General features: G+C 35.3%; 15 protein-coding genes, 1 non-coding gene and 1 pseudogene across 26 annotated transcripts in view; 7 read left to right on the forward strand and 10 right to left on the reverse strand.

Moving 5' to 3' along the window:
- Positions 1 to 1,646, reverse strand: part of LOC141653881 (sugar carrier protein C-like) — a 2,842-nt pseudogene extending 1,196 nt beyond the window's left edge.
- TRNAG-GCC (transfer RNA glycine (anticodon GCC)) lies at positions 863 to 933 on the reverse strand. Its single transcript has one exon. It is a non-coding gene; the product is annotated as a tRNA-Gly (tRNA).
- Positions 1,647 to 5,487: 3,841 nt separating the features above from the next.
- On the forward strand, positions 5,488 to 11,900 carry LOC141652510 (uncharacterized). Of its 2 annotated transcripts, none has more exons than XM_074460025.1 (5): positions 5,488 to 5,639; positions 6,558 to 7,879; positions 7,957 to 8,106; positions 8,696 to 8,881; positions 11,457 to 11,900. In XM_074460025.1, the coding sequence occupies exons 2-5, from the start codon at positions 6,653 to 6,655 to the stop codon at positions 11,535 to 11,537; spliced, it is 1,644 nt and encodes a 547-aa protein (XP_074316126.1). In that variant the 5' UTR covers positions 5,488 to 5,639; positions 6,558 to 6,652; the 3' UTR covers positions 11,538 to 11,900. The 2 variants fall into 2 exon arrangements, with proteins under 2 accessions (XP_074316126.1, XP_074316127.1); XM_074460026.1 differs by having other exon boundaries at positions 5,491 to 5,639; positions 6,571 to 7,879.
- A 5,983-nt stretch (positions 11,901 to 17,883) lies between these two features.
- LOC141651972 (uncharacterized) lies at positions 17,884 to 19,210 on the reverse strand. Its single transcript, XM_074459657.1, has one exon. It carries the CDS (start codon positions 18,844 to 18,846, stop codon positions 18,166 to 18,168), a length of 681 nt encoding a protein of 226 aa, XP_074315758.1. The 5' UTR covers positions 18,847 to 19,210; the 3' UTR covers positions 17,884 to 18,165.
- Positions 19,211 to 20,406: 1,196 nt separating this feature from the next.
- On the reverse strand, positions 20,407 to 41,073 carry LOC141652505 (myosin-11-like). 4 transcript variants are annotated; one of them, XR_012547213.1, is made up of 38 exons: positions 40,622 to 41,059; positions 39,836 to 39,964; positions 38,370 to 38,513; positions 38,086 to 38,231; positions 37,839 to 37,995; positions 37,374 to 37,432; positions 36,146 to 36,305; positions 35,904 to 36,053; positions 35,675 to 35,811; positions 35,428 to 35,574; positions 35,217 to 35,318; positions 35,081 to 35,138; positions 34,882 to 34,983; positions 34,285 to 34,322; positions 33,799 to 33,925; positions 33,536 to 33,703; positions 33,181 to 33,312; positions 32,989 to 33,098; positions 32,837 to 32,897; positions 32,091 to 32,268; positions 31,541 to 31,746; positions 31,338 to 31,457; positions 30,622 to 30,720; positions 30,231 to 30,464; positions 29,641 to 29,780; positions 24,548 to 24,662; positions 24,429 to 24,455; positions 24,089 to 24,343; positions 23,605 to 23,760; positions 23,316 to 23,525; positions 23,046 to 23,168; positions 22,389 to 22,459; positions 22,200 to 22,299; positions 22,051 to 22,107; positions 21,864 to 21,920; positions 21,688 to 21,788; positions 21,259 to 21,341; positions 20,407 to 21,054 (listed from the first exon to the last, which is right to left on the reverse strand). XR_012547213.1 is itself a non-coding variant. In XM_074460012.1 (38 exons), exons 1-38 carry the CDS (start codon positions 40,622 to 40,624, stop codon positions 20,937 to 20,939), a joined length of 4,560 nt encoding a protein of 1,519 aa, XP_074316113.1. In that variant the 5' UTR covers positions 40,625 to 41,073; the 3' UTR covers positions 20,407 to 20,936. The 4 variants fall into 4 exon arrangements, 3 of the variants coding, with proteins under 3 accessions (XP_074316113.1, XP_074316115.1, XP_074316114.1); XM_074460012.1 differs by having other exon boundaries at positions 21,688 to 21,768; positions 40,622 to 41,073; XM_074460014.1 differs by having other exon boundaries at positions 21,688 to 21,768; positions 23,605 to 23,757.
- A 1,744-nt stretch (positions 41,074 to 42,817) lies between these two features.
- On the reverse strand, positions 42,818 to 46,488 carry LOC141652511 (F-box/kelch-repeat protein OR23). The gene is made up of 2 exons (XM_074460027.1): positions 45,385 to 46,488; positions 42,818 to 43,503 (listed from the first exon to the last, which is right to left on the reverse strand). The coding sequence occupies exons 1-2, from the start codon at positions 46,341 to 46,343 to the stop codon at positions 43,212 to 43,214; spliced, it is 1,251 nt and encodes a 416-aa protein (XP_074316128.1). The 5' UTR covers positions 46,344 to 46,488; the 3' UTR covers positions 42,818 to 43,211.
- Positions 46,489 to 50,690: 4,202 nt separating this feature from the next.
- Positions 50,691 to 53,013, reverse strand: LOC141652506 (transcription factor bHLH3). The gene is made up of 2 exons (XM_074460015.1): positions 52,817 to 53,013; positions 50,691 to 52,699 (listed from the first exon to the last, which is right to left on the reverse strand). Exon 2 carries the CDS (start codon positions 52,516 to 52,518, stop codon positions 51,004 to 51,006), a length of 1,515 nt encoding a protein of 504 aa, XP_074316116.1. The 5' UTR covers positions 52,519 to 52,699; positions 52,817 to 53,013; the 3' UTR covers positions 50,691 to 51,003.
- Positions 53,014 to 59,701: 6,688 nt separating this feature from the next.
- On the forward strand, positions 59,702 to 68,803 carry LOC141652507 (uncharacterized). Of its 5 annotated transcripts, XM_074460017.1 has the most exons (28): positions 59,702 to 59,817; positions 60,774 to 60,818; positions 60,915 to 61,010; positions 61,092 to 61,187; positions 61,282 to 61,353; positions 61,447 to 61,518; positions 61,835 to 61,894; positions 62,076 to 62,126; positions 62,220 to 62,291; positions 62,790 to 62,843; positions 63,070 to 63,129; positions 63,262 to 63,336; positions 63,408 to 63,461; positions 63,549 to 63,625; positions 64,010 to 64,127; positions 64,426 to 64,488; positions 64,649 to 64,699; positions 64,793 to 64,864; positions 65,142 to 65,192; positions 65,287 to 65,358; positions 65,857 to 65,910; positions 66,135 to 66,194; positions 66,275 to 66,361; positions 66,448 to 66,524; positions 66,930 to 67,047; positions 67,269 to 67,400; positions 67,642 to 68,339; positions 68,465 to 68,803. In XM_074460017.1, exons 2-28 carry the CDS (start codon positions 60,797 to 60,799, stop codon positions 68,669 to 68,671), a joined length of 2,721 nt encoding a protein of 906 aa, XP_074316118.1. In that variant the 5' UTR covers positions 59,702 to 59,817; positions 60,774 to 60,796; the 3' UTR covers positions 68,672 to 68,803. The 5 variants fall into 5 exon arrangements, with proteins under 5 accessions (XP_074316118.1, XP_074316121.1, XP_074316120.1 ...); XM_074460016.1 differs by lacking the exon at positions 59,702 to 59,817 and having other exon boundaries at positions 60,701 to 60,818; positions 66,293 to 66,361; XM_074460020.1 differs by lacking the exons at positions 59,702 to 59,817; positions 62,790 to 62,843; positions 63,070 to 63,129; ... (3 more) ...; positions 64,010 to 64,127; positions 64,426 to 64,488 and having other exon boundaries at positions 59,927 to 60,818; positions 61,838 to 61,894; positions 66,293 to 66,361.
- Positions 68,804 to 70,796: 1,993 nt separating this feature from the next.
- Positions 70,797 to 78,641, forward strand: LOC141652508 (uncharacterized). 3 transcript variants are annotated; one of them, XM_074460021.1, is made up of 22 exons: positions 70,797 to 70,944; positions 72,260 to 72,297; positions 72,380 to 72,451; positions 72,547 to 72,642; positions 72,756 to 72,854; positions 72,949 to 73,044; positions 73,139 to 73,171; positions 73,263 to 73,358; positions 73,450 to 73,515; positions 73,782 to 73,838; positions 74,100 to 74,171; positions 74,387 to 74,446; positions 74,651 to 74,713; positions 74,814 to 74,863; positions 75,045 to 75,125; positions 75,210 to 75,327; positions 75,481 to 75,627; positions 75,873 to 75,919; positions 76,328 to 76,445; positions 76,588 to 76,722; positions 76,834 to 77,504; positions 78,356 to 78,641. In XM_074460021.1, exons 1-22 carry the CDS (start codon positions 70,934 to 70,936, stop codon positions 78,602 to 78,604), a joined length of 2,475 nt encoding a protein of 824 aa, XP_074316122.1. In that variant the 5' UTR covers positions 70,797 to 70,933; the 3' UTR covers positions 78,605 to 78,641. The 3 variants fall into 3 exon arrangements, with proteins under 3 accessions (XP_074316122.1, XP_074316123.1, XP_074316124.1); XM_074460022.1 differs by lacking the exons at positions 74,387 to 74,446; positions 74,651 to 74,713; positions 74,814 to 74,863; positions 75,045 to 75,125; positions 75,210 to 75,327; XM_074460023.1 differs by lacking the exons at positions 74,387 to 74,446; positions 74,651 to 74,713; positions 74,814 to 74,863; positions 75,045 to 75,125; positions 75,210 to 75,327 and having other exon boundaries at positions 72,756 to 72,830.
- A 601-nt stretch (positions 78,642 to 79,242) lies between these two features.
- Positions 79,243 to 83,911, reverse strand: LOC141653882 (cytochrome P450 94A1-like). Its single transcript, XM_074461748.1, has 3 exons — positions 83,851 to 83,911; positions 79,909 to 80,554; positions 79,243 to 79,375 (listed from the first exon to the last, which is right to left on the reverse strand). Exons 1-3 carry the CDS (start codon positions 83,909 to 83,911, stop codon positions 79,243 to 79,245), a joined length of 840 nt encoding a protein of 279 aa, XP_074317849.1.
- A 361-nt stretch (positions 83,912 to 84,272) lies between these two features.
- LOC141653883 (cytochrome P450 94A2-like) lies at positions 84,273 to 85,844 on the reverse strand. Its single transcript, XM_074461749.1, has one exon. It carries the CDS (start codon positions 85,842 to 85,844, stop codon positions 84,273 to 84,275), a length of 1,572 nt encoding a protein of 523 aa, XP_074317850.1.
- Positions 85,845 to 100,775: 14,931 nt separating this feature from the next.
- Positions 100,776 to 102,335, reverse strand: LOC141653884 (cytochrome P450 94A2-like). The gene has a single exon (XM_074461751.1). It carries the CDS (start codon positions 102,333 to 102,335, stop codon positions 100,776 to 100,778), a length of 1,560 nt encoding a protein of 519 aa, XP_074317852.1.
- Positions 102,336 to 105,031: 2,696 nt separating this feature from the next.
- On the forward strand, positions 105,032 to 106,210 carry LOC141653885 (cytochrome P450 94A2-like). Its single transcript, XM_074461752.1, has one exon. The coding sequence runs from the start codon at positions 105,032 to 105,034 to the stop codon at positions 106,208 to 106,210; it is 1,179 nt and encodes a 392-aa protein (XP_074317853.1).
- Positions 106,211 to 111,219: 5,009 nt separating this feature from the next.
- On the forward strand, positions 111,220 to 112,800 carry LOC141653886 (cytochrome P450 94A2-like). Its single transcript, XM_074461753.1, has one exon. The coding sequence runs from the start codon at positions 111,220 to 111,222 to the stop codon at positions 112,798 to 112,800; it is 1,581 nt and encodes a 526-aa protein (XP_074317854.1).
- An 11,232-nt stretch (positions 112,801 to 124,032) lies between these two features.
- LOC141653887 (cytochrome P450 94A2-like) lies at positions 124,033 to 125,592 on the reverse strand. The gene has a single exon (XM_074461754.1). The coding sequence runs from the start codon at positions 125,590 to 125,592 to the stop codon at positions 124,033 to 124,035; it is 1,560 nt and encodes a 519-aa protein (XP_074317855.1).
- An 11,391-nt stretch (positions 125,593 to 136,983) lies between these two features.
- Positions 136,984 to 137,775, forward strand: LOC141653888 (cytochrome P450 94A1-like). The gene has a single exon (XM_074461755.1). It carries the CDS (start codon positions 136,984 to 136,986, stop codon positions 137,773 to 137,775), a length of 792 nt encoding a protein of 263 aa, XP_074317856.1.
- A 4,805-nt stretch (positions 137,776 to 142,580) lies between these two features.
- LOC141653889 (cytochrome P450 94A2-like) overlaps positions 142,581 to 143,148 on the forward strand; it is a 1,584-nt gene continuing 1,016 nt past the window's right edge. Inside the window, exon 1 of the mRNA XM_074461756.1 lies at positions 142,581 to 143,148. This exon is cut by the window's right edge and continues 1,016 nt beyond it. Coding sequence (XP_074317857.1) covers positions 142,581 to 143,148 — 568 coding nt within the window.

Genomic DNA, 143,148 nt, shown 5'->3' on the forward strand with positions numbered 1-143,148 from the left:
TAAGACCACCTGATAACATCGACAACCTTCGTCCTCCGAACTTCCTAGTGATAGTCGATGCAACCAAGGACGATAATAGAGCAGCCAAGTACAAAGACGATGTAAACAAAGTTAACGGTACACTGTTAAACTTACAATACTGGTTTGTACCTTTAACTGCATTCTGTTTTCGGTATACATCAGGAAGAACTTACTTAAGAACATTGGCATGGATGTCACTCCTCCGGAAATTCCGAGGTCGTAACCGAAGATCAGGCCACCCATTGCAGCTACTATGCATGAAAGAAAGACGTAACAAGTCAGTTTCCAGGGTATTAATAATGAGATTAGATGATTAAAATTGTGTGTATAAGGGTGTGTATATATAGTTTTTACTGTTTCCTAATTTTTTTAAGGCAAATTTTCTACTATATTAGTTTAGGTGTTACAATTTCTCGTTTAGTTTTTTACTGTTTTGGTGTTTCCTAATTTTTTTTAGTAAGTTTCCTAGTATATAAGTTGCCTAAACTTTTTTAAAATAGTAAGATTTTGGAAAGACGACATTCTCCGTACTCTTTCGTTACGTACATTCTTACGTAGTTGCTTTTTTATGGCCGGTTGTATCGGGTCGGGTTTCGGGCATATCAGGTCGGGTTCCTCGGGTCGGGTCAGCTTTTGCCAGCTCTACCTAGAACGCAGGCACGCAGCAGTGCGATGGTCTCAGAGACTCACACTCTTGCCGAATGTCACTTGACTTTCAAAAATAGGTCTTGTTCAATTGCGTAAATTATTTTTGAAAATAAATGACTCTTGGTAAAAACTTGAGTGGAAATAATGGGGAAAATTAGAAAAGAAAAAAAAGGATACTAATTATTAAAAGTAATGCACCAGCCGGGAATCGAACCCGGGTCTGTACCGTGGCAGGGTACTATTCTACCACTAGACCACTGGTGCTTTGATGTTAAATTGTTATATTAAGATTATTAAGTAGTGTCGTCGTTTGGAGTTGGTTTTGTGTGCAACAATTCATAAAGTTGGTTATGTCCATCATCCTAGTTTTTTTTAATACTTACTTAAACTTAGGGTGCGCATAAATATACTCATAAAATTTATTGGAACACTTGAATTATAAGTGATAGACGAAAATATCCCTTCTAGTAATTATAATTATAATATTATAATTACTGATTTACTGTATTTATCAAATTGAAAATTAAAGGACAAACCAGTCATATAAAACATAAAACTAGTATCCCAGAACATATCGGTAGCGTATTTAGTGCCACCCTTAATTATACATCTAATATGGTCTTACATCCTTACAAGCAACCTACTCATCATCTCTTCTTCGTAATTACATGATGTAAAAAACCAAAATTGATTACATAATCATACAAATTTTTTAATAGACAAACGAAATAAACTAATCTTTTATACAAAAGTAATTTAATGTAACCCTTGTAACTATGACGCGACTAACTTTTGAACGTCCTGAACGATGAGACTGTCTCATGCAATAATGCAAAGTACTTGAAGTTATAATTATGACATGCGAGTTTAACTCAATTACCATGGATAATGACCAAGACGAAGCTCAAGATCGACCTCTTCATCATCTTGAACCCGTCTTCCATGAAACCGACCTTTGGAGCTAGACAGACCGCCATTGTTATGATATTGACTTGAGCTAAGATAACTCTTATTAGTAGAGGATAAAAACAATCTTGTAGTCGTATTATTATCGCGATTAATAATATAATCGTCTTCTAATGACATTATTTCCTCATTATTATTGCTACTTGGTTTATCATCGACCGTAGAATAGTTGATAGGCTTATTATGGACCGTTGTCGAAGCTCTATCTTTCCTATGGATGTTCATATGCCCTCCTAAAGCTTGAGCTGTCGTAAACCCTCTTCGACAAAACACACAATCGTACGATCTTATACCTTGGTTATCTTCATTGTTGAAGCTCATACTTGTTTTGAGATTATATATGGTATTGAGTTTTAATTAGAAGTAGTAAATTAGGATTATATTAGAGATAAGTGTGTTAGTTACAAATTAGAAGGTCATGTTATATAAAGGGTGCATAGAAGTTAGTCATTCTGTCCTGGTCAATTATTGTCCTTTGGTTTTGACATAAAGACCGAGGAAAAAGAAGGAGGTTAATTAAATGATAAGTGAACCAAATTGTTTTTGAATGATCAAATTATTCATTAAATTTATTCTTAAAATCGAAAAGATAATAATTGACGACTGAGACATTTAAAAATGAAATAGGACAATAAATAACGAGGAGAAGGAGTATTATTATATTTGGAGTAGATCGAGATGAAAGGTAGTGAAAGGGACAATGAGGGTTAGGAAAGGTTAGTAATAATATCGATGTGATGTACGAGTAACTAGTTTTCTTTATTTTGCAATAGAATAAAGTCAATCCGTTATTGGTAAATTTACAAATTCTCATCCAATAGTTTTAAGCGAGTAAAATGGATCATTTACTTTCAAAAAGGAGGTTGAAGTTTCGTTGGTGAGTTGAATTTAAGGCTGAATTTTGATCAAGTTATAAATATTGTCTCGTAGCTTTATCAGCTAAGTTATCCACGACCGTGATTTTGAATAGTATGTCAGGGAGGCATCTGATCAGTGTTGGATATTTAGGTCGATAATGATTAAACGTCGCTACAATGTCACTACATACAATATAGCCGAGTATGGCACAAGTATACGACGGGTTAAACATTGACAAATAGTTAACCCCCTCAAAATCATTAAAAATATATTATTATTGAACATAATTAACATTATGTTTCCCGACCACTCTTATGAATTTATTGTTTGTTATTTTATTTTTTTGGTTGCCAAAAAAAATAAAAATATCAACATTGCATGGATTTATAATATCATTCGATAAAATTAATCATCAACAATACAATAGAGTAGGTATTTACACCTAAGTTAGAACTTAATTGGAGACGTATGTCTCATGCAGTCATGCATGCATTATCCCGCGTGCTACTGCGTAGGTATATGTTACCTTGTTACCTTTTTAATGTTTGCCAAAAATAATTTTAATTTAATTATGAAATTAAATTAATGTAAAACATGGCCACCTCAAAAAACAGTCATTGTTGAATGCCATCATAATTCATAACCCATTATTGTATTTTTAACAATGTGACATACTAATAGTCAATAGTTATTACGTAGTTTGTTAGTTGTTACACAAACAAAAAAATATTATTCGGTAAGTCAACAAATAATCCGTAATATGATAGTCATATATCCTCTTAGTTCTGATTACTAAATTATTTTTTTATGAGCGATATTTTAATTAAGATAAATACATAATTAATTAAAATGGATAAATTAATCCTATATTATTCCGTATGTATATATCCATCTTACAATTGTTGATATAATGTATGTTTGTATAGCTCATTTCTTTTTTTATGTTCGCTCCCTGAGCTTTTCTTCATAAGGTAAATAAACTAGACTGATATTATAAAATAAGTTTAGTCGTCTTGTCTTTACAGATCACAATAAAGGAAAGCGGATGATTCTTGTTTGGGAGAATGAATAATGAGAGGTGGTTGAGTTTGAATTGGTGGTGTGTGGTGGTGTGGTGGTAGTGGTGTGTCGAATGGTATGTGGTGGTAGGGTGTGTCGAATATGCATGTAGATCTGGTTGTGATGCGGATTTCGAGTGGTAAGGATAGGTTGGGACCGCCTTGTGCGTGGTTGGTATGGGATCTTCGGTGGGGCGGGTCTAGGGTGGTCGTTGGTTTGGTTCTGATGATTTTTTTTTTTCACATTTTTATATTTAAGAAGAAGATGATGATGATGGGGGGTTTGAGGATTTAGGTATTAAATGCTTGTTTAGTAGATTAATTAAGGATTTAGATAATAAGACTAACGGTGTTATGACGGAAGTTTGGGAAAGGGTATTTTGGGAAAGAAAAAGATAAACACAGGGGTACCATGTATAGAAACTTAAAATGAGGGGCACCATGTGTAATCTGACAAAGTTCGAGGATACCATGGGAAAAAACCGATAATTTTTAATCAATTAGAATAGGAATTTAACTTGACAAGCAATGTTCCAAATGACGTGTTCAATAGGTGACATGAGAAATCGAAAATGAAGTTATCATAAAATATGAAGATCGAAACAAAAGAGTTAGTAAAGACATTGAAAATGGCAGCACTGCATGAATACAACATCTTTATGTATATTATGATGAATTATTTAAATTAATTTAAATTATTATCTGTAAATATTCTAGTAATAATCCAATGCACAAAAAAACACAATAATATTTTGGCATAATATGCATGTTTTTTAAGTTAGCTGGATGGTGCGCGACAAAAGGTTGCGAGAGTAGTTCAATTAATTAGAGCACGCTTATGTTTATTATTAGGATTTAGCACTAATTATTGTCTTTTAATTTCTGTTTATGGAGTATTTAGTTTGTTTTTAGTTAAAAGTCACGGATTATTTTTATGGACAATAAGTAAGACATTGAAGGCAACAACTCGAGTGATGCAACTATGCCACACCTTTACCGAATGTTGTCTTCTTCTTTACATATTGATTATATTTCTCCCTCGATAGTTTACATTTGTCTTATTCCTCCCTCGTAAAATAAAGTAAATATAAACTATTCACTGAAACAGGTGGAGTATTTATTGACAACCATAGTACTTAAACAAGTTATAGATTAAAGTTTTTCTATTTTACAAAATTACAAGGTAAATTTACGCTTATTTAGTGCAAAACGGTATTATATTTTACCTAAATACATTCCCATAGCGTTTTAGTGTTCATGTTTTAGTGATGGGTATATTGATCTTTAGTAAATGGTTTTATACTAATTTAATGTAAAGCGTCAGATATTAATAATATTTTCAAAAAAAAAAAAAATTTACTTCTCATAAATATAGACATTCTATATACATCATATCATTTTCTTGTGAGGGAATATAGATCATATCATTTTGGTTACTCTCTTACTCGATCTCCATATATTATACTACAAACACAATAATATTATCTAAAACTTTAATTTTTATTTGATAACTCCACATTTAAAAAGGTTTGTCCTCCTTATGACAATATATTGATATCGCGGTCTTCTATAAGTGTATTTATACTTAGATCTCGCAAGACTCGACCCGAGACCTGAATGTGATCGAATAGTGTAATCTGAACTTGACTCGACTCAAAATGACAGATCCAATTGACCTAATTTAAAATGACCCAAAATATACCGATAAATTCGAAATGAGTTATTTAAGATAATATCTTGACTCAAAATGACCTATAACAATCCAACCCAAAGTGACCGACTCAAACCCATCCCATTTATCAAGTCTGTAACTGTACAACGGTCTTATACGAGAATTTGCGACACGGTCTCCCTCCTAAGGCCTAAGCTCATTAGGGACCATTGGCCTTCCACAACATTGGGCCGGGTAATAACATCCAAAGGTGACGACCCATCCAACGTTCGATAGGTTTAATGGTTTAATCTTTTCCCTCTTTCAATTTTTCATGGCATTCTTTAGTTTCCGCCATTAATGAACGTCTCATTTCTTTTGTAAACTTTATCCTACCTTCATTTTTCAATGCTCTAACTCCATTCAATTGAACGCAGGTACGTATTCGATCTGTCTCTCACTTTTTGTCTTTCATTTTTCGTTTAGTTCCCTTTTTTTTTGAAAAAATTGAAGTAATTATTGTTGTTATGATTTGATTGAATGAGTTAGTTTTAATCGCATTTGTTGATTAATTGATTTATGACGTGAGATTAACAGTGTATTACCTTTGATTCATTCGATTATTTTCTACTTTTAATCAGTTGAATGTAATTGAATGAGTTAGGGTTTGATTATTGATTTGTGATTCGTGAAAAAATGTCGCTAATTGAAGTAAGTTTTGTTGTTTTTATGATTTGATTGAATGAATTAGGGTTTAATCGCTTATGTTGTTTAATCGATTTTCGGAGGTAATTAACAGTGTGTTACCTTTGATTCATTCGATTAATGTCCTTTTTAATCAGTTTGGATATAATTGAATGAGTTAGGTTTGGTAACTGATTAAGTAGAGTAAGGTTAATAGTGTGTTACCATTGTTTCATTAAATTAATATCTATTTTTAATCAGTTTAATATAGTTGAATGAGTTGGGGTTAATATCGGTGTCATTTGTGAAGAATGTCATTATTTGAAGTAATTTTTGTTAGTTGTTTTTCTTGATTGAATGAGTCAGGGTTTAATCGCATATGTTGATCAATCGATTTGTGAAGTAAGATTAGCAGTGTGTTACCATTGATTTGTTGGACTAATTTATACGATTAATCAGTATGAATTTAATTGAATGAGTTAGGGTTTGATTATGGATTTGTGATTTCGTAGTGCATTTATTTAGGGTTTTGGCGATTAAGTGAAGTAAGATTAACATTGTGTTACTATTGGAGTATTAGTTCATTCGTATATTTTCAATTACCTATGAGTATGATACAATTGAATGAATTGAGGTTAGTTATCGATAAGTGGACACTAATTTCATAACAGTGCATTTCTTTAGGGTTTTTGTGAAAAAAAGCATTTGGGGATTCTTGGTGACTCTTGAGAGAAGTGAGAACTGAAAGTAGACTGTGGCGTGGAAAATGAGAGGTAGTTTTAGTCTATTAAGGAATACTAATGGTGTAATAAGGAGCACTGTAATTGGGGAAGCATCAAAACTTGTTTCATGTTCGACGTTTTCAACGTCTTCGGGCCCTGGGGGAGGGTCAGGTGGTGGAGGTGGTCGAGGTCGTGGCCGAGGTTCTTTTGCCAACCCTCGACATGATTTTGTGGCTGGTAGTAGTGACCCTGGGAAAATGAATTCGAATGAAGATTCAAATAGTAATGACCGGTCGTACCCTTCTACGGGACGCGGCCATGGTCGAGGCAATCCTCTGCCATTGTCACCATTTTCTCCATCGCCTAACACATTTGTTGCACCCGACAAACCACCACAGCAATATGGTCGAGGAAATCCTCTTCCATCTTCACCGTTTTCTCCATCGCCTAACACATTTGTTGCACCCGGCCAACCACCACAGCAACAACCAGGAGTGGGCCGAGGTAGAGGTGGAATGGCTGATGAAGGAGAATCCAGGCCTAAGGGACCCATTTTGTTTAGGAAAGAGGATGGGGTAGGGAGTAGCTCTTTCTCTAGGCCGGTTGATTCTGTACGTGGTCAGCCGCAAAATATTGTGATGGATGGGATAGGGAGTAACTCTATCCCTGGGCCGGTTGATTTTGTACGTGATCAGCCGCAAAATATTGTGAAGGATGGGATAGGGAGTAGCTCTATCCCTGGGCCGGTTGTTTCTGTACGTGATCAGCCGCAAAATATTGTGAAGGTGCTGACTGGTACTGGTAGGGGGAAGCCTGAAAGAAAGCCTGTCCATGAAGAGAGACCTAAGGAAAATAATAGGCATCTTCGACCTAGGAGGGATGGTGGGTCAGGTATTGGTTTTGGAAGAGGGAGAGATAGGCTTGAGTCAAAAGAGAGTTCAGCTGAACCAAAAACGCCGAAATTGAGCCGCGAAGAGGCAATTAAGCATGCAGTTGGAATTTTGGCGAGGAAGGATGGGGAAACAACAGGTGGTAGAGGCAGAGGAAGGGGAAGAGGAAAGGGACGAGGTCGTGATCGTGATTCCGATGATGAGTCTGGAGATGAGGAAGGACTTTTTATGGGTAATGACGCCGATGGTGAGAAGTTGGCTCAAAAGCTTGGGCCCACAGTGATGGCTGAACTGACAGAGGCGTTTGAAGATTTGTCGTCTGAGATCTTGCCTGATCCTGCTTGGGATGAGTATGTTGAGGCATATGATACTAATCTTAAGGTAGAATTGACTCTCATATAAACTCTTGTTTTAGTTGTTATATTGGGTATATCATGCGTTTGCTTCACTATCTGCAGCATGAGTTAGAGCCTGAATACTTGATGGGTGATTTCGAGACAAACCCTGATATCCATGAAAATCCACCTATCCCTCTACGTGAGGCTTTGGAGAAGATGAAGCCATTTTTGATGTCTTATGAAGGAATAGAGAGTCAAGAGGAATGGGAGGTAAGCTCTGCTATTCCAGATTGCACATTTTGCCATTAAAATTGATGTGTTATTTGTTGCTAGTAATTTCAGTGCAAGAGTTTATCCGAAGCGTCTCTGTTGTATTTTCTCCCTTTCTTACGAGTCACAAGCTGTTTATTGTTTTCTTTTTTTAGCTTTTCACACATTATCTTTTTTGAATTTGGTAAACCTAGGAAGAATTAAGTCAATATGGCGAACAAAATATGAGTTCCCTCCGTCCAAATAAGATTGATCGCTTTTCTTTTAGGGCCATTTTTTTAGGATATTAAGGATAAACCCTAATGCTCCTCCAGTCTCAGTGGAAATGTCACCCTTGTTTACCGTTACCAAGTATAGAAAGTGTTCAGTATGTTTAGGACACACTAAATTCGAAAAAAAATCTTTTTGCTTAAATGCTTGGATTAGATTGATAGCATAGTTAAATGCATATTTTCTATCAAGTATTTCTTCATATCTAATCCCCATGTCAGAGCTTGTTTCTCCTTGATAAGCTTGAACACTATTGCTCAAAGTAACCATTCTCTAATGATATAGTGTTTGTTGCCTTCTATTTTACTATGTAAACTAGGAAGCTATGAAGGAAACAATGGAGAGAGTTCCACTACTCAAAAGCATTGTCAATCATTATTGTGGGCCTGATAGGGTAACTGCAAAGCAGCAACAAGGTGAATTGGAAAGAGTTGCGAAAACACTTCCGGCAAGTGCACCCAAAGCGGTTACCCGCTTCACTGACCGTGCCGTTCTTTCACTCCAGGTTGGTATTTTACAGCGCAAGAAGTCTGTGTTTTAGCATTTCTTGTATCATACTGTTACTTCTTTCAATATCTACTGTTGCTTGTATCATACATTGAACCTATACTGTATCACCGTGGCAATTCTTGTAAGAAACTTGATGAAGTGCTAGCATTTACTAGGAAACTAGATGAACATAGACTGAAGTAATTATACTGAATCCTCTTTAGTAAGTTTACTTCATCCTCTTAAGTTATCGAGAAAGATACTTAGGAATGGCTTTTGATGTAATTTCATTGGGTGAAATAAAATGAAATTTTAGTAGTTTTTTGGTAAACTCATTTGTGACTATGTGAAACAGTGGAAGTACTCGACTGTTACTGGCTTACCGTACTGAGAAAAAAAAGGAAACGCTGGTGGGTACCATACATATTGGTGATAGCATTAGATTTCAATGAGAGTCATGAAGTGTGCTCATATTTTGGCAGTTTTTATGGCTCGTTCAATTCCTGGTCCGTAGATTACTCCTCTCTGCTATGATGGTCTGTGAACATAGGTTTGAAGTTTGAACCTGGCAGGAATCCTGATGTTCAAAAAAGCTGTATATATTTATTAGTTGAACCATATCCCTGTAGATATTGTTCTTTGGTGGAAGGACTTAAGCTTGAGTAGTGCTTGACAAATAGCGAACAAATCTTTGTCCTTAAAGGCGTGTCTATCTGCTCAGGTTTCAGAGGGACAAATAATGGTGGTGGGTGTGCTAATCTTTCAATTGTGGTGAGGTGGAGCGTAATAAGGGGGGTTAATACGATTTTTTTTACATCTTAAGAGCAAACTTAGCAAGAAAGAAAACAGAACTGAAATTACTTTACCGTTGCAATAAAACAGTAATAACAAGAAGATAAATGAAGATTGTAGTTGGAGAAATTCTCACGAAGAAGGTTGAAATATTTCGACAAATATCCATGAAGAAATACTCCAAAAAAGACGTCAAATATGAGAGGAAAGGGGATAATTTTTCATTCAATAATAGGCCCGATCTTGATCATTCAGTTATCTGTTTTTAATCTAATGGCAATTAAGCAAAACGGAGTGTAAGGACAAATGAGCATTACCATTGCATCACATGGCCTCACTCCCTTGTAGAATTACCGACAGTCACTGTCATCTGCAAACCGAGCCAAAAGACCTTTCTGCCATATTTCTTAATTCTATTCTCGTATTGTGATAAAAGGCCTTCTTTGTTTTTCTCAGCAGCTTATTAAGCCGGGATGAGCCTGTTTTGTTGGACTCAAAATTATATCGAACCTTCATTGCTGGCTTTGAATTCCTGTTGTAGCTCTTTAGTATTTCTGCTTTATTTTATCTTATCCATTTAGAACCTGACCTCGGCCCCTTGGACTAAGTTGTACTCCCTCTGTCCCGGTCATTTGTTGTCCTTTTCCATATTGGGGTGTCTCAGTCATTTGTTGTCCTTTCTATTTTAAGAATGAACTTGAAGAGTAATTTGATCATTCTCATTCAATTTGTTCCACTTGTCATTTAGTTATTGGTCATCTCCTCTTTCCTTGGTTTTTGTGCCAAAACGAAAGGACAACAATTGACCAGGACGGAGGGAGTACTAGTTAACACCAGGATGGTCCTAACTAGAGCATTGTCAGCCCATCAGCCCATGATCTGACCCTTGGCTTAGACAACTTCCCCTGGAACATGGCTCTCTGCTACTAGACTTGTGAGTGTGCTTAATTCTGATGACCCGGTACTCTCAACTCCTGTTGAATGCAGCTATTGCTTTTTGTACACTTCTAATTGCCTGCAACCACTGTAATTATGCTGGCACACGGAATTAACCAAAGTCCACTGCCATTCCCCATGTCTGAGGCATCATGGCTTACAAATATTTTCCTACTTCCTAGATATAAACTCAACTTTTAATGGTAGTAAGGTAATGTATGCAATGAGGAGTGAGGACTGAGGCGGGTGGGAATGCGCCGAAATTTTAGATTCAAAAAGAGGTTATTTTTTAAATGATTGCATTTTCTATCTTTTTTCTGAGTATAAGCATTTTTCTATTTCTAGTAGAGCCAAAGGCGCATTATTCTTTGACTTTGGAATATAATGGGTTAAAACAAAATGGATACAATTCTTGATGCGTCCGACATTCGTACCTCTTACCCTGTCGACAATTGGTTAATGTCATTGTCGCCGTTGAAATGTTCGCATGGTAACACATACAGTAGTTATCTACTTATCTATTATGTTCATGAAGTTATAACTGTAAGCAAACCTTGTAGAAGTCACTGAACTGTGTTTTCAGTGAAACATGTGAGATTCGTCCTTGTTCTTTACTTTTTTTATCCCCCAGGCATTCGTAACCTATTTAAGTACCTTGTGCATTGGCACCGGTTACTGGAGTAAATCCCTTCAAGATGGTAGTTACCTCGAATACCCACGTCCAAACTCGACATAGTCATGGATATGATACTGATACCCCCAGACGAGTATTACCTACCTGCATTGGGTACTTCTAAATAAGTTCGAGTTTTGTAGGTTACAAATAAGAATCATGCTTAACATGCAACTGTTTCGTAATGCAGAGCAACCCAGGCTGGGGATTCCACCGAAAATGGCAGTTGATGGATAAGATTGTTGACGAGTTCTCCAAAACCTACAAATGAGCAGGTTGATTTGGTTTAAATGTATTTTTTACTTCTCCATTCAATATTTCGTCATTGAAACTTAGTGTAATAATCCTCTACCCTTGCCCTTGTGACTTCCTGAGGAAATTTTTTGATTCGGTTATACCAATCTTGTACTATCGATGGCAACTTTTCCTTTTGTGTTTTCGGTAGAATTTTTTTGTTTTACAGTTTGACAGTAAGTTAAATAGTTAATGTAAAGTCATTAACAGAGTATTTTAGCCTTCTTATAAGTCAGGATAGTTCTAAAGGCTATATTGGCCCTCGTATAAGTTATGTAAAACCAATCGGATTTTTTACCCGTTTTCTATTTAATATATACATCAGTGAGTCGATGAAAAATTGCAAACTGTTGTCTTATTATAAAGTAGTTTGATATTTTAAACAAAACAAATGAGACCTACATAGCCCAAATATGAGAGTATCGTTCATGAATTAAATACAAACAATTAAACGTTTACCAATCTCGCTCCTTGTCTAAATAATGACCTGAATATCAAACTTGATTCGAGCCTTAATATCAACCTAAGACCACAATCCAACCTAAGTGACCTAACGATGTCTGAGTTCGTGATTGATATTACCTTAATATTGATTTTGTGTTATAATTAAGATCTACTTGGTATTTAACTTAATAGTTTTGATATTTTAAACAAAACGAGTGTTACTTAAAATAGCTTAACTGTATAATGATCCAAATCGAACCCTTAATCAATTGCCCAAACCAAACTTGACTCGACCTGAGTAATAATATCGACTGAAAACCAAAAAACGACCTAAGTGACCTAACCACCTCATCTACACCTAAAGGGTGAATGAATGCATTATATGCCAGGTACAAATTGAAAGAAAAGGTGGAAAAAATGATGAGAATTACCCAATCTAATAAGGCTGACCTGAGATCCTAAAGTGAGTCGAAAAATTTGACCTGAATTTGACTCAACCTGAAAATGACTTAACCCGACTTGAATTGACCCGAATTGACCCAGAATGATCCGACCCAAAATCACCGGCCTAAAAATAACCTAACCCGATAATTATTTACTCCGAAGTGTCTAACATGAACCTGAACCAAATAACCCATTTACCAGATCTAATTATATGCATGTCCAAAATGGAGGAAAGAATGGAAAAGAATGATGAGAATGACGTGCGCCGGCTAAGGGTAGAATGAGTCTGGCTACCATTAAGCCCATACTCCATTTCTTTCACTAAAATAAGACCTTTTCACACTTTCTCTTGGGACTCCTTCCCTAACTTCCTTTTCTACCTTTTGGGTTCTACTCACTCTCTCCACTTGAGTAGTTTATACTTGAGAGTTTTAACATCACATATCCACCTCCTCCACCCCTTTTTGGTGGGAATAATCAAATGTATATCAATAACAATGATTTGTCTATAGTATACTACACACTTAAACTCTAGTGCATCCATCTTACTAAAGGCTATCATCATCAAACCTCTCAACTTAAGTGACGGAGCCTGAATTTGACGTTATCAGGGCAAAAAATAATGTCATCGGGAGCGAAACTAGAAAAAAAATAAACAAATTTAACTAAAAATTCAAATGTTTCAATGTTCAGCCGGGACGACCGCCCCCTCTTAAGTCTTAACCCTGTCATTGGGAGAGAACAACTAATGTAATTGGATACATGTACGTAATTTCACCCGTGTCTAATAATACAATAATACAGAGAAGATGTTTCACAATTAAGTTGAAATAGTTATTCCCTAAACATCTTACTTTATTCCATCATAATCCACTCCAAAGTAAAACTTAGTCATGCATGCATGCATGCATCCATCCATCCATACATAACATAATTAGTGTCCTTTAAAAGAGTCATATCAATCTTAAGTTTAAAACGAGTCAAGTGCAATCCCACATCGATAGATAAGACAAATTCACAAGTTTATCATGTCCCATTTTATGTTAAATAAAATAGACCTACTTGTCTTAAATAAGAATTTTTTTTCTTTTTTAGTGATAAGAAGCGGGATTAACCCAGAATTTGTGAAGATAACATAAAGTATAATCATTAATCATATGTCTCATGCATGAACATGAATTGATGGACCCACCCATTCAAAATGAGGATCTTTACATCACACCTGATGAAGAGGAAATCCATCATACATCCTTTAACTTGTCAAAGGGATGAGCTATACACTATGCCTTACCTAGCTTTAAACTGCACTTTGAACCAATTAAAGAGGGTAGAAGGAAAGTTGCTATATATAGTAAGAAACTTAGCCATATAACATGGTTGCTAATTATAGAAAGGTCATCATGCAACTGACAACCAGACATCCTTGGGAACATGCGAAAAAAACTACTCAGTAATAATTATTACACAAATTATACTATAAGACCGTCGTATCGTACAATCAGTTAAAAAATGACCATTTTATAATAAAAAGTAAACCTTTTATGTTAAAAAATGATCACGTTCGTTTATTATTATAAAGTTAATGCTTTTTTAAAATTGATTACTTTTTACTAGACCTGGCAAAATTGACCCGATACAACACCTGAACTCAAGACTCAAGTTTGCCCAAACTCGAATTGACTAGAATCACTATAACCCGGCCCAAATTTTTATTGTTGCAAACGTATTATTATCCATGAATTACCTAATAATAATTGACCAAAAATGCCCGAATTCGAAATAACCCGGTGCGACCCGTACCCGACCCAAAGCCAATAAACCCAAAATTGACCCGACATAACCCAACCTGAATCCGATCCGGTTAACCCATCTGTCAGGTTTACTTTTTACCCGTCACACCATACAACAGTCGCATACAATAACTACGGCATATTATAATTATTACCATTGAGAATTTTTTTCATAATTTCATTTTCAGACTTTTATTTATTCTGAAGTATATAACTTTGTGTTGGTCTATTTTTGTTCTTTAGTAAAATGGCAATTTATTATTATATTTTTTGAGTGTTGAGAAGAACATGTTGGGAAACTCAAAAATCTGTCTCATGAAATCATTAAATTTGTTCATATATTTATTTGACTAGTTTCATGTAAATAAACAATTCTCTTTCTTACGTTGTACGTAGGAGAGTATAATAAAACTATTACGTACGTCTTGCATGCACAGTACGAATGTTCTTCCAAACTTATTGCAGTTGCCTTTTATGTATTGACTTGGTAGTAACTTGGTTATGTACACCACGATATTTAGATCTCGTTCTTTTGGATTGAAACGTTTTAAATTGAATTGAACTGAATTGCAATTATAAAAATTAAACGGAATTAAATTGATTAAGCTGGAATTATGGCTGAGACATACATAAACTGATCTGAACTGAATCAAAGTAAAAAAACGAAAATGAACAATGAGGGCCTGAACTTTGAATTGAACATATATATGACCTAAATTGGTTTGAATCGAATTTGTACAATCTGAACTGAACTGAATTAAGCGTAACTAAAGCTAACTAAAATTAAATCCAAAGAACACGATGTAAAACTCTGCGAGTGTGCGACCGTGCTGGAAAAAGTGATTTTGAAATCAATCATTGTACACTTATATAGTTATCTCGATCAAATAACTTTTAAATTATCAAATTAAAACGATAAATATTACGTATTTACGTTACATGTTAATTATGGATAATCATTTTTATACTTGATTTAAAACTCTATTAAAAAAAGTAATTAATTATAAATTATACACAAATTAGTAATTAATAAACCTTTAATTTTATCCCCAACCATGAATGATAGCTAGGGTGCATAATTGCATGGCAAAGGCCGAAGATCAGGCAAGAGCTAGATTAAATAGTACTTGTACGAAGAAATGAAATGACTGTTCCATTTATTATCATTCTTCTCTTGAATGATTACCATGTTTTCTATAAAAAAATTCTTAAGTTTGCACATTATTTAATTTCGAAGGATTTAGTTAAAATTTTCAAACTTTTTAGTTTAAGGTTATAAATATAGGACTGTATTTAAGAACTAAATTACTTCCAAAAATGGAATTAAATTAAGAATTTATGACACAATTACGCGTAAGTTGATGTCATTAATGTTTAATTTAATATTTTATTTTCATTTTGGTACCTTAAATATAACCCTTAAGGTTATATTTTCCTTTAATTTATGCTCATTCTCATGTCTCTTGTTTCGAAGAATTTGGTTAAATTTTAGGTCATGTGCACGTCTTTTGTTCCTATTTACTAGCCCTTTCCTAACACCGCCGTCCGCCATGCGTATATAGAGTATAACTCTACAAGTTTAGGTAGTCTCTTGTTTGACATAAATGACCGCATGCTTGACAGTTTACAAAGAATTGCATACGGAGTATACAAAGATGATATGCATGGATCATTCACAATTTCACACTAGACCTGGCAAACAAATCGAGTTGTGTCAGGTTCGGGTTCGTGTCACATGTAAATAGATAAAGAACCCTTACACTTAAACCTGACCCAACTAAATTTCGTGTCATGCTCAATATTTGGAAAGTTTAAAAATATTTACAGAGTACATGATAGAGGATAATAAAAATAAGATTAACTTAATTATTAATAAACATGTCATTCGTGTCGGGTTTGTTTTTAAAATTTTCAACCCAAATTCGACTCGATTAAATCTCGCATCGTGTTCGTGTTGACCCACTTATATAAATAGGTCATTACGCCTCCCAAACCCGTTAATTTTATGTCGTGTCACTTTTTGGCAGCTCTAATTTCATTTGTTTGCTCGTTGCCTTTCTTACTTAATTACTTTCCATAAGTATTTATCTAAGTAAGAAACTTAAGAACCTGAAATGCACCGTGAAAAGTAAAAAAAACATGGGTTGCAAACTAAGTGAGAGATGAGTAGATGACGGTAAAAAGTTAAAGAGCATGCAACAAGCCAACATGGGATTATATTACGTTTGTTCTTTACCTTTGTGTTTAACATTGTTTACACGGAATTTATTATTGTTTTTTGAGTACGAAATGTTCGTGACATTTTTAATCAAAAGTTCAAACTTTACACGAAAACTCATGAAATATTTTTAAATACGAAACATTATATTATACGCTAATACAGATCAAATTATCCATATATAAGACGATTATAAGTTATAACTTATTATCAATTTGTCATTTTACTCTTATCTTTTAAATTTATTACTCACCTACTTTCGATAAAAAAAAAAAGTAAAATGTTTTTAGCCGAATTTAGAAACATGAAAGTATTGAATCAAATCAACATCTCTTAGCATCAATTTGATTATACAACTTCACATGCCTTACTAGTTACTCCTCTCATTCAACTAATTATTTACGTTTTTTTTTTACTCTTTTGTGAGGGTTAAGTGAAAAGGGAGTAATAATTAGTAGGAAGCAAACTATCCTTTAGCATTAAGTTAATTTTAGGAGAACCTAATTAATCCATAATTTATATATTAGAATAGATATAACTCATTTACAGTCAAATGTAACATTGTTTAAGTGGTAACATTTTTATGGTACAAAATATAACCCAGTTTAATTAATCACATTTTACCATAAAAATGGTGACAAAAACCCATTTGAAGGCTTCAGACGGAATTTATCGTCCGAAATGAGAATTTACATTTATATATTCACAATTTAATCTTGGGACTCTTGTACCAATAAAAAAGTGATGAGCTCAGCTTGATACTGAAACGAGTGAATAGTGTCATAAGTCATTTAATTTATGCTCATGTGCATGTCTTAGAACAATTATGACATTTTGCAGTCTTGTACATACAACATACTACTTCTCTTACAGAAATTTAGTAGAACAACCTAATAACAAGATCTATCCAACCCAAAACAAAACCACCACCACCACCAAAACTAACAAAATGTCAAATCGAAAAGATATACCGATCAAATGAAACGGAAAAAGTATAATTTTATATATCGCGATTACTTATACTTCTAATACAACTTACATAACAAATTTACAATATTATTCCGTATTAGTTACCCAGTTAATTATATGATAAACTCCCGTTAAATCTTACAATTGACTATTTTCGTTTTAATTATACAAATTCTAATTTTGTGACGGAGAAATATAACCATTTTATGATTAAAGTTAACCATTATCTGATAAATAAAAATTTATGGATTGTTACTTTTTATCATAAAATTGTCACATTTCCTCCGTCACAAAGAAGACCAACCATTTAGTAAAATGGATTGTTACTTATTTGAGTAACAATTTAGCTAGGAACAAGGAACAGATTGGAAAAACCTTCGAAAGTTTATTCTAATATAAAGGAACAATCAATTAATAATAACAAGCATCCCATAAATGAATAACATGATGAATCAAAATTAAAAAAACATGATAGTAATTTTCTGATGATAAATTAAGAGTACATGTAAGGTACTATATAACACTTACCTCCAAATTTTACAAATTTAATTAATTCTTCGAATTTTTTCTTCCACTTTCTTAGAAATAAATAGATCATATAATATTTTGAAAATAAAGCTTAATTGCTTTATAAAACAAAGTACATAAGCTAAATAGCATATATAGTAAATAAAGATGCAAGAAATTAAACATCATAATTATTAATGAGCTTGATAATTAATTTAATTATTATTATTAAATTAAATTCCAAGACGAAGCTCCAAATCCAAATCTTGCTTTGATTCTCCAAGACATAATTCCAAATCTAACCTCACAAATTCCTTAGTAGAACTTTCATTGTTTAAAACTCTAACCTCATGTCCATGATGATGATGATGATGATGATGATGATGATTAAATGGTGAAGACATATATTTCCATTTCCCTATCCCATCTCTTGATGATTCCATGATCGTCGGACCGACTTTTTCACCATTCTTCAATGGAGGAGGTGGAAGAGAGGAAAGTGAGAGTGAAACCAAAGAGTATTGATGAGCATATATATTGCTATTATTATTATTAGTTGAAGAAAGATTTGAGCTAGGGTTTGGATTAGGGTTAGGGTTAGGGTTTGGATTAGGGTTTGAGTTTAAGATCGAGTTTTGATCGAAATCGTTGAGACAAATTAGATCATTATTATCATTAGTAGAAGGAGGAGATTGATCTCTAAGTCTAGCTCTATCTCTTCTATGAATGTTCATGTGTCCTCCAAGAGCTTGAGCTGACTTAAACTCTCTTTGACAAAAACTACAAGTATAATATCTTGGAGGCCATGGATATCCATAAGGGTAATCTTTGTCATACTTTAAATTATTATTCTCAACATCCCAATTAACATCTTTCAACTTGCTTCCTCCACTACTCAAACCTATCCTTTCCATGGTAATAACCTCGGTCGAGATCAAATGACCTAAATACCCTTACGAGCTAGCGAAAAGCGAATCTAGGGAGCTAAAGTAAGAGAGAAAAAGAAACTTGAAGTGGGTTTGGGGGTATGAATTTGATGATGGGAGTTATATGGGAAAAAGAAGAGGGAAAAGTTGAAAACTCTAGTGAAATTTAGAAAGCTAGGTAGCTAAGGTAATATATGAGACATTTAACCTTCAAATGTGTACTAACTTGGGTATGTCTACTACTATTTTAAGGACATTGCCCTTGGTTAATGTAAGTGGAAGACTAGAGCCACCATCTTGTACTTTTTTGCACAAGTAATGGAGAAAGGATAGTAGGATGATGGTTAGGTTATGGAGTATCTATTGTGTTGTAGGTGGTCTATATATGTTTGGACTAGGTAAAGGAGTCACTTGGATTGGTTACGAGTAGACCTGGTAAATGGGTCATTTGAGTGTTTGAGTTGGGTCATTTAGGCCGGCTCATTTTTAGGCCAACAATTTACCAGGTCATTTATAGGTCAGGTTATTTTTGAATCGAGTCATTCTGGATTGGCTCATTTAGCAGGGTTGAGTTGTTTTAGGTTGCTTTGGGTCATATTAAGTCCGGATTTTGACTAAATCATGTCGAATCATTTGGGTCTATTGAGTTATTTGGGGTCACGTCAAGGGTATTTTCAGTTCAGGTCAAGTTCAGGTCACACTTTAGGTATTATTATTATCTATTTATTTTTTATGCAGAGATGTTACTCCTATGTATTCAAATACGGATTAGATTATGTTAATTACATATACAGCTTTAGGTCGTTAGCGTTTCATAAGAAAGATCTAGGTGGGGTTTTATGAATTGTGATGCAGAATTCTATGTTCAAGTACTTATCAAATGGGGGAACTGACCATATCGTCTTTATTTGGAATCATAAAAGCAAGAGCGAATTCTCTGTCCCATTTTGTGTCTCATCTCGCGTTTTACTATATTCTCGTTATGACACATTACTAATTTAAGAGAAATTGTTGTCAATTTTATTATATAAATGACGATGTGTCATAAGGTAAAACAATGAAACAAAAGAGGGTAATACGAAAGCGGAACAAGTGATCTCAACTACCATAAAAGGATGTAACTAAAGTACATGTTTTCAAAAAATAAGCATAATTATACCATTAATGTGATCTATCATGTGGGTTTACTTATGGTAGTATGCATCATTTAAGACATTGAATTGCCCTTGGCTTAAATCTTACATGATATCCTAAGATCCATCCAGTATACCGCGTCATTGTATACCATACTCCAATTAATGAGAAAATTGGAATTAATCGTACATCTCATTGATAACAAGGCAATATCTCAATGAAATAAAAATAATTATTCTCATTGATTAGGGTGTATAGTACGGAGTACAATATAGTACACACCGAGAAGACCTTAGAATTTTGTAAACCTCATACATCGGAAAAAACTTGTGGCCCAGCCCAAAAGGCTTAATGCATATGGGCCGACCTTTCCTCCCAAAACTGGGCCCTAACCGCATAGCTCTCACTATTGGTAAAACAAAAAAAACTTGACACTTGGAAAGTAATGACATTCGCTAATTACTACATTACATACGAGTATCATCTTTTATAACTTTATTAGCTACGTTGACGACTTAATGTATATAATGTGATAATAAAACTAGTTCCCAATATAGTTTCTTTCTTGAAAGAAATTGCTAAATTTGCTACAATAGCACATGATCCTATTTGGGTACAAAATTGATACTGTATTAGACAACACTTGACAAGACAAAAACACTGGCGCGTTTCAAAACCTATGATGTACCCTTGGCGTGTTTTTTTGCAAGGGATCCTGTCTAATCCTGCAATGACATATAAAGGCCTCGGTTTGCGAGCAGACGGGCCAATGTGCCAAGTAAGAAGGAAGCGAAGGCTGGTGTACTGGCGGAGGCTAGGCTAGTCTATACTGTACTGTACATTCCTGTGAGTAAAAAAAGAAAAGACTTCATAGGCCGGAGTTTGAGCTTCAGCGTATGAAGGAATGTATGGAAGATACAAGAGAGGTCGTAAACAGACTAAAGCTATCCCTCCATCAAGAAGCTGAAACCAGTGTTTTCTCGGATAAGTGGAGGTGGTTCAATTTCTGAGATGCTTATTTGCTCTGTCGATTTTGCCAAGTCGTCCACTGAAAATGGTATACTGCAGGACAATAAGATTTCAGCAACCAATACCCAAAAAAAGTGAGCTTTAATCCTAAGTTCAGTTGGGGTCGGGTAATAAAAATGAAAGAACAAAGAGAAATAGAATTGAAAACAGCGAGAAGGAATGCACGATAAAAAAGGGTCAATACTCAATATACAAATTAGGGAAAGTCCTGAAAATGTAGAAAAACCCATATGTTACCTTGAATCGTCATCCAGTAGAAAAGAACTACTCACGGCATTATTGGAATCCTCAGTCATCAGAACTCTCATATTTGATATTACCTACAGACCAAAAAAAGAAGAATGAGAACTGCAGAAGCTAATCTCATGACTTCAAATCACCGTCAACATTGTTCATTGGCTAGAAACTGTTTTATTCTAGTTTGCGCTGAACTGTTGATTGCACAGGTATATTGGTTTCGCAAAACAGAATAACTTATACTCAGTTCAGTTTTTTAGTTTATCTGAAAACTTCACTCGTAAAATACTCCTCTCTTCCTCCAAGCGTTTTGCAAATAGTGTAGTAAGTTGGTACACATCAAAGGGTAAAATATCCGGAGTACCAATATATAACTGCCGAAAAAATGAACAAATTGCAACTGTTAATGGTTGATCGCATGAAACTTACTTCAGGAGACAAGCTATGGGTGCCATATTTGTCGTCCCAGTACATTGTACTAATTCTGTAAAGTTGCTGAATGCTAAGGACCTGCAAGCAGAAAAATGGAACTGGTCCATAGTAAGAATAATGAGTAAAATCGACGCAACAGGCTTCTGTCTGAAGCTTGAAAGTAAATTATTTACCGGGCAAAGGTCGTGGCTAACTTCATCCAAGGTTTTCTGCGGCTTTTGATGAATGACCTGAAAAAAGACAGAATGTCAGTCAAGTTTCCACGCTTTACCATATACTAAAGTGCTCCATTTGGTGCGTAATTTTACTTTATTCTATAGTAACATGCAACATTTTAAATAGCCGAGAAAAATAAATTACCAAGAAACCAATAGCTTGCCGGATATGCTTCAGCTCATCCCATGCCGAGCCAGCAAACTGCCATTTAGACAATAGCTTTAGTCAGATGCAGAAGATATAAACAACCAATCATAGTAGAGAACAACACGACGGAAAAAATAAAAAATTACCTCTTCATTAGCATCATAACACCAATTTTCGAGTTCAGCTAATCCTGCCTTAACATATTCAGCATTACTGAATGAACAACACTCCCGTCTCAACAAAAGGCTGGTTGACAAACAAAGGCTTATCAGAAAATCACGATAATATACGAGTAGAATGTAAAAAAAGAGAGCAAGATTCTGAATAATTCAGACCTGTTAAACAACTGTACATTGATAAATGAGAATACTTGGGTGTACACTTTCCGGATGAGAAATGAAGGGACCTGAAATTGTTTTTTTCATAATCAGTCAACACACGACACATTTTATGGAGCGCATCCCAGTCATAAATACAGAAAATGTAAATTCAAAAATCTTGACTCAACTTAAACTGTAGAGCAAATGAATAGTGTAGCTCCAGCATCAACAAGACAACAACATTACCCTAATGCCTCAAAGGCTCCCTCTATCACGAGATAAAGGGTTGAACGCACAACCTTTCCCCTCCGTTTAAATCACAGAGAATGTTTGCAGATGGCCCATTGTAAAAGTAGTGTCAAGAAACGCTCAGAGCTTGACGAACCATTCTGCTTCAACCCAACACCTTCTAAAGCTAAATTATAGTAAATCATTTGACTATTGCATATGGAACGTAGCTTGTCGAAATTTTTTATGTTAGAACGCAATGGAAAGGAAGATAAGACAGGATGTTGCATTGACCTGGATCAACTAATTAAGTGAACACCACAGACTAGACACGGGATTATCATGAAGTGTAATGGAACACAGGCAAAGAAGTTGACAGCAGTTCTCTGTTGGATACAGAATGTATTAAGACCTAATACTAAGAGAATAAAAATAAGAACTGACATGATTAGCTTTCATCGCTTTCAGGTAATTGATTAAGCTCTGCACAATCTCTTTCCAGTGAACAAACAAAGTCTCTTGACCTGCTGGGCTACCAAGAGTTATTGAGCTGACTTTCCTAGGAGCCTGCATAAGCCATTTCCGATGTAAATATATATATTAGTTCTCTTCCGCTTAAGGTAAGAATCGATGGTCAAGAGCAAGATTATAAGTAAAAAAGCAACTGAAGTAATAGCTGATGATGTCAAATTGTCAAACTGCATAAGAAATTACCTGAATACATAAGCCTAACTGAGGAGATATCTCCTTTTTGAGGTTGTCACGAATCATTCCATATATCTTCTCCACATATGCTGTTAATTGCTGTTTAAAAAGCAACGCTGGATATTTGGCTTCAATCTGGCTCAAGAGGCCATCAACACTACCATTTGTTTCCCCGTCAATCGAAGAAAGATCAACATTCCGAGGAATCCCACGGAAACTCTAATAACAAAATGTCCAGATGAATTAGATTTACCTTATCTACAAAGATAGATCAAGACCAAGATAAAAGCAACCATACCTGGGTCATCCTTCGTAAGAGACCAGCTGAAGAGCGCCTACGCTGTGGGGCCATTCCAGCAGCACCGCTAACTTTAAGTGTGCGTTGTAGCAGCAACAACAGGAATGATGTATTTGATAGCCAATATGCTAAAGTATCATTGTTATCCTGAGCCTTCTGCATAGATAGATACTTGCAATTTTAGAAACGCCTTCTTACGAAGAAGTACTCATTATTCACAATGATTTTCCCTATCATTTCTTTACTTTTCTAGTATGAAAAATGAACAAATTGTACTGACGACAATTCTTAGTCTTACAAGACATGTCATTAAAAATCCCCCTTGAACCTCAATTGCACCGTTTTTTTTTGTTGTTGTAATAACCCCACTTAACCCAACTTACAACGTTTTAAAGATTAAAATTCTTAAAACCTGTACAAAATCACAGTGAAAAATCATTGTGAACGAGAGAGAGTAAATGTTCTCTGATCTAAAAGAAGTGACCTCAATTGCCTGCCCTATTGTTTGAATGATACGGTCAAAGATGCTCGTCCTCTCGACTTCAAATGATCTCCAGTGCCGCAGGCATTTGTATATGATACATGCTGCAAGAGGTCGTTCTTTTGTAAAACCAAGCTGCTGTGCTATACATCGAATTAGCAAGTCCTGATTTTCTTGCTGTTTGTCATTGAGGGCTTTCTGAGCTCTCCCCTCTACTTCAGAGTGATCCCTTGGGTTTAAGGACGCACTTCGTAGATCCTAATCATCGCAACATAATAATAAGTAGAAGATACAAAACCAGTATTGTTTCATATAGAAACTCAAAAAGGGTTGAGCTCAGTACCATATGTCTTGAACTACTTTCTGTCCTCTGCAAGGAGTCAAAAGAATACCATTGAATAAGATTTTACGGAAAGAATATGATTAAAGAAACAGTTGAAGATGGAAAGTAAGTTAAACTACCTGCATTAATGATCTCGAGCGCGCTGCTAGCAGTTTGTTATTCTGAGCCATCGTTATAGCTTGTTGACGAAGGACTTTATTCTCTGATTCTAGGTTGGTAAGCCTATCCTCAAGCCTAACAGCGTAAAAGGAACATTATAAGAAGCCAAAAAGTAAAATGCACAACCATCATCACCAACCGCAAGGACTCTTTATTCATTCTGTCTTTCAAAACAATATGAACTATTAAACACGCTAAGACAACGGGCAATACATTTATCAATAAAGTTTACTTTTACAATAAATTGCTCAACATAAAGAAGATATATTACACTGAAACACAGTTAAACAAATTCCAGTGTCATACCCGATTTGCGAAAGACAGATCAGTCAAAATCACCATCATCAAAGTGAATAGGCAAAATATTAATCCCCACAAGAATCCTATAACAATATTTTTTTTTTTTTTTTGCAGGGGCCACGAGAGAACCTTAAGTGAAGAATTATCAACCAATGAATATTTGAGTCGATATTTCTTCTATGTAGGCATTGTGAAATTATTATTTCACTGCCAAAAAATGGTGGTGGTAACTGGTAACTAAAAGTCTTCCTTCCCATTAGGTTGAATACTGAAGATCTGAAGGAATTATTGAAAACAGTAGACTAGTACAGAATACAAGAGCGTGAATGGAGTAATAATTTGAGTATATGCGGCACAAACCTTGCACATTCAGTACTCCAGGGGACCTCAGCCAACACGATGCTGCGTGATCTTGCTAAGTATCTCTGGAAGTTGCTCTTCACTTAATCCTAAGTCCACTAGGTAAGAATTCAAACTAAGGCCCCTCAGAGTAACTAGTTCTTAGACACATTACCTATTGAGAACGAAGTGAAAATACTACGATCCTTTTTGCCTAATAGAACAAACACTAATAGTTCACAAAGCTGATAAATCATCATCTAGATTCTGCAACTTTTTCTTCTAAAAGCATATAAAGCTACATCTCAAGTTAACCCTGATCATAAGAAAGTTTGAGCTCGTGCATTATTGAAGGGCTAACTAAGGCTTTGAAAACAATGATACTGCTTTATCAGTCCTCAAATTAAGGAGTGCACGATGAAAGCTTTTATCAAGTTTGGAGGTTAGATAAGAATAATCAGATAGATACGAACTTCACCACATATTGGCGATGTGGCACTAGCGGTAAGGCTTCCCTTATATACAGTACCAAGACAAGTGCCATGTGGGACTTGGATCATAGGATGGCTCATGGCTGTAAAGTTAGAGTACACAGTGAACATTGCTTTTATTCTAGAAAACCCTAAAACCCTCATTTTATCTCAATCAATAAATAAACCCAAACAATTCGAACAAGAACTCCCAAGTCTCAATCTTCCCAAATATAGTAAATTCCACAAAAAGATCAAAATCAAGACAGTGAATTAGTTCCCGCACCTCTGTGCTACAGTCAACTGATCTATACTGAGGCTTGCGTGAGTCCGACTCAAAATTCATCTACAGCAAGTCCCACATCCAGAAAGAAAGCCACATGTTTTCTCTTCAATGTATGATAGGACAGAATATGCAGTACATATTGCATCATAATCAACCTAAAGTCTCAAGGATCAGAAATCCGTACACTTACCCCATGTGAGGAAAAAAAAGGCAAGTTCAAAAGAACTTTGATAAGAACTACCACTTACACTATTGTCTACTCCTTAACAAATCACAATGGCTAAGAGCATAGAACCACCTTCATGCAAGGCATGCATTATCAATCTACGCCAAATGCAGTAACAAGGTTGTCGATAAGTTACGTGGGTTTCTGTGAATTCCGACAAGCCATGTGTCTCACAACTCCAGGATATTCTCCACATGGTGATCACATATTCACATGCATCCTTTAAGCGGTAAGACTGTAATAGACTCATACACTTCATACAGGGACCAGACGTTCCCATCAAAAGGATTTGAACTTATAAAGGAAGACTTTAGGACTCTGAGAAACATATGACTGTTTGGATTGACAGAAAGCTCTCTCAGATCATTAAAGCGTATATGTCTACGCTGAACAGACTGATCTCTAGGGCCCTAGGCTTAAGTTTCAGGTCTCTAGATTAAAACTCCTCTCCCCTCCATCAGTAGAAGACCAATCCCAGAGGCATTACTACAACCCATATCATTTACAACAATTCGAAAAGAACTTCATCAATTGGTTTCAGAAATTAGGAGACTGGCTATGCTTAAACTTTACATAACCAGATCTTTTCGCATAAGATATCTTTTCGGAACAGTAGAGACAGCAAATCAGATCTAAGAGAAATTATTAAGGCTGTTAGCAAGACGTAGGCAGAATAATGAGACTTACCAAAGATGTTAGACAAGAACGATATGGAAGTCTGAGGAGGTTGGATCAAACAATGCAGCTTTGTGGGGTCTTCAACTGGTACTGGTGTAGGAGGGGGAAATGTCGTCTTTCTGGGCAATAGTGACAGGCTCAAGCCAAAGCATATGGAATGCTCAAGCCTTATTATAATGAGCAAGAGCAAAACACAGAGGAGACTTACAAGGAAATCAAAAGATAGGATTGGAAAGCTATCCGGACAAACTAACAAAGATAAATCCCACTTGGTTTGACATATTCTTCATGATAGTGAATGGCTGACACTAACATTTGGACATTAGTGGTAAGTATCTATCACCCAAAAAATAAAAATAAAAGATGGGCCATGGCAGTAGAGAAAGGGAAAAGGCTTAGGAGCATTGGCATATTTCTAATCAGCTGAAACATGTTGGGTACACAAAGAAAGCGTTCATGTGTCGAGAGAAATATTTTTAGGAGGAATGCAAAGGTAAATATGTTCCAATTAAATCTTATCAACTCAAGAGAATAATTTTCAGAAACCAAATTCCGACTAGAAAACCAGACATATAAATTTGAAGGGAACTATATCAAACAAGGCTAATGTGTTTGAATCCTTTGCTATGTGACAGGAGGTCAGGGACGGATCAGAAGCAAGGAGAATGGGTTGTGTCCAACATGTTCAATTACTGAAGATGATTTTCTACAGTAAGTAGAGTGAGAGTGCTCAAGACATATAAATGTTTCCCATTTAACGTCATTCTAAAGGGGACTATACGCCTGGTTAGCTTCTAACCTATCTTATGAACAGTTGCTTAGTTCGTCCAAGAGTGGATGTGTATTTTAGACCAAGAACTTCAATCTAAGGAATTGAAAAAGGTAGGAAGAGCAACTTCCGTCAGAAAAAGTCATCAAAGGCCCCCTCCTGACCACTATCCCAGTTATCAGACCCTGCACAATGCAAGCACCAAGAGAGAGAAAGACAACATCGTTACTCAGCATATCCTATATGTAACAAATTTGAAAAGGCACTATCAAGGTATCAAATGCTGTTTTGGAATATGGAATAGTGATCCAATTATGAAACGAGCGGTGAGGAACTATGAGAGTAGAGTAGACATGGCACTATAAAGGCTGAGCTAACCTGTAACATCAGGATGAGTAAGATCCTGAATGATCAACTGGAGAGCATCGGGATTTAAGAACGAAAAGTTTGTTCGAGTTGAAGAGGGACCCGCAAAAGTGATTTCAGAAGCAGAGGATGAGTCATCAGAAGAAGAGGAGAAAACATCAGTGCGGGCATCTCTGACTGTATGCACTGAAGTAGAACTCGAGTTTGAGGCATTCAAAATCGTTTTCAGCTCCGAGAACTGGTCTGACATGCAGGACATCATCCTGAGACATACTAATCACATCTATCATTAGTCAATGAAGTATGAGCTTCTATAATTAGCTATTTTTCAGTTAAAGTTCCCTACAAAATGGGGGTTTGCCTAACAGATGAGACTTCCAAAGATCAGTAGTATTACATGGCTTGCACACCTACAACGTTAAGGAAGGTATCCATTGAGCCCAGCTTAAATCTAGCCCAATATCCTGTTGAGCGTTCAGAGCCAATCCAATAAAGAGCACCAAACGGGATTTTTCTAGTCAGATAGTATTCCAAAAATCTCATTCTCAGATAAAAATTTAGACCAAGTAAAAATAGAAAATAACATGTGTATCAGTTGAAGCTTATTGGAAAACGGGATTTGGCAAAATATAAGAACAGTGGCTATCTATTATTGAGTCCTTGTTTTTTTAGTTTATTATCGTCACACTATCCAAGAGAAACAGAGCATTATCTCCTTTCAGACTTATAAGCAAAATATAAAACTAAAGGAAAAGGAGAACAAAGGTACTTCCATAATCAATCCTTCATCAATGGTAGAAGCGTAGTGGCAAATATTAAACCTAAAAACAAGTCAAGGGAGACAAACAATGAAGTTGAACAAGAGCAATTCATTTTCTAATTACAAAAGACCAGAGTGACAATGGCAATTGGCCAAAATGCGTCTTTCTAGAAATTAACTCGTGGTTTTCCCTTCACCTAACTCTGGTCGAATAGAATGGTTTAGAACTATGGCCTCAAAATCTAAATAACAACGAAGCACCTAAAATATCCAATAATAAATTCTCCCAAGAATCTGAATATTAATCTCTTGGCTTAGGTATGTACAAACTTCTATCAAAGTTAAGGAGTTCAAAGAAGTCCTTCGCAAGTGAAATTTAATTAGTCTAAAATGCCAACATAGTTCATTCTGTTAATAAGCACACAAAACTGTCCGCTAAAGCTCTTCAAAGAAAATGAAAGAAAGAATCCAAAGAAAATCATTCCGTCTCTTGTGTGTACTATTTGAGCATGTGTAGTGTTAAAGGTTCGCAGGACTATTTTAATTCCTAACCTAACATCCTTCTGAGGCTCATCAAACCAATAATCATTACTTCCATAAATTACCCACTTGTCCTGTCAGTAACTGCATAATTTATAGTTACAGTCCATATTTTTGCAATAGTGTCTGAGGGTATGAATTACCTTGTGTAGGTTGGGAGTCCCTTGGAGATTTTTTTTTTTGGGAAACGACACCACCATAAGACTCGTCAAAAGGGAAAAGAGCACACTTTTGTAATGTAGGTCTTACCTCCGAAAAGTCAAAAGTTACGAAAAAGAAGATGCATAAACAACACACATAAAACGTAATTTTACACTACCTATTGAGAGAATCTTGCAGTTGATGAACTCTTCTCTCTGTTTCTTCTAATTTCTTTCGATTTTCTTCACTTGATTCATGAGCTTCCACATACTTTCTTTCCCACTCCTCAGCTTTTTCTCTTTCTGACCCTAATGATTCCTGCATAATATGTACAGTTAATTCTTTGGAAAAGAAAAGTAAAAGGTCAAAAGAAAAATTTTGAACAAACAATCAATTGCCTTTTACTTGATGAGACTTCCAAAAGCCTCCTATCAGACCGGCAAATATGAGGATATTATGACAAGCGAGTTAAAAAGGAAGTGAGGGTAAATCTTCCAAATAAGCAAGTAGAGTGGAACTTTTCAAATAACATTGAGAAACAGGCAAGCATGGAAATATGGTCAAAACACAAAACATCATACGAAGTATGAGACTGTGTCATTATAAGAATATCATGATAACTAACCAATATTATGGGTAGCTATTCATTGATTTATGTTTTCCGTCATATACACGAGGATTTTAGTTAAATAGGGCTCGTCTCACATTGTATAAATATGAAATCATCTCACTGCAGACTAAATGCATGCAAATGTACAGTAAAATTACCTTTAGCATGTCTACTTCTGCTGTTAAAGTCTCAATTTTTTCAGTATCTACCACAGTAACTGGAGTTTCTACGACAGAAGACGATGCTTCTTCGATCGCCTTTTGAGATGCTGCACGCTCTTTGGCTAGTAATTCGTCTTTTTCATCAATTTTCTTCTGCATATTCTTTTGCATATCTTGCAAAGATTGTTGCAACTTTGCTATTTCCTGCTCTTTAGATTCTTCTAAGTCCGTCTGTAGAAAATCAAATCAAATATATATATTTTGATCAATGGCATGCCAATTTAGGACTTCAAAGCAACATTCACAATGTATTACTACAGATTTAAGCACAAGCCAAGTCAGATATCCAATGTTTTTTTTTTGTGTCCAATAGTAACAAGAGTGTTACCCTTAGACGTTTTTCCAACTGCAGGCGCCATGTGAGATCTTCAACTGTTTTCTCGAGTTTATCTTTTGCTTCTTTGAGTGCACCAGTTTCTCTGGCAGCCTAATACAAAGTTCACATGTGCACATCAGTGGTTTATTAAAAGCTAGTAAAAGTCATGACAGACAATGTAAAACAGTAACAACAACAACAACATCAGAGACATAATCCCAAAAAATGTAAAACAGTGAATAAAAAAAAAAAAAAAAAATCTCTGCCTCTAGCTTATCACGTTAATTACAGCAGGGTTAAATAAGTCTCTATTGGTTGCTTAAACTTTCAGGCAACACAATAAAATAAAGAGCTAACAATCCAGAACAGAATAACAATGCTTCAACTTCACTTGTTCGCATGATATTGAATATTGACTTTGACACCAAATCGCAGCCAAGTTATCACGTGTCTGAAGGTTTCCGCGACCATATTCGAGCATTATCGTCCATATTTACAGCACGTTGACCGAGATCAGTTTGTAACTAGTGATTCCGAGATTAAGTCTCATACTGAGATCTAATTCCATGCTTCTTGTTGTCTCTTCAATGGAGTGTGTTTGTTATGTATGTTTCATAATCAAACTTTGAAAGGTGAACTACTTTGCAATGACACCGGAGTATACAAAAAGAAAGTACAAATGTACACATAGATTCAAGAGAACACCAGTAAACATTTAGTGTACATACCATCTTCAGCATCCGTAGTTCTTTTCGACCTAGTCGTCCCCTCCACCTGCATTGTGTATGAATTGTTGCCCATTTGAGCTTCTTATAATACGTATATGCTAAATAGCATCGCCAACGCGTCTGTGATAATGCAGTCCAAATTATGAAATTCATCTAACAATAATGAAAAAAAAAAAAAATCTGGAATAATGTTAAATTCTAACCTGAACAATCGTGGCTGCTTTTGTTTGCTTTTTAAATCTAAATTCATTGCGAGCAGCCATGACGCGTGCACCTGTCTGCAAGGTGAGTGCCGAGAGCTGAGCTTCTCTGTATGACTTTCTGGACAAGTGCCTGCGCAAGTTCTTCTGAATTTTAATGGAAGACGCCTCTCGTCTCAGATTCTCAAATACCTTGAAAGCCAGCCTTCCTATCAGTTTTCCAGTCAGGAAAGAGGAGGTGAAGAAAAAAAGGAATGTCAGAGAGACATTTCATAACTCTTTGAATGTATGAATAATGTGAGACAATGGAGATTCTCTATTAAAAGAGCTACACCTTACGTTCATCCAATTTGACTTTAGGCGGTCTCTGAGGCTACACTATGACCATGTTTATTTTCAATTTAGATAAATTTTTGACTGGAATATAATTTTATGAGAGATGTTTTTATACATTTACAGTAAAGTATTGAACTTTGACCTCAAAAAGTCAAATGGGAAGAACACTGTGAAAGTGGGAAAGTAAATCATGTTTCAAATTGCCAAGGAGGCTTACCCCTGCATAATGTTTGCAGCATTGTAGCAGTGTTGCGCAAAGTTAGAAAATATTGACGTGCAATATGAGTTCTAATTTTCCTTTGGATAGCCTTGGCAGCATTGTTTAATTTCTCAGCTCTGCGGCCATCTAACTCAGCCATTTGACCAGCCCTCAAAAAAACTTTTGTTTTCCCAATCTATTTAATAAGAGAAAGCATTGAAGTTAAGAGACTGAATCGAGCAAGCTACAAGTAGATAAGGAACGATCAACATATCCCAGGATATATATTAGTGTCAGCAGTAAGAACAGAGACTGAAATTTTCAAGCTAACTTTCATCATGCGTACAAAAATATTAAAAAGAAACATTAAAATATCAATGGAATGGTCTAAGTAATGCCTAGCCATGCACGTCGCTAGAGAAACAAGCAGACATGGCACAAGAGCAAGCAAATTGACATGAGGACTCCAGAATATATACTCTACAACTGTTACGTACATAAGAGTGTCTCAACGTTGAAATAGAAACAGAAAATGACCTCTTAGAAAGGCACGAAATTGGACAGCCTTCATTTAGACTAATCAATGGGGTAGTAAACGACGACAAAGCTATTAAAGTTACTACAGCATCATGGAAGTAAAAAAAAGAAAAAGAAAAAAATTACAAGTCATGGTATTAAGGCAGACATAGAACCCAATTCAGAATTATGCGGAGTTTAGATATTAACCTAAAAATCATAGTAGGTCGTGAGAAGTAGATACTAACCTGATATCCAACTAGCCCCATCTTTTCCAAGATTTTTGCGCACATGACCTTTTCAGGATCTCTGTATACAGCAAAATTCAGCAGAGCTCATTGGTTGCGCCATCTCAACAGGAGCGCAGCTAACCATTAAAGTTATGTGAATCAATAATTACCTCCCTGTCACTGCCTCTGGAGCAAGAATTTTAAAACGGCTGATGAATTCAAAGAACGTCCTGCGTGTGGGATATCCGGCACAGCTGATCCTAATTGCTTCTAGAACACCCTAAACAGAAGAGTTAGTACAGAGAAGGCAAACAAAATCAATAAAAGCAACATATAAATCCGGTCATTGATATTTTACTCACACCACAACGCAGCTGCTGCATGACGTTCACATTCTCAAAAATAGCTGGTTTTAGTTGATTATTCGGTTTTACACATCTGATGTAGTGAGGTTCTGTAGAATTCAGTGTTTCCATCAGTTGTTGAAGTTGAAGCTGGATCAAGAAGATTATGAAGTTAAGCTTTAACTGTAATAAAATTATAATCACAGATACATATACGAGACGATTTTACATATGAGACCAAACACTACTTTTATACTATCAAATAAGAAATGGCATAACGACTATGTTGGTCCCACATGTTAGACCGTCACATACAAGAGTGTAGTGAAATATGCAAACATAAAGGCTGAAAAAGTGAATGAATATCAGGCACCTTAAATCGAGAACCAATGGACGAGAACTTAGCAGACTTGGTTGCGTCAGGAACGGGAGGGAAAAGGCCTGCTACAAAAGAGCATTTGGAAGCACCCAGCAGGTCCTGATGTTCAGGAACAACATAATCTTTGTTTTTGTCCAAAAACTGATCAGATTGGTATTGAACCTAAAGCATGGTAAAACATGAAGAATAAGTATTCTAAAGGCGGGTTATATGGAGCCTATGATTAGCTGAGAATAGGGAAAAACTATCCAAGTTACCTCTCCGGCATAATGCGCAATGGTGAAATCAGTACGAGATAACTTTGGCTTGACGAAGCGCTTGTGAGTTTTGAAAGTCTGATATAACTTTTGTGAGAAGGTTTCATGAGTCGACTTTGGGAACATACTGGAAATAATAAGTGCCAAAGAAGAGAAAATAACAATCAGAACCATTGCTTTTGTAATAATAATTACTGTACATTGCATAGTTACATGTGGGGTCTAGTTTTATTCAAATAACCTATACTAATCATCATTTCACAAGAAAAGTACCAAGGACATCATACAACAACAACAACATCAGAGCCTTAATCCCAAAATGATTTGGGGTCGGCTGACATGAATCATCCTTTAGAACCGTCCATGGGTGATTGCACACCTCAAAATGCGAAAATATAGAAAAGGAAAAGTGAAAAACAAAAGGGGGGTTAAAACATAATACAAAATAGTAAAACACAGAAACTGAAGGTACACAAAATATCTTACCAAGCTTCATCAAGCAGTGCAATGATTCCTCCAGGTTTCTGCATAGATATGAGAAAAACACAGAAACTGTTATAATTCAGAATCCTTTCTATGTTTATCAAACCACACTTGCATAACTTTGCTACCAAGAGAACGACCTTTAGAAGGATCCTGGAAGCAAAAATAAGCTCATGCAAATAAAAAAGAACGTTATAGAATGTTGCAGACCATGCTATATGCAACAATTTATGCCCAGTTGGCAGAAAAATATTGTGAGCTTTAATCTAAAACCAATGCACAGCCAAATACTTGCACAATGAATAGAAAGCCTGTACTTCAGAGTTCAATCATATTGTTATTAATACTTCCATCTGTACTCAATTTCTAACTGTGAACAAAAATTGTCCTGTTTCATATTGCTATTTGTTTACATTTTTTATTTTACATTTTGTGTAATATTACCGATATTGCATCATGATTCATTCCCTTACAAGAATCTCTCTTTTGTTTTCTGAAAGAGGCTAGTGCATCAATATCTAACTCGTGTCTCTTATTTTGATTCACCAACATTTGGCTAAAACAACATATATTTTGAAACATAAAATTGACAAGGTATACCTTTTCAAGGAGGTCCAAGACATCTTGATTATCCACAAATTCAATATAGCTCCAATCAATTTCCTCTTTAGTGTATTCCTCTTGCTCCATCTTGAATACATGCTGCAGCTCAGATGAAACAAAGCTTTGTCATACAAAATAGGTCATGGAACACAAAGGAGACTAGTCTAACTTTCATCCTTTATATCAAAGTATTGACCTGATTAAAATGTTGTTGCAGCTTTTCGTTGGTGTAATTGATGCAGAACTGCTCAAAACTGCACAACTGAAGAACTAAGTAACATACTAGCTAAAGAACTATAGAAGTATAAAACCGCAACATTCACCTTCTTTACCTGTTAGTCTTGAAGCTTTCAAAACCGTATATGTCAAGGACCCCAATCAAACATGTTGAGGTAGGATCTTGACCAATGGAATTGTTGATTTTATCCACCAACCTGTACATTAAAGAATAATTCTGAAAAAAACTTGCATAAAAAAATATCGAAGATAAGCTACAACAAATAACCAATACCAAAACACATGAGACATAAACAAGTTAAATACCAATCAAAAAGGCGGGAATATAAAGTTTTTGCTAGACCATCTCTAGAAGTTGTAGCAGCCCTTGGGTCAAGACTCCTCTTTATCACTTCCTCTGGAGTAACCATTACACGTTTGCAGAGAGCATCTTCCAAGCCAACAATGTCGCACCTAAATTAAAGAACAAAAATTCAAAATCAAAACAGTATGGCAACCAATAGCCAAGTGACCGATCACATACACAATGAATTTCCAAGCGGCACAAACATACATGAGAAGGTCTGCTGCTGTCTGAAGATGAAACTTGGATTGATCATCCTTGGGAACAGAAGAATCGACTTCTTGGCCCTTGGTAAATACTACATTACCCAGATGAAGAATAGAAGCAACTACGCGGAAAATAGCGTCCTTCAAATGAATACAACCCAAAAGGGAGAGAGTTTATATTCAGCTATTCACATATATGCAGTGAAGCTTTACTGACACCAAATAAACTATACCTGTTCTTGTTGACTTATTCCAACTATGTCCATAGCTCTCCTTGTATCAAGATACTCTTTTGCATCGTTTATACCGACTAACTCATAACAATTTGACTGATTAAGATAGTGAAACGATCTAGGATTTCCAAGTTTGTATTTCTCAACCTCCTGAAAAAGGAAAAAACCATTCAAAGGAATATAAGTGTGCACAGGATTAAGAAAATACAGCTCAAGCTGCGGGTACATTAAAACTATTATACCTCTTTTGGTGCTGCACAGAGAAGATAAAAACAGTGATAGTTGCGCTCTGGATCTGAAACTTGGCAAACACGAGATCTTTCTAGGAGATATGTTCTGATGGCTGCTCCGGATATTCTTCCACTCTTGTCAAATTGAATCTCAACAAATTTACCGAAGCGACTGCAGCAATTTATTGAAAAGAAGATTAGTATAAATTAAAATATGAGGTGTCTGATGGTTGACATTATCTTCTAACAGCTCAGATTCTTATACGAGGGACTCGTTATCGACATTTGCAATATTACAAATCACATTGCCTCTATTTAAGCATGAGCAGTAAATGATCTTAGGTCGACCAGGGACTTGGACATCCAGAGTGTTTAGTTTTGTTTAACTGTGCTTGAAAAAACCATTAGCGCTTTAGTTTTGTGTGAAGGTACTTGTACAACTTTTGGACAAGGGTTCAGGCCTATTCTCCCATAGTTGTTTTGTCAAGCATCTCTGATAGGAAGTAATGCATGTTAGGTGTGCAAGAATAATTTAATATATTATGCACAAACTCCCTTCTAGTCAAGGACTCCTAAAATGTGTATGTTAAGCAACTCAATTCCAGTTCGCCATAACGCTATTTCAGAAAACATTCGGTAAAAAGGATCAATATTTCCCCATGACAACCAAAACCTCAAAATATTTGTGATATAGTCCTCCCATTTTACAACTTGGTCTTACTTAAGAGAAAATATATCAGTATACATGCGCATTAGCAAATGGTGTTATGTACTTGACACTTGAGAAAAAAGAGAGGGGTCATAGATTGTTAGCTTGGAGAGTCAGTAGAATTTCTGACTTCAGAAGTTAAAGAACTAACACATTTGGTAAACGATCCATTACGTAGCATATGTACATCTCAATACCGCAACATTGTGACCATTACTTAAACCGTATACCAAAATTTTGGATTAAGCCTCTATTCAAATAGCACGTTTCCATTTTCAGATATTCCAACACTTTTGGTATTTACTAAATCCCTTTATAGTGACCAGTTCCAGCAGATAGAACTGTAGAACATAGATTAAAAAAAAATACGGGCATAAATTTAGCAGAAACTGGTAATAAGTAACCACTACCCAGCTTGCTAGAGTGGGCTTATAGTATTTTGGTAAAAAAAACAAGTCGATGCGAGAAAACTCCGAACAGGTCATTATATACAGGAAAATAAGTGTTTCAAAGGATAAAGCAGAACCAAACCTTGAATTGTTATTACGAACTGTTTTTGCGTTGCCAAAAGCTTCAAGAACTGGATTTGACTACATCCAAAGCAATTAAACAAGTGAATCAAAATTAGATATCAAAGAATAATTAACAAGTACTCCTATCTGATCTTTTAAACCAAATATTACGTGGATGAAATATTTCCATTTTCAATAGAGCCAAAAGTTCACTCTCCTTTGGGTTTAGACTAGTATGGAACAAAGAATAATGGCTAACTAAATCGTTTATGCTTCTTATTGTTAAGTAGGGGAATTTGAATTTTTTATGGTACTAGCAAAATAACCCAAAACACACTGATTCCTTCCAATCCAAGCACACCACCAAAATAATCTTCGTTCAAGGATTCACATTCGACGCAAAATTTCATTGGGTTACTGATCTATTGAGAAATGCATGTACCATTTGCATGCAAACTGATCAAGAATACATCTTAATTCTTACCTCCAAAACTTGTTGTTCGACAGTTCGCCCTTCTGTACCACTACGACCACCCAAATAAGCAAGATAACGCATAAGCATTTTCGTAGTTTCAGTCTTGCCAGCCCCACTCTCTCCACTGACCAATATAGCATTGCTTTTGCCCTCATTCCTCATTGCCCTGAAGCAATGTATTGTGTGTTACTCGTTAAGTTTTCATGGTTCAAGCATAGACTAAAGGAAAACATGAAAAATAGGATAACAAAATCACCTAAATGCCACATCACCAATTGCAAAAACATGAGGGCTGAGCTCTCCAAGTGGCGCTCCCTTGTAATGATCCATCATTTGAATATCATATATATGGGGTAGTCTTTGGAATGGATTTACAGCAATGAGAATATTTCCCGTGTAAGTCTGCCATGATGAGAAAGAGTAAGATATGGTGTTATAACAGAGCCGTCTCATAGCTACTAAGCTACAGCAACTATTCATCCTGTCCTCAATGACGAACACAATTACACATTTAGACATCGAATTCAAAAGAGAACTTACATAAATTTCATTAAGTGAATATCGAGTTGCTAAATTCTGCAAAACTCCCGGCTCGTGTAAGTATGACAGCTTTGTCATGTCATCAACTCCACCATCTGGAGCTTCCATATCCATTGGATATATTTTCGAACGGTTTGCCGTAACCTATTAGACACAGAAATTGAAAACTATGAATGCAGTACGGAACAAGTGTAAAATTCATTTACATCAATATCTTTTGAAAAAAAATATCGACAGCTAAAAAAAAAAAACTAAAACGAGAATAACTCATCCATTAAAAAAATAAAAAAATAAAAGGAACACTCAAAATCACACTTAATTTCAAACTAAGAAGGAAAATTCTAAGGGGGAAAAAAAGGAAGCTAAGTGACCATGGTAAAGGAACACCACAAATTTATTCCAAAAGCAATTTGCTGCAGGTGCTTGATTTAGAAATATCCTGTTATTGGTTTGAAACCGGTAAAATCACAAAATAAAGGATATATGTGACTAAAGATCTACCGTTCTTCATCTATCCAACCTATATTACTGTTGATGCTCAAAACTAGCAGCTGGAAAATTCACTTTTTCAATTGGAACATAAGTAAATTTTATTCGCGACTCCCAAGCAATTTGCCTGTCACACAGGATTTTAAGGTAAATATTACGACGAATTACCCATATCCCTCACGCTATGAGTGGATGCGTCTGACGGGGAAATATAAATTATTCGGTTTCTAAGATTCATTCTGTAGGTATAGCTCCACTCGACAAGTCAACAACAATGTTGCCACAATACGTCAGTATCCCACCCTTCAGGGGGGAAAAAAGTTAGCATCGTCCAGGCCTCCACACTACCACAGTGTAAAATCAATACTCGTATTAAACTTGCCATGTGATATTGCTCCTGTGAACCTCCTGGCGAGTTGTATGACGGGTTACCACTGACTATCTAAAGAAGCAGTCTTGAGGAGTGTGTAAGTCATATATCCGTATAAGTGAAAAGCCTATTGAGTATGTATCATGTCTCTTGGAATTCTAAGTTTAACACAGTGTGTACACTGTACAGCATGACACACTAAAGAATGTTTAGAGTGGGTCATATAATAGATGGTCCCGAGTTGCTTGTTATAAAGGAGACGGTATTGAGCACTAAAGGTACATTTGTGCTTCTCTTTAGCTCTTGGTTCTCGGTCATGTCATTCATTATGAGAATCCAAAGAAACTTTCAGCAAAAATAATATAAAGAGGGGATTCATTAGTCTAGCACATAATCCCACCGAACCACTCTTGTTTTCCTAGTGAAGGGGGCGTGAGTCCTAGTTGCCCTCAGAGACAAGTAAATACGGCATAAATGCACACATATACACAATACACTCTTAACCCTTAAGCTACAAGCTACGAAACTACGATAATGCACAATTTGTCAACAACAAGAACAAAAATTAAAGCTTCAAGCAAATTCTAGTTAGTCATATAGATTTCACCTGCTTGCCATTTGTGGTTTTGATTTCAAGTTCATCCCCATTAATTTTGATCACTTGCCCGCCAATCCAATCTATGTCTGGGTCCTCCACCCACACGTGAGTACCCGCGAGAATATTTACCTTAGTACCCTGCAACAATCATCATCCTTCTTATCATATCGTGGACTAGACAAAATGAAAACAACACGATGCAACAGTCCAATTTTGCCGCAAACTCAGATAAAATGCAGATGTAATTCAAACTCAAGCTATATAACCAAACTAGTGTCGAAACCAGGATTTGTAATCAGGGGCGACGCAGTAATGTAATAACGTAAAAGAGAAAAAAAAAATCGAAAATTTTAACTAAACTTTTCATTTCTAAGGGGACAATCACACTGCTAGCGCCCCCTTAGTTCCGCCACTGAACCAAACCCACCTTACCCACATTCCTAAATCTTCAAAAATCAAATAATTTTAACAATGTAGCATGAAACTAAATCTCTAACAACAACAACTAGCAACAATAAACACACACACACACACGTTCGAATCTTACCATTGTACAAATTACCCTTGAATCATAACGAATAACAAATTATTACATCCCCCCACAAACCCTAATTCAATCCCAACCCAAATTCATCCACAATACCACAAACCCACATCTCTCAATGCATTAAAACAAAGATTATCACACAATTTCAATCAATTACACTCAAAATAAAGAATAATCATCTCTTTTTTTAACAATGTAGCTGAATCTAAAATCTATAACAACAATAAAGTCACATGATTGAAGCTTACCATTGTACAAATTACCCCCAAATTACGACGAATAACAATTCATTACCATCCCCCACAAACCCTAAATCAATCCAAACCCAAATTCATCCACATTACCACAAACCCACATCTCCCAATGCATCAAAAACTAAAATTATCACAGAATTTCACCCAAATTTCAATCAATTACAATAATCATGAAATGGGTAAAAGGGGAACCCAAAAAAAATTCAAAAAAAAAATGTAAGAAAGTAAGAAAGTGATGATTCGGGTATGTGGTGAAGAAAGAAAGAGAAGGAGGTGAATGGAAAAAGCTAAAAAATAGGAAACGGTGAAGAAGGAGAAGAGAAGAGTAAATTAGCCTAAAAATGATGCATTTTTGTTGGAGTTTAGTGGCTGCCATTACTCTTCTTTTCACTTTCTTACGAGCTTTCTCTCTCTTCATTTCTTTCTTTTTATACGTTTCGGTTGAGGATGAATCCATTATAGTATTGTCTTTTAGACGGTCCATTTTATTAGAACCCGACTCGAGACTATAATTCTACGATTTTATGATCTAAAAAACTTGAACGTTCATATTGTACGATCTTACTATGATCTTGTTCATTTGAAGAGGTAATGTCATAATACGGTCCGGTTTATTGTTAAAAAAAATTCATACTAGTATATAGTTTGGTATGACATTATAATATGAAACTTAAATTCTGAGTATGTTGTAAAAATATGCTCGCATAATGATACTAAGGCCTCGTTTGGTTGCCCACCAAATTCGTGGGAATTCTAAAATCCCATGAATTGTGGTTTTTACGGGTTGTTTGGTTACCCCATTTTTGTAAAATGGGGGAGTTTCAAACTCCAAGGAGTTTCCAACTCCTGCATGATGGGGAAATTTAACTACCTACCCCCCTCATGGTCATTGGAAACTCCTAGGAGAATAGAACTCCAACATGGCAACCAAGCAGATTCTTGTTATTCATGTGAATTTTGATGTTGGAATTAAACTCCCGTGCATTACAAATTAACACATGCATTTGATTCCCGTATGAACCAAACGAGGCCTAAGATTATTAGTTATCAATTCGGCTCACATCATCGATCCAAAGTAGATTCATGATCCTAACAACAATAATTAATTACAATATGAAATTATGAAGAAACAGATGAAAACGTTAGTGTATTACAATATAATAATACAAGTATATAGAGTTTTATGCCACACCAACTGAAATTCCGAATGTTATATTTTGGTGACGTGAACTCATATTTTTTTTTCTACTAAAAATCATTTAAAAAACGAAATAATTAAAAATAGATTTATTAGCAAAATACCAACATTTAATTCTATTACAAGTGTATTCATATCGCTATATTTTTAGTTTAATGTTTAAGATAAACGTGCTCAAAAACTTTATACTAAAACTCATACTCCCTCCTATTCACAATAAACTTCCCTATTTCCTTTTCCGTCTATTCACAATAACTTCCCTATTTCCTTTTTTGGTAAGTGTTTGTGTGGTCCAAATTTAATTGTATGGTGGGGTAGTGTATTTGTGTGGTTCAAATTTAATTATATGGTGGGGTAGTGTGTTTCCTTAATTTTTGTGCCAAAATGAAATGGGGGTTTATTGTAAATAGGAGGGAGTATAATATTTAAAGCAAAACTCAAAAACTTTAGAATAGAACTCAGAAAGTAATGTATGGTTTATAAACTGTTACTGACTAGCCATAGTACAGAGTATTACTCCTTAAAAAAAAAAAAAAAAAAAAAAAAAAAAAAAAAAAAAGTAAACAAACGATCAGGATAAAAGGAGTAGAAAATTAGAAATGTAAAAAGTTTGTTAATGGTTTAATAAAAGTTGGTTTCTCTTTGTTTTACACTTGACAGTGTCTCAAGACACAACCCAGATTGTTTTGCAGTCTATTATTTTCTTCCACTTATATCCTCCTCCTAGTCCGGCATTCCGGCACCTAGGTGCTCTTACCGTTCCTTTTACATAAGAACCTTCTAATGCCAACAGAACACTGTTATATCAATGTATCAGCAATGGACAACTTTGCACACTAGACTTGAATCACAGGCATCATCGCCACCAATATTGCAGTAGAATGGGCGGTGGGCCGGTGGCTAACGCTGTTACCACTGATATAGCTAATGGAAGAACTCATCCTGAAAAATACCTCGAATAATAGATTTACAGAGGTGCAACTGTACAAAGATGATTCAATAATCATTCTGCAATAAAATAGAACTGTATATTTTTCACAAACATTATTTTGTACAGCGCACAATTCCGAAGAATTCCTACATTTCCAACATTTTAGTACCATGCAAGCTATACAATAGCAAATTGTTCAAATACTACCAAGCAATGAACTCCCATACCAGCAGATATTACTTCTTCACTGTATTACTGATCCGAGACAGAGTGAGGACGGTTTTAAGCGATATGATAACATCAGCGATCATCCAACCAGATCAATGAAGTACAGGTTACCCAACAATTATTTACATCTTCAGATTCTTCAGTATTTGACCATATAATAAAAAGACGAACATATGCAGGGGTTGGATTCACACGGAAGACCGTTGCATACAAGACTGACTGTCCAGCTACAAGCGGATTGTGCACATAACGGCAGTTTTGAAATCTAATGGACAATGGAAAGGTGTCCTTGTGACCAGAGTTCTCCAGGACTTCTTTTTGGGGTTGTATATTTGCATGGATAGAGCAGTGCCCCTCTTACGCCGCCTTGACCTCCGAATGTCTGACAATTCGACACCTTGTAGGAGGGATATTACGTGTAGCTCGCCTTGTATTGCCACAAACCCAAATGATGACCCATCTGGATTTTTCCGAGGAACAGTCGTCTCCTTAAACCAGCAGTTTAAGGCCATGCTAAACCTGTACATATGGACACACCACATATTTTAAACACAAGTTACATAGCACAGATACTAAAACATACGGAGTTAGAAATAATTATGCAACAAGGGACCCATGTTAACACAAATCACATTCAAGCATACGGAGTATATGTAAGAGAAGAAAGTTGCTGGAATGCTTCCCGAAACATAAGCCTGTGTATATCCACCATTCCTCAAAAGTTTGTAATGCAATTCCACAAACCAAAATTAGTTACCAAAGATATTATGGGAATCTGCTTATATACAAATAACATTTCTAAATTCTCAATAAGGATCAAGTTTCAGAAATAGAACGGGAAACTAAGAGTCAATGGTTAACCTTAAAGCATATTACAAACTCAATGTACACCCAAATTTATAGTAATCCATATCACCATGCAAAGAATCAGACTGCAGTGCAACCAGTTTATTATCAGATTTCCACAAGGCTAGCAAAACATGCACATCAACATATTCTTCTAACATACCCATCTACAATAGGTGGGTAGCATTACAACTCAAAAGCATTTGAACATATTCTTCTAACATACATAACACGAATAGTAAAGCTTAACCACTTGATTTTACCATAAACATCAAAGATGAGTAAGGTTCTCATTTCTTAAAGTAAAACACCGTAATGATGCAAAGACATGATCATCGGCACAAGTTATCTTCTCTATTGTCAAGCCTCTGAAGTCCTAAACCATTTATACCCTCTTCAGAAAAATAACATGCCTTATAAATAATCGAAGCCTTCAAAATCCTTTCAAGATTCAAAGATACCACACATTCTCTCTTAGTATTATGCGTTCTGCGTTCACTTGCAAGGACAATAAACAATCAAATTTCCGAGATTTTGATTCTCCATTCCATTTTCGGAGTTATAATGCTACACATAACCCTTTACATTTCCTTCGTGTCATCTCCACTAAACACACTACCTAAATTAACGAGATACTCGAAATTTACACCTGAAAACCTCAACCTTGTCAAAGAACATCTAATTCCTTATCTAGAATCAACACAATCTAATTTCATTTCTCATATATATATATAGAACTTACACATCATTCATCTACTCACAAACAAAAATGCACTCAACCACTCAAAAAAAATTCTTAATCCCAACATCAAGTGCAACACTACCCCAAACCATGAGATACTACAATAACATAAAAGTATCAAATAAGACAGAAATACGGAGTGATAAAATTTCACGCTAGTATAAACGCACATGCAAGGTAAAGTCACGAGAGGAGGTATTAAAGCATGTGGAGTTCTAAACTAATAACATGAGTTCCAATCCCGACAGCATCAAAATTAATAGATATGGAGTGCTAAAATTTCACGCTAGTATAAGCGCACATGCAAAGTAAAGTCACGAGAGGTGGTATTAAAGCACATGGAGTTCTAAACTAATAACATGAGTTCCAATCCTGTCAACATCAAAATTAATAGATATGGAGTGCTAACATTTCATGCTAGTATAAGCGGACATGCAAAGTAAAGTCCCGAGAGGTGGTACTAAATCACGTGGAGTTCTAAACTAATAACATGAGTTCCAATCCCGACAGCATCAAAATTAATAGATATGGAGTGCTAAAATTTCATGCTAGTATAAGCGCACATGCAAAGTAAAGTCACGAGAGGTGGTACTAATCATGTGGATTTCTAAACTAATAACATGAGTTCCAATCCCGACAGCATCAAAATTAATAGATATGGAGTGCTAAAATTTCACGCTAGTATAAGCGCACATGCAAAGTAAAGTCACGAGAGGCGGTACTAATCACGTGGAGTTCTAAACTAATAACATATGAGTTCCAATCCCGTCAGCATCAAAATTAATAGATTGACTTAACAAAACCATTCTCACCTACAAATGTCATGATTCTCATCAAGCATAAACACCTCAGGCAACCCAACCCCGTCCTCCTCCTCGACCACGGCCACCTTCCCGAGCCTCCCCCGCTGCCCATCCCCCCACATATCCCCAACCGCCCTCCACTCCCCACTCCCTAAATCCAACACAACAGAATCCCTACACTGCTCATCAACCGGCAACACCCCCAAAATCGTCGTCGAACCGCTATACCCACCCATCACCCAAAACTCCTCCTCCAACCCTTTCCCCTTCCTTACCATAAACCCGGCACACCCGGCCCGATAACCCGGCATTTCCGCCACCGATACCCACTCATCCCTCCCAACATCATACCTCTCAGCTCTCCCAACCCGACTCCCGGCCGCCCCAAACATCGGATGTCTCGACCCGCCACCAGCTACAACTATCCCCCCACCGTCCCCCGCCGCTGCCGCCGCAAATGATCCTCGCGCCGTAATCATCGGCGACACTGACCGCCACCCCTCCCCCGCAAACCGGAAATCAAACCGGAAGACTGCTGATGATGCCGTCGGCCGGTCCAATGGGAACGACCTCGTATCAAACAACGACCCACCCAACACATACAAATACGGACCAACAGAAATCGCGGAAAAATTCGATAATGAATACGCGTGCGGGTTAACGGGTGTTCTAGGAATCGGGGCCCACGCTAAATGGGTCGGGTCGAATATATACGGCGGCGAGAGAGACGGGTCCTCCGGGAAAATACATAGTAAGGTTGAATTGGGTTTGCGGAATTGGGGATTTTTTCGGAGAGTGAAAATTAGGGTTTGGGAAAAGGTGTAAAAATGGCGCCATGATTTGCAGGTTTGTTTAGCTCGAGTCTGGTAACAGTAAGGTATGTAAGAGAGGATAATTACGGAGATGTCGTTTGGGAGACCTGGAATTAGGGTTAGGGTTTGGGGAAATTGGGTTGATTTTGGCGCCATTAATTGGGGATTTTTGGGGGTTTTTTGTTTGTTGGGTAGTTTGTTTGATCAACTAACTAACTGTGTGTATGAATTAGGGATTTGGGAGAAATGATTTTTGATGATGATTTACGACAACAATTTATGATGATCGGTTAATTGTTGGCAAGATAAGATTGGACATAAGTCATAACCGACTTTCATTTTCATTTTTTTTTCTTTTTTTTGTGGGTTGACCAGGAAGTATCCCTAAAGACAGTTGAGGCAATTTTCTTCGGGATACCGCATGTAATTTAATGGGTAGACACACTTTTAAGTTTGGCATTTTCGTTCACAAGAGTTGGGAATCGAACTCCTGGCCATTTATTTAAAAGATAAAAAGCATCACCACTCACATTATTGGTCAACTTTGGTTTATTTTTCTTTATGTGGGAATCAACTTTTTACTCTTTTTTTTTTTTTTTTTTTTTATATACCGTCTTCTAATTACTCCGGATTTTGAGTTGGGAAGGGATGAAGAACCATTATCCAATGTCTACTGCTACGAGGGTTTGAATTTTAGACCTTTTGTTAAAGTAGAACGATCCCTTATAAGTTGTCCAATTAGTCTGAATTTGAGTCAGGCAAGACCAATGCTGACGTGGTTTGAACTGCAGACTTTTGGTTAAGCTAGAATGATTGAACAATCCCTTAGCAATTGATCGAAGTACTCATGAATAATAATAACTAGTCAGTGTTAAGATTAGAGACGGTGTAACTCATTCGAGCAATTGGATTGAATTAAAAATGATGAAGAAGTTTATTCAATTAGGAAAAGATAAATTATGGGGTACTTCCTATTTGTCACGGTATTGGGTAACAAATAAATTTGTTGTGATAAATGAGAAACTATACAAATTGGAATTTAATTATCCGAAGGAAACCAAACACGCGGCCTCTTAAGAAAAAACAATATACTATCGATATCTCCAATAAAAATGTATAATTACGACGCCACTCTTTTTCAAAATGTATATACACAACACAAGGAAAACACAAACGACGACATTTTTTATTGGAGTATATTGATGGTATTGGAGTGTATCGATGAAACAAGTCATACACAAGACACGACAACCGAGACTTTAATGATTGATGATGTGATGAAGCCCTTGGTGAAAATATAACTGCCCCTTGTATTATGTAGTATATAAATAGAAATTTGTTGTAAATCAAAGATTAACAATTCATTAATAATAATTACACTTGTACTCTCTCCTATTCACTATGATCTTCCACAATACTTTTTGGGTAGTTTTTAAGAGGAATGAAATTTGTGGTGGAAAATAGAGGAAATGAAAAGTAAGAGAGAAAATATGGGTCACAAGTCCTATGAACCACAAATTATAGACTAATAAGGAAAGTAGAAGATCTTAGTGAATTTGTCATTTAAGGAAATGTAGAAGATGTTAGAGAATAAGAGGGAGTATAATTTACACTTGTGTAAATTATCATTTTTCGAAGCCAACCAATTGTCCAATTGTAAATATTGTAATTAGATAGAATAAAACAATTTACATACAATACATACACTATATACTCCTTAAGAATTCTCTCTTCGTGTCAACATGATTTATCTCTTCGTATCTATCTATCACCGGGATTTGACACTATTGGTGGCCGGAACCATGACCGTCGCCCTCACACGGCCAGAAAAATGCATTTCCGCCAAGGCGCAATGGCCCTTACCACCACTCTTTGGGATATTGGTGCATGGATTACCCTTTGAATTTGGCACCGGGCCTTTAGGCAATGAGACTAATAATAACAACTTCTGATCTTTTTCAATCAATGGTCTCATTGCTCTAGCTTGGTCAAAACCTCTAAGGATAAAAACAATGAATAATATCATCATTAGATTTACCTTAAAACTTGTACACCTTCTACTTTGAGTTAAACCCGCCATCATAATAATGAGTATAAAACCGCTTTACAGAAGTATTTGTTGTATATATTCAAATAACGAAGAAATTTGCAAGCTTCTTAAACTATAAACGCGTAACTTCTTCTAATCAAGATGAACAGCTACACAGGATGATTCGTATGTACTTAAGCAAGTAGAAAAGTCGAGGCAGTAAATATTGGCTATAGATTTGTGATTTCGAGCATATTATGTCTCAAAATGGGTAGAAGAAGACGTATATAATATGTAATAAGATGGAGTTGGGACTTGGTAGTATATATAGAAGGGAATAAAGGGTTTGACTTTAGGAGACAAGTAGTTATAAAACTATTAACATGAGGTTTGACAAAATAAAGAGTGTGGAATTTATCAAAAGTAAGATTGAACACGGTTGTTAGAATTTACAACAACTCACTCATTTTCTTATTACTATGTTCATATTTTATCGCAAAATTTATATTTTAAGGCCATATTAGATAGTTAACGGATTACATTGGAACAAGTACATTGGAAAAGCAGATTAAAAATGATGGATATTATTAGAAAGTCTAACTAATATAATTTTCTTTATAAAATAAAGTAACTTCCTTGTTTTACAATATGTTCATCAATAATCAGGGTCGGTGTAAGTTCTAATAGAATTTTCCAACATACGAGTAACATTTACCAAACACTCTTTGATAAGATTACGTTACCAGGCTAGGTCGCAGCAATACATACAGATGAGAAAGTCCAGTTTATAAGTTAAAGAAGGTTCCACTGTTCCAGCCAAAACAAATTGACAATGGGTGGATAGCTCCTTGATTTATAAACTAAACAAGTAAGACAACTCTTTTTTTTTCGATGTTGAACTCACATGCGATACTTATTATTATGGGTGAGCTCTTTATCTTTACGCTCTTTTAAGTCTTTATTAAAATTGATCGTATTTTCTTACGTAATGTGTGATTTCATCAAGAGATTTGTAGTCGTAACTCGTAAGATGTGTATGTTTGATTGTTTGCCCGTTTTTGGCACATGTACGGACTTTAGGGAGTAGGTGACTTGTAGTTGTAGACTGCTTTGTCAACAAAGAGGAAAACATGAAAGACGCCTTCTATATTTGTGTTTAGATGAGAAAATTAGTCCACTGTCATGACTCATGAGAATTACTAATATCTTGGATTCAACCGGCTCGGATCCATTTGGTAATTTCGGGTTCATATTTGATGCACTTTGAGCCACCAATCAATGAAGTCATTTCGGGTTCATGTTTGTTTCAAGTGTAATATTACCCTATCATGCTTAGTACCGGTTATGTCGAATCATTTGGTAATGGGTCGAGTCTTTCGTTTTTGAATCGGTCATTTAAGATCCTCCCTATTAAAACTTTCGTCATCTATTATGGATATTACTATATTAGTCATTTTAGTTTCGACTTTCGACTTAGTAGTTTGTGAATTGTGATCACTCCGAGTCAATTCGAATTTTGGTTCATACTAAGCTTCTTCTGATAAGGGTCTTATACTCGTATTCAAGTTTCCAATCAAGTATCCAAAGTCGGACTAGGTTTTTTTTTGTGTTGACCAGGAGTATCCCCATACCGACAGCTGGGTCAATCTCCTTGGATACGGAAGACAATTTAATGGTTGACGAGTCAGGAATCGAACCTCTGACCACTTATTTAATAGATGAGAGCTCTTACCACTCACACCAGTCAACTTTGATAAGTCGGACTAGGTTTGTTAAGTCCTATTATATGGGTGAAGTGTTTGAAATAGGACTAGTGGTTAAAACCAAAGAAAATGGGCCGTATGGACGACCGAAATGTAAAACTCAAGCCCAAAATGGCAAAACTGCTTCCTAATATCAACCGGTTCTGATCAGTTGGACTCGATAAAAATGAGACGGAGCGGATCTTAACCATAATGGACGGACCGACCCTGTTCTGATCAGTTGAAGCCGATATAAACGACACGGAGCCGATCTTAACCATGATTTTCAGACACTGGGCAACCATTGTCAGCAGGTAAATCAGTTTACACACTTTTGGGTTTTAGTTCTGCCAGAGCAACAACTTTTATGGATCCGATTCATATCCAGATCAAAAAACCTTGGCCCAGCGGGTCCATATCGTATCTACATCCATGAACGATGATGTCACAAATACAAATCCAAATTAAGATCACATCCATGAGCTGAATGTGACAAATAATCCTGGTGTCCTGATACACAGCATTGCTGATACAGCACAGAAAACAACTCCGAGCTTGAATGGTCAACAACTGATGCCAGTAAAGTAAAATAAGAGGGGCTTATTTATCGGAAATTCAGAAGAATAGACCTACAAATTCTCGATGTCATACTATTCAAAAGATTCTTGAGAAATGAACCTTGAATAATCATGCAAAATGGTATTCTGAATCATCCAAACAAATGTCGCTAGGTATTCCAATCGAGAATAATCATGCAAGATGACTCCGGTAAATATCTGTAGCAGTTGGTTCATGCTTAAAACATTTCTCGACGCAATTACACTCCTTATATCAATTCAAGAAAGTACATTTCTGCACCTTAAAAATACTCCGTATATAGTATGGACTATGGAGTGCGGAGTACTATCTAAGGTTGATGACGACACTGATTTATAACACATAGCACAGATAATGCCATTACAAGGATGTAAGCAAACCGTTTACTTGTTACTACATAAAATTACGGAACAAAAGAATGATCAAATAAGCGAAACCTTACATGGTATTAGTTGGAAAGAGCTGCCTCCAGCTTCTTCTTGAGATCCTCGGAGGTACCGGTTTGAGCTCGAACAGAAAACGTATGAACAATCTTGTCATCGATTGTGGTAACCTCCGCTTCAAGACCGATAATATCATGTTCCCTCAGTGATCTTACAACTTTAGAAACAGGGTGACTATCCAAAGGAAAACTAACATGAACAACTGCATCATCTTCCCTAGCCTGAAAATCGATGTCAGGGATAGGCATCTCGGGTTTAGGGTTGGCCAGCTCATTTTCAGCTTCTATCATCCTGATCTTTGTTTGAAGATCAGTAATATATGCAATGGCGTCAAGGAGGAGTGATGCTTTGTCCATTTTAGAGATGTTTGGGACAAGAGATCTCAATGCATAGAACTTTTGGTTAAGTTTTTCACGCCTTTGTCTTTCTGCAATAACATGGCTCATTGCTTCTTCTCTTCCACAAGCCGGCCTTCTACCTCTCTTTTTCTCTCTAGCGTCAGCCGCTTGCAACAAATAATCGTCACTAGCCTCATCCAAGCCGGTAATATCACCATCAAGATGCGAACCCCCGAAATTAATCTCAGATATCGGCATCTTATCCAAGTGGTCCATAAGACGCCCATTTGAGGAAGACCCGTAAATGGGTTTACCAACCAAATCACTACCACCAACATGGGATTCCGCAGAAAATGCAGCATCATCTTCCAGCTTTGGTGCAAAACTAATGTTCAATGACCGCGATTTTGACACACCAAGCCCAAGATCTCGCCCCACGACCTTATGGCGTGTCTTGGAATTCACAAACTGAGTTTCTCCAAAAATACTTTTAACCATTTGAACCAAACTATGCTCTTCCAAAACCGTTCTAATCGAAGCCAACTCTAAAACTCCGGTCTTAACTGGCACGAAAACAACCGTTTGAAACATAGCCGACTTGGCTAAATGAGCCCGAGATAGATAATGATCCAAACAACTTTTCCCATCCGATACCCACACGGGTCTCCCACTAGTAAAACATTTTCCAGGACCCAACGGATCATCAAGCCGAAACCAATAATACATAGATGTAAGATATAACATCTCAATATCCGACACTTTATCCAAAGTCGCAGCGAAATTATCCTCATCAGTTCCACCAAAACAAGTATGCAACTTCTCCAAAACCATCTTTTTAATCTCTTCTCTCCTACTTCTACCTTCACCCACTCCAACATCACCAACCTCACCTTTCGCTGCACTCACAACCGCCTTTGGATCACGACAATGCCCATCACCCCAAATCAACACCGACTTACCATTCCTAGACCTAGCAAATTGCCAAAAGATTGCATAATTCCAACTCGACCCGTCAACAATTTGACACAACCCTTTTTGTAGATTCAATATATCACCAGGCGGATTAAATTCCGACAAAGAATCATCGGAAGCCGTTGACATCAAGAACTTACATGCTTCACTACCCACCACAGCTTGAACCATAGCTCTCTCCTCTTTACTAACCACAACATTTTGACCCATCTTTTTTTTTTTTTTTCAAATCTGACCCACAAATGTTCTAACAGTAAGTCTCTAGCACTAATCAATGCTCATTACTAACCGGGTACGGTTATTTAAGATCCGTTTCACGCTTACAATCGTCTTAAATAAGAACTAATACAAGCTAAATGACAATATGGGTTCCTATAAATACATCACAAATCTACAAAAAAACACAAAATAATTAACTGGGTTGCATCTAAATCAGCTCAAAATATAAATGTGAAATTACACAAAGCTAAATAGTACATAAAAATATGAAATTGAAAGAAAATGGTACCTGGGATTTGTTTAGAAGGCAAGAATCTTGCTAAATTAGCTGAAAAATTAGTGATTTTTGAAGAAAGATCGTATCTTTTGGGGAAATTTGATCTGGGATTTAGGGTTTCATTGAACTATTTTTAGAAATATGTATATATTTGCTTTCAAAGAAAGTCCACTTTTTTATTTTAATCAGTAATTATTTACGGACTAGTTGTATTTAATAAACTAAAATTAATTAATTAAACAACTAGTGTAGATCCCGCGCAAATGCACGGTAAATTAAGGCCTTTTAATTTTTAGTGTATTAGTTATAGATTTTAGTTTTATATCTCGCGAATTTTTATAAAAAATAACTAATTAAAATTAATCAAAAGAATTGAATAATTCCATGAATTATGTTAAATATTTTAACTACATCAATTTTTTTTTTTAAAAAAAAAAATTCTTCACGAAGTTAATAATAAGAGATACAGTTTTTATGTATAGATTATTTTAAATGGAAAATTAGTTTAATAAATGAAAATTTAATTTGTTTCCATATATAAGTTTGAGCACTTTGGAGAGAAAACTTTAGAGAAGTTGTATTCTCTTAGTATATAGAAGGCTTTATACTTTTAAAATTTGCACCTCATTAATATTTATAAGTTCACTCTATTGTATTTTGATATGAAACAAAAAAATTGAAATGGAAAACTAATAAAAAAAATTGTTTAAGTTGTGAATCTTTTTTATTGAATTTTTTTGTCACGAAGCTAATAGTAAGCATGTGTCAAGTTATTATCTACAGTAATAATTATTGCATTACTAAAAAATTTAGCAACTTATACTTTATAATTTAATATCAATTTTATTTTATTTTAATGAAAAAATCATAATTATGAATTTATTTAAAAAATTAGAGTTTATTTATAAGAATATATTCATTGAAAAGATAATAATGTAATGAAAGAATTTTTTTTTTATTACCATATTTAGCTAGCTGCTTTTTGGAGGGAAAACTAAGAGAAGTTTTATTCTCTTAGTAGTATGGGGATGCTGTAAATTTTATGTTTTCGATGACGGTGGCTCAACCACGAGGTAAACGGGTAACTTCGAGCAAGTAGCCAAGTAGGTAAATAACTAAACACAAATTCTCATTATAGACGGACACTATCCGTCTATACGTATAGACGGATACCATTTTCCCTCATAAAATATCCATTTGCCTTAAAGTGGGAAGCACATGCGGGTGCCCCACCTTGTCCCCCCTACCCATTTTATTAGAGGTCTTTACCCGTCTGTGTCGCCCTACTCGTCTATACCAAGATGACCCAAGCACGACTGCATGAGAGCAAGTCTAATGTTAGGTTTGATTTATTCTTAGGGCCCAACTCGGTCCAACATGACCCAAGCACGACTGCATGAGAGCAAGTCTAATGTTGTAGTTTAGAGACTTACTTGCAATTTCATAAAATTACAAGCTAGTTGTTATACAATTGGAGAAGGAAAATTAGGATGGCTTGGCTTAAGCTAGTTGTTTCATTAAGCTACTTGCTTACAATGGCCCACATTTACAAAACAACCAACAGAAATTTAGGTTTGATTTATTCTTAATTTTATTCAGTAAAAGCAAAACTAGTACTCCCTCCTATTCACAATAAACTTCCCTATTTCCTTTTCCGTCTATTCACAATAGCTTCCCTATTTCCTTTTTTGGTAAGTGTTTGTCTGGTCTAAATTTAATTGTATGGTGGAGTAGTGTATTTGTGTGGTCCAAATTTAATTATATAGTGGGGTAGTGTGTTTTCTTAATATTTGTGCCAAAATGAAATGAGAGGTTTATTGTGAATATGAGGGAGTATATAAAACCTAGCTAAACCATTGGAATAGTTTAGTTGCTTAGAATATGATGTGGGTTTGCTAAGCTAGAATGTTGTTGCTTACCAATGTACTTGACCTGAGTCTAATCTGTGTTAATTTTGAGCCGACCCGGTCCAACATGGCCCAAGCACGACTACGTGTAGCCGTGTAGGTCGTGGCGCCCTTCAAAGAATTATGGGTGGCATGGTACGGTGGCCCAACAGACTAGGTGGGGTCGAGCGGACCATTTTTTTTTTATATTAGGGACGTGGAAGCACAGTACGTCAGTACGTCTCATTGCCACCATTAATGCCTTAATGATAAACTAGTTTAGATCCCGCGCAATGAATGCGCGATATTTATAGAGTTACTAATATAGACCCCATGCAATATATGCACGGTATTCATAGAGTTTTATTTTTTAGTATATTATTTATAGAATTTAAATTGACAATTCACTTATTTTCATGTTTCTCCTTAATGTATTTGATTAGAGAAATAAATAAAAATTTAAATCGTAAGAAGTAATAAAATGAGTATTTTTTTTTTGTTTTTTTTACCGAGAAATTAACGATGATAATTTAAAAATATTTACTAATAACATTGCTCCAAATTTTTATCATAAAAAGTCAATGAATTTTAACAAATATTTATTAATACCATATTTTTTAGCCGCAACTTCTTATCATAAAAAGTTAATAAATTTTTATCAATAAGTTATTTAAAATAAAGAACTTCCTTATTCTAAAAAGATCGGAGATAAATTTATGCAAAATGTGAAATATTAAATGTTATAAATATTTAAATACAAAAGATTATATTCATTTATAACTTATCATGTCCACATCTATAGTATATACTAAGAATATCAAGCACTATTCTTGGAAATATGTTTTAGGCGGGAGAAGTTGGAGTTTCGCCTATTCATTTAGTAAATAGGGGATGACTCATCTGGATTGAGTTTTTATAGGATATTGTGAATGACAGCTTAGGTGGAGTATGCTTTCGGTTAAGTTGGGATTTTGAGTTTGTTTATGAGTGATTATGTTACATTTTTAGTTCAGTAGATTTATAGTAATAGTTATTGCCTTGGTTTAGTCTTTAATGGTTATAGGTTACAAAACCGTAATGATTTCTTTAATCTACATAATTTAAGTGTAACGAAGTATAGACAATATGAACAATTTAAGTCACTTGGATTCGAACGGGTGATTTCAAGTTTAGTCACCTCAGGCTGGTCAATTTAAATTCTATAAAGTTCCACAAAAAATACAAATCTTCTTCATTTCCTATAATAGAGCAATATTTAATTCATTATTCATTCTCAATAACCTCTTCATTCAACTCACTATTAGCTCGTTTCGGAACAAAATGGAATGGAAGAAATTGAGAGAAAAATAAATAGAGAGGATCCCAAAGTTCGTGTTAATATAGTTTGAGTTTCAAGTGTTCTTCAAATTTGTAATCTTCAATCTCTTGTCAATCTCAAATGAGTCTTAGAGGTTTTGAACAAAATTTTACAATACAGTTTAAGATTCGATATAATTATAATTAAACTAGTTATAAACTTATAATTTTATTCAATTTGAGGTTTCCAATGCAAGTCGGGGCTATTATTGGTGTGTTGTTACGACCTTTTGGGAAATTGGATTCAAAGTCATTTTCAGAAAAATGGTTAAATCTTATCAATTCACGATGGTTAAATTCATGATGTTCTTATAGATTTGAACTAAGTCTAGTATAATAGGTGACTTGTGTTATCCTTAATTTACAAAGCCTAATTTGACCATAAGATGTGCAATTGATATTTTTACATAAAGCAGAAACATCAATGGAAAGTATAGATATTAAGACCACAAATTCTCATTTGTGATGGGCAAAATCCGTCATTTTGAAGAGACGCGAGACAAAGGGGCAAGTAGGGAGGAGCTGTGAGAGATCTCTTTGAAGAGACCGTCAGAAGCAAGACGCTTTATATTAAGACATCTAATGCTATGAGAATTTTGTATTGGAAACTAGCAAGACATCTTATAGTAGGAGAAATTTATATGCTTATTACAAACGTTAGCTGAACATAAAGATAAGTCAAAAAGTAATAAAACGAGCACATATGTGAGGAAAATGAGTTATCGTCATATAGAGATAGACCATCTCAACCCCAAACACATAAAATTCAACCAATAAAAGGTGCGCAAACCACGACATGATCCGAACCAACCAGAACCCAAACTCGGTCGGATCTCAAATCTTGTTGCATGCCCATTCCAGGAGCCACTATGATCGCTTGGACCGTATGATTTTCTCTTTGTATAATTGCTACGGCAATTTCACCCTTGACTCCTATGAGCTCTGGCCATATATTTTTCCCTACTCCAATTCCTTTGGACGGTTCTGCAAATAATTTCATAATAATTGCAAAAAGAATAATATCATATTTGTCTTTTATATCAGATGATGACCGAGTTAAAATATTAAATATACTTTTATAATCGTATTTTAAAACAACATTATTGACCAGGTTATCGCAACCTTACTACCTCCAAATCAAAGTCTTTTACAAAAACTCAATATCGTGGATAATGTTAGCTACCTTAGCTGATAAAGTAATGAGGGCAGTACTTTACTTATAAATTGTGACCTGTATTCAAATTCCGTCAGCAGCAACATTTCCTTTATATATGACTCCTTTTACACCGAAAAACAAAAACTCAATACCGTGGATCACAAATTAACGATATAATATACTCCCTCTATATACAAATATCAGCTAGGTCAACGTGTAATGATATGAAATCTCGTCAACATCATATTTACGTCGTGATCACTCTCATTATTACACCGAAAAAATAACAATATTGAATTAAATTTACCTAGGCAAATTGAACGACAATTGCATCCACCACGTTCCATCAACTTCTTATCAATCAATTTCTTCTTCTTCTCCTACCCTTGTATTTTCTTTTGAATGTGTTGATGATAGAGTGATTAATGATAATGACAATCACACAACACTAACTTACATATTTAACTATTTTAAGTATAGTCTTTTGGTTAAAAAGAACGGTTGTGTTCTAAATTTTTTATTAGATTATGCCTAATCATATGTTTAAGTGATTATTATAATAATTAAGAAGATTATCACCATGTGGACAGCTTTTTCTTAGCCGTGTATGAGTAGTTCAACTTGCTTCCACTCTTCCAGGTGTATCAATTTAGATTCTCTCAATTACTTTTTTTGGTCTTTTCATTACCTTTTAACGGTTTAAATATCATCCCGAAATTATTTAACGGTTACAATATTTAAGTAATTGATGCTGATGTGTTGGAGAAATAATGTACTCCCTCCGTTCAACTCCACTTCGCATGTTTGCTTTTTGCACGGGTATTAAGGAGAGGATTAAAAAACTATAAAAAGTACATAGGAAAAGGGAATGGTGGGGTTAAAAATGTTAAAAAAATATAAAGGTGGGTTTTATGGTGGATTAGTGTGGGGTATGAATGACATTTTTTGTAAATATGTAGTGTGAATAAGGATAGAATGGTCATTTTCTTGGCCTAAAAAGGAAACAGGTAAAGTGGAGTTGAATAGACGAAAAAGGAATACATGTAAAGTGGAGTTGAATGGAGGGAGTATTAAAATGAACATATTAGAGATAATAGATCATTCATTACTTTTGAAGTAATGGAGATGATCCTAACTTGTGTATGGTCACTCACATGAGATGGTAGGGACTATGGAGTATAATATAAAGAGAACACAAAATCTCATTTGTGACAGCATATATCCATCACTTTGGAGTGACGGATACCATTTTCCCTCATAAATGACCCAAATAGAAGAGAGAGGGAAGTACATGGGGGTGTCCCCACCTTGTCCCCCTATCCGTTTTGTGAGTTATCCGTCACTTGCTCCGACCCGTCTTCAGCAAGACTAATTATAAAGAGAAAGGGTGAATCGAATTTGACATATTTTGTGTCCTTATAATTACTAAATTAAGATATTTGTGTTATCTTAAATAACTTTGATTTAGACTAGTTCTGAACATTAATAAATTTAGGTGACAAAAAAAAAAGATTTTTTTCTTCAATTTTTAAATTTGGTGTAAATTGGTTCAGGACCTATTAAACAAGTAAATTGGCACGTGAGCATGGAAAAAAATGAATAAAACATGATTTTATTGAAACTTAATTCTTCCATACTTTGAAATAAACTAAAATAAATAAATATGGGTTTGCGTGTCGAGTCTGAGTTTCATTGACGAGACGCACACCCAAACGGCCAAACTAGGACAAATTTTTATAGACTCAGACTGATCCATCCCAGCTCCATTTCATCCAAAAAATAAAATTCAAACCCAACCTACTGGGGTCCTATCCGACCAATCTTAGCCGGGTCGTAGACCGATTACCCTCTTTATCTTCAAATAAAGTGCCGAAACCCAAACCGCAAGTCTAAAGCTCTTTTGGGTAAAACTATCTGAAAAATGAAAAGTTAACTGACACCTGAAATGGTAAGTTAAAAAAAAAAATGTTTGGCAAACTAACTGAAATGATAGCTGATTTTTGATAAAATGACGTAATAATTATTTAATATTATAGATTGAAGAAGTAAAAAAAGCTAAATAAATAGAGAATCTGGTACATGATTTCTCAAATGTCACCCTAGGTAACATTTCATTTCAGATAACTTATTTGATTAAATAAACTACTTACCAAACACTTGCAAAAAATTAAGGTATTTGAAATTTTAATCAAAGAAGCTATTTTACTCAAATAAATTACTTAAAATATCTTGCCAAACAGAGTCTAAATCTCAATTACGAGGCACAAACCCAAATCCACCAGGCTAAAAAAAATGAGATTCAAACCCGTCCCATTAAAGTCCAACCCAATAAATGTTAGCCGGGTCCTGGGCCGATTACCATCCCTTAATCGTAAATAAAGGGCCAAAGCCCAAACCACAAGTCCACAAATACTACAAAGTAACAAAGCCCCATGGTTGGAGTCAGAGACCGTTAGAAACTTTTTTTTTTCTAAAGCGTTGTCGGTAAGCTATGTTTGTGCTTTTTTCCCACGCTATTTCATTTACCTATTTACCATAACACTGTATAAACAACAAAGTAAAAATTACTAATCATCATCATCATCATAATTCACACTAATTTTCAATTCTCAAAGGTAAATCTTCTTCTTTTAACTTAACTTTTCTTTCTTATGTAATTTCCGTTACTCTCACGTTCTAATAATTTGTCTACCTTTGATTAAATTCGATATTACTCGAGTCAATAGTGTTTTATTTCAAGAGAGTAAACTCGTAATTCAATAAAGTAAAGTTGGTATCGACTCGAGTGACGACTGTCCCTGCTAGCCCCCTTTACGGCTTTACCTCATCGACGATATTCTAATCATTTTTTTTTTTTTTTTTTTTTTTTTTTTTTGACGAGGGGTTGAGTTCCCCGGGCCCATGCATTCCCGCATTAATACTTCGTATTCCGTACCTTATTAATTTACTCGAATTTCCCCCCAAATTAGTCGTTTTTCTTGTTAATCAAAGAAATAATCATTGATTTTTTAAATGTTATTGGAATTATTTTAAAATCTTGGATGTATTTGGTCTGAACATAAGTCATATAATCAATTACTAAACTTAATTTGATCCGAGGTAAAAAAGAAGAGTATACACGCTCAAATTCTCGTATGAGAGTATGAGACGGTCTTGTATTTTAATTAAACTGTATAGATATGACAACAGTTGCATTTATTTGAGATCGTCTCAGAGAAGACTAATTGTTTAAAACCGTCTTTTTATCCAGTGACGCTATTCTTGTTCGCATTGTCTTTAATGTACTACTGCCTCTGTCGTGGTCATTTGTTGTCCTTTTCCATATTGGGGTGTCTCAGTGAGTTATTGTCCTTTCTATTTTAAGAATGAACTTGATGAACAATTTGATCATTCACACTCAATTTATTTCAATTGTCATTTAGTAATTGGCCTATTCCTCTTTCCTTGGTCTTTGTGCCAAAACCAAAGGACAACAATTGACCGGGATGGAGAGAGTACTTAGAAGTAGTTGTTCGCGACTGTGCACCTTGACAGTATGATATATGATCAGTAATCTGAATGTGTTTCGCAGAAATAACGTCGCGGTTTAACAGAATGTTTGGACACGCTTCTGGTGGTAAGTAACCTAGACTACATTATACGGAGTATTATTTATTTGATCATATTCTGTTTGATTCTCGACTGACAAAAAACACGCGTATTTATTTAACAGCATCGAATGGGTCCACATCTTCATCTCCGTTTTTTAGGACCCAATACTCGAGTCCTTTTGGAACTGCAGTAGGTAACTCAAATGCCGCTTCTGGTGGTGAGTTTCCAAGAGCACATTTGGTTTATTTGATCATATTCTGTTTGATTCTCGACTGACTTGTTCCTGATAAAAAAACAGCATCGAATGGGTCCACATCCCCATCTCCGTTTTTTAGAACCCAATACTCGAGTCCTTTTGGAACTGCAGTAGGTAACTCAAATGCCGCTTCTGGTGGTAAGTTTCCAAGAGCACATTTGGTTTATTTGATCATATTCTGTTTGATTCTCGACTGATTTGTTCCTGATAAAAAAACACGCGTATTTAACAGCATTGAATGGTTCCACATCAGCGCCTTCTGTCTTTGCAAACCAAAGCTTGAATCCTTTTGGAGTTGGAACAGGTGAGGATTCCTACAGTCTAAATCTAGTATGATCATATTCTGTTTGATTCTCGACTGACTGGTTCCTGATAAAAAACCACGCGTATTTAACAGCATCGAATGGTTCCACATCAGCGCCTTTTGTCTTTGCAAACCAAAGCTTGAATACTTTTGGAATTGGGACAGGTGAGGATTCCTAAAGTCTAAATATAGTTTTCATATTCGATAGTGTAGTCATATCACCCTAACTTCGACCATTTAATTACTCTATACTCTGCAACTTTGCTGTTTGGAGAGTGGAGTCCGAGCCCTCCTGGGTTCGGAGGTGTTGAATATGGTCTTATTATAACTATTTTGCAGTTTGTAATGCTTAAATTATAAAACTAGTGTTAAAAATCGACTTGGTAGCCGCAAAGTATATAACTATTTTTGCAGTTTGTAATGCTCAAAGTATATAACTATTATTGGCTGACTCTTTTCTGTCAAAATGTTCAATATCCAGCAGGAAATAATACAAGTCCCTTTGTACAATCGAGTCCGAGTTATCCTCGGTTTGGTGAAGGTGAGTTTGCTCTCATCCAAACTATTTAAAAGCTGGTTGTACTCAAAACTTCTAAACAAGTGTTCAATATGATTTTTGTGGCCAGAGCTACTTAATTTGAGACGGATAGAGTGTTTTATTTGATTATCGGCTGACTCTCATCAGGTAGACCTAATTGAACTAATGCTACTCTATTTGGCAGGCGCATCTACAGTATCGCCATTTGGCAGTAGTGCAAATGCCGCTTCTTGTGGTGAGTATTCGAGAGTAGAATTGATTTATTTGATCATGTTCTCTTTGATTCTCGACTGAATTGTCACTGACAAAAAACATGCGTATTTAACAGCATCATTTGGGCGCACATCCTCATCACCGTTCTTTGCAAATCAAAGCTCCGGTCCTTTTGGAACTGCAGTAGGTGAGCATTCGTAAAGTCTAAAACTAGTGTTCTTATTCGACTTTGTAGTCACAGCTCCCTAACTTCGACCATTTAATTAATTCCTCCATAACTAAATTCATACTCCGTATAATGAGGTATCCTTTAAATCGAATTGTTGCTGCAAATTACTCTATATTCTATAACATCCTTGGTTGGAGAATAGAGTCCGAGCCCTCCTGGGTTCGGAGCTGGTGAATATGGTCGCATTATAACTATTTTGCAGTTTCTGATGCTCAGATTCTGAAACTGATGTTAATATTTGACTTTGTAGTCAAAGTTTTCTAACTTCAGCCATTTTAATTTTCCCGTAACTCATTTGAGTTGCGATGTTGTATCCGTACCATTGAATTTGTTAATACATTGTTGCTGGAAGTAACTCATTTGAGTTACAATGGTGTACTTAATTTGAGACAGATAGAGTATTTTATTTGATTATTGGCTGACTCTTTGCTGTCGAAAAAACTCTATATTGAACAGCAACTAATGCAGATCCATTTGGACAATCGAGCTCGAGATTTACTGGGTTTGTAGGTAAGTTTGCTCTCATCCAAACTATTTACAAGCTTGTTATACTCAAAAAGTTTTAAACAAGTGTTCAATATGATGTTTGTGGCCAGAGCTCCTTAACATTGAGCATTTAATTTCTCCGTTTCCAAAACCGAGTTACGATGTTGTACTTGATATGGGACGGAGAGAATATTTTATTTGATTATCAGCTGACTCTTTTCTGACACAAAAAAAAACTCTGTATTATCAGATAGAACTAATGCATCTACGTCTGGACAAACCTCGTCGAGTTTTGGTGGGTTTGGAGAAGGTGAGTTTGCTCCCATCAAAACTATTTATAAGATTGAAGAATTTATATTTGATTTATGGTCAAACTCCCTAACTTTGATCTGTAATGTTGTTCTTTTATTGAGAACTTAATTCATGTTTATAACACTTGCAGCAGCAGCTTCTACAACTTCATTGTTTGGAAGCTTCCGTCATATCTTTGGTCCGAGTTTAAATACTTTTCGAGGAGGTGAGTAAGCTACCGTCATATCTTTGATTATTCAGTGACTCTTTACTGACTAATAGCTCTCTCTGCAACAGCACCTTTTACAACACCAGCGTCTACGCTACAACCTTCAATTTTCCGGCCTGCAGGTGAGTATTCTCCCATCATATCTAATTCTTGTAACATTTAGTTACTTTGCCGGGTATGCTTTGTTAACTTCATTGTCTGCTTCTCAGGTGGTGGTCCGGCTACAGCTGACAACTCATGTGGAGGAACTCGTACTCCTTACCAACCAACTCCTGACGAGGAAAATGTATGTCTTGTTCAGAGCCGGCTAGTAATATGTTTCACCCCCCATTTGCTTTTCACTCTTTTTTTTTTCTATATTTTCGCATTTTGAGGCGTGCGATCACACAAGGATGGTTCTAAAAGATGATTCATGTCAGCCGACCCAAATCATTTGGGATTGAGGCTCTGATGTTGTTGCTGTTGTATTGTAAACATTGATTACTTGTTTGATGTGGGTTTAATTTTGTATTTACTTTATTGGAAAAATTGGTTGGATTGAGGCTCTGATGTTGTTGCTGTTGTATTGTAAACATTGATTACTTGTTTGATGTGGGTTTAATTTTGTATTTACTTTATTGGAAAAATTGGTTTCTTATAAGCCGAGTTCTAATCTCGACATTCTGAACAGCTTCCCTCATGGAACAACGCTAGTCGGGTCCTTACTTCAATATCAGCTATGAATTGCTACTGCAATAAGAGCCATGAAGAACTGAGATTGGAGGATTACAAGCAGACAAGGAACAGAGGTAATTTTTCTTGCTCTCTGTTCGTTACATTGGGCTTTTTACACTTCTATTTATGACGAATAATTGAGTGTTATCCCATGTATATTGTGCTTAAAACCCAGTGTCAAGAATCCAGGGGATTAGGGGAACAGCACGAATATGTTTTTGTTTTTGAATATCGCCGTTATTAGTTGCCTGGAAGATTGTAGTGGTTATACATAATGTACCGCAAAGTATATAACTATTTTGCAGTTTGTAATGCTCAAAGTATATAACTATTATTGGCTGACTCTTTTCTGTCAAAATGTTCAATATCCAGCAGGAAATAATACAAGTCCCTTTGTACAATCGAGTAGTCCGAGTTATCCTCGGTTTGGAGAAGGTGAGTTTGCTCTCATCCAAACTATTTAAAAGCTGGTTGTACTCAAAAGTTCTAAACAAGTGTTTTATTTGATTATCGGCTGACTCTTTGCTGACACACAAAAAAAAAATACTATATCATCAGGCAGAACTTATTGAACTAATGCAACTCTATTTGACAGGCGCAACTACAGTATCGCCATTTTGCAGTAGTGCAAATGCCGCTTCTTGTGGTGAGTATTCGAGAGTAGATTTGATTTATTTGATCATGTTCTCTTTGATTCTCGACTGAATTGTCGCTGACAAAAAACATGCGTATTTAACAGCATCATTTGGGTGCACATCCTCATCTCCGTTCTTTGCAAATCAAAGCTCCGGTCCTTTTGGAACTCCAGTAGGTGAGCACCTTAAGTCTAAAACTAGTGTTCATGTTCGACTTTGTAGTCACAGCTTCCTAACTTCGACCATTTAATTAATTCCTCTATAACTAAATTTATACTCCGTATAATGAGGTATCCTTTAAATCGAATTGTGGCGAGAGCTCCTTAACATTGAGCATTTAATTTGTCCGTTTCCAAAACCGAGTTACAATGTTGTACTTAATTTGAGACGGAGAGAGTGTTTTATTTGATTATCAGGTAGAACTAATTGAACTAATGCAACTCTATTTGGCAGGCGCAGCTACAGTATCGCCATTTGGCAGTAGTACAAATGCCGCTTCTTGTGGTGAGTATTCGAGAGTAGATTTGATTTATTTGATCATGTTCTCTTTGATTCCCGACTGAATTGTCGCTGACAAAATAACATGCGTATTTAACAGCAGCATTTGGGTGCACATCCTCATCTCCGTTCTTTGCAAATCAAAGCTCCGGTCCTTTTGGAACTGCAGTAGGTGAGCATTCGTAAAGTCTAAAACTAGTGTTCTTATTCGACTTTGTAGTCACAGCTCCCTAACTTCGACCATTTAATTAATTCCTCCATAACTAAATTTATACTCCGTATAATGAGGTATCCTTTAAATCGAATTGTTGCTGCAAATTACTCTATATTCTATAACATCCTTGGTTGGAGAATAGAGTCCGAGCCCTCCTGGGTTCGGAGCTGGTGAATATGGTCGCATTATAACTATTTTGCAGTTTGTGATGCTCATAGTCTAAAACTGATGTTAATATTTGACTTTGTAGTCAAAGTTTTCTAACTTCAGCCATTTTAATTTTCCCGTAACTCATTTGAGTTGCGATGTTGTATCCGTACCATTGAATTTGTTAATACATTGTTGCTGGAAGTAACTCATTTGAGTTACAATGGTGTACTTAATTTGAGACAGATAGAGTATTTTATTTGATTATTGGCTGACTCTTTGCTGTCGAAAAAACTCTATATTGAACAGCAACTAATGCAGATCCATTTGGACAATCGAGCTCGAGATTTACTGGGTTTGTAGGTAAGTTTGCTCTCATCCAAACTATTTAAAAGCTTGTTATACTCAAAAGTTTTAAACAAGTGTTCAAAATGATGTTTGTGGCCAGAGCTCCTTAACATTGAGCATTTAATTTCTCCGTTTCCAAAACCGAGTTACGATGTTGTACTTGATATGGGACGGAGAGAATATTTTATTTGATTATCAGCTGACTCTTTGCTGACACAAAAAAAACTCTGTATTATCAGATAGAACTAATGCATCTACGTCTGGACAAACGTCGTCGAGTTTTGGTGGGTTTGGAGTAGGTGAGTTTGCTCCCATCAAAACTATTTATAAGATTGAAGTATTTTCTTTGATTATTCAGTGACTCTTTGCTGACTAATAGCTCTTCCTGCAACAATAGCTCTCCCTGCAACAGCACCTTTTACAACACCAGCGTCTACGCTACAACCTTCAATTTTCCGGCCTGGAGGTGTGTATTCTCCCATCATATCAATTCTTGTAACATTTAGTTACTTTGCCAGGTATGCTTTGTTAACCTCATTGTCTGCTTCTCAGGTGGTGGTCCGGCTACAGCTGACAACTCATGTGGAGGAACTCGTGCTCCTTACCAACCAACTCCTGCTGAGGAAGATGTACGTCTTGTTCAGAGCCGGCTAGTAATATGTTTTATATTATTACTTCGATTTTTAAAAAAATTTATCGTAGAATTAAATTCTAAGCGTTTATAAAAGAAATCTGAGCTTTGATTTTCCAAACTATAAGTTTAACTTGACTTTTGTATTATGTTTCACCCCCCATTTGCTTTTCACTCTTTTTTTTTTTCTATATTTTCGCATTTTGAGGTGTGCGATCATCCAGAGATGGTTCTAAAAGATGATTCATGTCAGCCGACGCAAATCATTTTGGGATTGAGGCTCTGATGTTGTTGTTATATTATAAACATTGATTACTTTTTTGGCGTGGGTTTAATTTTGTATTTAATTTATTGGAAAATTTGGTTTTTATAAGTCGAGGTCTAATCCTGACATTTCGAACAGCACCCCTCATGGAACAACCATAATCTCGTCCTTAATTCAATATCTGCTATGAATTGCTACTGCAATAAGAGCCATGAAGAACTGAGATTGGAGGATTACAAGCAGACAAGGAACGGAGGTAATTTTTCTTGCTCTCTGTTCGTTACATTGGGCTTTTTACACTTCTATATTTACAATGAATTGAGTGTTATCCCATGGATATTGTGCATTAAAACCTGGTGTCAAGAACCCAGGGGAACAGTGTGAACAGTGTGAACAAGAACCCTGGAAGATTGTGTAGTGGTTATACATAATGTAGAACTGTTTGTTAATCCCTTTTTGTTATGTCATAAATTACAGGACTTTTTTCAGCTTCACATGTTCCTGGAGTTTCAAACCCTTTGTCAAGTCACGTTTCCTGGTTGCCGCCCCCCTGTGAACCCCTTGCTTCCACCTTCAACCGATCTTCAGAAAATCCAATCCAGAGGACAGGTATTTCTTTTTCCGAGTGACTAAATGCAACTCGATTTTTGTTATCATCTTATTTTTACATTTTCTTCATGTATAGACTAAATCAGGCCTTGTGCTAGTACTGATTGAGGAGTACTAGCACAAGATTTATTTATTTACCCTCGTTTATTTATTTATTTTTCGTGCATCTGACAAGATTTCCTGATGAACACTTTGAGATCGGCTGAACTATCCTAACTTGTTTTGTTTCGATTTTTGACAGATCCTTCAAGTTCTCTTGATTCTGATAAGGACCGTACCACGCCAGTTCAAACTAGCCCAGTCCAAACCAGTGTAGCTCAAACTCTACCAGCTCCAACCCCAACTACAACAACCACAATGTCAAATCAAACCATAAATGTGAATCTCAATGACACGACATTGTCAATCACAGTATCGGGGGGAGCTTCCTTTATCCCCATTACACTCGCATTCATCCCCCAATACCCTCAAGTTTCTAATCCCACTACCGCTCTTCCTTTACTTCATCCGGAAATAACTCTCTCAAATCCTTGTATGCTCCTGCTTAACCCAACTTCTTCCGCATCTACAACTAATCCTGCAAATGCCCATTTAAGTACAATTGCAGAGACGACTTCTCATGTTTCACCCTCTGCTGGAGTCCTTGGAGAGCAAATTACTAATCCAAGTCCATCTGCACCTCCAGCACCAACCAATGCCGCCCCTTCTGGAAGCGCATCCTCTTTTAAATTGAACTTGCCAGCGACTCAGCATTCTTCTTCGATCCCTAAAGGTCTTGAAATCATTGTCGAGCAACTAGGTTTCAATCCATGGGAAGGAAAAAGCCATCTCCAAGATTCTAAGGATGGACAGATTCTTCTGTGTGAAGATGCATCTGATGATGCAGATATTTTCTCTCTTGCTGAATTTGCAGTCGAACAGCATAATGCAATGGAACAGGTTAGTGATCATAGGTTCCTATCAACAAAATTTATTATCAAACCGTTTTACACAAGAACGAGCTGTACGTATGATGATCAATGTTACCTCTTTCCCGATGTTAAAACTTGTAACTCATGTGGCAGGATCGCAAAGTGGAGTTACTGAAGGTAACAGCAGCATGTTTAGAAACAGTTGATGGAGGAAGGTACCACATTGTCCTCGAAGCTAAGATGGGCAAGGCCGCCTCATCTGGAGTATGTGTCTATGCAGTGGTGCTTCGGAAGAAGACAGACCGTCCTACTCCTCTGATTGTCCTAGAGAGATGGCTGTTCAATAGCCGGTTCGACTGATCTTCTGTTTTCTAATCTTGTAAGAACGTTTAGTTTAGATTTCGAAAAGGAGTTGCATTCTTAAAAGTGACTTTGTTAAGATATTTTCGAGTATTTGCAAATTTAGCGCTTGTTAGTTGTTACGAGTACAAATCCTCTGTTTTATTTTTGCGTCACATTCCTACCGTCTCTTCTTCGTATTAAATTGATAATGTGTCAAAAGGAGAAGGTAGTGAGACCATAAGATGAAACACGAAAATGTGATAAAGAATTTGCATTTTATTTTCTCCTCCCCGTTCATCCTCTACTATTTCGAAACTTAAATAATTTGCACAAATTCTCATTATAGACGGACACTATCCGTCTATACGTATAGACGGATACCATTTTCCCTCACAAAATACCCATTTGCCATAAAGTGGGAAGCACATGGAGGGTGCCCCACCTTGTCCCCCTTACCCATTTTATTAGAGGTCTTTACCCGTCTGTTCGCCCCACCCGTCTATACCAAGACCTATTGAATAATTTGTTACTCCATAATTTTAATGTTGCCTTGACCCCAATTCTTATTTCAGACCAAAGTATCCGTCTTATTAATAAGACGGATACCATATTCTCTCACAAAATACCCATTTAGGGTGAGTGGAGAAGCACATGGGGGGTCCCACCTTTGTCCCCTCTACCCATTTCCTCTCACACAACGACCCGTCTTAAAATCTGACCCGTTTTAAGCAAGACTTACTCTTGCCTTGAATATAAAGTATACTACTATACTAGTGTCATAGCCTTGACGAAATCCCTCTATCGAGAAGTCAAAACGGCTCTTCAGGACAAAGCAATGTGCCAATCATGTATCACAAATTCTTGTTTCATACAACTACTTTTCGTTTAAGTTTTAAACGGATATATATGATTATTTTATGATTAAATTTAACCAGAATGGTACAATCGGTGTTACCTCTCATAGTAACTTGTTTTTAATAGTGGTCACATTTGACCGTAAACTGATTACAAACAGGGGCGGACCATAAATTTCTAATAAGGGGGCACCCAATTTTTTTTTTAAATCTGATAAATACTATTTTGAATTTTTCCGCCTTAAACTAATGTATACAAAGTAAAAATGAAAAAAGAATAAATAATATTTTATTTTGAATTTAAAATAAATATACTTATATTTAATGATGAATAAGATCTTTAAAGCTCGAATCCTATATCAATCAAAATTTCCCTACAAATTATAACTACAAATGAGATTGGCCTTCCAAATAACCAAAAAATTATTTCACAAAACACTAACCACCAGGAATCGAACCTGGCAACCCTTGCTTACGAACAGAAACGCTGACCAGCTGAGCCAAATTTCACAAAAACTATTTTGTATGTGATAAATACATCTAACTTTCGCTAAATCAAATACATTGAAAAATTAGACGATTGTTGTTAATGAAAATACTTGTTATATTAATTTATAATGTCTTTTGAAAATAAAATGATAATTCGCTCTCTGATTCTTCAATGATCAGGTCCATTCAGTTCGGACCTAAATTAACTGATCTTGGACCGGACTAGACCGAAACCTAAAAAATGTGGAGCGAGGACCAGACCTAAAAGAATCGCTCCGTCCCAGTCCGGACCTAAAATTGCTCACCAATACCAAAATCCACGTGATAATTAAAGGATGTAAAATTAGACCTTCATTTTTTCGATGAAGTGATAATTAAACATTGCTTTCGTGAAGCCAACAAGGTTGTTGACTTCATGGCTACTGTTGGACATTCATGTCCAATTCTTTCGAGATGGTTTGATAGCCGGTGGCTTCAGCTTACCTCCCTCATTCGAAAGGATGAGATAGGTTGGTCCTACCCTAAATGATCAACCTAGTTTTCTTTAAAAAAAAAAAAAAAAAAAAAAAAAAAAAAAAAAAAATCCACAGGGCTAAAGAAATGAGATTCAAACCCGTCCCATTGTGATCCAACCCGGGCACCCGGCATATCTTAGTCGGGTCCTGGACCAATTACTATCCTTTGATCTTAAGCCCGAACCGCAAGTCCACAAATGATACGAAACTAAGTAACAAAGGCCCATGCTTGGTAGACCGTTACTGTAAAGCAGTCACATAAGCGTTACATCTAAGCTAAGTAGTAAGTACTCCTATGTTACTGCTTTTTTCCCACGCAATATTTTGTTTATTAATATTTACCAATTTACCGTAACACTATATAAACAAACGGGTAAAAATTACTGATCTTTATCATTCATACTAATTCACACAAATTTTCAATGCTTCAAAGGTAATCTTTATTTCAATTTATTAATTTCAATTTCTTTTGTTCTTTCGTAATTTCCGTTACTCCCCCGTTCTAGTAAAGTTGATATCGAGTGACGATTGTCCCTGCTAGCCTCCTTTACGACATTGACGATATTCTGATCATGAATCTTTTCCCTTTTTTTTTTTTTTTTTTTTTTTTAATTCCTTTCCATTTTAATTTGCGCAAATTAGTATCTCTACGTATTTTACACAATTTACTCGAATTTTCGCCCAAATTAGTCTTCTTTCTTGTTGATCAAAGAAAGAATTATTGATTTTTTTTTTTAAAAAAATGTTGGATGTTTCATATAATCAATTACTGAATTGAACTTTATTTGATCCGTCGTAAAAAAAAAAAAAGCAAACACGTCCAAATTCTTGTATGAGACGGTCTTGTATTTTAATTAAATTGTATAGATATGACAATTCTTTCCATATTTCCAATGGAGCCAAAGATTCATTACTCTTTGGTTCTGGATTTTGATGGAATAAAGCAAAATGGCTCACTAAAGTGGTTGCGCTTTTTTCTTTTGTGAAGTAGTGGTATGCAGTTCTCCACGCAATTTTCATCTTGGGTCATTCGGAAACAGTCTCTTTGTGTTGCTAACACAAGGGTAAGGCTGCGTACATCCGACCCCATTACCCCGCAATTTGCGGGAGCCATTGAGGCACTGGGTGGTTGTTGTTGTTGTTGTTGTTGTTGTTGTTGTTGTTGTTGTTGTTGTTGTATAGATATGACAATTACTCTCTGGAGCAAAGACTCATTACTCTCTGGTTATGGATTATAATGAATAAATCAAAATAGCTCACTAAAGTGGCTGCGCTTCTTTCTTTTGTAAAGTAGCGGGCGGTCCTTCAATGCAGTTCTCGACGCAATTTTCATCCGGGTCATTCGGAAACAGCCTCTTTGTGTTGCTAACACAAGGGTAAGGCTGCGTACATCCGACACCCCCTTACCCCGGAATTTGCGGGAGCCATTGAGGCAGTGGGTAATGTACATTTATTTGAATTGTTTACAATAAATTTGTGTAAAACCTTCCTTAATTTGCTCCAGTGATGATATTTTGTTCACATTGTTGTCAATAAGAAGTAGTTGTTCGCGATAATATGATATGATCAGTAATTAACTATGTTGTAATCTGAATGTATTTCGCAGCAATTGTTTACAATAATTGTGTAAAACCGTCAGCTCCATTGATGCTATTCTTGTTCAGATTGTTGTCAATAAGAAGTAGTTGTTCGCGACAATACGATATGATCAGTAATTAACTTTGTTGTAATCTGAATGTATTTCACAGCAATATCATCCCGTTTAGCAGAAAGTTGGCGTCTGGTGGTAAGTAACCGAGACTACATTTGATTTATTTGATCATATTCTGTTTGATTCTCGACTGACAAAAAACACGCGTATTTAACAGCATCGAATGGGTCCACATCATCATCTCCGTTCTTTGAGACCCAAAACTCGAGTCCTTTTGGAACTGCAGTAGGTAACTCAAATGCTGCCTCTGGTACATTATTTGATTTATTTGATCATATTCTGTTTGACTCTCGACTGACAAAAACACACACGCGTATTTAACAGCATCGAATGGCTCCACATCATCATCTCAGTTCTTTGCGACCCAAAACTCGAGTCCTTTTGGAACTACAGTAGGTAACTCAAATGGCGCTTCTGGTGGTAAGTAATCGAAGAGTACATTTGATTCATTTTGATTTATGATCATGTTCTGTTTGATTCTTGACTAACTTGTCGCTGACAAAAAAAAAAAAAAACGCGTATCTATTTAACAGCATCGTGTGGGTGTACATCTGCATCTCCGTTCTTTGCGACCCAAAATTCCAATTCTTTTGGAATTACTGCTGCAGGTAACTCAAATGGCGCTTCTGGTGGTAAGTAACCGGGAGTACATTTAGTTTATTTGATCATATTCTGTTTGATTTTCGACTAACTTGCTGCTGATAAGAAAACACGCGTATTTAACAGCATCGAATGGGCCCACATTTGGATCTGTGCCCTTTCCAACCCGAAACTCAAATCTGTTTGGAACTGCAGTAGGGAATTCAAATGGGGCTTTTGGTGGTAAGTTTCCAAGAGTACATTTGGTTTATTTGATCATATTCTGTTTGATTCTCGACTGACTTGTTGCTGATAAAAAAACACGCGTATTTAACAGCATCGAATGGTTCCACATCTGCAGTAGGTATATGTAACCGAGAGTCTATTTGATTTATTCTGATCATATTCAGTTTGATTCTCGACTGACTTGTTGCTGACAAAAAAACACGTGTATTTAACAGCATCAAATGTGTCCACATTCGCATCTCCGTCCTCTGCAACCCAAAGCTCGAATGCTTTTGTATCTGGAGCAGATATTTCAAATGGCTTTTTTAGTGGTAAGTAGCCGAGAGTACATTTGATTTTTTTGATCATATTCTATAATTTCTGTTTGATTCTCGGCTGACTTGAAACACGAATATATAACAGCATCGTACACACCAGCGTATGCAGTTGTTCCAAACCGAAGCGTGAATTCTTTTGGATTCGGTGCAGGTGAGGATTCCTAAAGTCTAAATCTAGTGCTCATATTCGATACTGTAGTCAAATTTCCCTAACTTCAGGAGATGAAGTACTCGATACTCTGCAACTTCGTTGTTTGGAGGTCTTATTATACGAGTAACGATTTTGCAGTCTGTGATGCTCAAAGTCTAAAACTGGTGTTAATATTCGCCTTTGTAGTCAAAGCTTTCTAACTTCGACCATTTTAATTTTCCGTAACTCATTTCAGTTGCGATGTTGTATTTGTATGTCTAAAACAGCACCTTCTACGACCTCTGCGTTCAGAGAAAGGAGTCCGAGTTCTACAGGGTTCGGATGTGAGTACTCCCGTCATAACTATTTTGCAGCTTGTGATGTTTATAGTTTAAAACAAGTGTTCAATATGATTCTTGTGGCCAGAGCTCCATAACTTTTGAGTATTCAATTTTTCCGTCTCAACAGATTCTTTATATTTTATTAAAATACTCTTCACAACTGAATAAACGTGTAAAGAATCTGTTGAGACGGAGGGAGTACTTAATTTGAGACAGAGAGAGTGTTTTATTTGATTATTGGCTGACGTTTTGCTGTCGAAAAAGTTGGATGTCCAACAGGAACTAATACAAGTCCCTTTGTACAATCGAGTTCGAGTTTTCCTGGGTTTGGAGGAGGTGAGTTTGCTCCCATCAAAATTATTTAGAAGTTTGTTATACTCAAAAGAGCACAGTATGATTTTTGGTCTGTGACCAGAGCTCCTTAACTTTGAGCATTTAGTTTCTCCATTTCCAAAACCGAGTTAGAATGTTGTTGTACTTGATTTGAGACGAAAGAGAGTACTCCGTATCTTATTTGATGATTAGCTGACAGAAAAACTCTATATTATAAGCAGCTAAAACCTCTTCTTCGTTTGGACAAACATCGTCGAGTTTTGGTGGGTTTGGAGAAGGTGAGTTTGCTCCCTTCAAAACTATTTATAAGCTTGAAGTATTTATATTTGGGCAAATTCTAATTTCAGATGGACTATGTCTGAAATTAAGACGGAGAACATTTTGCAATAAAAAATGACCATTTAATAACAAAATGTTGTTTTCACATTTTATTAGAAAATTGTTCGGGTAACTTTGATTTGTAATGTTTACAACACTTGCAGCGGCAACTTCTACAACTCCATTGTGTGGAGACACGAGTTCGGCTTTTAGTACTTTTCGAGGAGGTGAGTAAGCTTCCGCCATATCTTTTTTTTGCAGCTTATGATGCACATAGTAAGTTACAATGCTGAAATATAACTCTATTTTCAACCATGACTAATACAGAACCATTGTTTCGAGTTCAACAACTGAGTTCAAGCTCTCGTTGTGGTGCAGGTGAGTAAAACTCGTCCTATCTGACGAATAATTTATCCATTTCTAAATTAAGTTGCAATGTTGTATCCTGTTTATTAGTTTTATCGTAATGGATAATTAATTTGGATTTGGGATGGAGGGGTATTTCTGTTTTGTTGGTTTCTTCTGAATAAAACTTGTTAATTTCATTGTCTGCTCTCTGGTGGTGGTCCGGCTATAATCGACAACACACGTGAAGGAACTCGTTGTGCTCCTTATCGACCAAGTCCTGCTGAGGAAAATGTATGTCTTGTTTAAAGCAGGCTATATTGGGAAATTTGGTTTTTCTTGTAAGTAGTCGAGGTCTAATCTTGATATTTCGAGCAGAACCTCTCATCGAACAACGCTAGTCTCGTCCTTACTTCAATATCAGCTATGAATTGCTACTGCAATAAGAGCCATGAAGAACTGAGATCGGAGGATTACAAGCAGAAAAGGAACGGAGGTAATTTTTCTTGCTTTCTGTTCGTTACAAGCAGAACCCAGGGGAACAGCGCGAATTTGTTATTTTGGAATATCGCAGTTAGTTGCCAGGAAGATAGTAGTGGACATACATATTGTAGAACTGTTTGTTAATCCAAGTTAGTTGTCATTACAGGGCCTTCTTCAGTGCCAAATCCTTTTTCCGTTTCGAGCACAAATCCTTTTCAACCAGCTAATTCATCCGGCTGGTTTCCACCTCCACCCTCTGAACCCCTTTCTTTCGCCTTCATAAGATCTTCAGAAAATCCGTCCCAGAAGACAGGTATATCTTTTTCCGAGTGACTAAATGCAACTTGATCTTTGTTTACATCTTAATTTTTGATTTTCTTCATGACTAGACTAAATTAGGCCTTTTGCTAGTGCTGACTCTGCTGAGCCTTCTCTTAGAGCATTTGTAATAGACACCACCTTACTGTTTACTCTGCCGAGCACGCTTTTAGGATATGTATTTCTGTTTTGCTGGTTTGCTCTGAATAAAACTTGTTAATTTCATTGTCTGCTTCTCAGGTGGTAAGCCGGCTATAGCTGACAATTCATGTGCAGGGATTTTGAAGGTGGGTGAGTGGACATTTGTATTTGAATAATGGCTTTTTGGACTTTTTTGAGTAGGTTAAGATTGGATTTTTAGGCGACTTGGTACCTTTCATAGAAAAAAGTTAATATTTTGGTACTGATTACTAATTATTGATTATGTTGGTACTGATTATGAAAAATGGTCCTTATATTGGTATTGTTTATCAATTAACCCTAAAATTAATTATTACAAACATTGATTTACCTGTTTGGTGTGGCTGTGTGGGTTTAATTTTGTATTTATTTTTTTCGCATTTTTGAGGTGTGCGTTCACCCATGAACGGTTCTAAAGGATGATTCATGTCAGCCGACCCCAAATCATTTTGGGATTAAGGCTTGATGTTGTTGTTGTTGTATAAGTCGAGGTCTAATCTTGACATTTCGAACAGAACCTCTCATGGAACATCCCTAGTCCCGTCCATACTTCAATATCAGCTATGAATTGCTACTGTAATAAGAGCCATGAAGAACTGAGATCGGAGGATTACAAGCAAATAAGGAATGGAGGTAATTTTCTTGCATTCGGCTCATTACAATTGGCTTTTAAAACCCAGTGACGAATATGTTCTTTTGGAATATCGCCGTTAGTTGCCAGGACGATTGTAGAACTGTTTGTTTGTTAATCCCTTTAGTTGATCTGTCATATCAGGACCTTCTTCAGCTGCAAATGTTTCCGGAGTTTCAAACGCTTTTCAACCAGCTAATTCATCAGGCTGGTTTCCACCCTCTGTACCCCCTCCTTTCACCTTCAACCGATCTTCAGAAAATCCGATCCAGAGAACAGGTATATATATCTTTATCCACCGAGTGACTAAATGCAACCGATCTTCAGAAAATCCGATCCAGAGGACAGGTATATCTTTATCCTAACTTGTTTTGTTTTGATTTTTGACAGATCCCTCGAGTTCTCCTGGTTCTGATAAGAACCGTACCACTCCAGTTCATACTAGTCCAGTCCAAACCAGTGTAGCTCAAACTCTCCCATCTCCAACCCCAACTACAACATTGTCGATCACAGCATCGGGGGGAGTGCCCTTTATCCCGTCATTTGTGAATTGCATCATCCCTGCCCTTGGAGCCTCTGGGAGCAATGAAGTCTTGGGTTTCCCTGTACTTATCCCGACTACCCTAGCATTCGTCCCCCAATACCCTCAAGTTTCTAATCCCACAAGCGCCCTTCCTTTACTTCAATGGGAAAGTCACTCAAATCCTCGTATAATTCCAGAGACGACTAATCCTGCAAATGCCCATTTAAGTACAATTGCAGAGACGACTTCTCATGTTTCACTTTCTGCCGGAGTCCTTGGAGAGCAAATTACTAATTTAAGTATATCTGCACCTCCAGCACCAACCAATACCGCCCCATCAGGAAGCGCATCCCCATCTTCGATCCCTAAAGGTCTCGAAATCATCGTCGAGCATCTGGGTTTCAATCCATGGGAAGGAAAAAGCCATCTCCAAGATTCTCAGGATGGACAGATTCTTCTGTGTGAAGATGCATCTAATGATGCAGATATTTTATCTCTTGCTGAATTTGCAGTCGAACAACATAATGCAATGGAACAGGTTAGTGATCAACCAGTAAGATTACGAGAACTTCCCATAATTCTTTGTGTACCCCTGAAACTTTTTCGTTTTCTAAGGTGTATCCCTCGTTTTTCACAAAAAAACTTTCACCGACAATAATTCTCTGTTACGAGTTCAGAAAACGGTAATTTTTTTTTCAAACCAATTATCTTGTCAAAGCCTTGAATTTGAAAAAAAAAAAATCACCGCTTTTTGAACTCGTAGCCGGTACTTATGATTGGTCAAAGCTTTTTAAACGAATAAACTTTGACCGACCATAATTCCCGACTACGAGTTGAGACGTCGGTGAATTCTTTTTCAAACCGAAGACCTCTTCGTGACAGTCAATTTGAAGAAAAAGTTTTCATCGTATTTTGAACTTGTAGCCAAAAGTTATTGACGGTCAAAGTTTTTTTTTTGCAAGAAAAGGTGTTTTCCTATGGCCAGCGCTACTCGTCCATTAAAGATTGTTGTGTTTTGAGATTGAAGTTCGTGTTCAGACATCCGTCGTACGCCATCAACACGTTATAGAGAGCCGATGCAATTACCTTGTTGTTTTAGTTTATGTTATTAGTAGTTCTTTGGGGTTTTATGTTGTAGTTATAGGTATGGTCTGGGAGCCGTACCACTAGAATGTAAAACACTTTCTTTACATCTGCCAAAAAAAAAAAAAAAAAAAATCTTAGAAAATGAAAAAGTTGAGGGGTACACGAGAGAATATCCCTAAAATTTATTATCAAACCGTTTTAGACGAGAACAAGCTTTGTGATGATCGATGCTAAGTAAATTGTGCTATTACAAATTTACAATCACCCTCTTCGCGGTCGTTAAACTTGTAGCTCATGTGGCAGGATGGCAAAGTGGAGTTACTGAAGGTAACAGCAGCATGTTTGGAAGCAGTTGATGGAGGAAGGTATCACATTGTCCTCGAAGCTAAGAAGGCCGCCTCATCCGGAATACGAGTCTATGCAGTGGTACTTCTTAAGAAGACAAACCGTCCTACTCCTCTGATTGTTCTACAGAGATGGCTCCATTGCCTGCCGTCCTACTCCTCTGACTGTTCTAGAGAAATGGTTCCATTCCGGGCCCGTCTCATCTAGTACGTTTTTGTTCTGAATATTTGATTTCTGCTTTTGTTATGATATTTTGGAGTTTTTACAAGTTAAGCACTTGTTTCGAATTTATTATTAAGAATATGTGAGAAATTTCCCCAAATATCGATCCATTTTCGATGGATAATATCCGTGTACCTTCACTCATTGCGTCTTTCGTTAGGGGGTAAGGGGTGGTCGGATGTACACAGCCTCGCCCTCCTGTGTTAATCATACAAGTCATAGTACACTAGTTCTCCGTAATACGGAGTAATTTTATACGAAGTATATTTGTATAGCATCGTGTGTGAAATTATAAGAATAATACAGTTTTTTTCGCTTAATAAATTATAAAACTTTCAGGCTTTCCTACAAATTATTTATTAGGGATAATGATAGGGCGCCACCGGGTGGCACTTATTGCATGTGAGAGGGTGGCGCCGAGATTGAGTGCCACCCGGTGGCGCCAACTCATTTTCCATAATAAGGCGCCGAGATTGGGTGCTACCCTCTCACATGCATCCTTTATTGAAAGGGTCCCCACTTATTGCATGTGAGAGGATGACGCTAACTCATTTTCTTATTCTTAAACACAAATTATAGAGTTGGTATTTTTAATATGCGTGAGTCGATTGAATTTGGTAAATTCAGTTCACGTCCCTTGGTTCGACTTGAACCCGTTCTTCGATCCTAACCGGAAATCCGCCATGCATCTTAGCGGTGGTTTCAGGAACATAAATAGGGTTGAAGTCGTCACCAGCCGCGGAAATCACCTTAAACCTGCTCAAAACGGCAGAAACCACACTCTTCATTTGCAAATAAGCCATTTCCTTGCCTAAACAAATCCGGGGGCCCGCAAGAAACACCGGGTACGTGCACGCATCCCGAGGAACAAAGCTCCGCTTTGTTACCCCAGTCAAGTTATCCATTTCTTCCTTCAACCATCGCTCTGGACGAAACTCGGGCCAGTCTTTGCCCCATATCTTCTCAGACCGGCCCATAGCGTGGGGGAAGTACCCCACGTCATTCCCTTCTTCACCTTGGTACCGTCTGGTAAAATGTCGTCACTGGCCGATTGTTTTATTTCGACTGGCACCGGGGGGTAAAACCTCATGGTCTCAGTAAGTGCGGCGTGGGTGTACGTTATGCTTTTTAATTCCTCTAAAACAGAATTATTATTATTATTATTATTATTATTATTATTATTATTATTGTTGTTGTTGTTGTTCGCGTGTTTTTTCACTTTTGAGGTTTTAATCTCTTTTACGATCTCTTGTTCGACGTGTTTGTTGTTATGGAGCATCCAAAAGAACCAAGTTAAAGCAGCTGAAGTTGTGTCTTGGCCAGCGATGATGAATGAAATCATCATGTCAATGACCAATTTCTCATCGAATTGACCAGTTTTGAGAAAAATGGACAAAGTACTGTTATTCGTCTCCTGAATTCCTGTTTCTAGGTTTTGTTGGATGGACTCTATAATGCCTTTGACGAATTCCCGAAGCATTTGAACAAAATCGCTAAGCCTTTTCTCAGAACCAATGTTGAAGAATCTACAAACTTTCCATATAATAGGAAAAATTGCATGAAACCGATTGTGGCATAGCATCAACGCCTCGTCAAATGCCCTCACAAGTTTAGCATCTGGCATCGATGGTGCCACATATCCTGGGTTATACCCGAATGACACTTCACAAATGTTATCGAATGCAAATCTCTTAAGTAAGTCCTGAAGATCGATTACTTTATTCTCCTTGGCGGCATCTGATAGAACTGGGATTAGTCTATCTGAAATCTCGGAACTAACGATATTTTCAGCAAATTTCTGCAACGCCGTGTGGGTGAATACCACACCAATAGCTTGTCTTTGAGCCTTCCAAGCATCTCCATTTTCGGTAAAGACACTATCTCCAAACAAATCTCTAAAGACGACTTTGTGTTGCGTCTTTAAAATGTGCTCCACTGTGGTCGGGTCACCAGTGAAGACGCTAGGCGTTCAAAAGGGTGGGTGCACGACAACAGTCGAGGTTGGACAAGTGGATATAATCTTCGAAAGCCATTCAAAGATTTCCTCTTGTGTTAATCCGAAGAAGGCTAACAAATGACCGATTATAGGGTACGACTTAGGCAAGTTATTAAAATTAGTAATCTTCGACTTGGTCGTTGGTTTCGAGATCTTGACGAAGAACAATAAAGGAGATGTAAGAATAACAATCAACAATGGAATTAACAACATGCTGCTTAGCTCAAACATTGCTAAAAGAATAGGAAAAGTTTCAAGTTTTTCCGCCTAAATTACATTTCTTATTTTGATAAAATCTCTTATTTACTTTCCTATTTTGATATAATCTCTTATTTAAAATTTGTCTTTTTTTTTGTGATAAAAAGTTCGTTCTTTGTATGCTAAATCGTAACCAAATGATATGCTAATAAAAAAATTATAAACAATTTCATTAATTTGGTTTATAAATACAATAGGTCTTGGTATAGACGGGTGGGGCGAACAAACGGGTAAAGACCTCTAATAAAACGGGTAGGGGGGACAAGGTGGGGCACCCTCATGTGCTTCCCACTTTATGGCAAAATGGGTCATTTGTGAGGGAAAATGGTATCCGTTTATACGTATAGACGGATAGTGCCCGTCTATAATAAGAATTTGTGTTATAAATATATACATTTCATGACATTACTCAATTTTTTGAATAGTTTTATAGTTACTTTTTTTTTTCTAAAAATAAAATACCACGCATAGATCTAAACTAGTACGGAGTATAATACTACATAGAATGTATGTGAACATATATATCATGATACAACATAATACAGTCGCCTGCTTTAGACGCTTTTAACAGATATTCATTATACAAGATACCTACGCATGACCATTAAAGTGCACCACTGATAGAACCTGATTGATTGCCCGTACCGTGTGTGTGGTGAGTCCAAGCTTAATCTGCGGGCCTACTTCAAAGTATTTATACTACTATGATTCTTTCGAGTGCAAGCTCACTTACATTAAGTGTGGGTTCAAACTCGAAAGGTACCTACACCTATTAAGCGCGCGGTATTATATGCTCACTATTATTATTTTCCAAAATATATATTTTTGTTTTTGAGATTTATTAAATTTAATTTAAATAGTGTTTTTAACGACTTTTTTAAATTCTTAAATTATTTGGGGGATTGGTGGAAAATATTGTGATTTAAGAATTATTTAATGAGTTTTAATATTTGAATAAATATTTAATACTCCCTCCTAGTCGGGGTTTTCTTCCCCTTTGATGTGGGCACAAGATTTTAGGAGATGATTAAAGAATGAATAAAGGAAGATGATGGGTTTGTGAATTGGAGAGATGAATGAATAATTAGGAATTAATTAAGGAATTGTGAGTAAGGTGAGGTTTGGTGATAGGAGAGAGAGATGAATAAAATAAGAGTAAAAGTTAAGTGGGGTTTGGTGATATGAGAGATGAATGAATAAAATAAGAGTAAAAGTTTCCAAAATAAGAAAGGGGAAGAAAACCTGAATAATCCGTCCGTTTAAGGAAATAGGGAAGAAAATAGTGAATAGGAGGGAGTATGATTTTTTTTTTAATGACGAGGGGTTTAATCCCCCGGGCACATGCAATACCCTGCAAACCACGTGTGCCAGGTAAGACATCTCTTAGGATGACAGATAACCGTAGCACTCCCGTGTGAGGAGTCGAACCCGAAACTTCTCAATTCGTTGCCAATTGCAACGCTTTGAGGCACTCCCACGCTCCACTACACTCAAGTCACTTTGATTTTTAATATGATTTATAGAGTCATTTATTCTCTATTTATTTTGGTGAAATTAAGAGTAATCATTTAAGTTGGTCAATGGCATTTAATAGGAATCATCAATATTATTGATAATTAAGGACTTAATGGCCGTTTATTATGTTTACTACTCCGTACTTATTATGATAGTTATGATATTGGTTGGTGATTCTAACGTTATAAATAATGTATAGGAGTGTGGGTTTTTTCCTACCATTACATTACATGGTAATAAAGCTTTATCTATTTAAACTAGTTGTGGTTACTTTTGCAAAGAGAGGTTTTGACAAATAATATCAAGTCATAAGATGCTACGCATACTTACGAGTATATATATTTGGACACAAGTGGATGGTTAACTACTATGTTTATTTATATACTATATTTACTTTTATACATCCCCCATTTCTATAATTTGTGAAAGTTACTTTCATTATAAAATATTATTGAGCATCGGGCGATCGTCGGTTCGGAGGCTCCTCTTGCTGCTACCGAAGGAGTCCAACGGGGCAACGGGTTGTCGTATCTTGAGAGAAGAACGCATTATTTGGTAACCAGTGCAGTGGAGGCGTTATCTTTCATATGAAAGCGCCTAGCGCGATTCGACCCAGGCTACATCTTTCGACTCTACTCTTTTTTTTTATTATTTTTTTTATTTATCTTTGTATTATTATATTTATATTATAATATTATTTACTGTAATATATGGCTCCACTTTTTCTAACATTTCAAACTACTGTGGAAAAACCCGGACCAATTCAAATTGATTATCGGTTCACGATGATCAATCATTTTAAATTGGTTTTGGATTATATAAGTACATCAGATATGAAGTTAGATTACATAAGAAATATAACAGGTATTGATTGTAGTGTTTTGGATATAGATTAGGTTTGGATTTGAATCAGTGATTAGCAATTAGTCTCTCTAAACTAATTGTCTCATTTATTAATTAATTTTTCATGCTTCATGAAAAAAACTTTTTCAAAGGACTTTACCATGTAATTAATTTACCAAATACTCCCTCCGTTCCGGTCATTTGTTGTCCTTTGGTTTTGGCACAAAGATCAAGGAAAGAGAAAGTGGTCAATTACTAAATGACAAGTGAAACAAATTGGGTGTGAATCATTAGATTGCTCATCAAATTCATTCTTAAAATAGAAAGGACAACAATTCACTGAGTCACCCCAATATGGAAAAGGATAACAAATGACCGAGACAGAGGGGGTATATTTTAGTCTAGTGATTATGACGGAGGTATTGTGAATAATAGGTCATAGGTTCGAATCTCCCTTCCCCTGTATTGTAATGCGATTAAATGCGCACGTCGTTAGACCAAACAAACATATACTTGTGACTATTGTGAAAGACGGTCTATCACGAATTTGTTTTATTTTGTATCATAGCACTACTACTCAACCTCACAATCTCGAACCAGTTAAGCTAAACCGGATCACCTCCGAACCAAGCTGCGACTAATAAACACTCGTCCTCGGACCCTAACGGTCTTGAAATCATTGTCGATAATCAGTATTACTTACTGATTTCGCCGTTGAACAACATAACAAGATATAGCAATTTGGCGGTCACACAATAAGTCTCTCGTAAAACGATTTACAATATCAATTTATTCTATTAACGAGCAACGTGCGATATGATTCACAACAATTACACAATTAAATGCATGTTTAATTAACCTTTTTATTTATTTATTTATTTATTTATGACCACTATAGGAAACGGGTCTCGTACCGACTAAAACAACTCCGTACGGAGTATTATTTAGCTTGGATAATTATAAACTTTCAAGCTTTATTCAACCAATATAATTAATTATTATATTGGTTGAATAAATTCAATTAACTTCACTTGGTTCGACTTAAACCCGTTCTTCAATCCTAACCGGAAACCCGCCTTGCATTTTTGAGATGGTTTCAGGGATGTAAACTGGGTGGACCCCGTCTCCTATAACGGGGACCACCTTAAACCTGCTTAAAACAGCAGAAACAACACTCTTCATTTGCAAGAAACCCATTTCCTTGCCTAAACAAATCCGGGGCCCGGCAAGAAAAACCGGGTACGTGCACGCATCTCGAGCAACGAAGCTTCGTTTCTTTTCCCCGGTCGTGGTATCCTTCTCTTCCCTCAACCATCGCTCTGGCTTAAACTCGGGCCAATCTTTGCCCCATATCTTCTCGGACCGTCCCATAGCGTGGATAAAACATCCAACGAACATACCTTTCTTCACTTTCGTTCCGTCAGGTAAAACGTCGTCTGTTCCCGCTTGTTTTAAGTCGACCGCTGCTGGTGGGTACAATCTCATCGCCTCACAAAGCGCAGCGTGAGTGTACGTCATTCCCTTTAATTCCTCAACAACAGAAGAATAATTTTTTACTTTCTTGTTGTTAATCTCCTTAACGATTTCTTCTTCGACGTGTTTGTTACGATGGACGAGCCAAAAAAACCATGTTAAAGCAGCCGATGACGTATCCATGCCACCGAGAATAAACGCAATACTAATGTCGATGGCCAACTTCTCATCAAATCGATCATCTTTTACAATTCTTGACAAGAAATTATTCTCTTGAATTTCATTTTTCGGATTTTCTTTGATCGATTTTATCATTTCTTTTATAAATTCACGTAACATTTGAACCGACTCTTTAAGCTTTTTCTCCGAACCAATATTAAGAAATCTAAAAACTTTCCATATAATTGGGAAAATCGCGTACCACCTCATATGCGATAGCATTAGCGAGTCAGCAAAAGCCGTCACAAGTTTAGCATCCGGCAAAGAGGGTGTCACGTAACCCGGGTTATACCCAAATGCTACGGTGGAAACGTTGTCGAATGCATATCTCCTAAGTAAGTCTTGTAGATCAATGACTTTCTTCTCCTTGACAGTATCCGATAGAAATGGAATCAATCTCTCTGAAATCTCGGGATTAACGACATTTTCAACGTAATTTTGTAACGCTTTGTGGGTGAATTCAAAGCCAACAAATTGTCTTTGAGCCTTCCAAGGGTCTCCATTTTCGGTAAACATGCTATCTCCGAAAAGGTCACGAAAGACGGCTTTGTGATGTGGGCCCTTGTCGTATTTCACAAATTGAGTCTTAAAAACGTGTTCTACCGTGGCCGGATCACCGGTGTAAACACTAGGCATTGCAAAGGGCGGGTGAACGACAATAGTCGAGGTTGGACAAGTTGATATAATCTTCGAAAGCCATTCGAAGATTTCATCTTGCGTTAACCCAGCGAAGGCTAACAAATGACCAATTATCGGGTATGGTTTAGGCAACTTATTAAGATTAGTAATCTTCGATTTGGTTGTTGGTTTCGAGATCTTGGCGACGAAAATTATAAGAGACGATGTAAGAAAAATTAGCAACAATGTAAGTAACAACATTTTGCTTAGCTCAATATTTTGTAGTGTACTATAACCCCGCATTAATATATATCACAAATAAGACGGAATATACATTTATTCCGCGAAAACAGTATTTGACTATTTGCATAGTGATTAAACATTCCGCCGGGAAATAAATTTTCCAATTTAATTCTATAATTTCCTGCGAGTATCATTATCATCAATTAATAATACACACACTGAAAATGTCATTTATTCCAGAGATACATACTCCCTCCTATTCCGAATAAGTATCCCATTTGAATAATGACACAAAAATTAAGAAATATAGTTAAAATAATGAAAATTATTGTATATGGGTAAGAATATAGGAGTTAAATAATGAAAAGTATTGAATGTGATGGGTTAGGGGTGGTTGAGGTGGTAAATAAATAAAAAAGTCAAGGGTAGGAAAGTAAAAAATCATGTCCAAATATGGCAAATGGGACAGTTATTTAGAATAGGAGGGAGTATATTGGTTGCCAGTACAACGGTATTTTTCATTTTTTTTTTTTTTCAAAAAGTAACTACTTTTCGGTAAATGTAAATGGTGACCACTTAAAAAAAAATAGTCATTTTTTAGTCATAAAACGTTATCACTATTTACCAAAACTAGTCACATTATGGTGCTATTTGGCCTTACTTGTATAAAATAGATTTTCCTTCTAAGAAGGGGTTTATTCACAAGTTACTTTTTGGAAAAGTTTTGGTTGTTTGGTCATACTTTTGTAAATGTAAAAGCGGTTTATATAAAATGTATATATGTTTGGCCTAACTACTTTCATACAACTTTTGTTATACTTTTCAGCTGTTTATGTGAAAACTAGAAGTAGAAAATACCTACTTCTATTTTTGGGGTTAATTAATCAATTTTTAACTTTTTAAAAGTAGTTTTAAAACTGCTAATTTAGGGTGTTTGGCCAAGCTACTACTTTTTCAATTACAAAAACACTTTTAAAACTTGGTCAAACAGCACCTATATACGATCATCGTACAATAGAATGTGAGATTGGTTAGAACTTAGAAGAGTTGCTCTCTTCATTTAAGCTAAAATCTCAAGATTCTCAACTAATAAATCATCCTGCATTCCTGCTTGTTTCATCAACCAATTTTAAGGTTGCTAGTAATAATTGACAATTTCAAGATTCTTAGAAATTCTATATTTTCATGCATGTATCATTAGTTAATTAATAATTAATAAATAAAATATTGAAACTGTCAATTATTCTGGATGAAAAATTCTAATTTAATTAAGAGAAAATTGTTGGTTACAGCCTTTTAAAAACCACTTTTTGAAAATTACAGCCTTATAATATTTTTTGTAAATTACATTCATAATATTACTTCTGATCATAAATTACAATCAAAACATTAACTCCTGCGGGAAATTCACAAATACTATCCTACAACTAGTTCTATAGTAACATTGTACAACCGCCTCAAAGTTGTTGAGCTCTTACACAAAGTTGTTGAGCTATTTTATAAGTTATTGAACTATTTTACACAAAGGTGGAAAAATCCATAGGATGCTTAATTACAGTGAAGTAATAAGGGATGTTTAACTTGACAGCATCAACAAACTCTTTGAAGACCCAACCAAAGCTTATGGTTGTACATTTAATTCAAAAGATCAGAACATTGCTTTTAATATAAAATAGGATGTACGAATACTTAGTCTTTGAAGTAGAACTGTCAGATGATGGCACGACTTTGCCACTCATAATCTGGAGCCGTTATTTGACAATGAGGATGAAATACAGCAGAAATTAGGGAGAGATTTGGGGAAAATTTGGGAGAATAAGGGTGAGGAAGATGAGAGGGTTTTGGGGTGAACGAGAGAGGTAAGTGATAGGTAAAGTGAAAATATTTGGGTAAGTAAGCAAACAAATAGGCAAGGGTATACCGGTCAATTTTTGTCAAAATTCACCGAAAACGTGATCGTGGTGCAATTTTTAAAGAAAAGTAATATTATGGATGTAATTTAAAAAAAAAAAAAATTATAAAACTGTAATTTTCAAAAAGTGATTTTTAAAAGACCGTAATCAACCATTTTCTGGTTATTGGTATTAATCATCGTGCTTGTTTAATCACCCAATTTTCTTGTTTAATCACCCAATTTTTAATCACCCAATTTTCTGGTTATTGGTATTAATCATCGAACCTTGGGCTCTGATACCACTTGTTGTGCGGAATCGTCAAAAATCTCGGACCGAAACCGGACTGGATTGTAAAACTTCCGATCCAAGACTGGACCTGACCGGAATTAATTTTACAAACCCACTTTTTCAAATTCCGGTCCATAAATCTGGATTAAGTAGGCCTTCAATGTATTTTTAATTAATATTTTAAGGAAAAAAATAAATAAAAATAATTCCGGTCTTTCCTGTCCGGACTGGAAAATTCTGGTCCACGACCGGATCGGACTGGAAACCGAAATCTTAAAAAATGGTGGACCGGGGACCAGACCGGAATTTTAAGCCGGTCCGGACCGAATGTTGCCCACCCCTAACTGCATACCTCCATATACCCGGGGTTAATATTCCACTTTAGAATTGAGGGGGGTGAGATTCGAACCCCGTTACCTTTTGGTTACACTGGCTCTGATACCATATTAAGAAACCATCTCAACGAAAAATTTAAGATGATGGTTGAAGTCCCATAATCGATTATTCTAATAGTTTAATTAACCTTTTTGATCAATATTGGATGTTAAGCAAATGTGCTACTATTATTTAGCTTGGAAAATTATAAACTTTCAAGCTTTTCTCAACTAATTATTTGCAACACAAATTATACGACTATTACACAAAGTGATTAAGGGCTCGTTTGGTTGATACGGGAATTACATTGACGTGTTAATTTGCAATGCACGAGAGTTTAATTCCTACATTAAAATTCACGTGAATTACAATAATCCGTTTGGTTGCCATGTTGGAGTTTTACTTTCCTAGGAATTTCCAATGACCATGAGGGGGATAGATAGTTAAATTCCCCCATCATGTAGAACTTGGAAATTCCTAGGAGTTTTAAATTCCCCCATTTTACAAAAAATGGGGTAACCAAACAAGCTTTAAAAATCCCAATTCATGGGATTCTAGAATTCCCATGAATTGGGTGAGCAACCAAACGAGGCCTAGTATCACACAAAGTGATATATGTACTATACATTATTTAGGTGGAAACATTATTTGACTATTACACAAAGTGATTAAGTAATCCCCAATAAATAAAAGATTAAGTATTGTTCAACTTTTTCCCACTTAGTTAATTGATAAAAAAAGTGGGCCCATATTAAAAATAATTTCTTTAATTAATTGCTGAATAAAATCTTTCATACACAATTGAGTTAAACAAGGTGGGCCCAACTAATTAAAATCTTTCAATCAAATGCTTATTTAATAAATCATTCACACCAAAAAGGCTACACATACACTATAAAAAACTCATACACAATCAATGACATTCACACCAAAAAGGCTACACATACACTATGAAAAACTCATACACAACCAATGACATCACGACATGTGCCAAACTAGGGTTAATATCTAGTATTTGTTAGTGTAGGGTTATGTTAGTAATTTTAGATGTGTGGTTAACTTGTTAAGTTACTATAATTAAATTATCAGGTCAAAACTCAAAAATGTTGTTGATGAGTCTTGAACCCATTACTACCTCTTGATGCACATCCACTTGCTATTACCATTGTGACACATCCATCAAATTTGTTAAAATTGTAGCTAGATCTTTTGTTATATGTATGTGTAAAATCTGAGTTAAAATAATAATTATCTATAATAACTATTAAATATATACTTTTAGTTTATATTCAATGTAATGTATTTGCTGAGTTAGTTAAATGTACTACAAAAAAATTGAACAAAATATTTTATTTACTTATAATAATTATTATTTGTACCTGTAGTTTACATTTAACTAGGTTTGCTGCCCGGCCTCGCCCGGGTTACCTATATTTACCATTTAAATTTTATTTTTTATAAAATATAATTACGTTAGACTTTTTTATACACATACATTTACGATTTATAATATATTGTTCTATGCTATAACTTGAAATTATGATGAGATGCAAAATTTATCAACAAATTATGAGACACATTCACTTATTCTCCCGCCGTTGATATTATTACTTCCACGACATCTCCCTTATTAATACTATTACGTTCACTACTACTTCGCTTAATGTTGTATCTTTGACAATTCCCGCTATTTTTATAGTTAAATTCACTATTATCATTAATTTTATCAAACTTATATACGTAGTATTAAATAAATAAAATATTTTCTTAAATCAAATTGTTAGCTAGTTTTTCATACTTTGTCCGTTGTTCCTACTGTTACTTTTATAACATTTGTTTCACTACTGTTACTTTCACTACTCCCGCTATCATTTTTTTTCACTACTCCCACATTTAATACTATTAATTTCACTATTCTCATTCTTGCTACTATGACTTTCACTATTCTGGCTTTTATTATTGTTATTCTTACCACTCAAATTTGTGATTACTTTCATATTTACTACATCAACTGTTGCTACAATTATTTTCACTATTTATTGAGTTATTTGCTAGTTACACAATTTTATCAGGCTTATATATTTAAATAAATTTATCAAATATTTGTTAAATTTTTTTCTTGCTTAATTTTATCATATTAAATTTTATATTAGTTTATCATCTAAATGTATTAGAGTTATATAATTAAATAAATACGAAATATTATACTAAAATAATAGCAAGTATATGTGAATCAAGAGGTCATGGGATCGAGACTTATCAACAACATTTTGGAGTTTTGACACTTCCTTAATCTAATTAACTAGAATAACTGAATAAGTAACAACTTAACTACACATGTAAATTTACTAACGTAACCCTAAACTAACCACCTAAGGTCAAGTCATAATTGCCACGTGTCACGCTCTAATTGACCGTGTATGGAAATTTCCATACACCTCATGTATGTGTATCAACTTCCCATTTACACTGCCAATCTTCAAAAAAAGACCTGAAAAAAAAATATTAATGTAAAATACGAAAAGAATATACAAGATAAAATCTAAAAGATAACATACTAATATGTTATAAAGATTAAGCATCTCCCTAAAATATTTTACAATATTGGTATTGGTATTGGTGCAAGAGATATTTGTTTTTGTTTTTGTCAGGAATACTCAGGATAAGATTAGGATATTCACTATATAGGTATCGTTATTTGTTTGTTATTAGTAAAAATAGTATTTTTAAAAGCTATAAATGTATATTTTTATTTTTTTATTATAAATAAAAAAGTGATAATTATTTTAAAAATTCATTTATCATCTTTTTCGATGTGTTTTATATTTGTTTTGCCTGTTTTTGTTAGAAAGTAAATACGTTTTCATTACATTTTACATTTAACTTAATTGTACTATTAATATCATAAAATAGTAATCCATCTGTTTACACTTGCTTTATTTTGTGAGAGGGAAAAATAAAGCAAGTGTAAGGACGGAGGAGTAGCATTTAATGAAATAGCATTAATTTAATGTCTTATAATTATAGTCATCTTTCGTTTTCTACCTCTTATAACATCAAACTAAAAGTACAATTAGTTTATAAAAATGTCTTCAATTGGAGACGTATTTATATAAATAGAAAACCTAAAAAATACCGTGCTTTAGCACGTGATCTTCACTAGTAGGTTTATTAAGGTGATTAATTCGCAACCTTAAAATAGGTTTGTTTATTAAGGTGATTAAGAGTTTACCCATGAGCACTAATATCAACTGGTAAGGGGTTGTTCTAGCTTAACCAGAGGTCTCGTGTTCGAGCCCTGAGATTACAGCAGTGCTAAATCTCACGAGGGAGAGCTTTACCGCCCTAATAGTCCTACTCGGCTCGAATTCGGATTAAACCGGATGGTCTACACCAAAAAAAAGGTGCTTAGGTATGAATTTAGATTACATAAGAAATATAAAGGTAAAGGGTATTGATTGTAATGTTTTGGGATTGGGTTTGGATTTGAATTAGTGATCAGTAATAGTTCAAGGTTGGATGACGCAAAATATTAAATTCTGGAAGGAAGAGTTTCATAAATGTAGTTTCTATTATTGATAGTTCGTACTTCCAATAATTACAATTGTTCTATATTTACAGTACTCTTAAAGATCTAAACATAATAATAATAAGGGTTATTTAATGAGAATACTCCAAACTATTGGTGTGCTTCTCAAAATACTCTAAACTGTAATTTAACTGCCAATATAACCAACTATTACACCTCCGCTTTTAATAGAATTTGCCCTTTATTAACCCGTAATAACAGGTAAAAACCGCCTCACCTTTCTCATTGTATAAGATCTTCCAAGCTAAATAATACTCCGTCCTACAACCCACATCGACCCCGTCACCAATCGTCACCATTCACAAATCACAACCATCATGGTACCATCATTCGACCACCATGCTACAACCCACATCGACACCTCCCCTTATCACCTAAACACCAAGCCTAAAACCCTCAAAAACCGTACCCAAAACCTTCGCCAAAACTGTAACATTCCGTTTGATGTTATGAGTATTTTGGTAGGGTATGGAGTTAGTGTTGAGAGAGATATAATGGAGTTGATACGATATCGTGAGCCATGTTGTGGAGGTAGGAATAGTTAGTGGAGTTGGTGTTACGAGTTCATGTTTGGGTTGGAGTTTTGTTTTGAGTTCTTAGTCACGTTGTTGTGTCTTGATCGAGTTAGTATGTTTGTTTTTTATGTATGGGTTGAACTTCGGGGACGAAGTTCTTTTTAAGGAGGGAAGACTGTAATACTCCGTATTTATGGTCTTGGGGGTACTCTATCGAGTAGCCCTTACTCTGTCGAGTAAGGGTATGTTGCAGAATAAAATAGTTTCTGACCTGTTGGGCACTCGATCGAGTAGCTGGGGCACTCGATCGAGTAGGGGGGTACTCGATCGAGTACCTAGGGTACTCGATCGAGTGTCCGGTTTACGGGGAGTTTTTCGCGGGTTTTGTTAATTATGCGATTAGGGTATTTAAACTTAATCGTCGTTGTTTTAATTCACTTTTACAAAACCTAAAACCCTGTTTAAGAGAGAAAGCAGCCACTTCATCTTCCTAATCGCATCCTTAGCAATTCCCGGAGTTCAGACGGTCGGTTCTTGTCGTTATTCGTATCGTTGAGTTCCTTGCGTCGAGGGTAAGCTTTTAACATAATTTTTATAATGTTTTGTTAAGATTGGTTAAACCCTAATTTAGAGATTGGGGGTTTTTATGTGTAGTATGTGATGTATGGCCTATATGTGTTATATGATAGGAGGAGGGTTCGTAGAAGAGGCTTTTTGATACAGCTGTAGATACCGTCTGCTTATTGTGCTTTCCAGGTAGGATTTCCTACTCAGTATTAGTCCCATAATGGGATATTGGTGATGTGCTGTAGTTAGTTGTTTGATATGATGATTGTGATTGTGATTGTGATTGTGATTGGTTGTCTATGGCTCTCGAGATGCGTTCTCGGCTGAGTGGGGTCACTTGCGGGAGTGACTTCACGCCCTAGTTTCGCCCTTCGTGGAACCCGCCACGAAAGGGGATGTGCACATTAATGGACGGGGTTATCGCTCACTACGATGAGCGGGGCTTAGGTGGGAACGGCTGCGGTCCCCCCGGCAGGTGGCTGGTCCAGTGGGACGGTCGGTATTGAGATGATGGGGATTGGTTGGTGGTGTGTGTGTGTGTGTGTGATTCAATTTTGTCTGTTTGTCTTATTATTGATATATATATATATAAGTTGTGTGATTAGTCGACCCGTTTAAATGTTTTAAAACTGTGGTGATCCATTCGGGGGTGGTGAGCGATTGCTTGACAGGTATATCTTGGATACGCGTGGGATCTAGCTGGGGATGGAGTCATCACATATCGGAGTCTTTAGTCTTCATTTGTGTTTATTAGAACAGTTCCTTTCGGTTGGTTTATAGTTTGAGGACGGTTGTATTTTGCTCACGGATTGGTTTTGTAATGTAATCACTTAAACTTATTTAATAAAGTATGTTTCTTCATTGTCTTATGATTATCATGCCTCGGGTAACCGAGATGGTGACATCCTCATGCACGAGTGGTCCTGGTAAGGCACTTGGAGTATGGGGTGTTACAAATGGTATCAGCGGACGATCCTGAAACCTGTAACCAATGAATCTAATGAATCTAGGGAGTCAATTAAAATGAACCCGGGGTAAAGGTTGTAGGAGCTAATGCAAAGGCTTGGGAGACGTCCTAAAGTCGCGAACTCGCCCTACAATTTTGAACCGGTCACCATGGGATATGAGTCGGGATCGCTATGTGTTTATCTTGTGAATTGTGTACCAATATGGTGATGTGTGACATGAATAAGGGTGATTTTGTATGCTGTTGGTTGAAAGCATGTTGGATGATACTTGGTTTACCATGTTGATTGGAATAGTTGGAAAAGTATGTGAGAATGACGAATGATGTGGTGGAAAAAGGAAATAGTTTATATGTGATGAATAATGATGTGCAGGATGAATGATTTATAATGTGTACATACTAGTAACTTGTGGTTAGAGGATGTGACATGATTTTTTTTCATAATCCTGTTTGCGTAAAGTTAGATAATAAGTTCATATAATTGTCTACTGTGGTATCGTATGCACTTATAGATGAAGAATGTGGATGAAATAGATGAACTGATTGGAAAAGATGGGGTGTCAATTGCATGAGAATATGAATTTTGTGATTTTGAATATGTGTAGGTGACGAAGTGGGTTTGTAATATTGTTGCATTAGTAACATGGAAATAGGATTTGTAAGGTATGAGTATGTTTTGTGTTACGAAAAGTTATAAAATTAAACATGTGGGTAATATGTGATTGGTAAGTTGAATGATATATGTGCATCGAGTTATTTGTTGCTTGACTTTTGAAAATAGTAACATGTGGCTAGGGATAAGGGTTTTATGAGCATTGAATTGTTTTGTCTACCTTGTTGTTGTTCAAGTTGTTTAGAAGTAAAATCAAGTAGTTGTGTTTTCGATTATAGAAATGTTGTCTTTAAACTGTCATAACTTGAGATGTATACATGATTTTGATGTGATTCCAATTGGAGGTGATAGCTTGTTCTTTTACGATTCTAACGATAGGTCACACGCCCAAATCGACCAAGAAATGAGTGAGTTATGACTGTTTTACGAAAACTGGACAGTGCTGAGAAATAGGGTACTCGATCGAGTAGCCTTGGTACTCGATCGAGTATGGGGGGACTCGATCGAGTACGTCAGTTACTCGATCGAGTAGCCCTGGTAATTTGTTTTACGTGCTTCTGATCTTCACCTACTCGATCGAGTAAGTCCCTTACTCGATCGAGTGGCCTGTACTCGATCTAGTGACCCCTATTTTGGGTCATATGTTTATCTTTTGACTTCGTTGCATATTATGTTTAATTCAAAGGCGTTATTTTGCTTCTTTATGCATTGTTTTACATGTATGTTGGTCTTGACGCGTAAGTTACCCAATTTTGTGGTGTAAAGAGTGGCACCTATGATGAGTATGAGTTCGGTGGGGAGGACATGATTTATATGTGTTGGGATTAGTAAGACTTAATTGAGGCATAGAGCATGTTGTGTGAGACGAGATGAGTGACATGATTGTATGTTGAGTAATGAAAATGTAAGTGAATGTGGGCAAGGCATGATGTAAGTTTAAGGAATGTGAGAATGAAAAGAATGAAAGAAAGGATGTGGATAGTAGCAACCTGAGATGTATAATAAATTATGGAGGGAGATGGCTAGAAATAGTGTTGAGTAAGAACATATGTAATGAAAGGTCGTTTGGAAATAGTGGTATATAGCGAACCTAATGGGACATGTCGTGACGTGGATTTGCAGGTAGTGACTGAGTTTGGAAATTTGTGTTATCGAGAGACGAAACTACTGTGTGATTTCCTTGGGTAATTAACGGTATTAAATAAATTATGATTTCTAGAGATGTAAAAAGGGAGATGCAATTGTTTGAACATTAAACGTTAATTCTATGGATAGATTAGTGGCAAGTGTGAGTGATAGCATAATAAGAGAAGATCCATGGTAAGAAAGAGTGGGATGATGTCGGTAGAAAATAATGGAATTTGAGTTTTGGAGCAACGAAAGGGTAACTGGATTTCTAGAGAGTTAGCTAGAAGGAATAAGGAGTTGAACTATTAAGTGGTATTATTGAGTGTAAAGAGAAAAGAAGGATAAAAGTAAGCTGAGGAAAATATTCTGGAGTTATGTGATATAAAGGTAAGGAATCATCGAAATGTATGATATTATCATGAGGATGTTAGTTAATGGTTATATGGGAGCTTCAGGACAACATGTTTAATAATGAGTTTCGAGAAATTAAGGAAAGTAAGAAGTTAGTAGAATATCTGCATGATATGAGATTTTGGTGGAAAAATGGATGATGATTCAATTAAGGAAAATATTGGGAAGAATGTTGAGGTAATTTTGTTCATGGATTTGATGTTCGTTGTTTGGGATGTTAACCAAAGATAGAAAAGAAATCATGATGTTTAGAGATGAGTGAAGAGGTTTGATGTCCGGACAGTGGTAGTGTTATGGTCTTTGACTAGTGGTTAAGGTTAAGGGTATATTAGAAAAGTGGCAATTCTAAAGAGGCTGATTTTGTAAAGACTGAATTGATAAAAGTATGGTTGTCAGGAAGTATAAGACATAGTCTTAGGAGGTGGTTTCTCATAATGAGTGTTAGCTGTATGGTTATGTATGGCGGAAGGTCTTTGGTGATGCGAATGGAAGAATGTGATGAGGGGCATGCGAGTTAAGCTCGGACAACAGGTAACCTTTGTTGAGTGGTAACTTACGTGATCAGGATTGATTGGTTGGATGTGATTATGGGTCTATGTTATATATAAATGTTTGTGTGAGGTTCTGACCTCACAAGAAGTGGTATGGCGTGATAGTTATAATGTTGTTATCTGAATGTTCTGTAATATATGTCGGATACGGTAATTTAATTGAATGATATTCAAAAGGGTAATAATTTGATTGATCCGGCATATTTGGTTATACTTGTGTGTATTCATGATATATGTTGATTCCGTGATGCGGTAAGGGGATGATATTCATGAGGTTATTATCTGTTTAATTCATATAATATGTTGCTTTGTGATTTAGCAAAGTGGATTTGAGTAAGTTTTTCTTATTCAAGAAGTTATGTTGAGTCAGTATTTATGGAATTGTATGTAGCTGTGATGTCTATCGATGTGGTTGTGGTGCCTCCGGTGGTGATCCGGGCACGGTATTTAGTATTGTGATGCGGGTATTTTCGCACTGCGGTGTGGCTGTTGGTGGCGGTGTTGTGATGCCGTCACCGGTTGTGATGGAGTAGGCGGGATGATTATGATTCGAGTTTCGAAAGTACATACCAATTATACATAGATAGTTGTTTTGTTTGATGTTACTTCTGTGAGTTTCGGTTTGTAAAGTTATACGAGTTGTTTTGTAATTGGTGTTTTCTTTATCAGGTTAAGTTTGAGAATGAGGGTAGAGTATGATATGGAATAGAGTTGTATATGTCTTATTTGTTGTCATGGTATAGTGATATTCTCGTTGATGGAACACGGTTGTGAGAGGTTATTCTGATAATTTTGATCTTGTTCTAAATAAGGCTTTAGTGGACATGATAATGGCAAGTGATTCGTAGAACATGTGTGGTAATGATCTGATATATGCAGGTGGTTCATGATCCTTTGTTGAGACAGTGAGTGTAGGGTGTTGAATAATAAGTGTCGTGTTAAGTTATGTATGAGTCTTGCGGTAATGAATGAAAGAACTTGAGGATCTAGTGTGAGTGTACGTAACGAGTGGGGATCGTGAGTTATGCGTTAGGGAGGTAGGTGCTTTACATAGAGAGGTATGTTGTTTTGCAGTAATAATGGAGAGTTAGTATGGTGATTTTGCTACGAGTTTATGGTATAGGTTAGGTGCTATGCCGAATGAGTTGAGGAATGAGAATTGTTTATGTATGGGAGCCTTGAATATAAGAATGGTGAGTGTTTGGTTTATAAACGGTTATCTTGCACATGTGGTGGTAAAGAGGGTAATGAGATGTATCTAGGATTTAGTATTAGTGAGTTACGAGGACGTAACATTTATCTTAAGAGGAGTAGGATGTGATAAAAGAGATTTTGATGGGTGTGCATATGGTAATATATTTGGAAGTTTGAGTCTTGATGTCGAATAAAAGGTTGATTCGTGTTGTGGTTAATTTGTTAAAGGTCATGACCGTACTGGTAGTAGTTCGATGTTTAGGAGTATGAGAATATTTGGATAGTGTTGACAGTTGGATGATGATGGTTATGAGTTCGATAGTCTTGGCAGTTGGATGAGGATGTTTATGAGTGTGAGTAAACTTCGAGGACGAAGTTCCTTTTAAGGGTGGTAGAATGTAACATTCCGTTTGATGTTATGAGTATTTTGGTAGGGTATGGAGTTAGTGTTGAGAGAGATATAATGGAGTTGATACGATATCGTGAGCCATGTTGTGGAGGTAGGAATAGTTAGTGGAGTTGGTGTTACGAGTTCATGTTTGGGTTGGAGTTTTGTTTTGAGTTCTTAGTCACGTTGTTGTGTCTTGATCGAGTTAGTATGTTTGTTTTTTATGTATGGGTTGAACTTCGGGGACGAAGTTCTTTTTAAGGAGGGAAGACTGTAATACTCCGTATTTATGGTCTTGGGGGTACTCTATCGAGTAGCCCTTACTCTGTCGAGTAAGGGTATGTTGCAGAATAAAATAGTTTCGACTGTTGGGCACTCGATCGAGTAGTGGGGCACTCGATCGAGTAGGGGTACTCGATCGAGTACCTAGGGTACTCGATCGAGTGTCGGTTTCTGGGGAGTTTTTCGCGGGTTTTGTTAATTATGCGATTAGGGTATTTAAACTTAATCGTCGTTGTTTTAATTCACTTTTACAAAACCTAAAACCCTGTTTAAGAGAGAAAGCAGCCACTTCATCTTCCTAATCGCATCCTTAGCAATTCCCGGAGTTCAGACGGTCGGTTCTTGTCGTTATTCGTATCGTTGAGTTCCTTGCGTCGAGGGTAAGCTTTTAACATAATTTTTATAATGTTTTGTTAAGATTGGTTAAACCCTAATTTAGAGATTGGGGGTTTTTATGTGTAGTATGTGATGTATGGCCTATATGTGTTATATGATAGGAGGAGGGTTCGTAGAAGAGGCTTTTGATACTGTTTGTAGATACCGCCTCGCTTATTGTGCTTTCGGGTAGGATTTCTACTCGTATTAGTCCCATAATGGGATATTGGTGATGTCTTGTAGTTAGTTGTTTGATATGATGATTGTGATTGTGATTGTGATTGTGATTGGTTGTCTATGGCTCTCGAGATGCGTTCTCGGCTGAGTGGGGTCACTTGCGGGAGTGACTTCACGCCCTAGTTTCGCCCTTCGTGGAACCCGCCACGAAAGGGGATGTGCACATTAATGGACGGGGTTATCGCTCGTACGATGAGCGGGGCTTAGGTGGGAACGGCTGCGGTCCCCCAGCTGGTGGTGGTCCGGTGGACGGTCGATTGAGATGATGGGGATTGGTTGGTGGTGTGTGTGTGTGTGTGTGATTCGGTTTGTCTGTTTGTCTTATTATTGATATATATATATATAAGTTGTGTGATTAATCGACCCGTTTAAATGTTTTAAAAGCTGTGGTGATCCATTCGGGGTGGTGGCGGTTGTTGACGGTATATCTTGGATACGCGTGGGATCTAGTCTGGGGATGGAGTCATCACATATCGTAGTCTTTAGTCTTCAGTTTGTGTTTATTAGAACAGTTCCTTTCAGTTGGTTTATAGTTTGAGGACAGTTGTATTTTGCTCACAGTTGGTTTTGTAATGTAATCACTTAAACTTATTTAATAAAGTATGTTTCTTCATTGTCTTATGATTATCATGCCTCGGGTAACCGAGATGGTGACATCCTCATGCCTGAGTGGTCCTGGTAAGGCACTTGGAGTATGGGGGTGTTACAAAAACGAACATAAACTGCCCCTATTTTCTCGAAAACTGAGTTTCTGACCAGACCTGTTATCGCCCTTTTTAGTACCACTTAGGATCAACTTCGACCCCAACTATTACCATAGATCATAATATTTGCAGTCTCACAATTCCAAAACATCCAAGAACTCGGATTTTAGTTATCGTTTGATCCTCCAACGACCTCAGCAAAACCATCGCAAACAAACACTCTATTTTCGAAAAATCGGCTTGAAAAGTCGTACCTCCTGTTAACTTAATTTAGAATCTCGATATTTTCTATCAACGAGGTGCGATATAAATGATTCACGACAATTACACAATTTCATGGACTATACAACCAGTTATTGTCAAGTTGTACAACAACTAGTTGTATAGAGTCCGAGCTTTATAACAAAGTTTACGAGTTTTGTTTTAAGAATATGAGCTTTATCATAAAGTCTATGAGTTCATCCACTTAAACATAAAAAAAAATGGAAATTGAAAAAGCTCAAATAGATACAGTTAATGTATTATACAACTGGTTGTATATACAACTTATTTAATGTTGTTGAGCTTTGTTATAAAGTTATCAAGCCCTACTAACAAAATTATCGAGTTATGATACAAAGTTATTGAGCTTAACAGAATAATTATTAAGCTCAATAACTTCATAAAATAGCTCAATAACTTGTAAAATAGCTCAACAACTTTGTGTAAGAGCTCAACAACTTTGAGGCGGTTATACAATGCTACTATACAACTGGTTGTATGATAGTATTTGTGAAATAGATATAGGGTGGTACAATTTGATGTATAATCTTAATTGTGCAATTGCACAATTAATTACACTTTTATTTTACTTATCACAATGGATGTTTGTTTAAGTAACTACTCGGTATTATTCGACTTGAACCGCTTGTATTATTCGACTTGAATCCGTTCTTCAAATCTAACCGGAAACCCGCCGTGCATCTTGGCGATGGTTTCAGGGACGTAAACTGGGTGGAACCCGTCGCCTGTGGCGGGAACCACCTTAAACCTACCCAAAATAGCAGAAACAATACTCTTCATTTGCAAGTAAGCCATGTCCTTGCCTAAACAAATCCGGGGCCCAGCAAGAAACACTGGGTACGTGTACATATCCCGAGGAACGAAGCTCAGCTTCGTTTCCCCTGTTGCGTTGTCCGTATCTTCCCTTAACCATCGCTCTGGCCGAAACTCGGCCCAATCTTTACCCCATATCTTCTCTGACCGGCCCATCGCTTGGGCGAAACATCCAACCAACATACCCTTTTTCACCTTTGTCCCGTCAGGTAAAACGTCGTCGGTTGCCGCTTGTTTTGTGTGGACTGGCACCGGTGGGTACAGTCTCATCGACTCAGTAAGCGCCGCGTGAGTATACGTCATTCCCTTTAATTCCTCGACAACATTTTTTTTTATTATTTTCTTGTTGTTATTAATCTCCTTAACAATTTCTTGTTCGACGTGTTTGTTTTTATGTAGGAGCCAAAAAAACCATGTTAATGCTGACGACGTCGTATCTTGTCCACCAAGGATGAACGTAATACACACGTCGATGGTCAACTTCTCATCAAATCGATACTCGTAAATAATTTTTGATAATAAATTCATCTTCTCCTGATTTACTATTTCCGGATTTTCTTTCATCGATTTTATCATGGTTTTGATGTATTCCCGGAGCGTTTGAATTGATTTTTTAAGCTTTTTCTCCGAACCAATGTTAAGAAATCTACAAACTTTCCATATGATTGGGAAAACCGCGTAAAACCTCTCGTGGGAAAGAATCATCGACTCATCCAAAGCTTTTATAAGTTTAGCATCGGGCAAAGAGGGTGACACGTAACCCGGATTATACCCCAATGTTATGGTGGAAACATTGTCGTATCCGAATCTCTTAAGCAAGTCTTGAAGATCAATGACTTTGTTCTCCTTAGCAGCATCTGAGAGAAACGGAATTAATCTCTCTGAAATCTCGGGATTAACGACATTTTCAACGAAATTTTGTAACGATGTGTGGGTGAATTCCAAGCCAGCAAGTTGTCTTTGAGTCTTCCAAACGTCTCCGTCTTGGGTGAACAAGCTATCTCCGAACAGGTCTCCAAAGACGGTTTTGTAATGAGCACCCTTTTCGTATTTGAGAAATTGAGTCTTAAAAAAGTGTTCGGATGAGGCAGGATCACCAAAGTAGACACTAGGTGTTCCAAAGGGAGGATGGACGACAATAGTCGAGGTTGGACCGGTGGATATAATTTTTGAAAGCCAGTCGAAAATTTCCTGTTGCGTTAACCCAACGAAGGCTAACGAATGACCAATTATCGGGTATGGTTTAGGCAACTTATTAAGATTAGTAATCTTCGACTTGGTCGTTGTTGGTTTCGAGATCTTGACGACCAAAATTATAAGAGATGTAACAAAAATTAGAAACAATGAAATTAGCAACATGTTGCTTAGCTCAAACATTGCTTCTTGCTAATCTCTAATTAGGAATTTATTAGTATTGTTTTTGCTAATAATTGTTAGCAATACCATATGAATATATATACTAATATGTACAATGGAACATACATTTATTAAGGTGGAAACATTAATTGACTACTATAACACAAAGTGATTAAGTATAAGCTTAATTCTTAACCATTAAAAAGGTTCATTAAAGTGATTAAAAATTTATACATTGTAAAAACTCCAAAAAATGCTATAATTTCAGACATGTATCGTCAACAAATTAACAGTAGTAGGTCTCATGAGAGACCGTCTCCCACTAATTTAGTGGGAGACATAATAAGGAAAAAAAAGAAATTCAATAGGTCTCCCACCCCATCATGTGAGAGGTCTCTCAATAACAATATTGAGAGACCGTCTCTGTGAAGTTTTTGTGATTAACAAATTTACATATGCGAAGATGACTTAGCCTAATGGTTAAGACATAGGTATTGTGGACAATAGATCCCAGATTCGAATCCTCCCTCACCTCTATTGTAGTGCGACTAAATTAGGACCTATTGAATTTCTTTTTTTCTCTATTATGTATCCCACTAAATTAGGCTGGTTTGGCCTCGGAATTAAATTGGAATTTTATTCCTCTTGAATGTTTAATGGCTTCGCAAATAGTCAAATAGTGTTTGGTCCTGTATTTTCGGGCTAAATGAAGCAGAACAGAATTGAAGATAGTTAAACTAAACTGAAGTGGGCTGAAATGAGCTGAATGAAGTTGAACTAAGGAATTGAAGTTAAATGAGATAAATATAGCTGAAATAAGACGAGTTGAACTAAATTGAACCGTTAATAAGCCGAAAAGAACAAAGCTTTACTTTCCACCAAAATTAATGTATAACTAGTTTAGATCCCGCGCAATGAATGCGCGGTATTTATAGACATTTTATTTTTGTATTACTTAATCATGCAAAACTAACCGTTCATTAATTTTTCATATTTCACGTTATTATATATTGAGGAAAAAATTGAACTTTAAAATTATTCAAGAAAACTAAGTAAAATTGAACTATAAAATAATAGTGGTATCTCATTAATTGTTTATTTTTCTCGTTATATATTTTGTTTCGAGCAAAAAATAAATTAAAACTGAAAATTATTAATCCAAGAGAATTGAGTAATGTGCTGAAATACATTTTTTTTAAATTATTTTTTATACCACAACGCTAATGATTCCAATTTATAAATTCTCTCAACTTTTTTTTTGTTATGAAAGTAATCAAAACCAGTTATAGTTTTATTTATACATAGTATGAATAGTATGAGTCAAGTAATTATCAAATAATAATATCAATAAAAAATTTAATAGTTTATAGTCTTATATTATTTATACTTTAATTAAAATATAATAGTTTAGTGTTTAGTGAAAATTATATAATTTGATGAAAATATTAATTTTTATGAAAAGAATTATATAATGAAATACATTATTATTATTATTATTAATTTTCTTATTTAGTGAATACAATTAAATTATCAATAGTTTCCTTATTTAAAAAGATGGTTTTTGGAGGGAAAATTTGTGAATTCACCTATTCATTTAGTAAATTGGGGATATGTTGTCGTAGACAAGTATTTGTGATATATTAATGTGAAATCTAGTTTTATGTCCTGTGGATTTACGGGACTATTTTATAGTGGTTTTTAAAGACCATTATCACTAATATATTAATGATTGATTAAAACGGAGTAAAGTATGAGTACTCAGTAAAATATTATCACCTAAGGTATTATTAAGTTCAGCTCAATTCAGTTCAATTTGGCTTTATTTAGCTCAGCTCAAAACAACATAGCCTTATTAGTTGAGATTATATTGGAGTGATGTAATTAATTCTTTTAAAGCTCTAAGTCTCTAACCACAATATCACGCATACAATTATTACCATAATTTTATTTCTGTAGAATTTATGACAATTTAGTATGTGTGTATTTATCGACTGACGATACGTCTGAAATTGTTGAATTAAAATGGTCACTTTAATAAACCTATTTTAGGGTTAAGAAAAGTCAATAAAAACTTACCACATAAAGAAATTTATGTTCCATGGGACGAGTTCGATCTATTTATTCATGCCGTAAGGCGAACAATTAAGTACGACACCCTAATACGCGATTTGCAATAAACAATGTTTGAGCTAAGCAACATATTGTTAATTCCATTGTTGATTATTTTTCTTACATCTCTTTTATTATTGTTCGTCACCAAGAACTCGAAACCAATAACCAAGTCGAAGATTACTAAACTTAAGATATTATTAAGTTCAGCTCAATTCAATTCAATTCGGCTTTATTCAGCTCGGCTCAAAACAACATAGCCTTATTAGTTGAGATTATATTGGAGGGATGTAATTAATTCTTTTAAAGCTCTAACCACAATATCACGCATACAATTATTACCATAATTTTATTTCTGTAGAATTTATGACAATTTAGTATGTGTGTATTTATGGACTGATGATACGTCTGAAATTTTCGAATTACATTGTAATTTTCAAGGTGTATATTCTTTGTCACTTTAATAAACCTATTTTAGGGTTAAGAAAAGTCAAAAAAAAGTTTCCACATAAAGAAATTTATGTTCCATGGGACGAGTTCGATCTATTTATTCATGTCGTAAGGCGAACAATTAGTACGACGCCCTACTACGTGATTTGCAATAAACGATGTTTGAGCTAAGCAGCATATTGTTAATTCCATTATTAATTATTTTTCTTACATCTCTTTTATTATTGTTAGTCACCAAGAACTCGAAACCAATAACCAAATCGAAGATTACTAAACTTAATAAATTGCCTAAACCATACCCGATTATCGGTCATTTGTTAGCCTTCTCCGGGTTAACGCAAGAGGAAATCTTCGAATGGCTTTCGAAGATTATATCAACTTGTCCAACCTCGACGGTTGTCGTGCATCCACCCTTTGGAACACCTAGTGTTTACACCGGTGATCCGGTCTCAGTGGAGCACATTTTTAAGACTAACTTTCTCAAATACGAGAAGGGTCCTCATCACAAAGCCGTATTTCGAGACCTCTTTGGAGATAGCCTCTTCACTGAAAATGGAGACGTTTGGAAGATCCAAAGACAAACTGCTAGCTTAGAATTCACCCACAAAGCGGTGCAAAAATTCGTTGAAAATGTCGTTGATTCCGAGATTTCAAAGAGGTTGATTCCATTTCTATCGTATGCCGCCAAGGAGAACAAAGTCATTGATCTTCAAGACTTACTTAAGAGATTCACATTCGACACGATTTGCGAAGTCTCATTTGGGTATAACCCGGGATACGTGTCATCCGCTTTACCGGATGCTAAATTTATGACGGTTTTTGGTGAGTCGATACTTCTATCCTATTCGAGGTTTCATGCGATTTTCCCAATCGTATGGAAAGCATGTAGATTTTTCAACGTTGGTTCGGAGAAGAGGCTAAAAGATTCGATTCAGATTCTACACGAGTTCGCCAAAGACAAGATTAAATCGATCAAACAAAACTCGAAAACAGAAATCGAGGAGAATAGTACCATGTCGAGACTTATCAAAAATGGTCGATATGACGAGAAATTGGGCATCGACATGTTAATTTCATTCGTTCTCGCTGGCCAAGATACGTCATCGTCAGCATTAACATGGTTCTTTTGGCTCGTCCGTCGCAACAATCAAGTCGAACAAGAAATCTTAAAGGAGATTAACAACAAGAAAATAAAAAAACAATGTGTCGTAGACGAATTGAAGGGAATGACGTACACGCACGCTGCGCTTAGCGAGACGATGAGACTGTACCCACCGGTGGCAGTCGACCTTAAACAAGCGCAACCAACGACGTTTTACCTGATGGGACCAAGGTAAAAAAGGGTATGATCGTTGGTTGTTTCACCCATGCTATGGGCCGGTCGAAGAAGATATGGGGTAAAGATTGGGCCGAGTTTAAGCCAGAGCGATGGTTAAGGGAAGAGAAGGACAACACGAGCGGGGAAACTAAACGAAGCTTCGTTGCTCGGGATTCAAGCGCGTATTCCGTGTTCCTCAATGGGCCCCGAATGTGTTTAAGGTGGTCCCTACCGCAGGGGATGGGTTCGATCCAGTTTACGTTGCCGAAACAACAGCAAAAATGCAAGGCGGGTTTCCGGTTAGGATTGAAGAACGGGTTCGGGTAGAACCAAGTGAAGTGAATTGAATTTATCATAGTCACTTGCTCACTTTGGAGCGCTTCTATCCATGCTAATATTATGATTGTGAGTATGTAATAATACGAGCTGTATAATTTGTGCTCCAAACAATTACTCGTAGTTGAAAAAAGCTTGAAAGTTTATAATTTTCCAAGCTAAATAATTAAAATGGTTAATTAAGCATGCATTTAATTGAATAATTTTTGTGAATCGCACCTCGTTGATAGAAAAGAGATTGTAAATCGTCTTAGGAGAGACTTATGGAGTGACCGCTAAACTACTCTATCTCGTTATGTTGTTTAATGACAAATGGGTCATTCAATTCGGTTCAGTTTCGGATCAGGTTAAATCGTTTCAATTTTAGTCACGTTTACCTTATCTTTGGATACAGGTCGATTTTTATCGGGTTCATTTTGGTTAGCCACTTTTATCGGTTTGTGCTATTACGAGTCGGTAACTCGGTATGGTTCGGGTCGTGTCAAGAGCAATTAATTCAGTTTAGTTTCGGGTCATAATTTTTAATATTGGTTTAATGTTTCTTCTATTTTTCAGTTTGAAGTAGAGCTGGCCATCAGCACGGGCTGACCCGGCCCGGCCCGGGCCCAACCCGTCTTGACCCGTTATTTTATGCAACCTGGTCTGACCCGGTCCGGCCCGACCTTAGCCCGCATTGGCTCTGGCCTAGCCCAGGTCCTAAAATTCCAGCCCGGCCCACCTTTGGCCCGCCATTTTAGCAAAAATAATATTAAAAATAAATAAATTTGTAAGGCCCGCCCTTGGCCCGGGTCAAGCATATCTCAGCCCGACCCTCCCCCTGGCCTGGCCCGGGTTTGAAGGTAATAATTTAAAAACGTGTTATAAATAGAATCAACGAAAGAACACCTAAAATTGGAGTGTGTAAAAACACTGGTAAATCAGATCAATCAGTTCAGTTATTATCGGTTCAAATATATTCAGGATTGGGTATCATTCGTCGGTTATAATGAACTTGGTTCAATTTCGGTTTGATTCGGATTGAGTCGAATTTCGGATCCTATTCAGGTTTTTCATATCAGGTATTCAATCGGTTATCAATTCAAATATTCTCGATCGGAACATTGTTTTGGGTTTAATTCAAGTTTATATGAATTGAAACCTAGATTATCGGCAATGATTTCAAGACCGTTTGGGATCAAAGATAGAGTTCTGAGTCACAATTGGATTTGGAGGTGTCCGAGTTAGAGCTACAGTGGTTCGAGATTGCAAGGTTAGTTTTGCAAGCCGAAAAGTTCTAGCTAGTTGTGTTTACATGTAGAAAAGCCTCCTAAATTAAGCAAGGCTTAGCTCTGGATACAAAACTAGGTGTTCACAAAATAAAACCAACTAGTGAGAGACTGTCTCTCATAACTCATAAGTGTTCGTGAAAATTAATCACGTTAAAGTCCTTTGAGAAAGCTTTTGTCAAGAAGCACCCCCTATATACTAAAAGAATAAGTGATCTCAACATTTTTTCCTTCAAAATAAGAAAACTAATGTCAATTAGTCAATTAAGTGCATTCACTAAATGAGAAAGCCAATAATTACAATTTACTTCATTAAATTTTCTTTTCATAAAAATATATTATTTTCACTAAATTTTAAACTATAATATTTTAATTAAAATAAAATAAAATTGATATAAAAGTATAAATTGTTAAGTTTTTATTGATACTATTTAGACCTGTCAAAACTCGACCCGATCCGAAAACCCGACCCGTCCGACCCGTTTTTAGAGTTACAGACCCAATTTTTTCGACCCGCGACCCGTTTAACCCGAACCCGAAATGACCCGTTATTTTAGGGTCGAGACCCGACCCGAACGGGTAGACCCGTTGGGTCAAAGGTAAATCAAGAATTTTATTAAAATATTAATATTTATATATTATATTTGAAAAAATAGTTAGAAAAATATTTTTTTTATTACTTAAAATTACAAAAACAACTAAAAAATTAATTTTATAAAACTTTTATAATATTTAATAATAAAATAGTTATTAAAGAAACTTTATTTTAATAATTATGTCAATATAATTAATGTAAACGTTGAATATGATTAAAATATTAATTTTAAATATGATTTACATTTTTAAAAAATATTTTTTTAATTAAAAAAATCGTAAAAAAGACGTTATAAATTATTTCTTGACCCGTATTCTGACCCTAACCCGGCCCGTATTCGACCTGACCCATATGACCCGACCCGGGACCCGACCCGCCCGACCCGTTTGACAGGTCTAATACTATTATTAGATAATGACTTGACTCGTACTCAGTATAAAAATAAAATTGTAAATCGATGTTATTAATTTAAATACACACCAAAGAAATGGCAACAAATCTCTTCTAAGGCCCTGTTCTTTTGGACTGAAATTGTTTGAATCGAATCGAATCGAATCGAATCGAATGGAGCCGAATCGAATCGAATCAACTTAATGGAGCCGAGCCGAATCGAATCGAATCGAATCGAATCGAATCAATCAATCGAACTAAATCAATCGAACTAATAATAAAAAGATTATATTATTATTATTGTTAATAATAATAATAATAATAATAATAATAAATATTATAATAAAAATAATACCAATAATAATAATAATAAATATTATTATAATATTATTCATTAATAATAATAATAATATATTAATATAATCTAATAATAATAATCTAATAAGATATATAAAAAATAAAATATTAATATAATAATAAATATAGTAATAATAATAATAATAATAATAATAATAATATATTAGTAATATAAATGATAACATTATTAATAATAATATAATATATTAATAATAATAACTAAAAAAATAAATAATAATATAATAATAATCATAGGTCTAATATAATAACTTATTAACATAATAATATTAAATATAATAATAATAATAATAATAATAAATATGTGATTAATAATATTAATAATAATGAGTATATTAATAACATAATAAATATTAAATAATAACTTATTAATATAATAGTATTAAATATAATAATAATAAATATATTAATAAAATAACGTAGTTGCTCATTCATGTACGCATTTTACTTATTCACGGACTTTTTGCCATTTGTTTTCCATACCTTACCCTTTTCCCAAAAAACAAAAAAAAACAAACACTCTCTAATTGCCTTTTGCACAAAATTAATCAAATCCGTAGATTAATCAACTATGCTAGTTCTCATGTTGATCAAGTAATAATCTCTTTTTTATTTACTTCATAACGATGTTATAGGTAGATTAATTAGACTAATGAAATTAGGGTTTGTAAAAATTATCAATTGCTTGACAATAGTTCTACAGTGGTCTACGACTCTACATGAATGGGAAATTGGGAATGTTGCAGTTCAATTAGTTCAATTTGCTACTGCATCTTTTCAATTGCTTGTTTTCAATTGCTTCCTTTTCAATTTGCTACTACGTGAATGGTGTTGTTAACTGCTTGTTTTCAATTTACTACTGCTTTCTTTCTCCATTTCTTCAAGCTCTTTTATACCAGTTTCATGAATTAAGGCTGCAATAAGTTGACATATCCATTTCTATAAATTATTTTTTCTTTCTCTTTTGTTTTGATGAAGCAAAGAGAGAAAAGGGCAAAAAGTGACGAGAAATCGACTTGATTAAGATAATCATTGGGAGGCGGATCTGTGAGATTATCTGATGGCCGGTCTGAGGAGGTCGTCAAGACCGGCCGGTGGCGCAAGGAAGACGACGGTGAGGGTGGCTGCCGGGTAGTGGTTAATGGTTTGTAGTTAGAGAGAGTAAAAAGTAAATGAAGAAGAGAGAGACGAAAAAGGGTATTAAAATAAAATCATTAAAATAAAAGGGGTATTATTGGCATTTACGTCCATGAATGAGTAAAACTCGTCAATGAATGAGCACCACCCTAAAATAATAAATATAATATAATAATAATAATAATAATAATAATAATAATAATAATAATAATAATAATAATAATAATAATAATAATAATAATAATAATAATAAATGTATTAAATATAAATATAATAATATAAACAATACGAATTAATTACTAATAAATATAATAGTAATATAATAAATATAAAAATAATAATATAATAATAATAATAATAATAACAATAGTAAATACATTAATATAAAAATAATAATAATAATAATGATATCAATAAGAATAATAATAGTAATGTTGAAATAAATCAATCGAATCGAATCGAATTGAGTGAATCGAATCGAATCGAATCGAATGGAGCGAATCGAATCGAATCGAATCGAATCGAATGGAGTCGAATCAATCGAATCGAATCGAACTTATTAGAACTGAAATTAAGTCCAAAAGAACAGGGCCTAAGTAATATATGTGTGTATTTTTTTTTTTTTTTTTTTTTTTTTTGAGGGAAGTGTGTATTTATTAATTGATGATACATGTATGAAATTATAGAATTTTTTTGGAGTTTTTATGTTGTAAATTCTTAATCACTTTAATGAACCTTTTTAATGGTTAAGAATTAAGCATATACACTTAATCACTGTGTAATAGTCAATTAATGTTTCCACCTTAATAAATGTATGTTCGGATGTTCCACCGTACATATTACTGTAGTATATATTCATAATGGTATTGCTAAGATTTAGTAACAAAAAAAGTACTTCTAAATTCCTTAAGTTGTGATTAGCAAGAAGCAATGTTTGAGGTAAGCAGTAAGCACATGTTGCTAATTTCATTGTTGTTAATTTTTCTTACATCTCTTATAATTTTCGTCGCCAAGATCTCGAAACCAACAACCAAATTGAAGATTACTAATCTTAATAAGTTGCCTAAACCATACCCGATAATTGGTCATTTGTCAGCCTTCGCTAGGTTAACGCAAGAGGAAATCTTCGAATGGCTTTCGAAGATTATATCAACTTCACCAACCTCGACTATTGTCGTGCACCCACCCTTTGGAATGCCTAGTGTTTACACCGGTGATCCGGCCACGGTAGAACATGTTTTTAAGACTCAATTTCTCAAATACGAGAAGGGTGCTTATTACAAAACCGTCTTTGGAGACCTCTTCGGAGATAGCATGTTCACCGGAGATGGAGACGTTTGGAAGACTCAAAGACAAATTGCTGGCTTGGAATTCACCCACAAAGCGTTACAAAATTACGTTGAAAAAGTCGTTAATACCGAGATTTCAGAGAGATTGATTCCATTTCTATCGGATGCTGCCAAGGAGAACAAAGTCATTGATCTTCAAGACTTACTTAGGAGATATGCATTCGACAACGTTTCCACCGTAGCATTTGGGTATAACCCGGGATACGTGACACCCTCTTTGCCGGATGCTAAACTTGTGACGGCTTTTGCTGACTCGCTAATGCTATCCCACGAGAGGTTTCACGCGATTTTCCCAATCATATGGAAAGTTTGTAGATTCCTTAACATTGGTTCCGAGAAAAAGCTTAAAGAATCAATTCGAATACTTCGGGAATTCATCAAAACCATGATAAAATCGATGAAAGAAAATCCGGAAACAGATAATCAGGAGAAGATGAATTTTTTATCAAGAGTTGTCAATGATGATCGATTTGATGAGAAGTTGACCATCGACATGTGTATCGCGTTCATCCTCGGTGGCATGGATACATCATCGGCTGCTTTAACATGGTTCTTTTGGCTCGTCCATCGCAACAAACATGTCGATGAAGAAATCGTAAAGGAGATTAAGAAAGTAAAAAAACACGGGACTAATAACTCGACCAATTATTCTTCTGTTGTCGAGGAATTAAAGGGAATGACGTACACTCACGCTGCGCTTTGTGAGGCGATGAGATTGTACCCACCAGGGGCAGTCGACATAAAACTAGCGGCAACAGACGACGTTTTACCTGACGGAACGAAAGTGAAGAAAGGTATGTTCGTTGGATGTTTTATCCACGCTATGGGCCGGTCCGAGAAGATATGGGGCAAAGATTGGCCCGAGTTTAAGCCAGAGCGATGGTTGAGGGAAGAGAAGGATACCACGACCGGGGAAAAGAAACGAAGCTTCGTTGCTCGAGATGCGTGCACGTACCCGGTTTTTCTTGCCGGGCCCCGGATTTGTTTAGGCAAGGAAATGGGTTTCTTGCAAATGAAGAGTGTTGTTTCTGCTGTTTTAAGCAGGTTTAGGGTGGTCCCCGTTATAGGAGACGGGGTCGACCCAGTTTACGTCCCTGAAACCATCGCGAAGATGCATGGCGGGTTTCCGGTTAGATTTGAAGAACGGGTTCAAGTCGAATAATACGAGCGGTATAATTAATCTGTGTTGAATAAATCTTGGAAGTTTATAATTTTCCAAGCTAAATAATCTCCGTACCGAGCAGTAGCAGTAATTGGATTATATATCTGATGTAGTACATCAGATGGTATAGTCTATATCTATCTATCTATCTATATTAATAAAGGAAGCTTTTTTCGAGCGATTACAGAAAGTCCAATACTTACAAACCACTTTAATTGTTAAATAAGTAATAGATAAATAATTGAAATAAGAGATAATGTTTTCGTTTTGGGGTATAACTCTAAGCAAACTACAGTACAACATTGGATATGTAAAACTCTACCTAAAAGAAACCACTACATCATACAATCCTATGTACATAGGACAACTATTTGTGTGTATATAAATGCTCCTTCCTAAACACAATTATGGTACGTTTTTTCTATTATTTTCTTTCGTATTTCAATTCCTTTATTAGCGAGATATTTTCGTTATTATACTGTATTATTTTCTCCCTGTTATTCTTGATCGTACATTATTGTTGTGCAATTTCTGTTATTTGAATGCATTTCTTTATTATGTATACTTTTATTTTATTTTTCAGGAATTAGAATTTGTCACAAGATTATTATACACTCATGGCGGTCGATCCCAACTTAATTTACTAAACTTAAGGTTAGCTAATTTTGAATATGGCTCCGTTAAAAATTATTGCATGATCTTAATAAAGCTTTCTGGAGGTGGGAGCCATCTTTCACTATGATTATGACGCACCTGATAACTATTAGCGCAAACCGATGCCGCATAGATACGATAGTCTTGCAGTAACCTGATGAAACCATGGATAATCTGTGAAGGGGGAGAAGATTAACATCTGAGAAGTCTGAGTCATGATTGGAATATATATCGATGTCAAGAGAGCCGTTAGAAGATGGAGATATATTAGTAGGGAAAATATGTAACTAATCATGGTGTGCTAATCAGTTATTTATTTTCTCCTTAAGCTATATTTCGATAAAAGTTTATAACTTCTATTAAGATTGATTTTCAACAATACATAAGTTTTATCGTATTTTGCTATTATTCCTTTTTTATTGTAGTACATCATGCAAACATGCATATTCCAATAATCCCCGTAAGAGTAAGTACACATGCTCTAAACATTGTTTTCTACGATATAACACAAGGTGACGATGACACATATCTAAGGAATAATACGATCGACATCGAAAAACGAAAATATTAGACTAATTTTCAAGTCATATATATATATAGAGAGAGAGAGTTCGACAATAGAGAATATTCCCTCTATTTTTTATATATGTACTTTTCAAGACATTTCCTTCTCTCTTCAATATCAAACGACATGAAGAGTAATAAATATCTAAACATAAAATAATTATGTTCTAACACAACATTATCATACGATAATTATAATTAACAATAAAAATAACATGGTGGTGTTAACTATAGTTAATAAGATGAAGTTTTGAGACAATTATAAAATAGTAGAATATACAACTTAGTGCTTTATTAGAGATTTGTCACATATTTTAGACTAAATCTAATCTAACTAAACTAGGGGACTATTTCGGCGCAACGAGTTGAAGTTTTGGCCAGCAGAAGAATTGTAAAATACAACTTAGGGCTCTATTAGAGTTCTCATGAAGCACATCACCACCAGATTTTGTCGCATGAAAATGATTGAAGGCACACTAATATTAACACTGAAGGAAAATAATGGATAAAAAAGAAGATACGGGTCAAGTTTAATGAAGGGCACATTAGTTCTTTTAAAGATAAAACTTAATATTAGGTTGATGCACGTAATTTGACTGGGTTTTATGTTTTTGATCAAAATGCTCGAACGTTTTAAGATATATGAGGATTGAGTAAGAGAGGCGAGCTGAGTATAACTACGATCAGTAGCGAAGTTAGATTTGAGAACAAGAGAGGTCACAATTATGAAAATAAATGTAAAAAAGTCTCCATATATGCCTAAACATGACTATTTAAGAAAAACTACCAGCATACAAATCAAAATCTGAGGATAGGATCCGGCTCAACCATAAACATTAATTCTTTTAGATTAAATCATGATTCTAATAAAAAAAAATTGTAAAATAATCATCTTGAATTTTTTTTTCTCACGATATAATTTATTGTCAACGTTAAATAAAGCTTAAATAAGACGATATTAAATCTAGGCCCGTGCATCGCACGGGCATTAAATCTAGTCTATATCTATCTATATTAATAAAGGAAGCTTTTTCCGAGCGATTACAGAGTCTCCAACTTTTACGAAATACTAAAGCTATTTATTATAGTAATAAACATATATTAATTTAGATAAAGATCTATCTTTTCTGCCCAATTAGATAGAGTATTTGACTAGCAATCAGATAGAGTATTTGATTTGAGAGACAAACATAATAATAATATATTTGTTAGCCTATATATACAACGGGAGTTCAATTAATTTACTCAAAACTTAAGATTACTTTTTTTAGCCTTTCTTATATTGTTCCCGTCCCAAATTCCGCATGCATATAGTCATTATTATTATTGTTGTTTTTTTTTCTTTGTTATTGTTATCATTATTATTATTACATTTGTTGTTTTTATAGCATTCGATATTCATGAGCATGATTCCTAACATGATCCTTGCTAATCATCTTTCCATTGTTTTTATAGGAAGCCACTAATGACAATGCATGGAAATCGTATGCTTGATGGAGGATTATATGTAAAGAAGATAAATAAACATGCACCAAATATCAAACCAAATTAAAGGTTTGTTCAGTCTCTTTTAGTGCGCGAAGATAATTCATTGAGAAGGACTGGATGGCCTTTCTTAAAAAAGGAGAAATTTGTAAATGATAAGTGATTAACGTGTTTGATTTGTATAGACGTGCATAAGTATTGGGTTTATAGTATGATTTTTTTTATGAGTTTGATCCTTTGACCCAATTATTTGTTTCAATGTGATGTAAATCTTATTATCATTAACTCTATGTATAATCTATAATTTTGTTCGATTATATGACTTCCGCATCAAGGGTGGATCTACAATGTATGTAGAGTAAGCACTCTACTTGCCTCTCGGCGGTAGTCTCATCAAGTGCATTTATCAAAAAAAAAATTTATGAAAAACTCTCATATTAGAAAGTCCATTCTATGAAAAACTTTCGAGCTAAATTAAAGAGTCCATCTTTGAAGTATTGTTATGCACTCTATAATTCATTAATAATATTCCGTATTTTTTTTTTACTTTAATATTAGTATAAATCCAAATCTTTTTTTAGGGACATAAATCCAAGATGTTATATTCCTTTTTTTTTTTTTGCAAAAAAATGTTATATTCCTTGATATATCTCTGAATATCGGTTAAAACCACATAAACCCTATTAGCAACAAGCTATATATAAAACTGTATAGCACTCTGCTACATATACATTGATTGATACCATGCATATATGGAGTAATTGTTATCTCCTAGCTCTCTCATTCATCGTCCTGTCTCTATCTCTGGGTTGCGGTAGACGTATTATTGCTGGTCATTCCTTTACGTTTGATCACTTTCGCTCCATATTCTCGCCTCTACACGAAAGTAATAGAAATTGAAACTTTTGATTGATTAGGTACAGTAATGATTAATCTGAATGTGTTTAGGTATGGGAGCGGCGTACGGGACAACGAAGAGTGGAGTAGGGGTGGCGTCAATGGGAGTGATAAGGCCGAAGCTGATGATGAAGTCGATTGTACCCGTTGTTATGGCGGGAGTGTTCACAGTGTTGGGTATTTACGGTTTGATCATTGTTGTTATTATTTGTACCGGAATTAACCCTAAGGCTAAGTCTTACTATCTCTTTAATGGTTATGCTGGATACTACTTAGAGTTGTACTTCGTATTAAAGCTCTTCCACTACTAGGTGTATATATACACAGTTCTTCTACGAGACCGTCTTTCAGTAGATTAATGAGAGACAACCAATAAATAAACTAAAAAATAATAGATTATGTTTTTGTCTCCACCAAATTATTATAATTAATATGAATATGAATTATAAGGGCATGCTACCAGCCTACCACGAGAGTCTACTCGAAGCTCAATACTATACATCGATAAATGATAAATTATGTGAGATTGTGTTATGATCCAGGTTAGTTAAGGTTAGTTACATGCGTATATATAGCTCAAAGTCGCATGTATTGGTTATTACCAAAAGTTTTGTTGACAAAACAATTCTTATCATACTCATATGCTTAATCTCGATCGGAGGTAATAGACGAGTGTCGAGTGTCTTCGTAAACTGGGACAAAGGAAATATACGCGAGAGTGGAGCACTACATATAGTCAACAAGCTAACGTTAATATGATGTAAATCTCATTATCATATACTCTACCACTTGTGAGAGGTGGGGTCAAGATTAGCTAATCGCCACACCGTCTCTTATAAAGATTAGTGTTTTTAATAAGAGCCCTGTTATAATATTGTGAGACAAATTAATTAGAATGTTTAGTTTCATGTATGCGCTATTATATCATACTATGAGTACAACTTTATTATGTGAAACTGTTTCAATTGATACAAGAGAGTCATTTTTTACCGAATTACTTCAAATATTTTAAAACACAATTAAAAATACAAAATTCACCATGAAATTTATTAAATGTATTTGACAAGGATAAAAAAAAAGATATTGTATTCCTTTAAAAAAACTCATATCACACGTTATAATTGAGTTTCATACAAGTACTATTACATATGGAGTACTACATAGGGATTAGGGAGTATAATATAGAAGTTGGAATATACTCCATTCTAAAACGACAACTTAAAATCGCGTGTACATTTTCTACTTAAAAGTTATATAGGGTAACAAATACGGACTATAAAGTATATGAGATATTGCAAATGAGATGAGGGTAAATTTAAGAGTTTTTACATCAATAAAATCAAAAGACACAGTTGGCACTAAGGGTCACGTCAATTGGTACCATGTAGGAAAAACCCTAAATTTATATTGCGCAAAAACTAACCTTAATTGTTCATTTCTCTCTCGATAAAATGTATTAGGATACGTGGTTGAATTAATATGGGGTTTGAGTTTGGAATAAGTCTTTTTTAAGAAAGAGAGTTAAAATTAGTACTGGTTTTCTATAATGCAACTTTTACCTGATACATAATATTACCAATGGCTCATGCATCTGAGATATTCTTACATTATAATAAGTTTAGTTCGGTTGAGAGAAGTTAAGCTTCTATAAGTTCTGTTCAGAAAAGTTAATCTCCTACAAGTTTAGTTCAACTTCTATTAATTCAGTTAAAAAATGTTAGCTCAATTTGTATCCATTTTTCTAAAAGTTAAGCTATAAGTTCAATTCAGCCCCTGTTTGATTCAGAGAACGTAAGTTCTTATAAATTCAGGTCAGCTTCTATATGTCCGGTTTAGCAAAATTAAGTGCAAAAGAACAGAGCCTTAATTAGAGTATTATTACATCATAATCATAGGTTATTACAAGTTGGCCCGGGCATCGCCCGGGCATTAAATCTAGTATATATATAAGAGAGTTTTTTCGAGCGATTCTAGAGCGTCCACATCATCAAAAATTAAATTAGGAAAGTTTCATAAATAATATTTTCCACATAAAAAATAAAGTGAAGAATATTTTAATTATTATAATATTTATATTTCCTATTTTATATTCATGAGAAGTTTCTAATTTTTATATAAAAACTTTGACATTTGATTTTGCAAAAAAATATCGTTATAAAAATTATGAAAATAATATAATTAGATTCGCGGTAAAAAATGCTTTCATTAGAGTATAGATTTCATATGATTTGCACATATTAAAGATGATGTACTTCTTAATATGTTATATGTCCCACATTGAAAAACAATGTTACTGTGGTGTTTATAATACGTATAAATTATAGAATTGTCCCACATCGAAAGTTTAGCATAAAGTGGGTGATCATATGATTATAAATAGAAAGCATCCTTAGAACCTAAATACCAACCCAAAACTTTCTGAGTCTCTTAAGCATTGTCTTGGAGAGCTCTTAAGAGTTTATATCATTATCTCCACGGTATGATATATATATTTTTTATATTATGTCCAAGTGATATTTATAATTTTTATATAAAAACTTATACATCTCATTTAGCAAAAAAGTAACATAATTTTTTTTTTTTAAAATTATATAATTAGATTCGTGGCAAATAAATGCTAACATTAGAATATAGTATCATATTATTTGCACATATTTTAATTATGATAAGAAGTTAAAAAAAATGTACTATACGAATATTAATAAATAGTATAGTTTTGCTTATTATTATTATTAAACTGGGTTAGATGTCGAATTAGGTGCGAAAAAGATGGTGTATTTCTAAGTATATTGTTTGTCCCACATTGAAAAATAATGTAGGTGTGGTAAATATAATACATATAAATAGTTGAATTGTCCCACATTAGAAGATTATCATGAGGTGAGGTATCACATGATTATAAATAAGAGTCATATTTGAAACTTAGGGTTATCAACCCAAAATCTTTTGAATCGCTTAAATATTATCTTAGAAAGTTCTTATAAGAGTTTGTATTAACGGCAAACCTGAGTTACAACAATACCATACAAATATTAATCACGTAGATATTTATAAAAGCGATTATCTATCTATATATATATATATATATATATATATATATATATATATATATATATATATATATATATAAGAGTTTTTCGAAAGCGATCCGAGATTAGCGTCCACATCATCAAAAATAAATTTGGGAAAGTATAATTTTTGATGTAAAAAATAAAGTGTAAAATCTTTTAATTATTATAATATGTATATTTCCTAAATTATATTCAAGTGATATTTCCAATTTTATATCAAACTTTTACATTTCATTTGTCAAAAAAAATATCGTTAAAAAAATTATGAAAATAATATAATTAGTTTTGTGGTAAAAAATGCTATCATTAGAGTATAAATTTCATATTATTTGCACATATTAAAGACGGTGTACTTCGTAGTATGTCAAATTGTGTACTTTTTAATATGTTTTCTCCCACATTGGAAAATAAGTAGGTGTGGTGAACATACTACATATAAATAGTAGAATTGTCCCACATTGAAAGATTAGTATAAGGTGGGTGATTCTATAATTATAAATAGGAAGCATATTTGGAACTTATGCATCAACCCAAAATCTTTTGAGTCTCTTAAGTATTGTCTTGGAGAGTTCTTAAAAGTTTATATCATTATATTTTCTACCTATAGATTTTATATGTCTCACATAGAAAAATAATGTAGGCGTGGTAAATATACTACGTTTAAATGATATAATTAGAATTGTGTTAAAAAAATAATGTAGGTGTGGTAAATATACTACGTTTAAATAATATAATTAAAATTGTGTTAAAAAAAATTCTATCATTAGAGTATAGGTTCATATCATTTGCACATATTTTAATTATGATAAAAAAAACAAAAAAAACGTATGAATATTAATAGATGTATTTGCTTATTATTAAATCGGGTTGGATGTCGAATTAGGTTCAAAAAATATGGTGTATTTTTAAATATGTTATTCATCTCACATTGAAAAATATTGTAGGTGTGATAAATATATACTACCTATAAATAGTTGAATTGTCCCACACCATAAGATTATCATAGGTGGGGTGATCCCATGATTATAAATAGGATTTATCCTTGGAACTTAGAAATCATCCCAAATATATTAAATCTCTTAAAGTATACTTAGTATATAAGAGACTTTAAGCATAATCTTGAATTAAATGTTTAATTTTTAAAGTTGCAACATTTTTTTAGGTGGGAGAAAGATTGATAAAATGGTTAATATTATAGCGGAAATTTTTCATGTTACCCTCGGATTTTGTTAGATTACACATAATACCCCTAATTTTAAGTTTGTACATATAATACCCTTGTGTTTACTTTTTTTTCATAACGCCGTTACTCCTAAGAGTAACCAGATGAGTAATTGAGCATGTCATGCTATTTGTGTTTTGTTATTTAGGTATTAAATGTTAGTTTATTAAATAAAATATGGATTTAAGAATTAGATGATGAAGTGTTTGTGTAATAGACGATAACAAAAGAAAAAGACGTCAAAAGTCATCGGAGTAATGACATTATGACGGAAGTTGTCAAATGGTATTTTAGGAAAGAAAAAGGTGAACACAGAGGGTACCATTTGTAGAAACTTAAAATTAGGGGTACCATGTGTAATCTATCAAAGTTCAAGGTTACCAGAAATTTCCAATATTATAATGATATAGTTAACTAAATTTTCATTTAAAAGAGAGAGATATTCGTACCAATAAAACAACAAAGGAGGTATTATTTTTTAATTGTTATTTTATTGTCACACCATCAAACTTAACGTCCATTTAACAGCCTTTATATGGGGGTACCACGGGCAAAAAAATGGAACCTCAAGGATACTATAGGCAGATTCTTAAAAGTAGGGGTAACGTGGAAAATCTGACAAAATTTAGGGGTACCACAGGAAATTTTCGTATCTCAATTATGATAAAAAAAAATGAAGAAAAACAACGACAAATATTAATGGGGAGTACTTGATCATATTATTAAATTTAAATACAACTATTAGATATAATGAGTAACAATTAACCGTATTCGGTATTCGGGATTTGGTGAATGTCGAACTAATGCAAAGAAGATGGTGTAATTCTGAGTATGTTATTTGTCCCAAATTGAAAAACAATGCAAGTTTGATGATATACTACGTATAAATGGTAGAATTGTCCCACATCAGAAAAATAATCCAAGTTTAGTGAATATATTAGTTATAAATAGTAGAATTGTCCCACATCGAAAGATTAGTATAAGGTGGGGGTGATTATATGATTATAAATAAGAGTTAACCCACGTATATATTAATCTTTTATTTTTTTTGAAAGAAATATTTTAATAATATGTAAACAAATCATTAGACATAGAATATGGACACTCTAGAATCGCTCGAAAAAACTCTCTTTTATATATAGATATATAGATAGAGATATATAGATATAGATATAGATATTGATAGTTTTCTTAATATTTGTGCATAAATCATATATGCAAAGTGGAGTTGAATGGAGGAAGTAATGTATAAATAGCCGAATTGTCCCACATCGGAAAATTACTATAAGGTGGGGTGAACCTATGATTATAAATAAGAGTCATCTTTGTAACTTTAATACCAACCAAAATTTTTTAGCGTCTTCTAAGTATTGTCTTATTAGAGATCTCTTATTAGAGTTTCTATTCTATTATTATCTCTTTAATAGCAAAATTTATTTATTATTTATTTTTCTTGCATAATCAATAAACGATAGATGTGTATGTATTTATCAATTATTTTCTTTGAAAGAGATATTTTAATCATATGATTAGATGTAAACATTAATGTTTATAACATTTTTTTCATTATAACCAAGTTAATTAAACATTAATATTTATAACATTTTTTTTTCATTATAACCAAGTTAATTAACCCGTTGCAACGCATGGGCTTTCAACCTAGTTTTTGAGTATTAAGATAAAGTTTTTGAGTTTTAATCTAAATTTTTTGAGTTTTATTATAAAGTTTTATAAGCTCAAAAAAATTTGATTTTTGACATCATAAAACTAAAATGTAATTTTCCCACCTAAATCATATTTCCTAAAATAAAATGTATTATTTTTAGCATATATTATAGGTATGGTAGGTGATTAATGACACAATCTTTTAATAAATTTAATATTTAAAACATTCTATATTATTTCACATTATACATAAATTTATCTCCATTATTATATGATAAAAAAATGTATACTTTTTTTTAAATAATTGTACGATGTAAATTCATTTGCTTTTAATGATAAGAAGTTGCACAAAAAAATGTTAATAGTATAAATATTCTAAAAATAACATCATTAATTTTTCGGTAAAAGAAAATTTTCATTAAAATACTTATTTCATGACTTTTTACAATTTTAATTTTTTATTGCTCAAATTAAAATAAAGTGATCGACAATGATTTCAAAACCGTTAGGGTTCGAAGACGAGTGCTTAGTCACAGTTAGGTTCGGAGATGATCCAGTTTGAGATTGCGAGGTTGAGTATAGTGCTATGGATACAGAACTTGGACGATCCACAAAATAAAACCAGTTCGTGATAGACTATTGTATCTTACAAGTATATGTGATAATTAATACTCCGTATAATGGTAAAGTCATTTGAGAAATCTTTTCTTTTCATGAAGCATGAAAAATTACATTAATGCATAAATGAGACAATTAGTTAGAGAGACTTGCAGACTCGAAATTAGGGATGACAATGTATATGCCACAATCAGAATAATATCGATATTGTTATGATTACCATTATTAGGAGATACTAGGTTTGGTGTCCCGCCCCGCCCGAGCTACCTCTATTTATCGTCAAATTTTATTTTCAAGGAAATAAAACTACGTTATACTTGCTTAACTCATAGGTTTAATTACCATTTATACAGAAATGTAGAATTTATCAAAAAATTATGAGACACATCCACTACTCCCGCCATTAATATTATTACTTTCACGAAATATCATGTTAATACTATTACATTCAATACTCCTCCAGTTATTGTTGTTTCTTTGACTACTCACGCTATTTTTACGGCTATATCCGATCCCGTTAATTTTATCAAACTCATTTTTAAATAAATAAATTATTTCACATTAACTCTGCCCACTAGGCATAGGATAAGAAGCTCAAAAACGAAATAATTAAATGTATTTCATTTAAATAAAATTAAAAGTGACAGCATATTGCAATTTCCCATAAAAACATCATTCATTTATTTCCTTTTTGGGCTTCTTATCCTATGCCTGGTGGACTTCAGTTAGAAAAACCGTTAAAAACAAAACTCGAAAACTTTATTATAAAACTCATACCGTATTACTTACTGATTTTGCTATTGAACAACATAACAAGATATAGCAATTCAATTTGGCGGTCACACAATAAGTCTCTCTTAAGACGATTAAGAATCTCGATGTTTTCTATCAGCGAGGTGTTATATAAATGATTCACACCAATTACACCAATTCATGGACTATACAACCAGGTATTGTCAAGTTGCACAACTTGATGTATGTTTAATTAAACTTTTATTTTATTTATCACAATGGATGTTTAATTTGTTAAGTAAATCTAACCGGAAACCCGTCGTATTATTCGACTTGAACCCGTTCTTCAAATCTAACCGGAAACCCACCACGCATCTTCGCGATGGTTTCAGGGACGTAAACTGGATCGAACCCATCGTCTGTGGCGGGAACCACCTTAAACCTGCCCAAAATAGCAGAAACAACACTCTTCATTTGCAAGTAAGCCATGTCCTTGCCTAAACAAATCCGAGGCCCTGCAAGAAACACGGGATACGCACTCGAATCCCGAGCAACGAAGCTTCTTTTCGTTTCCCCGGTCGTGTTGTCCTTCTCTTCCCTTAACCATCGCTCTGGCTTAAACTCGGCCCAATCTTTACCCCATATCTTCTCTGACCGGCCCATCGCTTGGGCGAAACATCCAACCAACATACCCTTTTTCACCTTTGTTCCGTCAGGTAAAACGTCGTCGGTTGCCGCTAGTTTCGTGTGGACTGGCACCGGTGGGTACAGTCTCATCGACTCGCTAAGCGCAGCGTGAGTATACGTCATTCCCTTTAATTCCTCGACAATATTTTTTTTTATTATTTTCTTGTTGTTATTAATCTCCTTAACGATTTCTTGTTCGACGTGTTTGTTTTTATGTAGGAGCCAAAAAAACCATGTTAATGCTGACGACGTCGTATCTTGTCCACCGAGGATGAACGTAATACACACGTCGATGGTCAACTTCTCATCAAATCGATACTCGTAAATAATTTTTGATAATAAATTCATCTTCTCCTGATTTACTATTTCCGGATTTTCTTTCATCGATTTTATCATGGTTTTGACGTATTCCCGGAGCGTTTGAATTGATTTTTTAAGCTTTTTCTCCGAACCAATGTTAAGAAATCTACAAACTTTCCATATGATTGGGAAAACCGCGTAAAACCTCTCGTGGGAAAGAATCATCGACTCATCCAAAGCCTTTATAAGTTTAGCATCGGGCAAAGAGGGTGACACGTAACCCGGATTATACCCCAATGTTATGGTGGAAACATTGTCGTATCCGAATCTCTTAAGCAAGTCTTGAAGATCAATGACTTTGTTTTCCTTGGCAGCATCTGAGAGAAACGGAATTAATCTCTCTGAAATCTCGGGATTAACGACATTTTCAACGAAATTTTGTAACGATTTGTGGGTGAACTCCAAGCCAGCAAGGTGTCTTTGAGTCTTCCAAACGTCTCCGTCTTGGGTGAACAAGCTATCTCCGAACAGGTCTCCAAAGACGGTTTTGTAATGAGCACCCTTTTCGTATTTGAGAAATTGAGTCTTAAAAAAGTGTTCGGATGAAGCAGGATCACCAAAGTAGACGCTAGGCGTTCCAAACGGAGGATGCACGACAATAGTCGAGGTTGGACCGGTGGATATAATTTTTGAAAGCCAGTCGAAGATTTCCTGTTGCGTTAACCCAACGAAGGCTAACGAATGACCAATTATCGGGTATGGTTTAGGCAACTTATTAAGATTAGTAATCTTCGACTTGGTCGTTGTTGGTTTCGAGATCTTGACGACGAAAATTATAAGAGATGTAAGAAAAATTAGAAACAATGAAATTAGCAACATGTTGCTTAGCTCAAACATTGCTTCTTGCTAATCTCTAATTAGGAATTTATTAGTATTGTTTTTGCTAATAATTGTTAGCAATACCATATGAATATATATACTAATATGTTAATTATATGTACAATGGAACATACATTTATTAAGGTGGAAACATTAATTGACTACTATAACACAAAGTGATTAAGTATAAGCTTAATTCTTAACCATTAAAAAGGTTCATTAAAGTGATTAAGAATTTATACACTGTAAAAACTCCAAAAAATGCTATAATTTCAGACATGTATCGTCAACTGATTAACAGTAGTAGGTCTCATGAGAGACCGTCTCCCACTAATTTAGTGGGAGACATAATAAGGAAAAAATGAAATTCAATAGGTCTCCCACCCCATCATGTGAGAGGTATCTCAATAACAATATTGAGAGACCGTCTCTGTGAAGTTTTTGTGATTAACAAATTTACATATGCGAAGATGACTTAGCCTAATGGTTAAGACATAGGTATTGTGGACAATAGATCCCAGATTCGAATCCTCCCTCACCTCTATTGTAGTGCGACTAAATTAGGACCTATTGAATTTCTTTTTTTCTCTATTATGTATCCCACTAAATTAGGCTGGTTTGGCCTCGGAATTAAATTGGAATTTTATTCCTCTTGAATGTTTAATGGCTTCGCAAATAGTCAAATAGTGTTTGGTCCTGTATTTTCGGGCTAAATGAAGCAGAACAGAATTGAAGATAGTTAAACTAAACTGAAGTGGGCTGAAATGAGCTGAATGAAGTTGAACTAAGGAATTGAAGTTAAATGAGATAAATATAGCTGAAATAAGACGAGTTGAACTAAATTGAACCGTTAATAAGCCGAAAAGAACAAAGCTTTACTTTCCACCAAAATTAATGTATAACTAGTTTAGATCCCGCGCAATGAATGCGCGGTATTTATAGACTTTTTATTTTTGTATTACTTAATCATGCAAAACTAACCGTTCATTAATTTTTCATATTTCACGTTATTATATATTGAGGAAAAAATTGAACTTTAAAATTATTCAAGAAAACTAAGTAAAATTGAACTATAAAATAATAGTGGTATCTCATTAATTGTTTATTTTTCTCGTTATATATTTTGTTTCGAGCAAAAAATAAATTAAAACTGAAAATTATTAATCCAAGAGAATTGAGTAATGTCTTTGAAATACATTTTTTTAAATTATTTTTTATACCACAACGCTAATGATTCCAATTTATAAATTCTCTCAACTTTTTTTTTGTTATGAAAGTAATCAAAACCAGTTATAGTTTTATTTATACATAGTATGAATAGTATGAGTCAAGTAATTATCAAATAATAATATCAATAAAAAATTTAATAGTTTATAGTCTTATATTATTTATACTTTAATTAAAATATAATAGTTTTGTGTTTAGTGAAAATTATATAATTTGATGAAAATATTAATTTTTATGAAAAGAATTATATAATGAAATACATTATTATTATTATTATTAATTTTCTTATTTAGTGAATACAATTAAATTATCAATAGTTTCCTTATTTAAAAAGATGGTTTTTGGAGGGAAAATTTGTGAATTCACCTATTCATTTAGTAAATTGGGGATATGTTGTCGTAGACAAGTATTTGTGATATATTAATGTGAAATCTAGTTTTATGTCCTGTGGATTTACGGGACTATTTTATAGTGGTTTTTAAAGACCATTATCGCTAATATATTAATGATTGATTAAAACGGAGTAAAATATGAGTACTCAGTAAAATATTATCACCTAAGGTATTATTAAGTTCAGCTCAATTCAGTTCAATTTGGCTTTATTTAGCTCAGCTCAAAACAACATAGCCTTATTAGTTGAGATTATATTGGAGTGATGTAATTAATTCTTTTAAAGCTCTAAGTCTCTAACCACAATATCACGCATACAATTATTACCATAATTTTATTTCTGTAGAATCTATGACAATTTAGTATGTGTGTATTTATGGACTGATGATACGTCTGAAATTTTCGAATTACATTGTAATTTTCAAGGTGTATATTCTTTGTCACTTTAATAAACCTATTTTAGGGTTAAGAAAAGTCAAAAAAAAGTTTCCACATAAAGAAATTTAGGTTCCATGGGACGAGTTCGCGATCGATCTATTTATTCATGTCGTAAGGCGAACAATTAGTACGACACCCTACTACGTGATTTGCAATAAACGATGTTTGAGCTAAGCAGCATGTTGTTAATTCCATTGTTGATTATTTTTCTTACATCTCTTTTATTATTTTTAGTCACCAAGAACTCGAAACCAATAACCAAGTCGAAGATTACTAAACTTAATAAGTTGCCTAAGCCGTACCCTATAATCGGTCATTTGTTAGCCTTTTCCGGGTTAACCCAAGAGGAAATCTTCGAATGGCTTTCGAAGATTATATCCACGTGTCCAACCTCGACTGTTGTCGTGCATCCACCCTTTGGAACACCTAGTGTCTACACCGGTGATCCTGTCACGGTGGAGCACATTTTTAAGACTCACTTTCTCAAATACGAGAAGGGTCCTCATCACAAAGCCGTATTTCGAGACCTCTTTGGAGATAGCCTCTTCACTGAAAATGGAGACGTTTGGAAGATCCAAAGACAAACACTACTACAAAAAACGTTATAGACATCACTCAATAGACATCGGATTTTTAAAAAAAACTGATGTCCATTTATAGACATCAGAGTTTTGAAAAAAAACGATGCATATAAAATTCAATATGCATCGATGTTTTTAAAAGACTGATGCTTATTAACCTCAACTTTAATAGACATGGGACGTTTCAACATCCGATGCCTGTGATTTTCGGAGATAAGTTTAAAATCCCCTTTTCTCTCCTCAAGTCCGTATTACTCATACTCTAACCATCTCTCTTTCTGATTTTCTCCCACCTACATCATTTTCATTCTCTCAAACATAACACTAGAGACTACATAGCACGGCCGACTACCACCGCTTTCGCCTGGGTCAAACCTTTGCCGCCATTGGCTGAAGACCATCGTTCTCCATAGCTAACAATCCAACACCTTCCTTCGCCATTGGCCGCCCACTTTAGCTTTCACCTTTAGACCACCGCGATTTTCTCGCCGCCAGCCTCTCTACCAGAATCAACCACGGTATTTTCGAATCTAATTAATTTAATCTTCTATATTTTTTCTTGGTTCGATTTAGGGTTGCGTTTATTTGAAATTTAAGGTTTATGTTCTCTAATTTGATAATTGGGATCGTTTATTGACTCTTTTGTGTATTCAAAGGAGTAGTTTATGTATAACAAATATTGGGTTGTGTTGATACTGAAGTAGTAGTTGAAGCTAATAAACATAACAAATCCCCAATTCTACTAGTTAATCAAATGTTAGTGATGATAATTGTAGTTGGAGCTTCATTTTCGTCTTACGTATGCTATTTTCCTTTTAATTCCTTGCTTCATAAGCTGCGATTTATTTTTTGCAAGTTGGTTGAATTAGGTTGTGTACCATTATTGTTTATTGCTGATGTACTGTTAATGTAATTGAACTTAGCTTTCATATATTGATTTAAGCTGAAACTCTTGCAAGATCTACCCAAAAGTAGTTAAGCATCTGTTATCGTTTGGCGTCGTTTTGTACTCCTCTCTCCCCCAACCAAAGGATTTATACTAAATTGACCAAACAGTGTTGCAAAGTTCACCCGGATACCCAGGAGTTCTCTGCTCAATACATCTATCTATCTATATTAATAAAGGAAGCTTTTTTCAAGCGATTACATAGACTCCAACTTTCGCAAAACACTAATATTCTTGAAATTTTTTATCATTATCCGTAGCATATCCCTTAACTCAATACAATTTGATCTGGGATTGACGTTTGTATAATATGAAATTGTTTTAAATTCTACTCCGTAACAAATCCTAGAACTACCCTACTACTCCTGCATATGTATATATAGTGTTTTTTAACCCCAAACTAAACAAACAATCGCAGCTCACGTCTTCATGCACGTCTCTTTACCGTACGTCATAACCAATTTGTTGTTCAATTGGTAATTTGTTTTTGTGTGATATGATTACAAACTGTTTGTGTCGGGGAGATATGATGGCTCATCAACCAAAGCTAAAATGTATGAAATACTAAAACGGTTTATACCATTCTGCACCATGTACGTAATTAAGATCGCTTCATTCTCCCGTATGTAAATTTTGTTTTGTCAGATTTGCCCCCTCGGAAACAAAATTAAGGCACTTTCCATATCATCATGGATGTTCTGTATATTTTGTTAGTTCTACATTTTCTATTATTCGTATCTCTTTTAAATTTGATTATATGCATAATAATGCATATGATACTCAACTACTTGCCATGGTATTTCACATACGACCATATATATGCAAAGAGGTAGTACTTCTTTCTACTTTTAAGTATATAAATTTCTTTTAATTTCATTTTTGTTTAGTTTGATAGTCGTATTGCACATCGTTTTAGTCAATTCCTATGCTTTCGTAAGTTCTACTGATCTTGTTTATTTAATCAAGAGTATTGACGTCCTATGCTTATTTCGTAGGTTGTACTGACCGTGTTTATTTCTAATCAAGAGTATTGACGTGGTTAAATACGAAGTACGGAGTATATGACAGACCGACATATACAATGTTAAAAGTATAATGAGTCGATAATGGATTATTTAAAATTTAGTAAGTGGAGAATTAAAATATGATGGATTAATATAACTGTTTAAGGCAAGATTATAGATTTTATTGGAGTGTATGCATGGAGAGGTCTTTTTATTAGGTTTAGTGTTCACATGGTGGAGTTCGCTACTTAAGTAATTGAGAGGGAGAATCGAGCACAATTCAGAAGCTTACATATATTAAAAGCCGATTTATTAGAATTTGAACTTTGGATTCATGAAGCAAATATATCTTTGTTAATGACGAGCCTATGGAAAAAAATTTAAAGATGATAACGGTTAATATATGAGTCTGTGATTCAGATTTGATAAAAATAATTGAATAGATCCGGGCCCCCCTATGTTCCCATTAGTAGGGATGTCACCGGGGCGGGTATAAGCGGGTACCGGCCCGCACCCGCCCCAATTGGGGCGGGTATGGGTACAACTTTCGCGGGTGGTGGGGCGGGTACGGGTGTAAAAATTCCACCCGCCACGGGTGATGGGGCGGGGATGGGTTTTACTCCATACCCACCAAATACCCGCCTACCCACCAATTATTAAAAAAAAATATTATTATGACTTTCGATAGTGTTTTTTACTAATTTTATTGAAAATCTTAAACTAGGATTATAAATATGAAAATTTACGGAAATTCATAGTGATTAAACTACATTTTATTTAAAAACTTATCGTCAAAAATTATAACATAGAGGGTTGATGGGTAAACGGGGCGGGTACGGGTCTAGATTTTCATTTGGTGGGGCGGGTACGGGTATGGAAACTTGTACCCGCCACGGGTGGTGGGGCGGGGACGGGTATATGAATTGCTTGGTGGGTACGGGTACGGGGGAGCCTATATCCACCACCTCCCCGCCCCAATGACATCCCTACCCATTAGGGCATATAAGCAAGTAATCGCCGAGAAATTAAAGTCTAATGTATAAAGGCGACTTTTATCCTTACCGGCTCTATGCTAACGCAAACTCTAGAATTTTAGTTGTCTACTCATTCATTATTGCCAACACAACCAGAAGTATTTAATCTATACAATAAAAAAATTAGTCAGTGAGAGTAAACCAAAATTTACCACAAAAAATTACTCTATATTTAATAAGTTTTTTTTAAAAACAAAATTATAATATAATATCGCTAAGAGTTTAGTTATGTAAAACGAAATTACATTATAATATTTAAATAATGTGAAAACTCACGACCGCTACGGCGATACATACATAATACGTTTGACGAGTATTACTGGTTATTTGACTAAATTTCATGATAGCTGGCAAACAAAGCATGTCAGATTAACTATCATTTGCCAAGAAAATGATTAAAATTGACTATAGCAAAATCACGAAATTGAGTTTTGAAGAGAGTACGAACATCACGTTATTTTTTACTTACTCCGAATATTTTAGTTATTTAAGTCCAAATGATGAGAATTTAGTGCGTAATTTCATTGTTCTTATTTATTTCTTTTCAGTTTTAATTTTTTTTTTAAAGATTTTTAGAAAAAAACTAACTGAAAAGTTTTACAAATACTTGAAGTAAGAGATGATATTACTTTAGGCCCGTGCATCGCACGGGCATTAAATCTAGTTTAAGTATATTGTGAGGATTTTCTGAAATCATGAATTTTTTTGCAGGTTGTGTGAAGGCGGTGAATTATTGGATAGGATATTGTCAAGGTAAAGCTTATACATTATTATTTGCTCAAAACCATAGATCTTTTTTGCTTCTGTTAGTGGATCGAAATGAAGACTACCATTGCGGCATTGCAAACCAACTTATTAATGACTTTGAGTCAAATTCCTACCCATCCATCATTAGAATCACCTCGGAAGTGATTTACTGATTAAATAAGCTGAGCTGAGCTTGTAATCACTAGGCAGTAGGCCCTCCAATGTTAACTAGTGTTATTAATAGGCATGTCGAAATGGTTTATTGTAGGAACGCAAATTAGTCTGTTTTATGCTCACGTTCGTGAGGGAGAACAGGAGAAGTAATTAGGCTGTTTGATGGTTTAAACTGAAGAAAACCTTTTTATGAATAACCTGACAATAAAATTTTAGAAAGGTGGTTTGGAATGAGTTGGATGGTCACTAGCTGTAATTTCTCGATTTTTTATTACACTTTTTAGTTCCAAATTGCAAAGATTTCAGTTTAGCTTGTTCTCCATATAATTTTTTGGATGTCTTCTCCCTATGCAAATGCTAGATAAAACGTCATTCAGTTTACTTTTTCATTTGGTTCAGAGGTGGAAGATATGATGAGCACGATGCTAAAGGAATCATAGTGCAGATTTTATCTGCGGTGGCATTTTGCCATCTTCAAGGTGTTGTGCACCGGGATTTAAAACCAGAGGTATGCCATCGTTGAGTATTTAGTTATTGCATAGTTCACTATTCTTAGTTAATACAGTGGCTGTAAACTTTATAAAGTTTTAACCATCGGTGTCTTATCTATTGGCGGAATTTTTTGTTCCGCAAAGGACGACGATTCTCTCTTGAAGATGATGATTTTGGTCTTTCTGATTTTGTCAGGCCAGGTAATAGCCGTTGTTCTTGTATCATCCATCCTCGTCTATTGCTAGAAGCAAGTCTTTTTAAATTAACATGAATGTTCTCTCTGGGTTACCTGATAACATGCTTTCATTCCAAGCTTTTCAATGGTTGACGACAATGGTGACAACCAAGAGCACAATTCTATCGATGTAACTAAAAAAAACCTATCTTGACCTAGCTGGAGATAGCTCTATCACACAATTATGCTTTTGCCTGTGCTACTTGGACTCGGAAATGACACTTATGACGTTTGAGTAACATAGAGGTCATTAATGTGATGGTTCATATCAGAAGGTTACAAATATATTCTGATAAGTATTGAAACTGACTTCTTACACACATCTCTTATTGTAAATTTCAAATACTTCTTTCACTCCCATTCTTATATTCCACTACGCACATGACAAATCTCCTTTTTTTTTGTTGTAAATACTCCTTATTTGATTGACTCTGTTTTTTTTTTTTTGGAATAAAAGGTGCATGATATAAATAAACAAAACAAGTACAAATTACGGGTACATCACGGGGGGGGGCAAAACAGCCCAATAAGATGCTAGAGTCTCTAATGGAATGATGGGCAATGACGTCTGCAACACGGTTGGCCGATCTCTTCTCAAACACAAGCTTCAAATGAGGGAAGTCCTGCAAAAGGGCCCTACACTCAAGAATGATATTAGTAAACGGACCAAAGGGGGCAGTGGGACATAAAATAGTGGTAACCGCATCAAGACAATCGGAGGCAATCAAGACATTGTTCGCGAGGATTCTCGAACGCAAAAGCCCATCTCGAATGGCAAGGATCTCACAAAGGTAAGGGTTATGACCAAGGAAGCGGGTGGACCAACCTAACACCCAGGAACCAAACCCGTCTCTGATGACACACCCCAGGCTAGCAGAAGAAGGAAAGGAAGAGAAAGCCGCATCAACGTTGGTTTTAAACCAACCAAGCGGCGGAGGGGCCCAGCTCAAAGGATAGCTAAAGGCATCATGGTGAGAAGTAATCATAACAGGGGCAGAGTGGGAAAAGTCAGAGGCGCGGGTCCAGGTAAAAGATTGGGAAACAACAGATGCGCAGAACGTGGAGGGGGAGGTGTAGGGGGTACTAGAGGTAAAAAAGGTCAAGTCACAGCGTCTCAGCCAAAGGCGCCAGAGGAAGAAAGTAAAGAGAGTAGTCCAACTAGGGGGGTGAGAAGTGCAGTTATCGTAAATCCATTGATGGAGGTCAGTGTCAAAGAAAGAATTTGAGACATTTAAAGTGGACCAAGAGTGGGAGGCGAAGCTGCAGTCGCGGAGAGCATGAAGGGAAGTCTCAGGTATAGAGGGGTTAGGACACAGCGTACATGACGAACTCGGCAAGATATTCCTGGCGAAAAGGGAAGCTTTGTGGGGTAGTTTGTTCCACCACACAAGCCAGAGGAAAATTTTGATTCGAGGTTGGGTTGGAAGGTCCCAGAGCCAGCAGAGATCAGAAGGGAAAGAGGAAGGGGTAGGAGGGGGGGTGGGTCGGCATAAAGAGAAATAAGTGTCGCTGACAGAGAATTTGGCTTTGGGAGCAAGGGAGGTGGAAAGGATATCAGGTCTTGGGGTAGTCGGGATGAGGATGGTGAGAATGCTACTGATGATGTACTTGGGTAGGACGAAATCAAGGTGACCAAGAGACCAAGTTCCATTGGATATAATGGAACAAAGTTTGGCAGAGGAGGACGAAAGATTGAGAGGGCCAAGAACGAGGGTTATAAGGGGGCCAAGGTCAAGCCAAGGATCATCCCAAAGGCTGATAGTGGAGCCGTCTCCAATGGACCAGAGGAGATGGTTTTTCAGGATGTTCCACCCTCGTCCAAGATTCTTCCAAATATGAGAGCCCCGGGAGAACGAGCGGCGGGAGGGTGTGCAATATTTGCTGTGGATGGCCATAGCGGCAGTGGAGGAGTTATTAAGAAAAATTTTTGAACTAAGTTTAGTAGAGAGAGCATCATTTAGAGGCTCGGCGGCCCTAATCCCAAGACCGCCAAGGGAGAGGGGAAGAGTGACAAGATCCCAGTTGGCAAGATGGAATTTGTGAGCAGACTGACTAGACCAAAGAAAATTCCGAGTGGTTTTGTCAATGTCGCGGAGGATGGATGAGGGGAGACGGATGCATTGCATCGCATGATTTGGGATGACGTTGATCGTAGACTTGATAAGGCAGATCCTACCAGCTCTAGAGAGGAAACGGGATTTCCACGAGGCAAGCTTCGATTTAATGTTGTCCAGAATGAAATGAAGGTTAGATCGCTTAGGTTTCCTACTGAGGATGGGAAAACCAAGATAGGTGCCGAGGTTATTAGTTTTCTTGATGCCAAGGGCGTCTTCGAAAAGGGTGGCCTCAGTAGGGGGGTGTGTTTGGAGAAGGTAATTTTGCTTTTAGAGCTGTTTATTTTTTTACCAGAGCTGGAACAGAAAGAGAGGATAGTGTCTTGGAGGGCACACAAGTTTCTCTCGGAAGTTCTGCCAAAGACCAGTATGTCGTCGGCAAAGAGGAGGTGGGAGAAGGAGACACCACCTTTTCCAAGGGGAAAGGGTGTCCACTCACTGTTATTGCAGGCTTGGTGAATGAGGCGAGGGAGGGCTTCCATACAAATGATAAAGAGGTAGGGGGAGTGAGGGTCACCTTGTCTAATTCCACGAGAGGGAGAGAAGGTATCGAGGGGGGTGCCATTGAAAGTCACAAAGGCAGAGGCCGTAGAGATGCAGCTCATAATAAGAGAGATAGTTTCCGGGTCAATGCTAATCGAGATAAGGCAAGCTCTGACAAAGTCCCACTCAAGTCTGTCGAAAGCCTTCTCAAGATCAAGTTTAAGGGCAAACCAGCCAAGTTTACTCTTGGAAGTATGCATGGTGTGGAGGATCTCAGAAGCAACGATGTAGTTATTATCAGTTCCTCTTCCAGGAATGGAGCTCCCTTGGTTAGGGGAAATCAGGGACGGCAGAAGGGGCTTGAGCCGGTTGACAATAATCTTTGTGACGGTCTTGTAGGTAGTGTTGCAAAGACTAATGGGTCTGAAATTAATGATGGACTGAGGGGAGGGGATTTTGGGGATGAGAGAGATGGAAGTCTGGTTAATGGCATCAGGGATGATTTTTGAATGGAAAATATTTTGGATGAAAGGGATAAAATCAGTCTTGATGATGGGCCAACATTTCTTGAAGAATCCGGCATGGAATCCATCTGGCCCGGGGGCCTTACTGGAACCGAGAGAGAAGAGGGCTTCGCGAATGTCATCGGCAGAAGGGATCTGGAAGGTGGTGATGTAGGGGAGGCCAGGAAGAGAAGGGTTACCCGGGGGAACAAGGTAGGCAAACACTTTGTCTGAAGTGAAGAGTTTAGTAAAATAACTGGTGATGTGTTTATTCAAAGCCTCATGACCATATTGCCATGTATTGTTAAAGGATAAAGCTGTGTATGCTGGATTAGTGGATAAATCGGGTAAACTCTAAATTTTGCAAATATTTCACTTCTTATCAGGCATGTAGGAGAGATAAGATGATCACCCGGCCGTGCCTAGCCCCGCATTAATCCAAATGGTTTGGAACGGTATCCCGAGATTGAGTGACAGGGTTATCCTAGGATCTTTTGAATTTTATTCCTAGCATGTTCCATCTTCAAAAAGGAAGAGGAGTTGGAGTTGGAGTTGTAACAGCCTACTGCTAAGTATGAGTTTGAGAGTGGCATATGGATACTCTTACGGCTAAAGTATGAATTTGAAAATGAGTTGTTGATGAAGCATTATTTTTGTTGATAGGTTAGTTGGTTAAAGATCTTTTGGTAATTGACTTGGAATAATCGGTTAATTGTATAAAGATATTTGTTATTGATTATCGAATTATCTTGCATTTGTGATCATGTGTAGAATTAATGTATAACAATAGCGTAATTTATTTTTTTTATGAAAAAAAAAAGTATAGACATCGGTTTTTTTAGATATATGATGTTTATGGTCTCAAATAGACATCGGATTTTTATAAACATCTGATGTCTATAAAACTTATAGACATCGGATTTCATGAAAGTCTGATGCCTATTTTCGAATAGACATCAGATTTAAGACTGATGTATAAGCATATAGAATATACATGTGTCAACTGTGCATCAGTAGAAAATCCGATGCCTATTGATGAAAATGTCTGATGTCTATGATAATTTTTGTAGTAGTGAAACTGCTAGCTTAGAATTCACCCACAAAGCGGTGCAAAAATTCGTTGAAAATGTCGTTGATTCCGAGATTTCAAAGAGGTTGATTCCATTTCTATCGTATGCCGCCAAGGAGAACAAAGTCATTGATCTTCAAGACTTATTTAAGAGATTCACATTCGACACGATTTGCGAAGTCTCATTTGGGTATAACCCGGGATACGTGTCACCCGCTTTACCGGATGCTAAATTTATGACGGTTTTTGGTGAGTCGATACTTCTATCCTATTCGAGGTTTCATGCGATTTTCCCAATCGTATGGAAAGCATGTAGATTTTTCAACATTGGTTCCGAGAAGAGGCTAAAAGATTCGATTCAGATTCTACACGAGTTCGCCAAAGACAAGATTAAATCGATCAAACAAAACTCGAAAACAGAAATCGAGGAGAATAGTACCATGTCGAGACTTATCAAAAATGGTCGATATGACGAGAAATTGGGCATCGACATGTTAATTTCATTCGTTCTCGCTGGCCAAGATACGTCATCGTCAGCATTAACATGGTTCTTTTGGCTCGTCCGTCGCAACAATCAAGTCGAACAAGAAATCTTAAAGGAGATTAACAACAAGAAAATAAAAAAACAATGTGTCGTAGACGAATTGAAGGGAATGACGTACACGCACGCTGCGCTTAGCGAGACGATGAGACTGTACCCACCGGTGGCAGTCGACCTTAAACAAGCGCAACCAACGACGTTTTACCTGATGGGACCAAGGTAAAAAAGGGTATGATCGTTGGTTGTTTCACCCATGCTATGGGCCGGTCGAAGAAGATATGGGGTAAAGATTGGCCCGAGTTTAAGCCAGAGCGATGGTTAAGGGAAGAGAAGGACAACACGAGCGGGGAAACTAAACGAAGCTTCGTTGCTCGGGATTCAAGCGCGTATCCCGTGTCCCTACCGCAGGGGATGGGTTCGATCCAGTTTACGTTGCCGAAACAACAGCAAAAATGCAAGGCGGGTTTCCGGTTAGGATTGAAGAACGGGTTCGGGTAGAACCAAGTGAAGTGAATTGAATTTATCATAGTCACTTGCTCACTTTGGAGCGCTTCTATCCATGCTAATATTATGATTGTGAGTATGTAATAATACGAGCTGTATAATTTGTGCTCCAAACAATTACTCGTAGTTGAAAAAAGCTTGAAAGTTTATAATTTTCCAAGCTAAATAATTAAAATGGTTAATTAAGCATGCATTTAATTGAATAATTTTTGTGAATCGCACCTCGTTGATAGAAAAGAGATTGTAAATCGTCTTAGGAGAGACTTATGGAGTGACCGCTAAACTACTCTATCTCGTTATGTTGTTTAATGACAAATGGGTCATTCAATTCGGTTCGATTTCGGATCGAGTTAAATCGTTTCAATTTTAGTCATGTTTACCTTATCTTTGGATACAGGTCGATTTTTATCGGGTTCATTTTGGTTAGCCACTTTTATCGGTTTGTGCTATTACGAGTCGGTAACTCGGTATGGTTCGGGTCGTGTCAAGAGCAATTAATTGAGTTTAGTTTCGGGTCATAATTTTTAATATTGGTTTAATGTTTCTTCTATTTTTCAGTTTGAAGTAGAGCTGGCCATCAGCACGGGCTGACCCGGCCCGGCCCGGGCCCAACCCGTCTTGACACGTTATTTTATGCAACTTTGAGTCGACCGGTCCGCCCGACCTTAGCCCGCATTGGCTGCCTAGCCAGTCCTAAAATTCCAGCCCGGCCCACCTTTGGCCCGCCATTTTAGCAAAAATAATATTAAAAATAAATAAATTTGTAAGGCCCGCCCTTGGCCCGGGTCAAGCATATCTCAAACCCGACCCTCCCCGGCCCGGCCCGGTTTGAAGGTAATAATTTAAAAACGTGTTATAAATAGAATCAACGAAAGAACACCTAAAATTGGAGTGTGTAAAAACACCGTAAATCGATCAATCGATTCGATTATTATCGGTTCAAATATATTCAGGATTGGGTATCATTCGTCGGTTATAATGAACTTGGTTCAATTTCGGTTTGATTCGGATTGAGTCGAATTTCGGATCCTATTCAGGTTTTTCATATCAGGTATTCAATCGGTTATCAATTCAAATATTCTCGATCGGAACATTGTTTTGGGTTTAATTCAAGTTTATATGAATTGAAACCTAGATTATCGGCAATGATTTCAAGACCGTTTGGGATCAAAGATAGAGTTCTGAGTCACAATTGGATTTGGAGGTGTCCGAGTTAGAGCTACAGTGGTTCGAGATTGCAAGGTTAGTTTTGCAAGCCGAAAAGTTCTAGCTAGTTGTGTTTACATGTAGAAAAGCCTCCTAAATTAAGCAAGGCTTAGCTCTGGATACAAAACTAGGTGTTCACAAAATAAAACCAACTAGTGAGAGACTGTCTCTCATAACTCATAAGTGTTCGTGAAAATTAATCACGTTAAAGTCCTTTGAGAAAGCTTTTGTCAAGAAGCATCCCCTATATACTAAAAGAATAAGTGATCTCAACATTTTTTCCTTCAAAATAAGAAAACTAATGTCAATTAGTCAATTAAGTGCATTCACTAAATGAGAAAGCCAATAATTACAATTTACTTCATTAAATTTTCTTTTCATAAAAATATATTATTTTCACTAAATTTTAAACTATAATATTTTAATTAAAATAAAATAAAATTGATATAAAAGTATAAATTGTTAAGTTTTTATTGATACTATTTAGACCTGTCAAAACTCGACCCGACCAGAAAACCCGACCCGCCCGACCCGTTTTTTTAGAGTTACAGACCCGATTTTTTCGACCCGCGACCCGTTTAACCCGAACCCGAAATGACCCGTTATTTTAGGGCCGAGACCCGACCCGAACGGGTAGACCCGTTGGGTCAAAGGTAAATCAAGAATTTTATTAAAATATTAATATTTATATATTATATTTGAAAAAATAGTTAGAAAAATATTTTTTTTATTACTTAAAATTACAAAAACAACTAAAAAATTAATTTTATAAAACTTTTATAATATTTAATAATAAAATAGTTATTAAAGAAACTTTATTTTAATAATTATGTCAATATAATTAATGTAAACGTTGAATATGATTAAAATATTAATTTTAAATATGATTTACATTTTTAAAAAATATTTTTTTAATTAAAAAATCGTAAAAAAGACGTTATAAATTATTTCTTGACCCGTATTCTGACCCTAACCCGGCCCGTATTCGACCTGACCCATATGTCCCGACCCGGGACCCGACCCGCCCGACCCGTTTGACAGGTCTAATACTATTATTAGATAATGACTTGACTCGTACTCAGTATAAAAATAAAATTGTAAATCGATGTTATTAATTTAAATACACACCAAAGAAATGGCAACAAATCTCTTCTAAGGCCCTGTTCTTTTGGACTGAAATTGTCTGAATCGAATGAATCGAATCGAATGGAGTGAATCGAATCGAATCGAACTTAATGGAGTGAAATTTTGAATCGAATCGAATCAATCGAATCGAATCGAACTAATAATAAAAAGATTATATTATTATTATTATTGTTGATAATAATAATAATAATAATAATAATAATAATAATAAATATTATAATAAAAATAATACCAATAATAATAATAATAAATATTATTATAATATTATTCATTAATAATAATAATAATATATTAATATAATCTAATAAGATATATAAAAAATAAAATATTAATATAATAATAAATATAGTAATAATAATAATAATAATAATAATAATAATATATTAGTAATATAAATGATAACATTATTAATAATAATATAATATATTAATAATAATAACTAAAAAAATAAATAATAATATAATAATAATCATAGGTCTAATATAATAACTTATTAACATAATAATATTAAATATAATAATAATAATAATAATAATAAATATGTGATTAATAATATTAATAATAATGAGTATATTAATAACATAATAAATGTTAAATAATAACTTATTAATATAATAGTATTAAATATAATAATAATAAATATATTAATAAAATAACGTAGTTGCTCATTCATGTACGCATTTTACTTATTCACGGACTTTTTGCCATTTGTTTTCCATACCTTACCCTTTTCCCAAAAAAACAAAAAAACAAACACTCTCTAATTGCCTTTTGCACAAAATTAATCAAACCAGTAGATTAATCAACTATGCTAGTTCTCATGTTGATCAAGTAATAATCTCTTTTTTATTTACTTCATAACGATGTTATAGGTAGATTAATTAGACTAATGAAATTAGGGTTTGTAAAAATTATCAATTGCTTGACAATAGTTCTACAGTGGTCTACGACTCTACATGAATGGGAAATTGGGAATGTTGCAGTTCAATTAGTTCAATTTGCTACTGCATCTTTTCAATTGCTTGTTTTCAATTGCTTCCTTTTCAATTTGCTACTACGTGAATGGTGTTGTTAACTGCTTGTTTTCAATTTACTACTGCTTTCTTTCTCCATTTCTTCAAGCTCTTTTATACCAGTTTCATGAATTAAGGCTGCAATAAGTTGACATATCTATTTCTATAAATTATTTTTTCTTTCTCTTTTGTTTTGATGAAGCAAAGAGAGAAAAGGGCAAAAAGTGACGAGAAATCGACTTGATTAAGATAATCATTGGGAGGCGGATCTGTGAGATTATCTGATGGCCGGTCTGAGGAGGTCGTCAAGACCGGCCGGTGGCGCAAGGAAGACGACGGTGAGGGTGGCTGCCGGGTAGTGGTTAATGGTTTGTAGTTAGAGAGAGTAAAAAGTAAATGAAGAAGAGAGAGACGAAAAAGGGTATTAAAATAAAATCATTAAAATAAAAGGGGTATTATTGGCATTTACGTCCATGAATGAGTAAAACTCGTCAATGAATGAGCACCACCCTAAAATAATAAATATAATATAATAATAATAATAATAATAATAATAATAATAATAATAATAATAATAAATGTATTAAATATAAATATAATAATATAAACGATACGAATTAATTACTAATAAATATAATAGTAATATAATAAATATAAAAATAATATAATAATAATAATAATAATAATAATAACAATAGTAAATACATTAATATAAAAATAATAATAATGATATCAATAAGAAAAATAATAGTAATGTTGAAATAAATCGAACTAAATCAATTGAGTCGAATCGAATCGAATCAATGGAGTGAATCGAATCGAATCGAATCGAACTTATTAGAACTGAAATTAAGTCCAAAAGAACAGGGCCTAAGTAATATATGTGTGTATTTTTTTTTTTTTTTTTTTTTTTGAGGGAAGTGTGTATTTATTAATTGATGATACATGTATGAAATTATAGAATTTTTTGGAGTTTTTATGTTGTAAATTCTTAATCACTTTAATGAACCTTTTTAATGGTTAAGAATTAAGCATATACTTAATCACTGTGTAATAGTCAATTAATGTTTCCACCTTAATAAATGTATGTTCCACCGTACATATTACTGTAGTATAAATATATTCATATGGTATTGCTAAGATTTAGTAACAAGAAGCAATGTTTGAGCTAAGCAGTAAGCACATGTTGCTAATTTCATTGTTGTTAATTTTTCTTACATCTCTTATAATTTTCGTCGCCAAGATCTCGAAACCAACAACGACCAAGTCGAAGATTACTAATCTTAATAAGTTGCCTAAACCATACCCGATAATTGGTCATTTGTTAGCCTTCGCTGGGTTAACGCAAGAGGAAATCTTCGAATGGCTTTCGAAGATTATATCAACTTCACCAACCTCGACTATTGTCGTGCACCCACCCTTTGGAATGCCTAGTGTTTACACCGGTGATCCGGCCACGGTAGAACATGTTTTTAAGACTCAATTTCACAAATACGAGAAGGGTGCTTATTACAAAACCGTCTTTGGAGACCTCTTCGGAGATAGCATGTTCACCGGAGATGGAGACGTTTGGAAGACTCAAAGACAAATTGCTGGCTTGGAATTCACCCACAAAGCGTTACAAAATTACGTTGAAAAAGTCGTTAATACCGAGATTTCAGAGAGATTGATTCCATTTCTATCGGATGCTGCCAAGGAGAACAAAGTCATTGATCTTCAAGACTTAC

Source organism: Silene latifolia, chromosome 4, assembly GCF_048544455.1.
Source record: "Silene latifolia isolate original U9 population chromosome 4, ASM4854445v1, whole genome shotgun sequence".
In the NCBI taxonomy this organism is placed as follows: domain Eukaryota; kingdom Viridiplantae; phylum Streptophyta; class Magnoliopsida; order Caryophyllales; family Caryophyllaceae; genus Silene; species Silene latifolia.

What these genes read in the sequence shown, in the direction of transcription:
- LOC141651972 (XM_074459657.1), bottom strand. Translation starts at nt 18,846, where the DNA reads ATGGAAAGGATAGGTTTGAGTAGTGGAGGAAGCAAGTTGAAAGATGTT.
- LOC141653884 (XM_074461751.1), bottom strand. Translation starts at nt 102,335, where the DNA reads ATGTTTGAGCTAAGCAACATGTTGCTAATTTCATTGTTTCTAATTTTT.
- LOC141652508 (XM_074460021.1), top strand. An exon ending in CTCAAATGGCGCTTCTGGTG is followed by an intron (nt 72,855 to 72,948) that starts GTAAGTAACCGG and finishes CGTATTTAACAG; the next exon opens with CATCGAATGGGCCCACATTT. An exon ending in TTTTCCTGGGTTTGGAGGAG is followed by an intron (nt 74,172 to 74,386) that starts GTGAGTTTGCTC and finishes CTATATTATAAG; the next exon opens with CAGCTAAAACCTCTTCTTCG.
- LOC141653882 (XM_074461748.1), bottom strand. Translation starts at nt 83,911, where the DNA reads ATGATTTCAAGACCGTTAGGGTCCGAGGACGAGTGTTTATTAGTCGCA. An exon ending in AGTCGCAGCTTGGTTCGGAG is followed by an intron (nt 80,555 to 83,850) that starts GTGATCCGGTTT and finishes ACCCGACCACAG; the next exon opens with TGGAGCACATTTTAAAGACG. An exon ending in ACTTCAGCTGCTTTAACTTG is followed by an intron (nt 79,376 to 79,908) that starts GTTCTTTTGGAT and finishes CGTTTTGAGCAG; the next exon opens with GTTTAAGGTGATTTCCGCGG.
- LOC141653888 (XM_074461755.1), top strand. Translation starts at nt 136,984, where the DNA reads ATGTCTGATGTCTATGATAATTTTTGTAGTAGTGAAACTGCTAGCTTA.
- LOC141652510 (XM_074460025.1), top strand. Translation starts at nt 6,653, where the DNA reads ATGAGAGGTAGTTTTAGTCTATTAAGGAATACTAATGGTGTAATAAGG. An exon ending in CATATGATACTAATCTTAAG is followed by an intron (nt 7,880 to 7,956) that starts GTAGAATTGACT and finishes CACTATCTGCAG; the next exon opens with CATGAGTTAGAGCCTGAATA. An exon ending in AGAGTCAAGAGGAATGGGAG is followed by an intron (nt 8,107 to 8,695) that starts GTAAGCTCTGCT and finishes TATGTAAACTAG; the next exon opens with GAAGCTATGAAGGAAACAAT.
- LOC141652511 (XM_074460027.1), bottom strand. Translation starts at nt 46,343, where the DNA reads ATGGCGCCAAAATCAACCCAATTTCCCCAAACCCTAACCCTAATTCCA. An exon ending in GAGAATCATGACATTTGTAG is followed by an intron (nt 43,504 to 45,384) that starts GTGAGAATGGTT and finishes CCATATGTACAG; the next exon opens with GTTTAGCATGGCCTTAAACT.
- LOC141652506 (XM_074460015.1), bottom strand. Translation starts at nt 52,518, where the DNA reads ATGGGTCAAAATGTTGTGGTTAGTAAAGAGGAGAGAGCTATGGTTCAA.
- LOC141653886 (XM_074461753.1), top strand. Translation starts at nt 111,220, where the DNA reads ATGTTTGAGGTAAGCAGTAAGCACATGTTGCTAATTTCATTGTTGTTA.
- LOC141652507 (XM_074460016.1), top strand. Translation starts at nt 60,761, where the DNA reads ATGTGTTTCGCAGAAATAACGTCGCGGTTTAACAGAATGTTTGGACAC. An exon ending in TCCTTTTGGAACTGCAGTAG is followed by an intron (nt 65,359 to 65,856) that starts GTGAGCATTCGT and finishes TATATTGAACAG; the next exon opens with CAACTAATGCAGATCCATTT. An exon ending in GAGATTTACTGGGTTTGTAG is followed by an intron (nt 65,911 to 66,134) that starts GTAAGTTTGCTC and finishes CTGTATTATCAG; the next exon opens with ATAGAACTAATGCATCTACG.
- LOC141653883 (XM_074461749.1), bottom strand. Translation starts at nt 85,844, where the DNA reads ATGCGGGGTTATAGTACACTACAAAATATTGAGCTAAGCAAAATGTTG.
- LOC141653885 (XM_074461752.1), top strand. Translation starts at nt 105,032, where the DNA reads ATGTTTGAGCTAAGCAGCATATTGTTAATTCCATTATTAATTATTTTT.
- LOC141652505 (XM_074460012.1), bottom strand. An exon ending in ATTGGTGATGTGGCATTTAG is followed by an intron (nt 37,996 to 38,085) that starts GTGATTTTGTTA and finishes ACATTGCTTCAG; the next exon opens with GGCAATGAGGAATGAGGGCA. An exon ending in GCACTGCTTGATGAAGCTTG is followed by an intron (nt 33,926 to 34,284) that starts GTAAGATATTTT and finishes TATTATTTCCAG; the next exon opens with TATGTTCCCAAAGTCGACTC.
- LOC141653887 (XM_074461754.1), bottom strand. Translation starts at nt 125,592, where the DNA reads ATGTTTGAGCTAAGCAACATGTTGCTAATTTCATTGTTTCTAATTTTT.